The 140,180-nt window shown below is 48.7% G+C and overlaps 2 protein-coding genes across 2 annotated transcripts; one reads left to right on the top strand and one right to left on the bottom strand.

The window, feature by feature from the left end:
- Positions 1-28,725: 28,725 nt before the first annotated feature.
- Positions 28,726-30,861, top strand: CD2H10orf120 (chromosome D2 C10orf120 homolog). The gene is made up of 3 exons (XM_086681086.1): positions 28,726-28,736; positions 29,608-29,683; positions 30,067-30,861. Exon 3 carries the CDS (start codon positions 30,088-30,090, stop codon positions 30,808-30,810), a length of 723 nt encoding a protein of 240 aa, XP_086537212.1. The 5' UTR covers positions 28,726-28,736; positions 29,608-29,683; positions 30,067-30,087; the 3' UTR covers positions 30,811-30,861.
- A 16,887-nt stretch (positions 30,862-47,748) lies between these two features.
- DMBT1 (deleted in malignant brain tumors 1) lies at positions 47,749-124,363 on the bottom strand. The gene is made up of 40 exons (XM_086679467.1): positions 124,217-124,363; positions 115,254-115,310; positions 113,287-113,316; positions 108,089-108,118; positions 105,651-105,962; positions 104,344-104,391; positions 102,569-102,607; positions 100,259-100,288; positions 99,370-99,411; positions 98,320-98,643; positions 97,506-97,535; positions 96,862-96,888; positions 93,906-94,229; positions 91,051-91,374; positions 90,208-90,237; positions 89,565-89,591; positions 86,609-86,932; positions 83,754-84,077; positions 82,905-82,934; positions 82,262-82,288; positions 79,306-79,629; positions 76,463-76,786; positions 75,620-75,649; positions 74,977-75,003; positions 72,021-72,344; positions 69,178-69,501; positions 68,408-68,437; positions 64,625-64,948; positions 64,144-64,170; positions 63,534-63,566; positions 61,631-61,784; positions 61,145-61,347; positions 60,419-60,739; positions 59,747-59,767; positions 58,625-58,654; positions 58,262-58,412; positions 56,795-57,003; positions 55,783-55,967; positions 50,949-51,337; positions 47,749-48,371 (listed from the first exon to the last, which is right to left on the bottom strand). Exons 1-40 carry the CDS (start codon positions 124,275-124,277, stop codon positions 48,074-48,076), a joined length of 6,168 nt encoding a protein of 2,055 aa, XP_086535593.1. The 5' UTR covers positions 124,278-124,363; the 3' UTR covers positions 47,749-48,073.
- Positions 124,364-140,180: the final 15,817 nt, after the last annotated feature.

The raw sequence follows: 140,180 nt of genomic DNA, 5'->3' as shown, positions 1-140,180 counted from the left end.
GTTTGAGAACCCATGTTCTGGAATCACTTTCCCTTAAACTCTTGCTTTGAGGCATAGTGAATGTTATAACTTCCTTTAAATCAGATAAATGTTTATACTGGTTATTCCTACTATTTTCAGCCAGTATATTTTATCAGGCACCTTCAGCAATCTAGAGCTGATCTTGAAGCATTTTCTTTAAATTAAACTATAGTTTACACGTAAATTCAAATACACGTAAATGCTTTTCTGGTTTTAATGTGGTATTTTCCAGTATCTCCTGAATTTGTCTTTTTAAAACAAATTCCCCTTGTTTGTCTTTTATTTGTTTTTCTGTTTTTTCATTACTGTTTTTACCTTTGGAAGGTTATTTAATGAATACTAGGTAATTAATTTTACCTGTTTGGATTTGTTGTTTAAAGATAGCTTTGCTCAGGGCACCTCGGTATCTCAGTCGGTTAAGCAACCAACTCTTGATTTCAGCTCAGGTTGTGATCTCATGGTTTGTGAGATCGAGCCCCAAATTGGGCTCCACACTAACAGTGCAGAGCCTGCTTGGGATTCTCTCTCTTCCCCTCTGCCCCTGCCCCTGTTGCGTGCATGCTCTCTCTCTCTCTTTCTGTCTCTCTCTCTCAAAATAAATAAACATTAAAAAAAAAAAGTTAGCTTTCCTGAGGGATGAGATGTTTGGGTGCCTCTCAATGGCTGCCCACAGCCGTCCTTTATTTCCTGGTTCCCAAGTCTTTCTGGCTAGGTGTGATAACTTTGATCTAAGCATTGTCTTTGAGGAAACAAATAAGTGATATCCTCCAAAGCAACCCCTGTGGTAGATTTTGCACTGTGAACCTCTGTACCTTTCAGCTCACACCTTCTTTCAGCCATTATAAAGTGGAGCCATGCTTAGTAGATAAATCCTCCAAGAACATGGGCCATGAAGCTGTTGAGTAGATTTGCAATAGTCCATTTACACCTGGCGCTGTTGGGAGAGCCTCATGTTCCTTGTCATTGGATAAGGCCCTGGGGACCTAGCGGAGACACCCAGAGCCTGGTACTTGTGGCTGGAAAAAAAAATCTATGCCCAGCACACAGATTGAACACTAGACCAGACAGGATGTAATCCAGCGACTATATGCAAGATCTGGGCTGCAAGATGGAGGAGAGGTCCCCCTGGGTAGAGGGAGACTTCTAGAAGTCAACTAAGTTGGTGTTGTTAATAATAATAGCTGACCTTTATTCTGCACCTTCTGTGGGCCTATCACAGATCGAACTGACTTGCAACAATTTACTTGACCGGAAAAGACTATTGTTGTTTCCATTCATATTTTAACAGATCAGGAAGTCAAGGCACAGGGAAGACAAGTAACTTTCCCAGACCCCACAGCTCATAAGAGGCCATCCTGGGATTTGGTTCCAGAGTCTGAACATTTGGCCACTCGCTCCTGCTCCTTTTTTTTTGTCCTCCCACCATGTGGCTGAACTCTTCCACTTACGATGCCATTTCTGCCCGTGAACAACAATTCTGATGCCTACATACCCAGCTCTACACTCTTCCAAGCAGGCTCACAGCCATCAGCTCATTAGATTATCTGAGAAGCCCTGTGATGTGTGCTGCTCAGGCCCATTGAGTAAAATCTCTACGGCTGTCGTCCAAATCCACTGGGACCAGGACCACCCTAAACTAGGTTTGTTTGTTTTGTTTACTTCGTGTGTGGACTACCATGACCTTTTCTTGTCTTGTCTTGTCTTTTTTTTTTTAAATCAACCTTCTCTAACTCAACCTTTCCTCACTTTAGTGCATGTCGCCTGACCGCTCAGCTGAAAAACCACTGTGGATGTCATCCCCCTGCCTACTATGGCTCTTCATCATCTATTGGCTAAAGGCCCAAGTTCTTGAGGTGAATTTCAAAACCCTCCTTCATCAGAGTCACAGGGTCCTCTCCCATGGGCAGCTGGCTTTCCTCCCCCAGAAGGAAGCTTCAGACTTTCCCATGACTCTGTGGGCTTTTCTTGAGTTCTTAAAATTCCTGTTGGCTATGCAACGTGGTATCTTAGGCACCCAGGCAAGACCAATTCCCCGTTGGAAACTTTTGTAGTTCCCCCTGCCCCCCACAACTGGGAGCCTGAAGTCTTTATGTTCAGTTCATTCAAGTTCAAAGAACATCACTGAGCACCCACTATGTGCTGAGCACTGGGAATCCAATGGCAAATGATAGTGTCTCAATAGCTCGTTGGGTATTTACTGGCTCAGGCTACCTGTTCATGTCTTGTCCCCCCAGTCAGACTGAAAGATCTGAATGGAAGGGACAATGTTCCCTGCAAGGCGCCTAGAATCTGCCGGGCACTCAGTAAATGACAGGAAAAATGAATTAATGCTGTGGGTATCAGATAGGCCTTGAAGAATGGGTGGGCTACATTTAGAGGAAATGGATAAATAAATAGGAATGAGCCCGTTTCTCGGAGGGCTCGGTAAGGGAGCCATCTGGACTACAACAGCAGCTCTGTGCTGGAGGAAGAGTTATAAAGATGAATTGGCAGGAAAGAATTTTTTTAGGGATGCTAGGAAGAGAGGCCTAGGCTTTTCACGTGACAGTGGAGGTGCCATTTGGGGTTCTTGCTCAGAGAAGGGACATGACAGACAGCCCAGCACAGGCAGAGCCGGAAATGAGTGCAAACTGAAGGTAGGGAGGGAACTGGGGTACAGACGACTCCAGGGAAGAAGCCAAAAGATGCCATGTGCTTGGCCTGTGATGGCAGCTCCAGGCACACAGAAGGGGGGAAATAAAATGTTGGATGATGTTTCTCAAGGTTGGTCTCCCAGCTGGCTTCATCAGAATTGCCCGAGTGTATAGGGGAGTATGGGTGACATAAGGAGCCCTGATGATAAGAAGACTTAACACTAGAGTAGGGACATAGTGGATGCCTTTGTGAGTGGGGGCAGGGCACTTGGGACAGGGCATGTGGGTGGACAGGTGTCCTTTGGGCTGGAAACAAGGAAGGAAGAGTGGGGGGAATAGGCTGGTCCTGAGAGTGAGAGGTTGTGGGTGCACATGTGTGTATCAGTGTGCATGACTGTGAGAGAGCTCATGTGTATGAGAGTGTGTGTGTGTGAGAGTGTTTGTGTGTGAGTGTACGTGAGTCTGTGTGCATGAGAGGGCGTTGAGTGTGTATATGTACGAGAGTGCATTTGTGTGTGTGTGAGGCTTTGTGTGCATGTGTGTGAGTTTGTGTTAGAGAGTATGTGTGTTTGTGTAAAAGTTGTGTGCATGAGAGTGGGTTTGTGTGTAAGTATGTGTGAGAGACTTTGTGCACAAGAGTGTGTGAGTGTGTATCAGTATGTGTGAGAGTGTGTGCACAAGAGTGTGTGTGAGAGAAAGAGCATGTGTGTGAGCACATGCATGTGGGGGAGGGGAGGCTGGTCCTCAGAGCCGTAAGACCTGTGAGCAGCATGAGGTGATGTGATATCTGCTGAGGGTCTGACCCCAGACAACAGGGCAGCCCTGGTGGCTGTGGGGCTCTGCTGAGATGGGACATCATGGGTCGCCCACCCACTCTGGTGCTGGGGTTGGAGCTCGGGGGCCTGGGAAAGGCAGAGCAAGACCATGTGATGCAGGGGCTGAGGTGTGAGGGCAGGAGAGAAGGTTGTGGTCGGGGTGTCCGGCCTGCAGGCCCAGCACCACAGCTGAACGGATGGTAACTTGATCAGAATGTGGTTTCAGAGACTATTTTAACTATTGAACTTGGATTGTGTTGATCAGATAAATTCAACACCAGGGAACAACCACAGTTTTAGCAATAGTCTTCCTTTCTTTGATGGTCAACAAACTGTCCTTTGTCCTCACATTTTCCGTGTGAGTTGCCCTAATATCAGCTGAGCTCCAGTGGCCCGCAGGTTCCCCAAATCCCTGCTGATGTCCAGGAGACCTCACTGAACTGTGGCCACATTTCTGGGTGCTCGTTCCCAGGAGGTCTCACTGGCCTCATTGTCTGTAAGGCTCTTGTGCAATCAGCATGAAGAGACTAACAAAGCCAACGGGCCAGACTGTATCCCTAATCCACACACTCCTGGAAGCTCAGAAACACTCCCCTAGAAACTGTGGGGTGACACACTCATCTCGGGGGACAGGGGAGGTGGCAGTATGAAGTCTAGACAAAAGGATTGCAGAAGGGGGCAAAGAAAAGGAGGAGCCAAAGGGTCAGGGAGAAAATGGCCTAGTGATAAATGATATTTGAAAATCATGTTGGGATGAGCAATGGGTGTTGTATGTAAGTGATGAATCATGGGAATCTACCCCCAAAACCAAGAGCACACTGTATACGCTATATGTTAGCCAATTTGAAGATAAATTGTATAAAAAAAAAAAGAAGAAGAAAATCACGTCTGTAAGATCTACTGAGCCTTTCAAATATCCTTAGATTTAAGCAATCAGGAGACATAACCCTATGATCCTATTGTCTTTATTTTGAGAGGATCCAGTAAACATTCATCAGTCAATGGTGTGATATTCCTGCTCCTTGATTTTTCACTCTCTGATTCAGACTATTTATAAAGGGCCCTCTATTGGGCCAGGAACTATGCAAAGAAAATAGGTCTCTAGGTCTTACACGGTGTGCCTTTGGTGGGCAAATAATGCTGGGATTTGCCAGTAATTTTACATTTTTCAAGGAAAGCAGGATAAGGCAGAGGAAGAAGAGAGTTGAATATTGGTGTAACTGGATCAACAATGTGATAAATAGCCCTTATTTTCTCTGATTTTCTTCACTGGGACTCGGTTTTTCAGTGTGATGAGAAGAGGGGGTGAGTCCAGAATTGAGGTTGGTCTTTGTTATCAGGAACATGCTGTCTCCAACGTATTATCAAGTAGTTATCACTGTGTAGTCCTAGGAGAATCGCTAAGCTTCCCCCCTTCCCCCATTTCCCAGAAATCATGAAACTCGTTTATCCCAGACCGAAGTTTGTCTTCATTTTCTCCCCTCACATCTGTCCCAAATCCTTTGAAAACCTAATTCCAAACAGATGAAGTCATAAGGCCATTTTCACTTCGCAAGGGTAGTAGTACACTTCAAATAGAGCCTGGGGCAGGGCTCATTACGATTCCCTCCAGATTGTTCCAGGGGTCACTTTCAACCACGCCTAAAGCCCATTTGCTACTGGTGGCTTTCAGCATCCAGTCAGCAGCATCTCTGCCACAATGGGAACAAACATGACAAAATTTGAATTTTGAATTCTCTTGGAAATCTCCAAAATGTTATGTTTCAGAAAGCCGCATCAATTTCCTACATACATTCAGTATAATTCATAAATCTCCAGAGTACCCATCTGCATAGTATTGATAGGCTGGAAGAAGAGAACTTCCCTGTTACACACGTTAAAAATATTAAGTCTATTACTTGAAAACTCCTACTGAAGTATTGAAAAATATCTTGGTTTCTTGGGGAATGGAAACATCATGATAAGATGTTATAATCTGAATCTGATAACTGTATTTTCATTTCTTCTCAGTTAAAAATACACAGTTGGAAATTTACAACATGTATAATAACAGTTGACATTGAATGAACATTTTCTATGCCTAAGGTACTCTTCCAAGTACTGTACAAACATGATTTCATTAAATCTCCCAACAATCCAATGAATTATCCCCTGTTATGTGAAAGGAAACAGCAGCATGCAGAGATGAAAACACTTGCCCAGGCCCACATGGCCAGAAGGCGTGGAGTTAGGACCAGCTTTATGCAGATGTTTCTGGAGCTAAAGCCATATTCCCAAGCTCATATCTCATCAGACGTACAGATGAGAAACAAGGGGCAGAACCCAAAGGATTCAAGAAGTCATTTAAACCCTTCTTAACACCTTACTATGTTTTAATAAAGCATATGTTTAACATGTCATGAGTAGCTGACATAAACATATCTATACAATTACAGAATGAAAGAAAGAGTTTGAGTATAAATTTATAACTGAACATTGTTCTGTGGTTGGTGAGTTAAGTTTTTCTTGATTGCTAATAAAAATTATAGTCAAACTATTTGTTGGCTAAGAGTATTTCCAAATTTTCATTTGTCAGTATAAGTGGGAAAGCTATGTAACAAAAGACTTTACCAGTTTTCTCTGAAGCGACAAAATAATGACAGAAATAACTGAAATTGTGTAGATATTTCAGTTAGTTTAGTTTCAAATTAAATTAAGATTTCCTTAAAAGGTCTACAGATGAAGACTAAACTATCAAACTGATACCTTTTTTAATGGAAAGGTATGGATTTTCAGATTAAAAGACTTCATGAATCAAGTCTAGATAATTGTATGATATGCCAAATATTTCAGGCTAAGATATTCTCTTACTGTGCATTTTACAAACTCTGTTCAGCAACAGTGAAGAAATCATGTCAGTGGGTCAATACCTCTAGTGCTAAATATCGATATCTAAGCCAAAGAGCATTTTCAAAACTCTTATTTAATTATCCTACAGCCAAATGTTCATTCTTTAGCCATCTCTCTCCACAATCCTAAAAACAGAGCCATGTTTTGAAAGAGCAATAAACTGACTAATGCCTTGTTCTCAGATAATAAGTCTCACGGAAAATATTTGACCCAGCTCCCCTAAATTGATCATGATCAGGCATTCGGTGATTATCCGAGCAACACCTCGTCAGTGGTTGGGTTGCATTAAACACAGTAAAAACTCTATTCGTCTGGATTTAATCTTAAGCTTTCCAAGAGTGAGCTGGTGGACTATGTGCAAACATTCATCTTTCCCTTTGAAGCTTGGAACAAGGCATAAGCAAAATGGTGCTGGGATGTCAGCTGTGGTACCTGCTTTATGTAGAATAGTCGTGTGGGAGAGCAGCAGCCAAAGGAGGAGGCCAGAGCAGCCCATGGCGGGAAGGCTTCCAGCTACAGGGATACATGGGTTTCCCCACTTTATATGCTCTCCAGGGTCCCCTGTGGGGGCAGGGCCTGTGCAACCTGATGCTGTATTCAGGCTGGGCTTGGCAGGCATTCAGAGCAGGCGACAGCTCATTTGCTTTGGCATTTTGTGTAATATATGCTACTGGGAAAGGGTAAGAGTGCTTGTTAGAAGCCTTCCGTGGAGTAGTCGGAAGGTGACGTCAGAGAGAAGGGACAAATTGTGTGCTGGTACCTGGCTAAGCAGGTGGGACCCTCTAGCTCCTTAGGGGGAGAGAAAGGCCACCAGGAGCCCTAGATTTCACTAAAGGCATCATTTCCCTTAGTGTGAGTGCTTCCTAGAGGAAGAAGCTGCTGACATCTACTCATTCTTCAACGCCCACACCTGCCTCTCCTCCCCTCTTATTTTTCTGATTCCCCAAGTATGTTCTCTGATTCCTACAGCACCTGCGTGGTACCCCTCTTATAACACTCAATACATTCTGCCATGCTTTTAGCTATTGGAGTTCTAGTCTTATTTCTCCATTAGCTTGCAAACTCTTTGAGGGAAGGGCTTCTCTATAGCATTTATAGTCCTATTGATAACATTGCTTACTTATAATATACTTAGATGATGCCTTGTATTTAAATATTTGTTGAATTGGACTTTGAAGGACTCACTGACATCTGATGCTTTTCAAATGATTGTTTCCCTAATGGATACTTTTCCTCAACTTAGATCATTGGCTTGTGGTAGCAAATTGCCCCATAATCACAAAGAATTCTCTGCTCTGAGCCTTGTTCCCTCCATTGAGATTTCAGGTAATGCACCTAGCTTCACTGAGCCTTCTTTCCCTCATCTTAAAAAGTGAGATAATACTATCTGTCCTGCTTACTTTAGAGGGCGATTGGGAGGATTTGATAAAATTAGGCGTATATAAGAGATTTGTACATTTTACAAGCAAGATTACTCTTTCTCAGTAGAAGTCCTCATAACAGAGACTGAGTTTTTCTGACAGTCTCAATACCATTAAACCATAGAATAAATTTGGGCAAATTTAGCAAGGCAGGGAAAAGCAGAGGTGTAGAGAGAGAGTGTGTGTTACAGAAATGATAGTAACCAGAGCTGGTATAATTCTTCCCAGGCCAAAAGTGAATCTCTGTTTGTTTTCCCACAACCCACCTCTCTTTGGAAGCCCCATTCTATCTAAGGTAAACTATAGAATTTAGTTAAACTAAGTTCAAATAAGCTCTGTCATTTCAGGTTTATTTTTAGTAAGTCTAGCGTTTTTCCTCCCCTCTTTCTAAGTCCCTGGAGACCTACCTCAGGTCAGGCCTCCAGTGGGGCATCCCTGGTTCCTGGATGTTGGCTTTTATCCATATCAGCATCTATTGTGTCCCTCCACAGTGGTGGTCAATACGATGTCCATGTCCTATCTGGTCCCAGGCTGTAGGGTCCTCACTGCTCTCCCCAGTCTCCCATCATGACCATGACCACGACCCAGGTCCTTCACTCATACTGTCTCTCTCCCTCTTCTAACTTCTACAGGGATGTGAACCATTTCAGAGCCACCTCAACCCTCTTTGCCTTTGGCTAACCACGCAGCTCTCTCTCCTCTTATCAAGAGGATCTTCCCAGTGGGGGCACTTCAACACGGGTCCTGCCACCCAAGTTTCCAGATGGTGGGAGAGACAGAAGTCCCTACTCTCCCAGACCCTAAAACCTCCCAAATTGTCTGGGGAGTCTCATCCCATGGGCATCAGGGACCCACCAGCATCAACCTCCTTTTTCACTTCTGTACTCTTAACACTTCAGAGGGCTTTTACCCAGATGGGTCTTCCTCCAAATATTTCTTATCTTACATCTTTTGAAGAAAAAGTCAGTAACATGTTTTTCCTTTCTAGTGCCACTGCCCTGCGTAGAAGGCAAAGTGAGGTGTGTGAGAGACGGTAGGTGAGTACTTCACGACATTGTCTCATCGTAAAGTGAAATAGGCGGATCTTCCACCTGGAAACCATCCTGCTGGCGAAACGGAGTGAGGCTGAGACACCAGAGTCCAGGTCTGATTGCAACCCAACGCCCCCCACCCCAGCCGTTACTGTTCAGCTCTCTGCACTTCTGTTCTCTCACATAGAAATAACAACATGTACCTCGCAGGGTCGTTGTAAATAATCAAGAATGTGTATGGAGAACACCAGTAGAAGGCCTAGCACACAAACAGTAACTGTTTCTAATTGTTATTAAGAACCATTGCCCTCCTTACCCATGCAGTTGATATAAATTTTTTTTAACGTTTATTTATTACGAGAGACAGAGCATGAGCAGGGGAGGGGCAGAGAGAAGAGGAGACACAGAATCAGAAGCAGGCTCCAGGCTCCGAGCTGTCAGCACAGAGCCTGACGCGGGGCTCGAACTCATGAACTGCGAGATCAGGACCTGAGCCGAAGTCGGACGCTCAACCGACTGGAGCCACCCAGGCGCCCCACCCATGCAGGTGATATAAAACTACTTGACCTGATACATGTGGAAGAGATCTGAACTATCTGTATTACAATAAGCGTTGAGCAATTGCATTTACAAATAACAAACTGACCTGAGTCTTTGACATTCCAACCGTGAATTGAGAGTTTTGGATAAATTGGACAAAGCAAAAAGTTTGTGAGGAGAAACTCCCGCTTGTAAGGAGAGTCAGTTCTGGGGATCCAACATACAGCATGGAGACCAGAGCTCACAGGACCGTACTTGAGAGTTGCTAGGAGAAGAGATCTTCAACGTCCTCACCGCACACAGACGCATAAAAGGTAGCTGTGCGAGGCGATGCACGTGTTAACGAACTTATTGTGGTAATCATTTCATAATGCATACGTGTATCAAATCATCACATTGCACACCTTACACTTACACACTGTTGTACATTTATACCTCAGAGTTGGGGCAATTTTTAAAAAGTTTACCAGAGGTGGAGATCCGCCACACCGCGTATTCACATACTGTGATGAGTCGTCTGATCACTTGTGATCTGGTTGCAACCAAGCCGCTGGGGAGGGCCTGGAATCTTCCCTTCAGAAACTCTCTGGGGGGGCCGCGGTGGCCCTCTGCCCGGGGCTCTGCAGGCCCACATGGCCTCTGTGCTGTCACGTGCTGGGTGGGCCTGGTTCCTCAGAACTTGATGAATCTGGAAAAGCACCAGCTCAGAGAAGTGAGGGGAGAATACACCCTCAGGGCCAGGGCAAGGCTCCACAGTGTCTGGAAGTGGCTCTAAGAGGACAGCCATCTTCAAGTGAGCAGGGAGGCATGCGGCTATTTACTGCATTGGAAACGGGGAAGATCCTACCCCACCTCCCCTCTTTCCCTCTTCCCCTCCCCTTCCTTTCTCCTTCCCTTCTTTGCCCCTTTCCTTCTTCCTTCTAATAAATACCTATGGGGCACCTAGCTACTGAGCTGTAACCAGACCCCATCAGCCAACAACAGACGACACCCCCTGTGTTGTGAGTCCCAGGTTCTAGGGCAAGACGGACGACGCTGACCAACTAAGGTTGGGTCATTGGGTAAGCTCTTTGGGGAACAATAAAGCAGGGCAGGGAGAGGCAGCATTGGGGGAGAGGAGGGAGCCAGTGAAAGCAGGATGGTCAGGGGAGGCTTGGTTGAGAAGCTAACATGTGATCAGGGATAGCTGGATGAGGCAGATGATTGGCCTTCTCTGCCTGGGGGGAGACCATGCATCCAGGCAGATTGATTCTGGACCTCCCTGGTGCCAGGGCTCTACAGGCATCCATGGGGCCAGGTCAGATCGCGGATCAGGACATGACATGGGGCAAGGAAGACTAAGGCCCCAAGAGGCCTCCATGGCCTGGAAGGGCAGAGCTCCAGTGTTCTTTGCAATATTGACAACGCCAGGATATACGCAAAAATGACAAATTCAAATGAGATAACGAAAGTCTTCCAATTTGCTCCTTTTAGATACTGCATTATCCCAGGGAGAATATAAATTCTAGGTTTCATAAACTTTGGGGAGTACTGACATAATAGGATTCTCACAATAAGAATATCTGAGTTCTAATCTGCCCTTCTGCTACTAATGACCCATATGACCTTGAGCCAGTGCCTTAATCTCACTTATTAGTTGCTCCTTCTGTAGAAGAGGGATAACAATGTTGCACCTGCCTGATTCAGGAAGCCATCCAAGTATATGACACTGGAGAACTTCTCCAGGACTAAACCCGGGCCTTGTGTTCAGCAGTTTGTGGAAGGTTGTGGAACTGAATCAGGGTTGAATTCAGTCAAAAGCTGATATGTGTGTTATAACTTTCATTTGTTGGCATAAAGAAGGCTAACACATGTTCTCTAAAGGAAAAGTGTGTAAAGTACCTGAAAGCTTGCAGAAGAAAATAAAATCACCCCACTGAGCTACACATTGTCAGTGTGTTAGAATATTCACCCCTAAAGCTTTTTAGGGTGTATAATAAGGCTTTTGTTGTGCTGCTTTTATTAAACACAACAAACGTCACCAGTTTTGTGTTCACACGCTATATATGGAGGTATGGTTTCGTATATTGCTTTAAAAAAAACCCTCCCATTGTACCATGAGAAATTTCTAGTTTTGAAAACATGATTCTGAATAGCTGTGTAAGATTTCATTCAGAGAATACCCCATAGTTTATTCCACTCACCTTTTATTGTTGGCAACTGGCATCATTTCCTATATTTGGCTAAACTAGATGCATTTGGAAGCATTTGAAGCCTAAGGCTGTCTCAGATCAGCAGGTTGTCTCCAAATGGCCCCTGCCCCACCCTCTGCTCTGCACTGGATCCTGGGCAGCTGCCCCCCCCCCCCGCCCCCCATCTCACTCTGGCTTCTCCCTGGGCCTCGTGGGTCTTCTCCACCTGTCTTGGCTAGGGCTGGGGCTGGGGCTCCAAGGAGCGGGGTGCATTCATCACTGACGTGGGGAAGGGGGAAGAGTCACCGGCGGAAGAGCTGCTCCTTGAAAAGTGGCAAGAATTAACAGAAACTCCTATTATGTTGTGTTCACCGTGTACAAAAGCAATAAATTCCCTCCTTGGAATAAAACGCAGCCAGGTTGCATTATGCGGACAGTTGAAGAAATTGAGACTTCCTGTGTTTAATAGGTGTTCAATTGGTTCCTATTTCAGACCAAAGCCACATTTACCCCACTAAGTTTGTGTCCACCTTGCAAATATCACCAAACTTTCAGAAAGTTAGACCCAGGGAGAGGCAGAGATCATGGATGAAATCCTACGGGAATGGCCAGCCTCTTGGTTCCTGAGTCTCCAGTTGCCTGAGGAGGCCCGAGCCTCCTGAGGGGCTCACCTGGAACAGCTGACATGTGCCGAATGCTCCCTCCGTCCTCACGCCGAGCCTTGTTTTATGTGCATGCCACTCAACCTTCCCAGCCCACGGGGGAGGTAGACGCGGTATATCACCCATGTTACGGATCGCCTGTTCGTTACTGTCTCCGTGGTGCCTGGATCAGTAAGACTCAGTTAAGGCTTATTTTAAAAATGAAGTGCGTTTGTGGAAGGTCACAGCACTAGCTAGAGGTGTTGACAAGATTTTCATCCAGCGATCTTGGATTTGTTTGGCTGCATCAGCACAAGCTGCAGCCTGCTTCTGGAAGACTATGCACCCCAGTGCACCTGGGTGGCTCAGTTGGTTAAGCGTCCAACTTTGGCTCAGTTCATGATCTCAGGATTCGTGAGTTCGAGCCCAATGTCCGGCTCTATGCTGACAATGCAGAACCTGCTTCAGATCCTCTCTCTCCCTTTCTCTCTGCTCCTCCCCTGCTCATGCTCTCTCTCTCTCTCAAAAATAAGTAAACATTTAAAAAAATATATGCGCCTAAGGGAACCTGGGTGGCTCAGTTGGGTAAGCATCCAACTTTGGCTCAGGTCACGATCTCATGGTTCATGAGTTCAAGACCCACGACTGGCTTTGTGCTGACAGCTCAGAGCCTGGAGCCTGCTTCGGATTCTGTGTCTCCCTCTCTCTCTACCCCTCCCCCACTCATGCTCTCTGTGTCTCTCTTTCAAAAATAAACATTTAAAAAATTTTTAAAAATATGCACCCTAGAGACTGGTCAGGGCTAACACATTTGGACACGGAGAACACATCTTTAACCTGAAGGCGCTGGGGCTAGTATTTATTCGTGTGTGTGTCACCTCCTTCCAGAAGAAGAGTTCAAGGCAGTTATAAAAATGCATACAATCTAAAAAGATAAAATTCAAACAAATAAACAAATGGAGTGAGGTAGCTGGGAGAAAATAAAAATAAGAGTAGGAAAAACAAATCAATATCAAGAGCAGTGTTGGAAGCAGGAAAATTGACTAAAAGTATCAAAGTGAGTTTGAAAATGGCATTTGCTAGGAGAATACAGTGACATCTGGTCATGAACCTCCGGCTATTTGTCTGGTTCTTGTTTATCGCTCAGTTTCTGGTTCATGTCACCGTGATTCTTCTAGTGGTTCTGTGAGTAAGCAGAGCAAATTGTCTTGTGTCCATTTGAGACTGAGACTCAGAGAAAGGACTGTCAGGCCGGTGGTGAGCCGGTGAGAGAAGCAAGTGTGGGAAGGGGGAAGGGAGGTCAGGCTGCTTCTTAGGTTCTCTGTCTCTGTGCCCCCGGAGAGTCACACGAGACGGGCGAGGACTCTGTCTTTAAGGCATGTGAGCATTCTATTCTGATATCTGGGATTAGTTCAACTTCAGGTCTGTAAGTCTAGGGGAGGGACAATTGCTGCTCAAGCTTTGTGTTCTCTTTCACCCCCTCAAACTGCTCCCTCCTCAACTCTTGGATTCTTTTTAACCCACCTTCTGCAGGCTCTTATTCGACACTGAGGGCTTATCTAACAGAGGTCGATAGAGACAAGCACGCTCGTTTGTCAAGATCAACAGTTTCCCTCTAGAACGTGGGTTTTACCTGGGCACTTCCTTCTGGAATTTTCACGCTGTTATCAGTTTGTTAGGGTTTCCATAATGGAGGGGTTTAAACTTCAGACATCTAGTGCCTCACCCTTCTGTAGGCCAGATGTCTGAGATTAAGCTGTTGGCGGGTTGTTTTTTTTCTGAAGACTGCAAGGAAGAATCCATTCCATGGAAGCACGACTTCCATCTCTGCCTTCAGCCTCACTTGGTGTTTTCCCTGTGTGCCTGTCTGTCCCCAAATTTCCCCTTTTCATAAGGACACTGTTCATGTTGGGTTAGGACCCGCCCTCATAACTTTATTGTAACCCAATGACCTCTATGAAGATCCTATCTCCAAGAAAGGTCACATTCTGAGGTACTAGGGGGTTAGGACATCAACGTGTGAATGTGGGGAGACACAATCCAGCCCATAACCTATGGCACTAACTGGATGTTCAGCCACCACAGGCAAGGCTGAGGTCTTTCTCTCCATCAGCAAAGTCGTCACACACGGTCGCAAACTCAAAATCCTCAGTTCCAGAGAGAAAGCCATCAAAGGCACAACAGAGAACTCTGAGTCATGTGCCTCCTCACCACTGTGTTCTAGATTCTTCATCCCCATTTCTGCCATCCCATCCCCTCATCCCTCCTCCTGAGACGTGTTTGGCTTTCTTGGGATCATCTAGGTCATGAGTGCACTCAACTGCTTCAGCATCGACTTGTGTCCCTTGACATTGCTGCTCTCAATGCTCTCTTCTATTGTCCTTCATGCTTCACAAATAGTCGACCTCCCTGGACAAATGTGTCCACTTCCTTCACACCACATCGGACATGTTGAAAGAGTGCCTGATGCCTCCATTGTCCACCCACAGTGGGATGCAGGACAGCAAAGATGATGGACACAACAGTGCCTGCTGCTGAGAAGACCACAGTTGACCAAGGAGATGGAGCTGAGACGAGGGTGATGGTCGTGGTGGTCGCTGCCTCGGGGGGACCACGATGGGTGCTTGTGGCTGAGGCCATACAGCTATGAGAACCTCCAGCCTTGCTTGTGACTGAAAGGGTGGGAGATACAGAGCAGCAGTACATGGTGAACCCAGCAGCCGCTGAAAAGTTCCACAGGCTGCTGTTTTTGTTTTGAATACCACTATTAAAAATATTAGCAATTGATTTCCCATTTATAGAACCAATGGACTCTTGAACAAAAAGCAAGCAAAGCATGGCACAACCAAGTTGTGCTCAGCCTGCCATTTTGAGTTTTTCAGTGATGGCCACTCAGGTCTCTTCCCAGGACTCTGTTCCAAGGCACACAGTTGAAAGATCATGAAAATACACTCTCCTTGGGGTTAGATCCCAAATAAGATATACTGTAACTCCCTCCCTCTTACCCCATGGAGTTCTAGTACCTGTAGGAAATGCTTTGCCAACTAGGGTTTTAAGATAAGGTGGTTCCATGTTTGCATATCGTAACTCACAAGATCTTTTTATGTATGCTCAATTGGGTTTGGCCTTCTCCAAAGAACACAACTCCGCCCCAGGTGAGTCCCAGTTGGGGCAAGGGGTCTACAGGGGAAGTTCAGAGAGAGACAGCTCTCTACATTATCCTCTCATGATATGAAGGGCAGCCCAAGTCCTCAAAAACACTCTTAAACTCCTCAGTTTGTGGAAAAGGACAGGGTTTCGTACAGACAATTGCAAACCCAAGAAAAGCATGCAGCAGGCATGCTTCCCGATAAAGAACACATCACATTTCAGATAGTTGCTGGGGAGGGGTACTCTCCACATTTTATGAAACATGTGGGAGATTCCACCACAAGGTAAAGGTGATACCTGCTAAAGTTTCCTGAAAAACTGAAGGTGATTCAGGATTGACACTTGCCAGGAGTGCTGGTATTCAACCAGTACAGGTGGCTGTGGTTGCACAATTGTAAAAAATTACAGGTCTTTCTTACTGGTGGTCAGTGAGCCCCCTGAGTGCCCCCTATAACTACGTGGAGCCCCAGCCTCTTTCCTCAACTCAGACCTCCTCAACATAAAGTATAAACACAGCACTAAGTCTGATCAGCACCCCGTGATGTGCCTGGTGCTGGGGCTCCGATATTTCTAATGCCACCTGCCTATCACATCAGATTATTAAGGCTGTTAATCTGGGTTTGTTTTGGAAGCACATGCCTTCTAGAACTTTTGTTAATATTAATTTGAATATATATGTATATTCAAATGAGTTCAGGCATGGATACCTCATAGACTGGTGCCTGCTCATAACAAATGTTCAATGAATATTACATTTTGTTGTTAATTTTGGTGGCATTCTCATTTCACACCAAACCTGTTATTTGAGGGTGGTGACAGTGGGCGCCGCTAAGCCTAGTCGCTCGTGTTTTCCTGTGTGAATTTCCCCACCCCATATTGAGTTTCCATCTCCTTATCAGACCGATTTGCATTGTTCAGTCACCACACCATTTCCTGGGGAATCTAACCTCAGATTACATTGGGATTGGTGGTTTTTGGTTTTGTTTGGCTTTTTCTATTTATAAATAGTGTGACCTTGGGCAAATCATTGAAACTTTCCTGCAGTACACTGGCTTCTTTGTCTGCAATCGCTCTGTAAATAGACCTCCGGAGGGAGATTGAGTAGGAGGGCCCAGAGAGACCCGTGTCCTGGCAGCAGTGGGTCCTGTTGGGAGGGACAGTGCTAGCGGCCCATGACCTGGAGCTGTGGCCTGCCCTTCACACAGGTTACCCGGTGAAAGGCAACTTCTGCCTTTTGCAGATTCACACATGGAACCTCCTGGAAGCAAAGACCTTCTAAATGCAAAATCTCTCTCATTTGCGACTTCTGTGCGAGGGAGGTGGTGGGAGTTGTTCTTGCTTTTGGGCATCTCTCTTCCCTGTAATTTGATTCCAGTACAGTCTCCCCATTCATTAATTTCCTGCTGCATCACTTTGACCTTGGCTAAGCTCCCACAGATCTGGAATGGCAGAGCTGAGACTGGAATCCAGGACAAACCCCTTCACCGAGAGGCGATATACCTCTTCTCAAAATGAAAATGCCTGGGTGGGCTCTTCCTCTTCCTACTTCCTCGCTGTGTGTCATTTGTATGGATCACTGTTGGTGTGACCAGGGCTCTGAGCTGACTTGTCAAGAGTCTTGGTCCCATCAGCAGCACAGAGTTCCTGCTGCCAGCGTGAACAGCCTCTAGTTAGGGGACTAAAATGTTTGTCTTCCTTATTTGCACTTAGAGTTAATCACCTTTATTTATTTGTTTTAAAAAACTGGTTTGTGTCTTTGGGTTTAGTCTGTAAAACAGATTATCTTTTGTTCTCACTTCCTGGAATACTATATTTTAATTAGACGTTAGAGAGAAATATGTATGGATCTTGAGGAATTACAAGAGTGCTTTATTCTGAAGCATAATGTAGCAAGTCTTGGTAGACAAGGACAAAAGTCTATATCCCAAGTGTCCTTCTGGCAATTTACATTGGCTCACCCTCAGATTGACTTCTGTCTTCTCTGACTCCATTCAGATTTGGCAAACACGTTCCATATCACTTTACGATACTGGTATTTGAGTGTTTTAAGATTTATTCAAAAATCAAGAATTAAAAAGACCCCTTGGAATTGCAGAAGCTCTCTCGGAAGTATTGCAGAATCAGATCAACCGACGTTGCAGAACAAACGAGGAGCCGTGGCCCCAGGAGCCGCGAAAGTGCAGTGATTAGTGCTACTTTTCTGTGCGTGGAATCTGAACCAAAACTTGTACATGAAATATTTCAAGTCTAGCTAGAAATGCAGAGTAGGTAAAGTTACTGTTCGGTTTTTCCATGTACTTGAAAAAAACCTATATTGCTTTAATTTGCCTAATACTGATACCCTTTAAACTATAGCTGATCTTTTAAATATCTGGGAAGGAATTTACTAACCCTCCCAAGACAAAAATTTGTACAAATTGTGAAAGTTTGGAGAAAACCATCTATATATTTTTCTTGGCATATAGAGAACAGTCTTTTCTGTGTCCTTCTATGTCTATTCTTTTTTTTTTTTTTTTTTTTAGATTTAGAGAAAGAGAGTGAAAAAGGGAGAGGGGCAGAAGGAGAGAGAGAGGGAGAGAGAGAGAGACTGAGAATCCCAAGCAGGCTTCATGCTCAGCACAGAGACCAGCACGGGCCTGGATCCCACCACCCTGGGGTCATGACCTGAGCCAAAGTCAAGAATCAAACACTCAACCACCTGAGCCACCTGGGCACCCCAAGAAATAAGGGAAATTTTAAAAAAATCAATTGTATATATATTTACTAGCAATAATAATTGGAAAATGAAAAACAGTTACCATTTAAAATAGCATTGAGAGGGGCGCCTGGGTGGCTCAGTCGGTTAAGCGTCCGACTTCAGCTCAGGTCACGATCTCGCGGTCCGTGGGTTTGAGCCCCGCGTCGGGCTCTGGGCTGATGGCTTGGAGCCTGGAGCCTGCTTCCGATTCTGTGTCTCCCTCTCTCTCTCTGCCCCTCCCCCATTCATGCTCTGTCTCTCTCTGTCTCAAAAATAAAGGTTAAAAAAAATTAAAAAAAAATAGCATTGAGAGCCCATAAAATTCATAATGGTAAGTTTAACATAACACGTACAAGAACTACACATGACAAACCGTAAAACACTGCTGAAAGAAATTAAAGGTCTAAAGTGGAGAGATACACCATGCTCACCAATTGGACAACTCAGTATTATTAAGGCATCAATTCTTCCTTAAAGTGATCTATAGTCTCAATGCAATACATTAAAAAAATTCCTGCAGGCCTTTTGTAAAATTGACAATTTGATTTTAAAGTGAATACAGAAAAGCAAAGGGCCTAGAATAGCCAAAGCATTTCTGAAAAAGACTTTATTTAGAGCTAAATAGTCACGGCCGTGCGATATGGATGTAAACAAGACGTATAGATCAATGGAATAAAGTCCCCAAATAGATTCTTGCACACACAGCCATTGGAATTTTGGCAAAGGCACCAAGGTAATTCAAAACCTGGTGCTAAAACAACTGAACACCAAAGTGCAAATAACAAAAATAGCTCAACCCTTACCCACCACATCCAAAATTAACTTGAAGTGGATCACAGACCCAGGTGGAATTTTTGTGCATTTATTATTATTTCTTAATTTAATGTTTATTTATTTTGCAGGGGGGCGTGCAGAGAGAGAGGGGGAGAGAGGATCCGAAGAAGGCTCTGCATGGTCAGTGGAGAGCTGGATACGGGGCTCCAGCTCATGAACTGTGAGATCATGACCTGAGCTGAAGTCGGACGCTTAACCGACTGAGCCACCCAGGCGCCCCTTGTGCCATTTAAATGACTGTTGTTGTCATCTCTTTTCACTGAGTCAAAATCTGAATTCACATAAATTATGTGCCTGATGGGTGAGCGTATACTTTAAAAAAATTTTTTTAATGTTTATTTATTTTTGAAAGAGAGAGTGTGAGCAGGGGCAGGGCAGAGAGAGAGGGAGACACAGAATGCTGAAGCAGGCTCTGAGCCGTCAGCACAGACCCCGACGCGGGGCTCGAACCCATGAACTGTGAGATCATGACCTGAGCCGAATTCCGGAGCTTAACCTACTGGCGCCCCATGGGCGTGTATACTTTTCTAAATGCCTGTTTCTATTTGCCATTTCTCTGCTGTGTCACATTTTTGTGTGTGCCGCCTTGAAAGATGCCATCCGAGTTTTGTCTACACGACAGACCTATTTTTAGATACCACCCACCATCTTGAGCCACAGGGACAAAGAACACAGGACAAAGTCCTGCCAGGAAAGGATGGTAGTGATGTTTGCACTGAGAGGAGCTGATAGTTTGTCCCACCTTCATCGTCTGATATCCCAGGCCTGCTGGACCCTTGCCCTTCTCTTAAGTCAAAAACAACTTTCAAATGTCTCTTTGAAGGAAACTTTCATGGGGCAATGGCAGATTTTACTTTCTTTCTCCTGTTGGCAAATCTCAGTCCTGCCTTTGTTCCACCGTAGGAGGGGCATGTGTGTGACCAGCCCTCCCTGGCATATCCCTCGGCAGCCAAGCAGAGCCGTATCCTGCTTGGAAAATGCCTTCAACCTGCTTCTCTTGTCCACTGAAGCTTCCAGGTGTGCCTCCCAGAGTTGGCCAGTTCTCTACCTCCCACATTCTTTTTGGTGGTTTACTTCTCAGAGGGGGCTTGTAGCAGCCCGGATAGGGGACAGAGCTGAATCAGAGGTCAGGGGGGCACGGGGCACAATGAGACAAGAATGGAATCCAAACCCTGCCTAATCCTCCCCATCAGGGGAGGGCAAGTGACACCACAACCCTTCTATCTTAACTTGAGATGGCTTCAGGGGGAAGGGTCTTTTCTCCTATTTTGTTTGTGTTCAGATGTCACAGGGACCGACAGGCAGGAAGGAACGTTCCGAATATGGGAAATTTGCCCATCCCCTGTCTCCTGCCTTGTCTGGTTGTAGCGGGCCCAGCAGAATCATGGTTGGGTTTGCCTGGCGCCATTTTCATGCCAGACTAACACAGGAAGTTGTTATTTAGAGATAAGGGAAACCACAGCTAACACCCTCCCTCTATAATCTGATAGAATCTTGGAACTGCAAAGTCATTTCTGTGTCAGCCTATGGAAAATTAAGCAGATCTCCAGCTCTACTCTTTGGGGAAGCCATTAAGCCAAGAGAGCCCAGCCATTATCCCAGCTACGAGCTCAGGAAGCTGCAAGCTTCTGGCTTCATAAGAAGAGGGCAGGGTTCATGAGCATGGACCCAGTGGTGTCTCTGCTGTGACAAAGGAACAACAAAATGCCCACTCACTCCACAGCAGAGCGCCAAGGAAGAGAGGGTCATTTAAAGCTAGAAAGGAAGGAGCTGATTTAAAATAAGAACACTTGAAGGCAAATCTATAGAGACAGAAAGGAGACTCGTTGACTAGAGTCTCCTGGTACTTGCCTGGAGATTAACTGTAAATGGGCACAAGGGATCTTTTTAGGGTGTTAGAAACATTTCCAAAACTGAATTGTAGACAGAGTTGCACACAACTCAGTAAAGTTACTACAAATCATTGAAGTATGGTATCGAAAACAGGTGAATTTCATAGTAAGTAAAGTTTAAAAAAAATTTATTAATGTTTATTCACTTTTGAGAGACAGAGCATGAGCAGGGGAGGGGCAGAGAGAGAGAGGGAAACACAGAATCCAAAGCAGGCTCCAGGTTCCGAGCTGTCAGCACAGGGCCCGATGCGGGGCTCGAATTCACAGACTGGGAGATCATGATCTGAGCCAGAGTCGGACGCCCAACCGACTGAGCCACCCAGGTGCCCCCATAGTAAGTAAAGTTTACCTCAATAAAGTTGTTTTTAAAAAATTAAACTGTTTTGGGGTGCCTGGCTGGCTCAGTCAATAGAGCGTGTGACTCTTGATCTCCGGGTTGTGAGTTCAAGCCCCACACTGGGCGTAGAGCCTACTTAAAAAAAAACAAAACAAAATTAACAGGTGAGTAAGCCACCTCCTTCAGAGAAAGTTGTGATGCATGTCTCACTCTTCTGAGGGAAAAGTGCCAACTTTTCAGTGTGGCCTAACAGGCTCTTCCCATTGTAGCTGTCTCTTTTTCTGGCCTTTTCCCCACCACATCCCCACACCCGCTCTGCTCCTACAAACCCACAGTGCTCTCAGCTCCCCTTCAAGGAAGGAGGAGCATTGACTCTTTTACGTGCATGTTGCACAAAGCGATGTCCTGCCAAAGAGTAACCTGGCTAAAACAGTTACTTTCCAGGGCAGAAACCTGACAGACATAATGAGAATGAGCACCAAAATCTGGGGATCTCTTCTCAATTCCATATTCAGTGACTTCACATTGGCAGCTTGAAATCAGCCATGGTGGGTGTTTTAACACCAAGGAAATTGGTAAATGCTTCATATCGAGGCTTTTATTTTTTTCCCCAGAGATAGGGTTGCCAGATAATATACAGGACACCTAGTTAAATTTGAGTTTTCAATTGAAAACCAGTAATTCTCGTATAAGTAGGCGGAACATATCTGAAATTCACATTTGATGGGTTTCCTGTATTTTTATTTGTTAAATCTGGGAACTCCCCACCGCCCCTGCCCTGGAGCCAGTTATTAAAATTTCTAGCATACCCACAACCATACTCTTGACCACTATACTCGAGCACATCTTTATCGTGAACACTTTATCAAAACCCATCAGAACAGTTAACCAACGCATTAGGGTCTTTACTTCTATGACCTCAACTGGCCACATTCTTAAAGAGAAATCTCTGTCTTGTAGAGCCATCTTTTTGGGAGTCTGTTTGTGCTTAGCATAAACATCCCTTGAGATTTCCTTGAAGATGAATGCTTGCCATGTGACCTCTCCAGAGCCAAGAACCCAGACTTTCCTATACTTCAGAAAAGAATTTCTCATGCCCTGTGGTGAGTATTAATAGCAATCCAGGGAACCACAGGGGGATTCTCAAGCTCTCTTTTCAGAACCAGAATGTGGTGTGGACAATGGTCTCTATTAAAGGGTTAGCACTGGTCCCCTTTCTTGGACCCTGGTGTCAGTTTGATCCTCTTGTCCTCCAATGGGACAGATTCTATCAAAGATGCGGAATCCTCCTAGGTGAGTCTGCAAAGAACTCAGCAAAAATTCTGGTGGAGAAAACTAAAAACAACAACAACAAAAAACCCCGTCACCTTGGCCTAGATTCTCAAGATGGATTAAAACATCCTTCTGGGACTTTAACTTTTTTTTTTAATTTAATTTAATTTTTTATTTTTTAAAATTTACATCGGAATTAGCATATAGTTCAACAGTGATTTCAGGAGTAGATTCCTTAATTTCCCTTACCCATTTAGCCCATACCCCCTCCCACACTCCCTCCAGTAACCCTCTGTTTGTTCTCCATATTTATGAGTCTCTTCTGTTTTGTCCCCCTCCCTGTTTTTATATTATTTTTGTTTCCTTCCCCTTATGTTCATCTGTCTTGTTTCTTAAAGTCCTCATGTGAGTGAAGTCCTATGATTTTTGTCTTTCTATGACTGACTAATTTCACTTAGCATAATACCCTCCAGTTCCATCCACATAGCTGCAAATGGCAAGATTTCATTCTTTTTGATTGCCGAGTAATACTCCATTATATATATATATATATATATATATATATATATATATATATACCACATCTTCTTTATCCACTCATCCATCGATGGACATTTGGGCTCTTTCCATACTTTGGCTATTGTCGATAGTGCTGCTGTAAACGTGGGGGTGCATGCGTGGGACTTTAACTTCTACTGATAATAATCTGTTGCCCTCCAGACAAAGAATGAGCAACTCTGCTTCTTTTTTTTTTTTTACTTTTTAATGTTTATTCATTTTTGAGAGACAGAGAGAGACAGAGCATAAGTGGGGAAGAGGTAGAGAGGGAGGGAGACACGGAATCTGAAGAAGGCTCCAGGTTCTGAGTTGTCAGCACAGAGCCTTATGTGGGGCTCAGACCCACAAACTGTGAGATCGTGACCTGAGCCGAAGTTGGCCACTTAACCAACTGAGCCACCCAGGCGCCCCAGCAACTCTGCTTCTGACATGTTTCCAGAGGTCCAACCGTTTCCCAAAGGTCTAAAGGTGAAACAGTCCTCCCCTTACCCTTCGGCTCCACCATTCTGGGTGGACTTCCCAGAAAGCCTCCAAAAGGGCCACAGCTGACTCCATTCCTAAGAAACCGTTTGTAACATTTCTGCTTGAGCCACCGTCTCCCCAGTCCTTATGCCAGAAGGAGACTGGAGAAGCGGGGGGCTGGATTTTAGAAGCAGGGGAGTGTGTAGCAGTGTGAGTCCTGGCCACAAGCCCTCTGGGCGAACCCCACCAGTGACAGCGTGGAGGTTGTACAGCATCTGATTCCTCACAGGTGCCAACCAGCTTCCTTTTTCACTTAACCGTGCATGTGAATCACTGGGGGAACTTGCTGAAATGCAGACTGGGATTCAATAAATCTGGAGCAGCGCCTGAAATTCTGCATTTCTAACACGCTCCCAGGTGATAGCATGGCTGCCGGTCCACGGACCACACTTTGAGTAGCACCTCATGTTGAGTGGTCCACGTTGAGTCACTACTTTGTGTCTCTTTAAACCAGCAGCATTGGCGTCACCTGGGAACTCGTGGGGGGGGGGGGTGCAGATTTTTGAGTCCCTCCCCAGATCTACCAAATAAGATTGCATTTTAGCAAAATATCCAGGAGATTTATTTGCACATTGACGTTGGAGAAGAACTTCCCAGGGCTCTGATCTGCCTAGAGTTCATCAGGAAACCATGATTTTAAAGCACTCAGCTTATATAAAGAGTGTATCCTATGCATTGTTAAAAAGGAGCACCATTCCCATAAATGAGGGGGCTGGCTATCTACATGGAAAATCTCAGCGCTGGAGAGAGGAGATGGCTGAAGGTCTTTGGAAAGCCACCTTGCAACGGGTGGCAAGATCCATCAGAGGGAGCCAAAGCCCACACGGTGACTACTGGCAAGGATGTGGGGAGGAGGAGGAAAGTCCTCTAGGTTTTTGTGTGTGTTTCTTGAGAGGGCGCTCAGTGCGTACACAGGCACGGACTTCTTGGTAGCCATGTAAAATTCGGTTGGAAAATATACTTAAAGAAAAAAAGGTGGGAAATAATTGAGCATTATAGCTAAAAAACTGAGAGTAGGAAGAAAGTTAAAGGAAAAAGCCCCGAGGTTTAGAGAATATAGGAGAATGTGATTATGAACATACAAGCCACATAATCTAGGAGAGCATCATTTCCCCCTGGGGTAGGAAATGATTTCTTAAACAAGGCATGGGAAGCACTAACCAACCAGGGAAAGACTGATAAGTTGGAGTGCAGCTAGCACAAGCAATACCTTTGAGAAAGGAGAGGGCCGGGGTGCCTGGGTGGCTCAGTGAGTTAAGCGTCTGACTCTTGATTTTGGCTCAGGTCAAGATCTCACGGTTTGTGGGTTCAGGCTGTGCACTGTGTAGTGTGGAGCCTGCTGGAGCTCCCTCCCTCTCCCTCTCTCTCTCTCTCTCTCTCTCTCAATAAATAAATACTTAAAAAAAAAAAAGGAGAAGGCCAAGTCAACGTAGAAACAGGTACTTGCCACATATTGAACCAACGTAGGGCTTGCGTCAAGAATACATAACCAAGTCCCACATACCAACAAGAAAACAAAAGCTTGTTAGAAAAAATGGCCAAAAGACTTGAACAGACATTTCACAAAGGCTAAGCTCAATGGCCAATAGAAAAGGTGTTCGGCATCATTTGCACCTGGAAAAATGCAAACTAAAGCCACTGTGAGATACCACAGCATACCCACTGGTGTTGACAAGGGGGGATCATTGTTGGGAGTCTACGATGGTGGAAACTTTGGAATGGAGCTGAGAATTTTCCAGGAAATGGAAGCTACACATACCCCAGGACCCAGCACCTTGCACCCCTAGATTTGCACCCAACAGAAAAGCATGCCCATAACCCAAAGAGGCATGTATGAGATTGCTCCCCAAATCAGAAGCAGAAGGCGGCTTGATAAATCGTAACAAAATCACGCTAAGCAACAACGAAAATGAGCTAAAGTCAAACATATCAGTAAGAGTCTGAAAAACATAATGCTGAGGGAAAAGAGCAGACGCAAGGGAATACATACTGTATGAGTCTTTTACTACACTGTTCAAAAATGGGTATAATTATGCATAATAATGGAAAACCTGCTATTAAAACGCTCTAAAAACCACTCAAACTCATCTGTTTTTAGTGCTTATTTATTTTTGAGAGGCAGAGCACAGTGGGGGAGGGGCAGAGAGAGAGAGAAGGAGACACAGAATCGGAGGCAGGCTGTCAGCACAGAGCCCGACGCGGGGCTCGAACTCACAGACCTCGAGATCGTGACCTGAGCTGAAGTCCGACGCTTAACCGACTGAGCCACCCAGGCGCCCCCCAAATCTCATCTTTAAAAACCTGGTAAATGTAAGTAGGTTTGATGGTTAATTTTATGCGGCAACTTGGCTGGGCCCAGCTGTATTTTGGTCTGATCCATTATTCTGGATGTTTCTGTGAGGATGTTTTCTGGATGAGATTAACATTTAAATCAGTGGATTTTGGGTAAAGCAAACTGCCCTTTATGACATGGGTGGGCCTCATCTAATCACTTGAAGCTATGACTAGAAGAAAGACTGACCTACCCAAGCAAGAGGAAATCCTGCCAGCATGTCTGAGCTGCATTAAGTGCTCTTCCCTGAGTCTCCACCCTGTCAACCCACTCTGCAGATTTTGGACTTTCCGGCCTCCCTAATCCCATAAGCCAATTCCTTAAAATCTCTCTCTCTCTGTACAACCCTGACTAATACAGTAGGTAAAAATAGATGAGATGTATGTAAAAGGCACAGGCTATGGGGCAAAGACATAAAATAAACATGAGAGTAAAAGATAGAGGATTAAAATGACAGGCAATGGAAAAGGAAACATGGAAAACAAGCCAGCATATGAGGTTGATGACTGAATAAAAACACGCGCAGGGGTGCCTGGGTGGCTCAGTTGGTTAAGCGTCTGACTTCGGCTCAGGTCACGATCTTGCAATTAGTGAGTTCGAGCCCCACGTCGGGCTCTGTGCTGACAGCTCGGAGCCTGGAGCCCTGGAGCCTGCTTCCGATTCTGTGTCTCCCTCTCTCTCTGCCCCTCCCCTGCTCATACTCTGTCTCTCAAAAATGAATAAATGTTAAAAAAAAAATTAATAAAAACAAACAAGCAAGCACAAAAGCAGGTACCAAGGTAACAGGAATGCAACCTAATGTAAAACTGATCATGGAGAAATATCTTCAAAAAAGAAAAGAAAAGAAAAGAAAACCTTGGGAATGGCAATGAGAGAGGGGGTGGGGAGAAGGAAGTGGACTAAAAGCCAGTTAGTGGAACTGAGTGCAGGAAGAATCAGTGTCCCAGCGTCAAGACCTGTTGCCATGGTGACACCCTCCCAGGCAGAGTGGCAGGGTCCTGATGTCTGGAGAAGCTGGATCCTGGCCGTGGTACCCTTTCCTGTCCGACCAGGCTGCTGGCACATGGGCAGACCTAGCGTATCCCCCATCAGCCCACAGCCCAGAGTAACCCCTGCTGATGTCTCTGCGTATTTCCTGCTAGTCCTTTTCCCTCTTGTTTATTTGTGCATTTATAGTAGCCATATCCTATTCTATGTACATTTTGTATTATGCTTTTTTTTTAAATTTTTTTCTTAAAGTTTTTATTTATTTTTGAGACAGAGAGAGACAGACCATGAGCAGGGAAGGGGCAGAGAGAGAGGGAGACACAGAATCGGAAGCAGGTTCCAGGCTCTGAGCCATCAGCACAGAGCCCGATACGGGGCTCGAACTCACAGACTGTGAGATCATGACCTGAGCCGAAGTCGGACGCTCAACCGACTGAGCCACCCAGTCACCCCTATGCTTTTTTTTAAAGATCACATTGCATCAGAAGTACATTATTGGAAATTTTGTCAAAACTTGCTTTTTGGTAGCTACGTAATATTCCAGCATATATCACTCATTGGTTGTTTCGCAAATATTTGTTGAGTGCGTATAAGGTGTCAGGTTGTCGTGTGGCTTGTGCAAAGCCACTGTTCATCCGCAGCTAGTGTGGAGCAAATGGCTGAGTCACTGAATGCACTGCAGGAGGTATTTGCATTACTGCTAAAAGGCGCTTGTTGCTGATTCCTGGGTTTGGAGCAGCTCCAGGTAACTGAACTTGCCTGTGCGAACAGGAGGAGCATCACCGTATCTTAGATGGCGCCCATGGGTATGAGCACCAGCCCACGTTCTAAATCTCCCCACTCCGAATTTCCTGGTGGAGGCAAAGGCAAGTTTTAGGACCGATGCTTGTCAGAGACCAACTCTTCCATGAGCTTCTGTTTTCCATTTTTTCAATGGGTAATGCACTCACGTGGTTCTGAATTCAAGACAGAATAATGTGCACAATGAAAAGGCTCATTTCACTACTTCCTCCTCTGCCGGATACCCACCTCAGGTAACCATTTTTATTAATTTTTTGTGTGTATTAATCTAGATTTTCTTCATGCAAATATGAATGCACATGCTTATTTTTTTTTCCTTTCCAACTTAAAAGGCAGTCTACAACTGACATACTTTCGCACGTTGCTTTTTGCATTTAACCGTATTTCTTGGAGATATTTCCATATAAATACAGACCTTCCTTCCTTGATCTTTATTACTCCCGCGTAGTAGTCCAGTATATGGTTGGCCATAACTCTAACTAATCCTTATTAATGGACATTTGAGTTTGTCATTAGGTTTTTTTTTAATTTTTAAAAATCTTTATTTTTGAGAGAGAGAGAGAGAGAGAGAGACAGAGCATGAGCAGGGGAGGGACAGAGCACAGAATCCGAAGCAAGCTCCCGGCTCTGAGCTGTCAACACAGAGCCCCGACGCGGAGCTCGAACTCATGGACCGCAAGATCATGATCTGAGCCAAAGTCGGACGCTTAACCGACTGAGCCATGCAGGTACCCCTGAGTTTGTCATTAGGTTTGTTGTCCCAAGCAGGCTGTGTTGACTAACCTTGAGCATATTTTATCATATACACATACTGCTGGGTCAAAGGGTAAATGTATTCGGAACGTTTATGTTGCCAAATTACCTTTATTAGGGGTTGTGCTAATGTGCATTCTCACCAGGAACGCTTTTGACCCAAGATGATTTCTTACTGAGTAGGCAAGCCGAGCGTCTGCTCTACACGAGGCCCCGTGCTAAACAACAGCAACACACGAATAAGATGCCTCTGGGACTTCCTTTTGAGCAGAGGGAGAGACAGACTTAGTGGACAACCAAGTCAATTTGTGATAACGTGCTGGAGCATGGCACCAGGACTGTGAGAACGTGGACAAAGGAGTGATTTATCCCGCAAGGAAATCTTCAGGGGAGGCACAGGTGAGCCAGGCCCTGAAAGCAAGTTGCCAAGGGAGGAGAGAGCTGTCTGAGATATGGGGGAGAGGGGCGGGGGGGGCATGAACAGTAGCTGAGAAGCTCATTCCAAGAACCATGGATCGAGCGCTTTGATGGAGCTTGAGGAATTAAGATTGCAGAGGCAAGCAAGGACCTGAGAGAGGCTGAGTCTTCACCCTGAAGGCACTGAGCAGTCTTTGTGGGCTTGTAAGCAGCAGCGACGTGGTTAGAATGTCCCCCCGCCATGTGCTCTGCCCACTCTGGTCCCCTGGGTTCCACCCCTCCAGGCACATGGTCGTGTGTGTCCATTTCACCCCAGGGCATCATCTGATACCTAAACTCAGACCTCACAATAGGCCCCAAGTAGGCCAGTTATGATGCAAGAAGAGTTCGTAACTATCTCTTGGGTTCCCGCTAAAATGTCCTAGAAAGAAACTCCAGGCATTAACACCTCCCATCCTCGCGTATTGCCAGAGTATGAACAGGGAATGGGAGAATGGCTTCCAGAAGACTGGGAAACAGAGGCCCCAAGAAAGGAAGTCTGCAGAGGGCAGGTGGAGGATGAGTGGAGGGCCAGTCAGAATGTCTAACACAAGCGATTCCTTCTGGGATAAAGCCCCCCTGTGCTGTCAGCGGGGTCTGAGTTCTACTTCACCGTTGGGGTGAGCGGAGCCTGGGCTTCGGGTCCTGTCCTTCCCACCCCTCCCAGAACGAGCCAAGGGGAGGACCCCACCCCGGTCACCGTGGCCCTCGCCTGTCTAAGGCAGGGCCGCCCTTTGTGACACTTCCCACCCCAAAACTAAAAGTCGTGACACCCTTCCTGGGGTTCTCCTACACCTGACTCTTTGCCTTTCAGGATATGGACCAAATCCTACAAATCAGATCCACGCATCGCCCTCGGAAAATACTCCCCCTTGGAAAAAGAGATCCTAGTAAGTGTCCTGAAGCTGATTCGCAGGGAGGCCCCGCTGGAGCCAGGCAGCCAGGCTGGGAGGGGTGGAGCCAGAGGTTCAAAACCCACCAGCAACGGACATACAAGGTTCCCAGAGGCCTCACTCGAGGCTTCCCACACTTGCACTGCAAATACTATCTTGTTTCAAAGTTCTGATTAGGAATAGCACTGTGAGGGCTGCTGGCTTGTAGGTAAGGAGAGTCAGGATTTGAACTCCGGCCTGTCCGACCCCAAAGCTCCCACCGCAGAGGGGCCCAGACCCTCAGCGGCAGATGGGGACAGGGGCCACCAGGCGATTCTTTCCGGGGGCACCCCCTGCTGCTGCCCCGTTGAGATTTTTGATAGTCCCCTTCACGTTGTCAGCGGCTGGGTGGTGTCCACACCATGGCGGCAAGGAGATTTCTGGCCCACAAGCAAGAGGAGGAGCGGGAAATGCTCAAGGAGCTCCAGTCGCTGTCTCCGGACTACAAGCGGGCGCTGGAGTTCGGGACACAGCATCCCCGTCCCTGTGCTGCCAGCAGGCCCCTGGGAAAACCGTGGACGGCCAAGGTGATCGTGCCCCCAGAGGAGTTCAGAATGCCCCAGCGCGAGAAGCTCACTGTCATCAGGCACGTAGAACGGATGCAGCTTGCTCGAGCCCTACGGAATAAGCAGCTGTTGCCCTACATTGAGAGGCTCAGGGGCTCTTCATCTCTGTCTGGAGGGGGCCTGGGCCCAACGGCAAAAGACAAGACCAGGGAAGACGAGGACAGCGAGGTCGTGGCTTTCTACGACTCTGCCAAGCAAGAGGAGAGAGGCGAGGCAGAGAACAAAGCCACAAGCAGACGAGAAATAAAAATGAACGTCATCTTCAAGTCAGAAGAACCGAAACAATGTCTCACATGCCATCCAAATGATCAGAAACCGTTCTTCCCCACCAAGAAAGCGGAACGGTCCATCACTGGCCTAACCAACCGAAATCTTTTCCGCTTAGCTGAGTTCCCTGGTGACCTAATGCTGATGAGTCAGGATTTTATTTCCCGGGGAGTCCACCCCGCTGATATGACAAAGGCCAGCCTCCTGGGGGAAGACAGCGTCTGGAAAGGGTACGTGCACAAAGCTCTTTAGTATTAAAGTCTTACTTATTGCCATGGTAACCAAAGACCCTGGTCCTTTTCACTCCTGCAGCTTTGCCCCCAAGGTCCTGGGGTCTCCAGGCTTCTCAGGGTAACACCTAACAGCAAGGCTTCCTGGTTTCAGGCATCTCTTCGCTCTTGGCTCTCAGCTGGCACCGTCATCCCAGAGCCCAGGCCTTTCCAGCATGCAGGCCTCTCCGCTTTGCCTTATTTCCAGGGGTCCTATGTCAGTTGCCCACTCCTGTGAAACGAATCACCCTCAAATCCAGTGGCTTAAAACTGCAATCGCTAATTTAGCTTGAAATCCTGTGGGTCAGCAATTTAGGCTGGGCTCAGTCGGGTTCCTCATGTGTCCACAGTCAACCATGGGTCAGTTAGGTGACTCTCCTGAGGGTTGACAGCTATCAGCTGGGTCAGTGGAAGTGACTGGGCCACATGCTTCCTTGCTGCAGCAGGCTGGCCCAGGCCCGTTCACAGGGCCACTGCAGGATCCAAGAGAGTAAGTGGATGTTTGCAAAGCCCCTGAAAGCCAAGACTCAGAACTGGCACACCGTCCCTTTGTCACATTCTGTTGGCCACAGCAAGATACGAGGGTGGGCAAGTAGACTTCATCTCTGGATAGGAAGAGGAGGAGGGTCATACTGCAAAGGGCACGAACACAGGGAAGCAGGTACGGCCGGGACCATGACTGCAATCACTCCACCACTGAGTCCCTGGAGCTGGGACCAACCTATAGCCCAGATGGGGAAAAGAATATTACTCAAGGAGAAGGTTGCCCAGCCAGAAAGTCTAGAGGTCAGTTCCATGCTTCCCACTTCTTAGGGAAGCAGCTCCTACCTATGAAGGTAAAGCCCACCTGCTCCTGGCCGCCCTGCTCTTGAATCTAACCAGGGGACTTCCACCTTCCTTCTCAAGCCAAGTGCAGGCACAGGGCATGCACGGATGCCGTGTGCACAGTCCTCTAGGCATGTCTGCAGGTGGGTCCAGGGTCCCTGAGGTCAGCTCTTGCTGCTCCCATTAAGGCCCTGCCTGTGCCCCCGAGGTGGCAGATCCAGGAGGCAGCACCTGGGGCAGTACGTTTGGCACCTGAGAAACAGGACACACTCATTTCATATCTGCATCTGAAGCACAGAAAGGTCTTTCAGTGAATTACACTCTGTCCTCAGCAATCTGCGCACAGTTGGAAAGATGCCGAACCTGCGCCCATGGCCCGCAGCTTCCTGGGACAAGGCCAGATTTCTCTCTGGCTCCCTCTTCTGGGGTTGGGCATGGGGTTCTCACGTCAGCTCCTTCAGAACCCCTGCTGCCCTCTCCGCAGAGGCTGAGCCATGGGCAGGAAGGGGGCTTCTCTCTCTCCCAGTTTCCAGGATAACTCTGTTGGTCACAGGGGCCAACTTAACCTACTTCGCTTGAAGCATTGTGTAGGTAGATGCTGTGGTTCACGATTCAGGGTGTCGAAATCACGTGAGCAAGGTGCACACACCAGCTGTGTCTTTTCACGATGTCAGCTTTATTCAGTCATAAAGCAAGGTTGTTAACATTCCAACGTCAATGACGTTCCGCAAGGCATTTAACTTGGCTTCATACACGTCGCACGAGACAAAACAAGTCATACATCAGGCCATAAACAACAAGGGAGGAAGGTAACGTGTCCGTGAGCATGCCGTTGGTCTGTGGACTTAGTCTGGTCCTGGCCAGCCCTTGGCGTTCTCTGCTTCTTATGTTCAAACAGTGGAAGATCCCAGTGTTCAGACAGCAGTCGGGCAGAAACCTCGGGGGCAGTTGCCCTTCTCATGCGGTCAGACGTGGAGTCGAGGTCTGGGGAGTCTGACAGTTTCCTGCCAAAGTCCTCCCTTTTTAAAATTAATTATTAGTTAATAATAATAATTCATTATCTTCATTCATTTTGAGAGAGAGCATGCACAAGCAAGTGAGGGGCAGATAGAGAAGGAGAGAGAGAGAGAATCCCAAGCAGGCTCTGCGTTGTCAGCACGGAGCCCGGAGCGGGGCTCGGAGCCACGATCCATAAGATCATGACCTGAGCCGGAATCAAGAGTCAGATGCTTACCTGACTGAGCCACCCAGGGGTCCCTAAAAGCCCTGCCTTTGAAAAGCTTAATCCTTCAGAGACCTCTTCTGGTTCTACTGATTATTAGTTCCGGGTTCTCTCAGGCTCTCTTGGCCTTGCTGATTATCAGTTCTTGTACCTCGAGTGCACTCTGGTTTTAGCAATACCTATTCTCCGTTACTGCTCTTTGGCTCTTTACATCACTGCTTGACATGAGTGACTCCGTCTTGCTCTCTACACTATTCCTTGTCTCAGCCTAAACATCACCTCCACAAGACAAAGGTCACCAAGTGCTTCATATATCTGGGCTTCATCGACAAGATGAAACAAGTCGTCCGCCCTAAGCTTCCCCACCCCAACACCCGCTGGTGAGGAGGAAGTAGAAAAAGATAGTTATAACGATCTTTCAGCACAGTGTCCCCCAAAAGCAGAATATCTGATGCACTAAGCCGATTTCCTTGTTCCTTGCCGGGGAAGTCTTTTTGACCTTGAACTAACTTGGACTTTTCTAGAGGGCTCCTGGAAAAACTCCAAAGCATTTGTTCTCTCTCCTTATAAAAAGAAAGATATGAAAGTAATTAGGCTTATTTGACATGTTAAATTACATGGAAACATTGTCTGATAAGAAGTGATGTCTGACCCCTTTAGGTTATATTGGGATGGGTACAAATTGTTAATATAAGTTTTCTAGAAACTGTATGACATCCCTTGAAATCTATCCTGGCATAATGTTATCAGTCATTAATTCTAGTTGTTAACTTAAAATGTTGTGTGTCACAGAAATAATGAAATCTCCTTGTCTGTTGCATTGTGATGAACTCTCATCGGATCTTTAACCATGGCCATTTTTGAGGCTTTTGTGTTTTACACACCATTATTCTTTTACTCTGGTGCTTTTGCAAAAAAAGCTCCATTTTCCAGAAGATTCGTGGAAGGAACATGACAAGGGGAGGTTTCTGATAACTTTAAGATCATACCACTGATCTGGGTGAGAAATTCCAGAATTCTAGTGGAAAACCTGGGTTCATAAAACCACTAACAAAAGATCAAAATCAACAAGAATTAATTGCGTGTGGCTGAATAAACTCCTGAGGGTGATTATGACTTTTGCTTTAAAACATCACTAGTTTTGGGCTACCTGGGTGGTTCAGCTTGAGCGTCCAACTTGACTCAGGTCATGATCTCACAGTTCATGAGTTCGAGCCCTGCATTGGGCTCACTGCTGTCAGCGTGGAGCCTGCTTTGGATTCTGTGTCTCCCTCTCTCTCTGCCCCTCCCCTGCTCACTCTCTCTCCCTCTCTCAAAAATAAATAAACCTTAAAAAAAATCACTAGTTTCTTAATGTTTTGATTTTCCAGATTTAAGAAGACATGTTTTTCTCTTTTCTCTTAAGTTCTTTATGACTTGTAGCAATTTGGTAAAGTCTACCTTTGTGAACGAAAATGAAACAATTACTTTTTTTCCCTCCAGAATTTGGGAATTCTTACTGAGTATTCTTATTTTCATGGCAATATAGTTATTTGCAGAAGTTCAATAAGAACCCGATTTATCTCCTTATAACAGGACACAATTTGAAACATTGGTATGTTACCAAGGCTTTGACTGGAATGCCATTTTTGACATGAATCAGATGTGACCAGACAACTTGAAAAACTAAGGTTGACTTTACGGAGCCAAAAAAGCCCCTTAAAAAAAAAAAAAACAAAAACTGGGCTGGTACCTTGCTTACAGTGTTCCTGGAAGCCTGGCCATCTGACTAAGGAAGGTCGCTTCCTGGGAGGCCCAGGAAACCCAGGATATCTTGGGGACCTCAAGAAGAGTGGAACTGATCCAAATCTATAGGTGGCATATGCAAAATCTGATCATGAGTCCTTGGCTTAGCTTCTTAGCCTTGAGAGGCATTAAAAAAATCTAATTTCATGAAAAGTTCTAGCAAAGCAGATTAAAAAGAACTTATACGGTCCCCACTATTCTTGCTGCATTTACATAAGTAATCAGCCCATATTCAATGAGACTAGACTTATATTGCAAACCTTGTTTTGATTATCTCTGAGAGACATGGGGGTGACTCTAGAGGGATAATTGTATCTTACGAGAAAACTATAGCACACCCATATGGGTGGTAGATTTAGCCTTGTTCATTGGCTTTGAGGTTTTGTTATCTACCTGTAAACTGGACTCAATCCTGAATCCTTTTAGCCTCTTCTGATATCTGGCTACAACTCCCCAAATTAATGTTTCCAATTATTCTCCCATCCTCCTGACGTGGAATCATTCAGCACGAAAACAGCTCTCTTCCTGAAGACACTCCAGTTACAGCAGGACAACTTGATATAAACTTCAGAGAAATGCCACCGTGGCTCATGTTTAGACAATTTTTACATCTGTTGCTGTGTGGGCCACTCAGGAAGTTCACCCAGAACACCTGATGATGTTTTTCCTTGCCCTTCCTCTCTGAAACTGGTCATAAAACTCCCATGTGAAAGGGACCTCCCCTGTGCCAGAAGGAAGGAAGTATCCTTATCACCAGAGGTAAGAAACTTGGGGCCAAGGTATCTATACAAACGAAACACATTAAGATCATCCTTATCTTCCTAGTTACTTCTTCACCATTTACTACTCCCCCCCCCCAAACCCCTTTGTCTTGCCAGATCTTCACAAATCTACTGTTTGCCTAAAAAGTGTAAAAACTTCCTGCTCTGGTAACTTCTGGTAACTTCGGGTCTTTGTTCTCTTGGGAAGGTTCCCATGTACATGTAACAACTTAGCAAAATTTGACTCCTTTTCTCCTATTAGCCTGTCTTTGTCAGTTTAATTTTTGGACCACACAGGTATCTTAAGAAGGTTGGAGAAGTTTCCCTGCTTACCGCATGCATGACGGTCACCTTCCCTTAGTGTTTTGTCCATTTCCAAAGGCAGTCAGGGCATAGAACCTGATAAATACCAAGAATACCAAGAGGGAAGTATACTAAATATAACGCTCGGAAAACACCCATCCTCAAGGTTTACATAAAAAAAGAGTCTTACTGACTTATGTAACCTTCAACTTTATTGGCTAGACTTTGAAAAATTGCATCATGGAAACTGTGACCCTCACTAGAACAATGGCCCATATATTGCTACTTCCGGCTACAATTTCACATCCACCCTGCACAAAAAACAAAAACAAAAACAAAACAAAACAAACAAACAAAAAAAGAACCTCACTCTCCGTTTGAACAATTATCACTCGTCTTTGGTACACACTCAGAATTCTTCATATGAAACAGATCCAGAACATTCGGAAAACTTCATTTTCAGGGACATTATCTAAATTCCTATATAGATTAAATAATCACCCGCTTGCACGTCTCTTTTTCTGTTGTATTCTGTGGTAATTGCCACCTGAGTGAGTAAGCACAGACGATGTAAAGTCCACAAAAGTACCCCCAAGCATCACTGGATGTTCACTCCCTGCCAGCTAGACTCATCACTCCCCATTTGGCAAACGCTCTTTCTGGCAAGGCGGATAGCGTTTAGCATCTAAGGCCGGCCCTTGTCTTGAAATGCGTTCAATCACAGCTTCTAAAGACTCAACTCATTCTCCCATGTCAGGGGTGTCCCGGTCATTTGGAAAAAGAGTGTAGAGGACATTCTTTTCTGCTTAGAGGGGAATGTTTTCCATTGAAACCTGAAACACACAGAAACTTTTTCATGATTTATAAAGCATTTCGGGTTTCAAAACCATGGTGGCATTGAAGGGCTTATACTCTGGGGGGAGAAAATGTTGACCGATTTTATTTTCATCCTAATGAGTACCGGGTTCATAACCATCCAAAGGTAAACATTATGACCTTAGAACCTGATTCCTCCAGTAGCTGAAGGAAAAAAAGGCGGGACAAACATGTTGTCCACATTGCCCCTGCATCCTGGCTGGCTGTGCCCATAGTGTGCGGGAGGGAGGGTATCCCTTTTTTCTTTTCTGGGCTGTATGGCTGTTCCAAGAATTAAATTGACATAGGACAGATTAACGAGGGGGGAAAATTTGATTATGTATGTACTTATAGAGCCCCCCAAAGGTATGAAACTTGAAAGACAGCCAGATGATTGAGACTGACATACTATCTTGAGAGAAAAAAAAAGGGATGGGAGTTTGGGGCTTCTAGAGGAGGGGGGGGTCACGGTTTAAGGGGAAGTGACAGGAAGAAAAATATAAGAAACAAAGGTTGACTTGTGATGCAAGTAAGTCTCTCAGGTGAAACATGAAGGTGATCTCTGGATGTAGCTCCCTTCCTGGTACAGGTACACTTTCTAACAGAAATTTCCTTTATGAATATGGTACTCTTACAGACGGGTAACCCCCGTTTCACAGCTTCTCCTGCATTTGCGCTTTCTCAAAAGTAATCAGTTCCAAATAATCCTTATACCAAAGAGGCATATTTTGTGATGGTGATATTCTGTTCCCCTTAATAGGTCTTCTGATTTTGAGTTATCTTTGCACCCTTGAATAAATCCCATTTTTGATGACTATTTTTTTTATACTGCTAGATTCAATTTCCTAAAAATCTATCCCATTCTATTTTGTTTTCTCTCACGGTGGCATCTATGCTCAAAATCGGATTGCACAGTTTCCTGCCTGTACTGTTCTAGCCCGTCACTCACATGAAATTATAATTGTATTATTGCAAGGTGATAAAATAAATTGAAGAGCCTTTCACCTTCTGTAAGATACTTTATTCTTTGCTAGTGTTTATTTTTGAGAAGGTGGGAGGGGTAGAGACAGAGGGAGACAGAGGATCTGAAGTGGGCTCTGTGCTGATAGCAGAAAGCCTGATGCGGGGCCCAAAGTCACAAACTGCAAGATCATGACCTGAGCCAAAGTCAGACGGTAAACTGAGCCACCCAGGCGCCCCTAAGAAACTTTAAATAAGATAAAGATTATTGACAAAGATTAGTTGGCCATACTTTTGTGCGTCCAATTCTGGAGTCTCTATTCTATTCCATTGGTCTATGTGTCTGTTTTTGTGCCAAAACCATGCTGTCTTGATGATTACAGCTTTGTAGTAGAGGCTTTGACAAAGCAGGAAAGAATATCCAATGGAACAAAGACAGTCTCTTTAACAAATGGTGCTGGGAGAACCGGACAGCAACATGCAGAAGAATAAAACGAGACCACTTTCTTACACCATTCACAAAAATAAACTCAAAATGGATAAAAGACCTGAATGTGAGACAGGAAACCATCAAAACCCTAGAGGAGAAAGCAGGAAAAGAACTCTCTGACCTCAGCTGCAGCAATTTGTTACTTGACACATCTCCAAAGGCAAGGGAATTAAAAGCAAAAATGAACTATTGGGACCTCATGAAGATAAAAAGCTTCTGCACTGCAAAGCAAAACTAAAAGGCAACCAATGGGATGTGAGAAGATATTTGCAAATGACATATCGGATAAAGGGTTAGTATCCAAAATCTATAAAGAACTCACCAAACTCCACACCCGAGAAACAAATAATCCAGTGAAGAAATGGTTAGAAGACATGAATAGACACTTCTCTAAAGAAGACCTCCAGATGGCCAATAGACACATGAAAAGATACTCAATGTCACTCCTCATCAGGGAAATACAAATCAAAACCACACTGAGATAAGACCTTATGCCAGTCAGAGTGGCTAAAATGAACAAATCGGAGACTATAGATGCTGGAGAGGATGTGAAGAAATGAGAACACTTTTGTACTGTTGGTGGGAAGGCAGACTGGTGCAGCCACTCTGGAAAACAGTGTGGAGGTTCCTCAGAAAATTAAAAATAGATCTACCCTATGACCCAGCAATAGCACTGCTAGGAATTGACCCAAGGGATACAGGAGTGCTGATGCATAGGGGCACTTGTACCCCAATGTTTAGAGCAGCACTCTCAAAAATAGCCAAATTATGGAAAGAGCCTAAATGTCCATCAACTGATGAATGGATAAAGAAGATGTGTTTTATATATACAATGGAATACTACGTGGCAATGAGAAAGAATGAAATATGGCCTTTTATAGCAACGTAGATGGAACTGGAGAGCGTTATGCTAAGTGAAATAAGTCATGCAGAGAAAGATACCATATGTTTTCACTCTTATGTGGATCCTGAGAAACTTAATAGAAGACCAAGGGGGAGGGAAAGAAAAAAAAAAAAGTTAGAGAGGAAGAGAGCCAAACTATAAGAGACACTTAAAAATTTTGAATAAACTGAGGGTTGATGGGGGGGTGGGAGGGAGGGGAAGGTGGGTGATGGACGTTGAGGAGGGCACCTGTTGGGATGAGCCCTGGGTGTTGTATGGAAACCAATTTGACAATAAATTTCATATAAAAAAATAAGAATACATAAAAAATTTCAAAAAAAAGATAAAGATTATCGAAGACTTTTTAGTTTTATTTTGTAGTATCTGGACATAACCAATTTCAGCACAGTTTGAGAGGGATGGGATATGATATTTCATCGCTTTCCTAGATTGTTGTGGTGCCCACACCCATCCACAGCCCAGCTGGGTGCGGTGCGATGTCACCGTGTGCCAGGGGGTGTCACTCCTCCAGGCTCCCTCACCTTCAGGACTGGCTCAGAGCCCACTGCCTGCCCCTCAGCTGCACCCGCAGCAGAATGACACCCACACTCCGCCCCAGTGACCAGAACAGCAAGGCAAGCTCCCCTGTCCTGAGTTGTCTCCTCCCCCATCTGCACACACAGCCCGCCTGCCAGCCCCTCCCAGACGGCAGCCTCTCCTGGCTCACACTCCTGCCATGCCTCCTGGGAACACGAGAGGGCGACACAGCTGTGCCCTGGGCCTTCTGCTTCTAGGGAACTTGGTACTTTGTTCCCTTTGGGTGCCTGTGATCGTTGGTCCCTCACAGGAGGCTGTTCCACAGTGTTTTGCTCTGATAAAGAGCCCAGTAAAGAGCGGCCTCTGCCTCCTCTCCCCACCTTTATGAAAACGGAGTCCTTCTGTGATCTCAGCAGCAGCGGGGTTGATATTTCCCATTTCACCCTGATTCTCATGGCGCAGTGGGGAGGCTGCCCAACGGCTCCCTGGGTACTGCTCCCCAGACCTGTTCCTGGTTCAAGGACCCCTGGAATGAGCAGCACAGACTCTGCCCCAGGTGGGGACGCGTTTCCAGACAGGCGTGATCAGGGGAGCTTCCACGTGAGCCCCACGGGGACGGCCTCAGCTCAGAGCCGCTGCAGGGGCCGTGGATGGATGTGATTTTCCCGTTGATTACTCTGGTGGCTGGGACACAGGGTACCGAGTCACAGGTCGCCTTGCTACGTGCCAGCTGGGAGGAGGAGGTCAGCTCAGGCCACCTCCAGGTTCAGAAGACAGAGAGGTACGACACATATCGCCTTACCTGAGCCCAGTCCCCCAGTCCTTTTACCTCACTTTGCCAAGGGGAAATCGGAAGGCTCTCAGCCCCAGCTTGGGGTCTCTGGCCTGAGGCCTCCTCCAGGTGACAGCTCCAGTCCTCCAGGATTCTACATTTTTGTGTGGCCGGAAGACAGTACCGTCCACGCTCTGAAATGAGGACCAGCGTGCCTGACAGATCACAAACACACATTTGTGCCCCAGAGCCCCAACAGCCCCAACAGTGAATGAAGGCGTCCTGTGGGGCCTCCGCGTCCCCGCACAACCGTGGTGCTCAGCCCTGGGCTGCTGCTCAGAAGGAACAGGAGACAATTGGGACAATCGGGACAATTGAGACAATTGGGACAATTCCCAAAACAAGCTAAGAAAAAGTTTAACAAGAAATGTGAATTAAGAAGGGAGAAATAAGTCAAAATATGTAAGTAACCGTAATAAAAGTCAGTGGGTTATATTAATCTGTTAAGAAAAAGATTATCGTATAAGCTGTTAGGAGCACGAACTGATACAGAGACTTGGAAACTGGTGTGGCAGGGTCTGTACAAATGAAGTAAGCATTCCCACAAAAATGACTCCAGCCCATGGGCCCCATGACCTGCTTTCTTCTGGTCACACGAAGATATGGGTTAGAATATTTATAGCAGCACTTTTTTTCCAGGCTACTGGACCTACACAAGTCCCAGTGCAGAGAAAAAGGGGGAAAACCTGGGGCTACATCCACACAGAGAAATGCTAGGCACCAATGAGAGTAAATGGTGTATGGGGACCCAAAAGGCAACCAGTGAACCTCAGAAACGTAACAGTGGGTGAAAGAAGCCAGACATAAAGGAGTACGTACTGATGCATCCCATGGAGGTCAAGTACAAACCAGGGAAGTCTACTCTGTTCCCTTTGGGGGAGGGGCAGGGTAAAGGGACTGCAAGCGGTCATATAGGAATTCTTAAATGCTGAAAATAGGCTGTACACTTCAGATAGTTACACATTTATATGTACTCATGCCCGTAAGTTGTACTGTAGTAAATGGTCAAACGCATGAGTAGGAACTTGTAAAAATCTAGCTACATTCTACTTTCCGTGACATCAACCTAAAACAAAAACATAGAAGGTTGAAAATAACTGCTGAAAATAGCAACCCATCCCTTCCAAAATGTGACGAATTTGAAATAATGTTACAAAATAATATGATATTTAATATACAAATCAATTATATAGATACTAAAATAATGCAAACAGCAATAATAAAGAAGACACAATCACTACCATCAGTTGCCTACCTAACCACATAAATGCAAAGCAAAAACTCAGAGCATGAAAGGGAAAACCAAGCCAAGCCAAGGATTGGCCATTAGACTTCACCTGCCATACCCATAGATTTGGGCGAATTCTTCTCTTTTCATGGTCCCCCAATATCCTACCAAGAAGTAACCTTTCTTACCCACCCAGTAAGCCAAGTAACAGGCTTGGTTTTTGGATGAAGGTTGTGTAAGCATCAGTTCCAAAATGTCCATTGTAGCTCCTAAAAATGTGTGGACCTGATTTCTGAATTATGGATGTTTCAGGGAAAGCCATGGTAATATAATCAATAGACACCCAAAGAAGTTGAAAACTTTTGTTCATACATGTGTTCACATGGATGGTACAGTAGCTATATTCATAATTGCCAAAACTCAGAAGGAACCAAGATGTCCCGGGCAGGTGAATGGGTAAAGGGACTTTAGATAATGGAATTTCCTTCCAGACAGTGGAATGTTACTCAGCACTCAAAAGAAATGAGCTATCAAGCCATGAAAAGACATGGGGAAAAAAGCTAAATGCAAATTGCCAAGTGAAAGAAGCCAATCTGAAAAGGATACAGACTGTGCAATTTCACTGTGTGATTTTCTAGAAAGGGCAAAATGATGGAGACAGTAAAAGATCAGGGGCTGCCAGGGGCGGGAGTGAGGGATGAATACACAAAGCATGGAGGACTTTCTGGGCAAGGAAAACACTCTGTATGATTTTCCAGGGGTGGATAAATGTCATGGTACTTTTGCCCAAACCCACAGAATGTACACACCCAGAGTGAGTGCTACTGTGAACGTGGACTTCAACCGATCACAGTGTTTCAACGTAGATTCACCATTTGTAACAGATGGAGCTCTCTGGTCGGTCCTGACGGTAAAGGGGGTGTGCTGATGCGTAGGTGGGAGGCAGGGGGGATATGGACATCTCTGTCTTTTCCTCTCAGTTTTGCTGTGAACCTAAAACTGCTTTCAGAAATGAGTCTTAAGGAAGCACAAATAATGCCACAGATTCCCTTAATAATAATAATTTTTTCATCCGTGCATCAATTCCTTGATTCAGTACATACTTCTTGATTGCCTTACCACAATGGAATTCATCAGCAAAAGTTTTTTGCTCCAAAAGACCATAGTTCCAGACAGTGTTACAAGGAAACATCACTGTGTTGAATCCTGTTCATCGTATCCAGACTATCTTAGAGGAAACCAAAAGGCTATCCAACTCATTTTACAAGTTTAGAACAATCTTATATACTTGTATTCTGATAGAAGCAAAGGGCAAGGGCAGTAGAGGGGAGGAAATGTAATTTACGAACGTGGATGCAAACATAAGGTAAAATAAAATCAAATAGGAGAGAAGTTTCAGAAATTAAAATTAGTAGGGTCGAAAGTCTTCTTAAAAACAAAGATTTATCTTAAGGATGCAAAGATATTTCAAGTCAGAACATCTATTCATGTCATTTCTCATGGTAACAGAATTAACACTAAATTCCTATTAACATTTCAATCAGCTGTGAAGAAAATTGAATGAAATTCAATAGTTATGATGACAAAAAAATCTTTTAGAGACTAGTCATTAAAGGGAAAGAGCTGAACGTCACAAAATACAACTAGAAAAAACCTCTGGCAAATATCAAATTTTGGGGTGAGACTTTGGAAGCAATTCCATTAAAATTAAGAGTGGTACGTGTTGGTCATGACGTTTAGTCAACATTGTGATGGGGGCTCTAGTTACTGTGGCTCACTTCCCCACAGGAAAAAGACGAGGGGACTTTAAATATTGACAAAGAAGAACTTATTATTTTCAGCCAGTATAGTAAACATGGAAAATCTAATTCATCTACATTAAATCGTACACAAACAGGAAAAATCAGACTTTCAACTACAGAAAACAAAGCGGTGGTTGCCAGAGGGGATGGGGGACAGAGAGAAAAGTGATTGAGACCCATCGAACTTGATGAGCATGAGAAATGTACAGAATGGCTGTGTCATAATATTAAAAAATTAGAGGAATATTAAGATTAAGGTTGTTGGGTCCATGTGTGAAAAAGATAACACTTTTTATTGTAATACTAACTATGTGTATCTGGTTTCTATGGAAGGAAGTATTGAAAGACCTAAGAGAAAATGTGAAATGGAGAGACATAGATGTTAATGGTTCAAAATCTTTGATACTATAAAATTGTCAACTTCTTTCAGAAACCTACTGATTTCATGTGCTTCCAAAAATATCAAATTTCCTGGAGTTTGACAAGATAAGCCAAAGCATGTATGGAAGCACAATGGGCCAAGAATAGCCATGGGGCACCTGGGTGGCTCAGTTGGTTGAGCGTCTGACTTCGGCTCAGGTCATGATCTCATGGTTCGTGGATTCGAGCCCCACGTTGGGCTGCAGCCAATCTGGAAAGCCCTGGCCCTGCCTTGCCTGGATTCTGTGCTGTCACCTCTCTGAGCCGTGGTGTCCCTCCCTGCCAGGATAGCTGACCCGCACAGCTGTCGGGGGGATTGCGTTTCACTCCACGTCCAAAGTCAGCGCCGGTGAGAGATGCGGAACTAACATCTCCACATAGGTTTTTTATTAAGCGGATAGGCTGAGGCAACATGAGGTACTTCTGGAAAACGCCGTTTCAGATGTTCTCTTTAGAACAAACTGAGCAGCGCGGCGCCTGGGTGGCTCGGTCGGTTAAGCGTCCGACTTCGGCTCAGGTCACGATCTCACGGGCCGTGGGTTCGAGCCCCGTGTCGGGCTCTGTGCCGACAGCTCAGAGCCTGGAGCCTGTTTCAGATTCTGTGTCTCCCTCTCTCTGTGACCCTCCCCCGTTCATGCTCTCTCTCTGTCTCAAAAATAAATAAACGTTAAAAAAAAATTTTTTTTTTAAATAAAAAAAGAACAAATTGAGTAGGTATCTAGTCAAAAGGCATCTGGGAGTAGTTAGGGCAAGGCTTTAGGCCCAGCCTCCAGATTCCCCCCATGTGGACACCAAGGACCTTTCTACCTCCTCAGTAGCAGGGCCCCAGCTGGCCCCTTCAGAGGCACTTAAGGACTTCTACACAGTTCTTCTGGATGTTCCTGGTTGGGAACTCCCTGGATATTTGAAACCACCAACGTCAGGCCCACCCCGCGGAATTCTGATCTAACGGGTCTGGGTGCAGGTTGGCAGGAGAAGCTTGAGCTCCCGGGAATAATCCTCACGTTCAGCCTGGAGTGAGCTCCCTGCCCGAAACCAGTCTGGGTTGCCGGAAAACACAGCAGCTCACGTCATTTCCACTCTGCCCCAGCGGTGGCGCAGACACGGGGTGCCTGACTGCCCGACAGACTGGCTGGCAGCTGGCCTCTCCTACAGCCTCTGTCCAGAGCCTGGGGACTGGCTCGATGTCCCCATCACCAACAGCCATACCTTCTGCCTCTCTGTCCCTCTACCTGTCTCTTGTTCCCACACTCCTCTGTCCACATTAGCCGTTCACTGGTATCTGTTAAGCTGTCACCTACCCACCTATATAGCTGCCATAAAATTTGGCTCCGCTCACGTCCTATATGCTCCTCGCTGGAGATGCAGGGGTTCTCCTGTGCTGCTCTCTCTGCCCCAGCTCTACACGGCCAGAGCCCCAGCTCCAGAGGAGAGACTTGCTCCCCACTAGCCACATCCACACGACTTCGCTGAAATATACAGAGCCCAACCTTGTGCTGAGGAAAGGGCCATTTCCTCTTCCCTTGATGGCTGCTAAGAGCCCATGGCCAGGAGTAAGTCTGGACATGGTGGTTATCCAGGAAGGATGGCTCGTTCCTGAGTGGGAGGGGATATTCCCAGTGAGAGAGAAGAATCCAAGAGGAGTCTGGTGTAGCATGTTTCCGCTTTACAAAGGACCATTTCTAACCCCTCTCTGCATCTCCAGGGCCAAGCATAGAGCCTGGCTTGGGGCTGGTGTCCCACGGAATGAACGAATGAATGATCTGTGCTGCTTCCCAGGCTCTGATCCTTTCAGCAGTTCTTAGATGTCCCGCTTGTTGCTTTGCTCCTCTGATGTGATGCTCTGATGCCCCCTGGCAGAGCTCACGGAGTGGGGAGGTGGGCGGGGGGAGGAGGGTCACCTGCATCCCATGGGAACTGAAGATTTCTCCCTGCGACTGCTTCCCACCTCTCCGTCAGCCCAAATCCACTGGTAGCTGTGGCCACAACTCTGTTGGAATTCTCTCGTCCTGAATGTTTGCCTACAGCTGCTGCCCTTGTGGTTCTCACCCTGCTCAAGTCACATGCTTGGAGTTAGGCTCCCCCTAGCAGTCCCCTCTCAGGGCCAGGGTCCTCGGCCTGGCTCAGAAAGACAAACATTGACCTTGCCAAGGCAATATGCGAAGGCTCCCATTCTTACTAAGCGTGATCGAGGTGCCCAGGGTATGTTTGCTCTCCCAGTTTCTGTCAAATTTACTGCCTCCTTGGAAAGCATCCCATCCTTTTGTTTCTTCTGACATCCTAGGGCCACCTGTCAATCAATTTTTTCCTTGGAGATCACAATGCAAACAGGTCCCAGAAATCTAGGGGCCCTGAGGAGTTTGCTCTCTTCCCTAATCTCTCTCCCCTCCCACACCTTCTGCCCCACTCACTGTACTGGATGTCCGGTCAAAAGCTAGAAGATGCAGATCCCTGGAAAATTGAAGCAACAATGTTTTACTTTTAAGTCTCAGGTACTAAATGTGATGCTGCATTAGCATTCTGATCTTTCTCAAGCCTTTACCCTGAATTTCTGCCATTGGGCAGAACCAAAACATGTCAAGGACAAAGGAAGACACCTTATCTATTCCTTAGAATTGTGGAAGCCACAAGGCAGAGCCTGTGGCCTTTGTCATTCCTTTTGACAGCCCACCCTGTTTCCTGAATTCCAAAGGATCCAGTGCTTAGATGAGCCACTAGAAATACTGAACAAACCAACACTTGCTTTGAAAAAAGATCTTTATTCAGCTTTTCTATCATAAGTAAAGGCTAAGAAGTATACCACATCCAAAGAACCTAGCTTATGATAAGTAAAAAAGAGAGAGAGAGAGATTCCATCTAGAAAGAGCTCTCCTGCTTTTTTTGTTCTCTGTTGGCTCAGAGCTGCCTGCAGGATTTGAAGATATTGGCATCTGCTTGCCTGACATTTTGTCCCAGCATCAAGCCTGTGTTTCCAGGAAAACCGGCCACTACCTGTCTGCACTTGCCCTTCACCTTGTGCCCGTGACAAGGTAAACAGAGTTGGGGTGATGCTGGGTGCCAAACTCTGGGGTCCCTTTTCTTCCTTTCTCACATGGGTTCCAGAGCTGGTGGGGCCAATGTTTGAGCACCACATAAGTCCTCCTGGTTTCACATCCTAGGGCTCCAAGGCCAACCACTGGCCATGAGGGTGCCATGAGGCCCTAGGGTGAAGACTGCCACAGCCAGGAAGACTCCAGCAGAGATGGCAGTGCCCGCGGTGTCCCTGTTGGCCCCCCGTCACCAGTCACCCTGTCCTGTGTCCTCTCCATAGCTCCCACCCCACTGGAAGTACGATGCACTCAACTTATCTCTGAATAGCATCCCCTCCCCATGGAATGTAAGCTCCATGGGGACAGGGGGCAGGGGGCTGGACTTTGATCTCTTTCTGTTTGTCTCCTGGCACATAAGAGTCCTTCGATGAATGGACACGGAATGAGTGCTTATGTGAGGTAAGAGCCTAGAATCAGCTGGACACGGGCGCACCAGGACACATGACACGAGGAGACAGAGCCGCCAAAGATGCCGCGTGGGGTGGAACCCAAGAACCCAGAGGAGGGTTTGTGATAACTACCACTACCCCACACCTGTCCCTGTCACCGGTGCTACCACAGCTGTTGACGTGTCTCAGCCTGGACCAGAAAACCTGGGAATCAGTCTGCTGATATGTCGTCATCCACACCGCCAACAAAACAGCAGAGCAGGAAATGCGATCCCTGTTCTGGAAGAGGAGGAAAGTGGGATGGCCGACCCCCGAGGAGACATCAGCCTTGTGAGCAGCGGGAATAAACCGATCCTGCCTGCATCCCCACGGCCTAGACCCCGATTCCACCGTGCCCGGGGACACGGGCCCCTGTTGTTATTACTGTCATGCGTCATAATGTTATCATTAGTGTTGTGTTGTTGATATTGGTGACAATGACCATAGTAACAAAAGCCACCATTCATCACCCCCAAGAACTTAAACCAGGTAGAGGCCAAGGCAGTTTAACATTATTTTATTGTAGCTCCTCAACAGTCCTAATAGGGAAGTATTAACATTTTTGTGTTACAGATGAGGAGTATGAGGTTCTGGGAGTTCAGATCCCAGAGGACAAAGGTATCGGTGTCACGGGGGAGAACTCTCTTGCCCAAGCATTACACATGGTCCCCTGTAGACCGGGAGCCCATGGAAGAAGGCGGGAAGCAGATCTAGTGAACTCTGCATCACCCGGTGTGGCACGGCAGGCCTGGCACACGGTGGGTGCCCGATTTGAGGTGGACCACGACACCGACAGAATCATCCCGGGTCCCCGCGGGCCACAGGCCTAGGGGCGGGAGGGCGGCCACCTGGCCAGGCTCCTCTTCACAGCCTGCGGGGCCTGCAGCTGAATGGGTCCCAGGACGACGTCCACCTTCTCCTGGTAGGAGCCCACGTCCCTCTTGGACCTCACGATGCAGCCTCTGCGGCAGCGGGAGAAGTAGTCGTCCACCCGGCACACCACCATTTTACACCGCAGGTACACGGAGGGGAAGCGCTTCAGGAAGTAGAAGGAACTGAATTTGAAGCGGGCAATGCGAGGCGAGGGCGGAGAGTAAGATTGGTAGGTTCTGTCCTTGGCACACCTGGAAGAGGAGAAAAGCAGCCTGTCAGCCCTGGGTGCGCTGCCTTTCTCAGGACACGCCCGGGCCGGGCGTGGAGCCCCACGGCCTCCTCTAGGCCCGCGTTCCCGGCTGCACCTTCCTTCCCTCAGTACGTGTGGTTCACACGTGGCCTGGCAGCCTCCAGGAAAATCCTAGTTCTGGTACCTCAGCAGCATCTTAAAGCGGGAAATCAGCCCAGGGTTGCCGCACGGACAAGCAGGCCCCGGATTGCACAACGGGTGCCCAGTGACCATGTGCTCAGCGGCCCTGGCAATCCAGGTGATTCGGGGAGGTCTCGGGGCTCAGAGAGAGGGCAGGCAGGCAAGAAGATGGCATTTCTTTTCCTTTCCTGGTCTCAGGGCCAGGCAAGATGACACTCTCCAGTGTCTACTCTCCAGTGTCTCTGGTGCCGCCCTCTCTCCGGGGCTGTGTCTGCTGACCTGGCCCGGTGGCTGTACTTTCCACACGAGCCTGACTACCCTCGGCGTCCCCTACTCCAATATCAACCACCTCCTTCTTCCCTCAGTCGCCTCATCTCCACTGTGTTAGAAGGAACATGACCAGAATCCCCTGAAAGAAACTGTACTAAGATATGGATGAGGAGGATCTCCCAGCTCCACCCCGAGCTGAGGAAGGAGCTTGCCTAACCCGTGAGTGTCTCCTACGGTAGGATTTGGCATGACGTAGCGAAGGGGAGAGCAAAGAAACTGGCCTGTGGGGTTTTAGGCGGAGATTTTTTGTGGTGGACGGGAGCTGTCCCTAGGGTGGCCCTGACTCTGCCTGCGAAATGTGACCCGGGGTCTACTCGCTGTCTTCCTTCTGCCTTCCAGAGGCTCCTTCCTCCACTTTCAACGCACAGTCTCTCAAATACCATGTTCTTTTTTCCCACAGGGGTCACTTTAGCCGCAAAGGTGAGAGGGAAAGTACCCAGAGCCTGTCAGAAGTAGGACAGTTGTAAATGAGGTCAGGGTAGCTCAGGGGCTGCCGGGAAATGATTGCATTCCCCAAAAAACCACACTAGTCATGGCGGTCTGTGTAGGCCAGAGCTCCAGAACCCAGACTGCACTTCAGAATCACTGGGGGAAATTTTAAAAATACGGATCCCCAAACCCCACCACAGACCAAATAAAGAGAATGTGCAGGTGGGGCCTGGGCATGGGTGTGTTTAAAGCTCCAGATTACTCTGAAGGCCCCCCAGGTGGGTGATCTGGTTGATGGCAAGATGTACCAATGCATCCCTGTACTCCAGGGACAGCTGGGCCCACATTTACCCCCACATGCACATCCCCCTTTCCTGAGGACACTGCATTATCTTATATACATATATGCCAGAATTTGGCCAAAAAGAATCTTTTAGCAGAGAAGAGCCAAATCACTCATTTGTGTTAATCTCAATCGTTTGACATAAATTCCAATGTCACCGTGTTACTATTTGTAGAAAGAGAATTTGGGTAAGCTTCTCTCCCATCTTTGCTGCCAAGGGGGGGGGGGGGGCTGCCGTGAACGGAGCCAACTGCATAGATGGAACGAGACAGGCCTTAACACCTATTTGCCAAATTGACACATACTCAAACTGTGCCTGGAAAGAGATGCTGTTTTTAGTATCTCAGGGAGGTGTAAGATTTAACCTCCCAACCCTGATTCATAACAGAGCCCCTTAGCCTATCAGCACAACCTCTAAATTGTGCTTTTATGTGATTGTTACTGAGGTGCCAAGGGGCGCCTGGTGGCTCAGTCGGTTGAGCGTCCAACTTTGGTTTAGGTCATGATCTCGTGGTTTGTGGGTTCAAGCCCCGTGTTGGGCTCTGTGCTGGCAGCTCGGAGCTTGGAACCTGCTTCAGATTCTGTGACTCCCTGTCTCTCCTACCCTCCCCTACTCATGCTGTCTCTCTCTCTCTCTCTCTCTCTCTCTCAAAAATAAATAATCCAGGGAAGCGGGACTGCAGAGAAGTGCAACCTGGGTACCAGTAACCGCAGTCTGGCCACACTGGCCACCAACTGGCTTGGTTGGAACCACCATTCTCAGCTTCTAGCTTAAGGGACCCTTGCTGACCCCTGCTACTCACCCACAACCTTCCTTGTGGCCCACCTTCTGTGCCTGCTCTTTGCCCAGGGCCGCATCTACTCCCTCCCATCTCATCCTCCCAACAGCCTATGATGTGGGCATCACTATGAGCATCTGATGGGTGGGGAGACTGGCTCAGGATAGATGCCCTTGCCCGCCCACAGCAATGCAGCTGGTCCACGGCAGAGCTGGCATCTCAACCTCTATCTGCTGCAGAACCAAGGCTTTCCCCACCACACATATGTCTTCTTATGGAGTTTGGTCACCTGGGTCAGATCCCAGTTACAGCTAACCTGCTTGGTGACTGCTGGTGACTCATTCACTTCTCCACCATCTCCACACATCTGTCTCCCCATATGTGAACCAGGAATGACAACCTGAATGGTTACATTGGAACCACTAGAACCCAAATCTGCATTCCTTGAGACTTTGGGCTACTTGGGTTTGAATTGTCAGGTGAAGGCTAACATTCACTCCATGAAGACACTCCTTACCCACTCCGGATAAGATCGTAAGTCAAAGATGTGAAGTCGTTGGAATATGGGGACGCCACACAGGTATCCACAAATAAGGCCAAGGAGGCATCAGAATGGAGGATCTCAGCTTGAAGGTACAAGTTCTGGTTCAGGTCCACATAGTACGGACTGCTGGTCACAGGATACAAAAATGAAGATGATGTATAAAAGGAAAGGTTCACGTTGAAACTGCTATACTGCACTTCCTTGATGTCGACGGTGTCATTAGCAATGTACATGGTGTCAATCCAGGTGTTCTGGAGCATCCTGCAGCTGATATGAATGCGGAAGTCCTTATGCCTCTTGATGATGGCATTTGAAGCAGCTGCTTCGAGGAAGTTGGAATAGATGATGGTATCATTATTGGCCTGGGAGAGGAAGGCGGGAGAGCAAAGTCAGGCAACTGTCACCTGCTGAGGGAAGCTCATTGCTGAATTGGGTGACAACGAGGGCAAAGTGACTCAGCCAGACTTCAAAACCCTCCCAGGACCACACAGAGAAGGCACGCGGCTGCTACCATGGCTCCCACGACCTGGGCTGGGCATGCTGCTACACCAGCAGGACTCCTTCCTTTCACACAACTCCCTTCCTCTACCATGTGATGGGGACCACAGTGTGGGCCAGGTGTTAGGGTTTCCTGGGAGCCGCTCCTCTTGGGAAGACGGGCGTGTCTGGATGACCCCTTGCCGTGCTGCACAACTAAGCTGCCCGGACTCCGTGGCTCAGGGCCCTCTGTGCTGGCTTTGCCTCCTTCTCACCATGGCTGGGATAAACCAAGGGAGGTGGCTATGTATTTGACGTATTTGGGGGAGAGGCTGGTGGGATCAGTTGTCACTGTGCTGTTCGGATGGCTCAGTAGCTATTGCAGCTTGGTGTCTGAGGCCGCCGGGACGGGAAGCGACCTCAGGGGTGGGGGCTTCCCCAGAGGCTCAGGTGGACAATTGAATGGGCTGCAACAATGCTGGCGTCCTTCCCATCACACTCTGCTTTTCCACTCCCCCTACCACGGGACCGCTTCCTACTGTGCCTTTTACAGCAAATTCATAGGAATGTTGATCTCTCATGCTGTTCGATGTGCCTAAGAGTGACCTTCTGGGGATGAGAGCCTTGCACTCCATGGTCTGTGAGCATCTCAAGGAAAAAATGATGTCATCAGGACTTGGCATGGTGTCAACAGTTCTATAAGCATCAATCAAAACCGTGGAATGAATGAAAGCCACAGGGGACAGGGCTCAGCAAAAGTACTGTCATGAATGAAAAATGGGACCCAGATGGCCAAGAAGACAAGATAAATGCAGCCCTCTGGCAGCTTCATGGTCATGATCACCTGGCCCCAAGCGAGGTGAGCCCAAGCCAGTGGTTGCCAGGCAGAGGCAGGGGTAACACGCCCCCTCCCAGTGTTACGATGGCCAGAAGCAAACTTCTTTTTGCTAGCCAAGTATGAATTCTCACAAGCAACTGGTGCTTTTGCAAGAACAAGAACGAAAATAACACCACGGTGGTGTCCTAAAATGTGAAGCTAAATTACTCTTAAAAAAAAAAAAAAAAAGCGGTTTGCCATGTCGTCACATTTCGTTGTGTGCCCTGTCCAGAACAAAACCCAGTTCCTGGCTATTTGGGAGTATAGACAAGTTCTCTGCTGCAGCCAGCACCTGTATGTACACCCAAATACCACTGTTCTTCAGAACAGAGTGTGTTGGGGGCCAGCTGGTGGCTCAGTTGGTTAAGTGCCCGACTCCTGACTTTGGCTCAGGTCATGATCTCAGGGTTTGTGAGTTCGAGCCCCACATCAGGTTCTGTGCTGACAGTGGGGAGCCTGCTTGGGATTCTGTCTCTCCCTCTCTCTCTGCCCCTCCACCACTTGTGCTCACTCGCTCTCTCTCTCCCCAAAATTAAAAACAGAGTTGTTCGAAAGGCTTTCACTTCATGCCTGCAGTTGCAGAACTCAACTGAATTTGTCCCTTCCAGAAAAACACGTGGAAAGAGAACATTTTAACAAGTAATTTAAAGTATTTTTGCCAGCCCTATGACCCTTCCTTCCCCTCCTTTTCCTTTTCTCCACTGGGTGGCTGGGGAGGTCTCTGCAGCCCCAGACAGCAGGGGAGTACCAGAATCTTCTGGACTCAGGTCTGGGGAAGGCATCCTTCTGGTGGGGTTGGGAGACCTTATCTCTTCTATGCCCACCATCCATGCATGGAAAATACACTATATTTTCTAAAACGAATTAAAGAAAAAAGAATTGCTTTATGTTTGAGTGAACGTGGTTGTCAAAGGCAACCATATAGATGTCACTTGGTTACTCCTTCAGAGACCAGCTGAGGTGCCTTCAATGTCATTCCAGATACTGAAACCAAAGTTTTCTTAGAATTCACATTTGTCCCTGACTTCTGCAGTCAAGCTAAATTCTGAATCCACTCCAAGCAATGAATGTGGCGTGAAGGTTTATTTGTTGATCATAAAAAGCAGTTCTGATTTTATATTACAATTCATTATCAGATGTCTGCTCAGTCTGGAAGGAACTCACTATGTAACGGGGAGTCTTGCACATAAGTCAACTGCTATTCTCATGAAGTCTCAGACTCGGGATTCCACTTGGCGTCCCTCCCCTGTGGTGGGGGGACCTCACCTATTCAGACACACCAGCCAACACTTGTCAGACGCTGTGTGCCGTCCAGCCTTTGAATCCTGGCTCTGCAGTTCATGACCAGGTGGCCTCGGGCAAGTGGCTTAACCCCTGCAAGCCTGCGCTTCCTCACGATTACATGGGAATAAAAGTTGCCCCGAGAACTTCGGAAGTCACATAGAACTTAGTTCAGTTGCTGGCATACAGATTAGTGGTTAATAATATGATTATAAAGGGTTGGGCACCACTGGGAGCTGCAAAGACGAATAAGACGTTGGCTCTGCCCTGAGGCCCTCAGCCCGGTAGGGGACGCAGCCATTTAAATAAATGGAGGAAGGACAATGTAGCACGTGTTGCCCACCATCAGCCAAGTTAGAAGAACCAGCACCGGCACGTTGCTTTGGTGGCTCCTAATGGAGACGCAGGAACATCGATGAGGTGACCCAGATGTCAGAGTCTCCAGGCTGCACGTTTGGAACCAGGAGGGATAATCACCTTTGGTGCACTGACTCCCACTGACTAAACTCATGGCAAACCAGAATCCAACAGAATTAAATTATAGGGCAAAATATAAAAAAGCCAGATTGACTAAAATGTTTGCATGGTGTGAGTGATACGCTCCCTTCTCTGCGTGTAGGTCTCCCTGACCCACTCAGTTCATCTCAGAAGGAGAGCTGGTGTCTGTAGGGACTGAGGAAAAGGAGCCAGTGTCTGTAGGGACTGAGGAAATGGCCACAGTGGCAATTTAGACCCTCAGGCCTAGGCACCCACTCATGGCCAACAGGCCAATCTGTTTGGCTAAATGACCATCCCCTTCGTCTCCACTGTTTCTTATGTGTCAAAGGATCAGGAATGACCTTGCCAGGTAATGAACAGCATCTTCTCGGCACCTGACCCAGTGCTGGGTCACAGCAAATGCTCAGTACGTCTTTGGTGAGTTGACACCCTCTGAACGTGTGTGTGTGCTGCACACATTATATATGTTCGAGCATTTCATGTTGTGTGTTTACTGCAGTCCTAAGCCACGTAAAAACATTTGCACTGCGCCTGTTCCCTGAAGACGACATCTTGAAATGATTACTTAGGTGTCAGCCAAACGTTCAGAACTTAGGATAGATAATTTAAAGTGAGTTTACATAAAATTAAATGCCACCATTGTAAGGATGCCACTCAGCGAGGTTTGACAATCAGCACTACCACAAGAGACGGAAGACTTCCACGAACCAAAACAGCTCCTTCCTGCCCTTTTGCAGGCAATCCCCTCTGACCAGGTTGGCTTGCCATCACTCGCTTGTTCTCCGTGTCTGAATTTTACACACAGGGAATCGAAGAGTAAGTACTCCTGTGTGGCTGGCTTCTTTCACTCCGGGAAAGGCTTTTGGGATTCCCAGAGTCTGGCATTTGCCCTACTCTTTCTTGGCCAAGTGGTGTTGGGCAACCTGCTTGACCCTTCGAAGCCCAACCTCCCTATTTTTAAAGTGGGTTGATGATGAGAGAACACTTGACGGGGATTTGGGGAGCGTGACACCGGCTAATCCCAGTGTCTGGTCCCCGGTAGGATGAGCAACCGTCCAGTTTGCTCAGGATCGAGGAGTTTTGTGGGATATGGGACTCTGCCATGCTGAAATCTGCAAAGTCCCAGGCAAGCCAAGACAGTCGGTCACCCTAGATGGTGACACCTCAGCAAATGGTAGCTGCGGAGGCTGATTTTCTGTGAAGCTAATGAAACTTAAGTCTCAGGGCTTCCCACATGCATGGTTTCTTCCAAGGCCTAGCGGTGTGTTGGCCAGCCATATATTTTTATGAGATTGATAAAAGGTCGCATTGTTCTCTTTAATGAGGCACCCCCCCCCCCCCCCCCACCAACCGTAATCCCAAACCCTATAAGCTTCAGGCCCTGTAAAACCTGGAGCTGCCCCTGGGAGGCGCTACGGTCATTGCTGATGTGAGTGGCAGCCTGCCCTGCACCCTCTATGCCCGACAGGGTGGGGAAAACTGGGTGCGGAAGGCAGCCTCCTTCCTCATCCTTACATTTGGAAGCGGCTGTAGCTACATCATAGCATCAAGGGACAGGTTGAAATCTTCACCCTGATTACACTGACTGTAGCATCATGAATTCAAGAAACACAGCACACATCACTTTAAGAAAGATCACTCAGTAGGAGAGAGAGTAGAAAGCCTTGGGCTCACCTGCTTGATGGTGCCACAGCCTGAGTATGGAATTGTGAATGTCACCTGGCTGGCCGTTATCTGGGGCTGACACCGGTAGCTTTCATTCCAGCTGGGAATGAAAAGGTCCCGGGCAGAGTAGCCCAAGGATTGGAGGTAGCTCCTGCTCACGCTGGCTTGCATGTGATTTGGCAGACAAAGCAGCTCTGGTGGCCAAGGGAAAACAACACCGGCAGTCAGCACCCCAGCAAGCCCGCCAGGCACCCCTCCCGTAGAAAGGCGCAGAGACCAAGATGGCGGATGAAGACAGTCCGCATTGGAACAGGCTTCATCCCAACCCCCCAGCTGCCCCCTGGCTCGGGTCAGCGTCATTCTCACAAGACCCCTTTGAGGGCACAGGAACTTAGGATTCCCCTGATGGAGAAATGGAGGCAGGACACGAAATGGGTAAAATGTTTTGCCAACCTGCCATTTATCCATAAAGTAAGGCTCCGGTTGAAGGGTTGGGAAATTGTAAAATAAAGTCCTTTAGCTATGGAACAAGTCAATGCTTAAAATCCTGACTGCGAAAGAGAGCCTGGATATCACCTTGCCCGGTCCCTAAGCCAATCTGTAATCAGTCCACTTAACAGCTCAAATCGTGGCCATTAGCTGGAAGCAGCTGAGTGGATGGTTCAGTCCATCTTGAGATCACAGCCAAACGTGCTGTCTCGGGGCACAGTCTCAGTGGCCCCAAGATCACCTGTGTCCCCTGGCGCGGACATCTCACCATGTGCTGAAAGTATGACCTCACATTTAGTCTCTGATGACCACAGTAAGGCCACCACACTGCCCATCGGCCAGTTCTGGCCCTTGACCTCATTTCTGGGCAGCCAGAGTCCAAGACCACTGCTCTTGGCCCCTCCCAGCACCAGATAAGCCTCGGTGACCTGACAAGGTTGCCCTGGCTTCTTACTTCACAACCACAGAAGGGTTGGGCAGCAGAAGCCTCTCAGAGGTGCCCTTGACAACGAGCCCTCACGAGGGGACTTACGGGTGCTGTCATTGGAAGGACGGGAATAGTAGTCGACCTGGAAGCCCCTCTTTGTGATGCTGCCATCGCTGACGAAGCGAATGGACATGAAGTTCGATGATGAAGTGAAGGAGCGCCTGGCTCCATCACAAACGCGGGCAATCAGAGGGGAGCTGTGGGAGGGGCCGTCAAACACTTCGATATAGTCGTAGTTACAGCCTCCTTCAAGCCTGCAGGGACAGAACACAGAGTTTTGGCTTCGATTTCAGCCAGGATTTAATGCAGGGGGTCAGACTTCAGTGACGGGGGCCACACCTTGGTGTCAGAAATGGCGACTTTCTGAAAATAATAGCTGAAGATAATACAGTGACATTCACCTTCCGGTGACCTCCATGGATCTTAGTCCTGCCTTTTGGGGGTCACACATATGAATCTACAGCCCCTCTCCTGACACCCCTCTGCACCATGAAAGGAAGGGGTCACAGCCTGCCTTAGACTGTTTCTTCATTCAAACAGACCCTGGTTTCCCATAGAATAATATAAATATTCATGAATTCATAGTGATAGAAATAGGTAACTGAACTAATAAATATTGGGCAAGTCAAATAACCTCTCTGAAGGTTAGGTGGTCAACCTTCCTCCAGAGGATTGAATGGGCTTTAAGTACAGTCTCCAAAATGCAAATTGAATTATAATGATGAGGAAATTAAAATAATATTATATCTTTTACAAGACTCCAAATGAATTTCCAAGGCAGAGATTCGCAAGGGCACTGCAACCAAAAAGCAAGAGAGAAAACCATTCTGTTCAAGAATGGCTATTACAGAAAAAATAATGGTACCCTCCTTCCTGGACTCTAAAATACCTCTGCATGGTCACTCCCTTCCTTGGACCAATATTATATTAATGTGGCTTTGATGTTGTCTCTCCTGCTTAAAACAGTGATTCCCACTCTTCATTGAATGAGGAACAGATAAATTAACCTCTGCAGTAGTGACTTCTCCACCTCTGCTTGACCCCAAGAACTCATCCCAAAAAAGGAAGGAGTGGAGAGAAAATTGTTTTAAAAAAAAAACAAAACAAACAAAAAAACCACAACCGGGGTGGTTAATAAGATTTTCTGTGTTACTATTACTCCAACAATCATCCCTCCTATTGGATAATATTTTCCAAGTATTTTCACATATTTCTCTCGTGTGACCTTCCCAGTAGCCAGAGAGGAGAGGGAAGCAGGTATTTTATTCTCTTGCTTTGACTCAGGTTCAGGAAAATTAAGTGACTTCCTGTGGTCACGTAGCAAATTAGTGACAGACTTGGGACTTTAAACCAAGGCTCTTGTCCTGGCTGCACCTCCACAGGCTGCCTCTGTGCTTGATAAACAAATTGAACCCATAAGAGAACATGTCAAGTGGGCAAACATCATTCCTGAAGGGCTAGGTGCCATTTGCTCTGTTCTGAAATATCCGTGAGGCAGCCCCACACACTTACTGGACATCTCTGAAGACAACAGTCACACGGTAGTTGTTTCGGACCTCGATGTCCCACAGGCATTTGGCATTGTTTGGATAGTTCCCAGGATAGAATGGGCTGGAAAAGTGCCCTGATGGTTGGGACAGGAAGCCTCCACAGGAGTAATTTGCTGTCGGGATGAAACAAAAATGTTGAGGACCCCCAGAGCCCACGGCACAGTCACCTGGGGGAAATTTTTAAACAACTCCCTAGACAGAAACCCAGCAGGAGGCGTCCTAGACCCAGACTGTCCAGAGAGGCTCCCCTAACCCCCGCCGCCCCACCTGGTAGCACCGTCACTGGGGAAGAAGAAGGGGATTTCTCAGAGAGCCCAGAACTTACTGTTCGGGTAGGTGACGTTGTAAACAGGAGCTGTTGATAAAGAGAAAAGATAACAATCAGTTTCCTGGCATCGTGGACACAGTTGTTGTCCTCACTTGTGCTGTGAGGAAATGTGCCGACCCTGGGTTCAAAGCCAAATGCTGGATACTTGCCCTCAGGGAGCTCACACCCCAGAGGGATGGATGGGAAGGAGCAAATCCCTGGGTAAGCCCAGGACATGGTGGGAGCCCAGAGCATTGGCTCCTGACCCAGACTAAGCAGAGGAGAGAAGGCAGGTAATTTGCTGGGGGTGAGGGGGGGTCGGGGTTGGGGGGATGGAATCAGGCAAAAAAGTACAGGGGCATTCCAGGCAGAGGGAACAGAAAGTGCAAAGGGACCCAGGTCTGAGAGTACGTTGCACATTTAGGGAACATCAGTGTGGATGAAGCAAGGAGGGGGTGGGGAGGAAATGAAACAGATCATGGAGAGCTCTAGAGACTCTCCCAAGCAGTGGGGATCTGTGGCCAGATGGCCCTGGGGAGTCACATGAAGGGTGCAAGGGTGTGGGAGCTGGGACCAACACCTGCATTTCATAAGGATGCCCAGCTGCTGTGTGAAGAATGAAGGCAGGGAGGCTGAGGGGTCGCTGCTGCAGGAAGCAGGTGGTGAGGAGGGGAGGGGTGGGGACAGAGGGGAAAGATCTCAGGAGCCAGGGGTGTGTTGGAAATGCTTAGAGCAATTTTGGCCACAGCTCCGGAGCAATCAGGAGCTCCAGAGCAATCAGGAGCTCAGTTCTCCGGGCAATCGGGAGCTTCAACTGGCCCTGCATGGAGTTCAGTGATGAAACAGAACCCACTGGCCTGCACTGAGCAGGGTCTGGTGTCCTAAGGATAGGCAGGACCTACACGGGTGGCTGGCCTCTCCTAGGGACTGACCAGAGAGCTGGCCAGGCTGGCCAGGCTACTGATGAACAAAGGGAGCCGAGAGAGAGGCCCAGCCTCCTCAGGTAGGGACATTAGTTGCAGGGTTGCCCCCAGTGCTGGGGAAGGCCTTGGGGACAACTCTTGTGAAACCGAGTGGGACATCTTGCACCAGCAATGGAGAGGGCCGGCCAGGCAGCGGGCAGGAATCACGGGTACTTACCCTGTGTTGTTGGGTAGCTTCCTGTAAAGGGATAGAAAAAAAGCATCAGTCACTGAAGTGTGTCTGGAGGAGGGGCCAGAATGCGGGAGGGCACACCCAAGTGACACAGTCTGACCTCTTCAGTGAGTGCATTGTGCTGTGGAGGCCTGTGTTAGCAGGGGGAGGCCTGCACACATCTCCCCAGCTGCTCCCCCAGCCCCATCATTACCTGGGGATCGTCAGTGCCACAGCCAAAGTCGCACCATCACTCATTCCTCATTTCCTACTTGTCTGGAACCGTTCTAAGGGTTCACGCGCATGAGCCACTTAGTTCTCTAATCGCCCTTGGAAGCAGGCTTATTGTGACCATCTCCTCTCCATACACGAGGAGACTGAGGCCTACAGACATGACCTCATTGCTAAAGGTCACAGGGCAGATAGAAGGGTGAGAACACACTGCATGCCAGCTGTGTGTTCAGCGTGATGGCTCTGGGGCCCAGAAACCCACCGGAGACACAGTGGCCCCTGCATGGTCTCCTGGAGTGGGAAGGCCAAGGGCATAAGCTGACAAGCTCCGGTCTGCCTCCACTTCCAGAACTGGGCCACAAATACCATCAGCCACCGGCCCTTAGCTGTCACTCTGTAGCAGGTCAGAGGTGAAAGGGGCCTTCCATGAATGATGTCATGTGGTACCTGAGCAAATGACTCCGGCATCTTCCCGGTGGGCACAGTCATGGGAGAACCAGCCTCGGTTCCGGCACTGCCAGAGAGTAGATTCTGTCCCGGAGCACACCACATCATCCAGGGTGATGGGACCAGAGCCGGGCCCAAAATGGGCATTTCCCAGGGCTGACACTGCATATCCACACCGCAGCTGTCTGCAGACCACTTGGGCATCCTGAATGTCCCAGGAGTCATCACAAACCGTCCCCCATATGCCATTGTGGTAAATTTCCACACGCCCGGCACAGGCACCGTAGGAGGAATTTGAACTGACTAATCTCAGGCTGGCATCTGAAAGACACACGGCATAAGAAATGATGGCCACTCCCACAACAGACCTCACAGGCCAAATAACCCATGGGCCTTTCTCACTCCTAAAGTCACCAGGCAGCTGATCAGGGTACAGATGTCTCCAAGATCAAGCTGGAAGGGGCTCAGACCCCCTCACCCTCCAGATGGGAACATGTTGGTTCACAGTAAGGTCAGTCACCAGGTCTCCGGGGAATTTTGTGGCAAACCCAAGACCAGGCTGTGTCCCCCATTCCCTACATCTCTTAGCTTTCGTTTACCAGTCAACTGTGAGACAAGGAGGAGGGATGTTTGATTTCATGTGGGAACCACGATACCCAGAAGCAGGGTCCACATAAACACACTGAGCCTCCAAGGTCAGGTCGATCGGGTTTAGTGTGAACGCACCTCGAGGAAAGGAGTTATACCAAGCAGAAAAGCCGGTGCTTTGGATACTGATGTCACTTCGAAATCGAACGGTCATTCGGTTGTAAGAAGAGGTGAATATTTGCCTGGTGCCATTACAAATTTTCCCCAGCAAGTTACTGCTGTTCAGCGGTCCATCAGAGATTTCGACATAATCGAAATTGCAATTGCTGTTCACCTCCAGCCTGTATGAAAAAGTGGATTCATGTCAACATTGAAATCTCTATCGCTCCTGTATTTTACAGATAGTTTGGACTTTCACGGGCAACGTTACTGAATCTAAAATATTCTTTGAGCTGTTCCTCAATCAGATTAAAGGAATTCCCAATGTTGCTGGACGCTTCATGGTAGGATCAGAGCAATGTGACATGTGGTCCATGGCATCCGAGAGTGTAAAGCATCTCAGCCCCGCACACAGCCCAAACCGTGGAGGACCATCCTTCGCCAGATGACCTGGCTGTTACTCACTGCAGACTGTTGAATCCCAGATTTATGCGATAGCCGGGGTTCACTTCTATTTCCCAGACACAGTAAGCATTGTTGGGGTAGTATCCAGGGTAAGATGGGCTGAAAAATGTCCCGCTGGCATTGAATAAGAAGCCACCACAATTTGAAGAGGGTCCTACAGAGGAGAGAGAGGGACACACCAACATGGCAGGTTTCAGGTGTGTTACAACAAGCAATTGTCTTTTGGGTACGAGTCCTCTGACCTTAGAACATGACTCAGTTTTTCCTCTCTTGGGCCCGGTCCTGGGCTGCCTCACATTAGGGACCTTGATCTGAGGATCTACCTCCCCCAAAGGGCCTAGAAAAGTGACTCTCTGTCCAGAGGTGACCCAAGCTTCAGAGAGAGCCTGAGTCACCTTGAAGCAAAAATGCCAAGAAAGCAACAAAGTGATGATTGTCATTGTTCAGGGGGTTACAGGGATAACGCTGGCTGAGTGGGAGTGTTGGCCCATGGAGAGCGCTGTGTAAAGGAACTTATTCCCTAGGGTCTCCTGCCAGTTGACAAGAAGCAGTGTAAAGTGGGGTCGAAAGTAGGGTTTCTGCCACAGAAGGCCCAGGCTTGCAGCTTGACTCTGCCGTTATCAGCTCCATGATCTTGAGCAAGTCACTTAACCTCTCTGCCTCAGCTTCCTTATCTGAGAACTGGGAGTGATCATAACATCTGTCTCATCAGATTCTTAGGAGTATTTTAAATTTTTTTTTTCAACTTTTTTTTTTAATTATATTTGGGACAGAGAGAGACAGAGCATGAACGGGGGAGGGGCAGAGAGAGAGGGAGACACAGAATCAGAAACAGGCTCCAGGCTCCGAGCCATCAGCCCAGAGCCTGACGCGGGGCTCGAACTCACGGACCGCGAGATCGTGACCTGGCTGAAGTCGGATGCTTAACCGACTGTGAAACCCAGGCGCCCCGAGATTCTTAGGAGTATTAAATGAGACAATACGTGAAAACTCTCAGAGCATTTCCTGGCACATAAGAAGCACCCAACAGTATTAGCTATTACTATTTAGCAGAGAATGACAAATAGTATTTAGCATTCAAACTTTCGTTGGCCAGTCTAATAGGCCATTTAAAAGTATTTAGATACTCAGGTGCCTGGGTGGCTCAGTCAGTTAAGTGTCCGACTCTAGATTCCGGCTCAGGTCTTGATCTCACAGTTTGTGGGATCAAGTCACGCATTGGGCACTGCACTGACAGTGTAGAGCCCGCTTGGGATTCTCGCGCTCTCTGTTCCTTTCCTGCTTGTGCACTCTCTCTCTCAAAAAAATATATATTCTACATCAAGGATCATTCATAATAATGAAGAAATATAAATAGCAATTGGGGATTAGTTAAATAATTCGTGATCATAACCGTGTAATGAAATACAATGCAGGCATTAAAACGATGGAAAGAGAATATTCGATGACATAAACAAGTGGCCATATAATTTCTCAAGAGTGATGGAAAGCTACTGAACAATAGCCATATCACAAGGGAAAACTGGTAAAAACATGGTTATTTGTGAAATTACCCATTTATCATCTCCCTTCTCTCAAAGCTTTGGAGAGCCTCCAAGAAATAAAAGCCTTTAAGTCTATTCCTTGAAGAATCACTTATTTCATTTCCTTAAAGGAAGGGGAAATAGATCTCCTTATGAAAACAAAAATCATCTACCTGGCAGGGGGGACGTAAGGGCTGAGGGTGTGGAAGGTAGATGCAGGCTGTGTGTGTAGTTTGGAATGCGGTGTGCAGTGGGGCAGACCTAGGGAGGCTATGTGTGCACGTTGAACTGGGCTGTTCATTTACAGGCATCTCCTGCCTGGACAGCCAAGCCTGGGGATGAGAACCCCATGCCCTCAGGTGGAAGAACGTGATACTTACTCCCAGTGGTTGTAGTATGTGGGTACCACCAATCTAGAAAGAAAATGAAATGCTTTTAGGTTTAAATTCCACGGTCATTCATTTGGTAGAGAAAGCTCAATTCTTTTGCTTAATAAAGGGCTTCTCAGAGCCCAGACATTTCTCATTTACATTGCGAATGGTTGGGGTGGGCTAGTGTGTGTAACACTTCCCCACACACATGGCACCAAATATTTTTGCAGTAGGGCAAGGCACACTTTGCAGATTGCTCTCTCGATGTGAAGGGATTCTTGAAACAGACAAGCACTTGTACAAGTTGTACTGGGTCGTGTTTCTCAAATGATCACGGTTCTGACTCAAACAATTATTTCATCTGAAATGACCAGAGGGTCCCAAACCTCTTCCACAGCAGCCTCTCTGAACAAGCGCTGGCCGCAGAGAGTGGCAGGGGCCCCAGAAGGGCCCTCAGGCTAAGCTAAGTAAGAACTAAGGTCCTGGGGACTCAGCTGGTCACTGCAACACATCCCAGAGTCCTCAAAGAGAAGATCCTGGTCTTCTCCTCCTATTTCTAGAAATATTAGAGTAGAATTCAGGAGAGGGGCCCACACTGTGCAGAGATGCACCTACTCACCTGGGGTAGTAGAGGTGCTCTGGGAGGCTGTGAGAAAAGAAAATACCTTATCAGTCTCTGTCTCTGTGAAGGACATTCTGGAAGAAGCCACTCAGGATTCTGAGAAACAGAATTGCTGAGTGCCTGTCCCGTTTATCACTAAGAAAGACTTTCCAGGAGTGGTGCAGAGGAGCTGAATGGTAAATGAAAAGCTTCGAGGCAGGTCTCCACAAAAAAAGTGTTGCAAGAATTTGTTCTTACAACCTTTATGCACATTAATATGTGGCTCTGCTCTATGGCCCCGGCTAGAGAAGATGTTCCAGTCCTCCCATAAAATTCAAGGACACCAGGGATGATTGGTCATGCAGTGTCTTTCAAGATATGAAGGAAACTGCCTGCCATTAGAGAACTTCAGAAAGATTAAGAGACCTGTGAGAGAAAAGAGTTTTTTCTAGAGAAAATTACAAATAATAAATACAGTCCCAATTTTGTGAAGACCAACCTAAGCAGATGACACCGGCATCCTCCCCGTGGCCACAGTTGTGTGAGTTCCAGCCGTTGTGGGGGCAGCGCCACAGGTAGGACTCTTGCCCGGAGCAGCGCACGTTGTCCAGGACAATGGGCCCTGAGCCCTGACCAAAGCGGGCACTTCCCGGGGCCGACACGGCCCAGCCACAGCCCAGCTGACTGCACACCACGTTGGCGTCATTGGTGTCCCAGTCGTCGTCACACACGGTGCCCCAGGAGCCTCGGTACAGGACCTCCACGCGGCCCTGACACCGGTCACTTCCATTCACCAGCCTCAGAGCCAAACCTGATTCATTCCCTAGCAGGAGACAGGAAAATTATCTTCTTTTTTGTTACTGTAGGAAGAGTTCCTGAGGTCTGAGTGGATAAGACTTACTACAGGGACTGTGACTTCTGGGATCAGGTTAAGGTTGCCCAGCAACAGGACTCCCTGAAGCTTGCTCATCATTATTCATCATCCAGGGTCTACTTTAGGTGCCCTTGAGTGTCAGATGACTTATGTATGTTCACTGATTGGTTGCCCACAATGTCATCGTTTCAATTGCTGACCCAGGTCATGGGATACAGGGGCGATGGTGAAAGCCAGCAGCATGACCTAGTACCTCAGCAACCAACCAAGCACTTACTTCAAACCCAGAGATCCTACCCAGCTGCCACCAAGGAGATGTCCTAGGACCTAGCATTTGGAGTGTCTACCTTTACCTGACTGTCCTATATATCATGGACCCTACCTCTGGGCCTGAGGCTTCTTCTGAAGGTTCCTTTACTGCTGACCACTAACTCATGTCACCCTCAAGCCTGAAGGTTGTACTGAATCTTTAACAGTCCATGAACCCTCTGAATATCATGACAGTGAGCAGGAGTAACTATCACTGATTCCTAGCTGTGCATACTTAGAGCTGCCCAGGCCTGTGGGTGGCAGAAAAGAAACAAAACATGGTAGCATTAGGCCTGCTGGCAGGAAGGGTATCTGCCAGATTCAGCACGAGACCAGACATCATGATTCCTCAGGCTCACCTGGACCCTGCCCTCACTATCCCGTGAGATGTGCTTTGGCACTGACCATGGTGTGGTCCTCAGGCCTTCAGGCATTTATAAAATGGGGGCCATGCTCTCCAAGCAGATGGACACATGCAGCAAGCACATGAAAGAAATGCCCAATTCTCTAGCTGTTAGGAAAATACAAATCCTAACCACAGAAAGATAGCAACTCCTGCCCACAAGGATGACTACAATAAAGGACCAGAAGAAGTCTGAGGATGTAGAAAAAGCAACACCCTTAGATGCTGCTACTCCTACCCAAAATTGGTGCTGCTTCTGTGTTAAACAGTTCAGTACTTCCACAAAAAGTAAACTTAAATTATCATTTGACCCAACCATTCCACACCTAGATATACACACAAAAGGTCTGGAAACAGGTGTTCAAACAAGAAAATTGTACACAGAAGTACATGGAAATACTACTCAAAATACTCAAAGGGAGAAACAATCAACATGCCCTTCAACAAATGAATGGATAGAAAAAAGGATAGGGATGCATCCTGACAATGCATACATGCACCGCGATGGTGAACCATGAAAGAGTCTACTGCCTGAAAAAAGCCAGTCACACAAGGCCCTGTATTGGCTGATTCCATTCATATGAAATGTCCAGAGTGAACAAATCCATTGGCACAGAGGTGATGACCAGGCTATAAAGGGGCTTGGGATGTGAATGGTTAAAGCCATGGGATTTCCAGCAGAGGTGATGAAAAATTCTGGAACTAGATAGTGTGATGGTTGTACTACTTGGTGAGCACACTAAAAAGCTCAGGATTCTACACTTTAAATTGATAAGTTTTGTGGTAGATATAGCCCAGAGACCCAAAGAGCAGAAAAACAAAAATTATTTGGCCATCTACTATAGTCTTGAGTCACAGAACCCATAATCAGAGTTTACTGCAGAATTAAAATGAGCAGGAGCTGAGAGTCCTGCTGTCCCTATGGAAGACGAGCTACCAGAGTCTAGGGGAAATCCAGGCGCTCTAAGTTGCCCCATAGACACTGTACTGTCAGCACAGAACTGGACCCTATGCTAGAGGCCAACTCCAGAGCAAAGTGCAATGTGGGCTGACACCCCAGGGAGAGGCAATGCTCTGTGCCGGGCTACACAAGCATGGACAGCATTCAGGAGAGACTACCTGGCAGAGGGGAAAGCTGCAACAGGGGAGGTCTTTCTTCATGTCAGAAATCTCTTGCCCTGAACTTTAAGTACAGAAACCATCCTTCCTATTGTATAAACCAGTGAAGACTTCATTCCATAAGGTTTAAGTAGAGCATAGTATCACATCCAGTCCCTCTCTCCTAGGGAACAGGAAAGTGGGCATGGGGACCCTGACCAGGCTATCAGAGCACATGGACATGGTTCTGGTGACTCATCTACTGCCAAGAAGGTGCTCAAGTCCTTCGAAGACATGTCACCAGAGATATGCAGACAAATGGAGTCTTTCGCCTGGTGGCATAGAGACCAAGGGCTGGCAACTGCCCCCCACATGCAGAAAGCACCCAGGGTGAAGCCATGCACATAAGAAAGTGCAAGTAAGGGGGCACCTGGGTGACTCAGTTGGTTAAGCAACCAACTTAGACTCAGGTCACAATCTCACAGTTTGTGGGTTTGAGCCCCGTGTCGGGCTCTGTGCTAACAGCTAAGAGCCTGGAGCCTGCTTCAGATTCTGTGTTTCCCTCTCTCTCTGCCCCTCCTCCACTCACACTCTGTCTTTCTGTCTCTCAAAAAAAAAAAGTAAAACATAAAAAAATGCAAGTAAGAAAAACAATGGGGGGAAGACAGTGCTGTAACTTTTACATCCAGTTTTCCTGAGCTAGAGCTTTTGCACTACTATCCTCAATATGTGAGCCATTGACTCTCTACTAGCATAAAGAGGCTGAGCTAGTTTCCTATCACTTGTAAACAAGAGTGCCCTGACTAGTAGCTCCCACAAAGCGTGGGTGGTGGAAATCATAATTCTTGTGGGGAAAGGAAAACCCCACACTGGACAGGGTGGGGGCAACAGAGGCTGAACCCAACATTCAGAAATGTCACCAATGCCAGTTGATGAATTTGTTTCATGTTTGCTGGTTTGACAGGATCCAGGATGCTTACCATAGAAAGAAGTCGTATACCACCAATCTGGGAAAAAAAAACAAACAAAGCACAGTCAGAAAGGAGGGGGATAGGATCAAGGTTAGCTAAGTGACCAGTAAGTAGAATCAAGGACAGTGGGGTCTCAGGAGTTCTGCTGGATGAAGTGGAATGTGGCCTCTGCGGAGAGCCTACCACGAGCCAAACTCCTGCCCTCGAATGTTCATGACAATGGCAACAAGGTGGTACAATCTGCAATAACAACTGCCATGCACTCCTGACAGAATGTTCTTAGGAAAGGCATTCCTTTGGGAAGGCTCCATGTGGGATAATGACATGAAATACCTATTTTCCCATCCCTGTAGAATTTGGTCCAGACACAAATGACCATGGAAGAGAACACTGACTGCCACCAAAAGCATAGAGTGAAGATTGTGCAGTTAGAGTGCACTTATGCCACTGAGCCACACAGGAAAATCGATTGTGGATTCAACCAGAACTGTCTACAGGATGGAGAGTGATAAGGGAAGGTCCAGGGAGTCAGAAAGATGCCACAGTCCTATTTGTAGCTATAACTTGGGCCTAGGACAGGAGGAAGGTGAGAGAGATGGGTAAGAGTCAAGAGGCAGCAGAACTCACCTGGTCTGATCGTGGGCTGGGACTGGGCAGCTGTGAAGAGAACACAGCACATGAGAAGGGTGCACAAAGCTAGCACAACTGGATGCAGAGGGGAAGGAACTAAGCAGGTAGACACCTTGGAAGTGAGTCCCCAGCTATGGAGGGTGGGTCATGTGATATCCACACCCTGGATGATGCCCGACTTCACAGGGCCAGGCAGACACAGAACATGATTTCCCAGGTCAAGGTGCTTGGCTCCATGTATACAAGCGGTGACAAAGTTAACAAAAACCAATCAACTGCCTTGAGCTTTGAGTGGCTCACGATGGCAGCAAGACAGAGGAATACAACTACCCCAAAATGCATGTCAATCTTTCAGGCTTAAACAGCGGTCATGACAAGGTATATCTGGAATCACAATTCTCGAGGGGGACATATACTGGGACTAAGGACCCCAAACCTGGAGCAGCAGTAGGAACACATATACTGGTCTGCAATCCTGATCATAGGATGCCCATGAGAGAACTCCAGCAGGCGGGTCTTTCGTCGCCAGCAACAGTGTTGCAAGAGACAATGAATGGCATCACGGGGACTTGGGGTTAGGCACTTGTACTAATTTATCATCTAGACAAATGGCAGCCTGACAAAAACTGATACTGACACTGGAGGAGAGTTGAGGAGACATGAGGAAGACAGGGAGGGTATAAGTAGCTTCCAACGATATGATCAGGACAGGAGGTCTCTCCTCCCTACCCAACAGCAAGAGAAACTCCCAACGACAAGAGGCTCACCTGAACAGATGACACTGGCGTCCTCACTATGGCCACAGTTGTGCGAGTTCCAGCCGTTGTGGGGGCAACGCCACAGGTAGGACTCTTGCCCGGAGCAGCGCACGTTGTCCAGGACAATGGGCCCTGAGCCCTGACCAAAGCGGGCACTTCCCGGGGCCGACACGGCCCAGCCACAGCCCAGTTGCCTGCACACCACGTTAGCGTCATTGATGTCCCAGTCGTCGTCACACACGGTGCCCCAGGAGCCTTGGTACAGGACTTCCACGCGGCCCTGACACCGGTCACCTCCATTCACCAGCCTCAGGGACAAACCTGCCTCGTTCCCTAGCAAGACAAAGAACAAAACCCACTGTCCATGTCTATCTTCTGGCCAAAGGCTTAATTAAGGCTTGGTCCAGACTCAAAAGCTTGCTCACGGCCAGTCTTCCCCGGGCATCGTTCCTTTTCAAACGTGCCAAGAGCTTAATCTTCAGCCCAGGCACCCTAAGAGCTGAGACACCTAGACAGACCTGTCCAAAGGATGCCACGATGCAGGAAAAGACGCTATGACGCAATGCATGTGAGTAGGAAGACAACCCCCATCCACGCTGGGCATGCTCACGAGGGCATCTTCCAGCCATCGCTGTCAGGCCGAGACCACTGCCCTGTGGGGCAGCTTGTTGGCTTCTGTAGGGTCCTGCCTGGGTTCGGGCAGAGCCCCAGGACCTGCTTGCAACGTGGCAAGAAAGGTGGAATGCTAGCACATGGGCCCCCTTCTTCCCAAGGCTACGCTCCACGGCCTGGGAGCCATGAGGGAGGTCTCAGGAGATTGGACAGACCTCCAAGCATTACATTAACCTCCTGCAGAACGGTCAGCACGGAACATCGATCCCACTGGAGTCAGGGGGCTATCCGCATACCTTCAGACCTGGGATCTGAGAGTCACCTCTTTCTGCTACCAAACACACACAGAGGGGCAAAGAGAGCAAAGACACACCCCGAGTCTCCTCCTGTGACTTCCATAACCAAACCTTATGTAGAAGGAGAGTGAGCCAGGGACTTGGGATACAAATATTACTCCTTGTTGGTCTTATAGGTGGGCAGACAGGGGGCCCGGGGGCCCAGAAGTCGTGACAGAGGGAAGAGCGAGAGGTAGACATCTCGGGAAGGAGTCTTGGAAAAGAGTGTGTGGCGGGCCTCTTGACCACTGACACCTGCAATTGTCACCTTGCTGCACAGGCCTGCTGCTCGGCCAGCCCTGTTGGGATGAAGGCTCTGCAGGAGGACCACCTGGTCCGTCCACATCCATCTCGAAACCTGGCATGTCATTGTCTCCCTCAGAGGGCCTTTGCATCCTACCCACCCTGAGGTATGCATGTCTGAGGGGTGCTGGGTCAACCTGAAATGAGTCAGATATCCTAGTGCCTGTAACACACCATCACTTGTTACACCTTCACCCGCAGGGCACTGTTCATCTGCTTTGGAGATATGCACGGGACACAGATGAATCTGAGGGTGTTCCAAACAGCGAGCGATGGAGAGAATCCAGCATGCTCTGAGGTCCCTTCGGGAGAAGGGCAGTGGTCATCCGTGTCCACTGTTCCACCCAACGTGTCAGCCCAGATTGCATTACAGCTGAAATCCAGACACACAGGCCAGTTCCCCGAACCTGCACGCAGCTGTCTCCTGGGACAGCCTGAAACAACTACATGAAACCTCCTGGGCTGATGGCCAGACGGGCCTCTTGGAGCTCCAGGTCTCTTTAAGAACCCCTGTGGTGACTAACTGACAAGCAGGAACACGGGATACCCATAATTTCCACCAAGAGCGGTGCTTCTCCCTGAGCGCTGAGAAGAAGGATGGGAACCATGACAAGAGACATTCCCAGTGGGGTCACCTGAGACTCACCCGGGCAAACTGTACATTTGGGGTGAACAGCTGTAACAGAAAAAACCTCAAGGCAGACACAAAAGCACACAGGTGCTCCAACTGGATCAAAGGTTGTAGAAATCAGCCTAATCTCACAAGCAGATGACTCCACGTGTCCTTGGGCAGATACGGCAAGGGCCCTCCATGAATCTCTCAGTCCTCTGGGAGCCCCACCCTATGTCCCACTGCCATTGCCTGCCTTGCTGGGCCTGAGGACTGGCTTTCCGGCAGACGCAATGCCACCAGCAGGCCCACGAACACCCTCAGAACCACTGCATCCACGCCACGTGGAAACAGCTAGAATGGGTTGAACAGTTACGCTACGAAGATCCCAAGCCTCTCATCCCAGGTGCCATGCGCTCAGCCTTGACAAGGTTTCACAGGCTTTCTGCAGGGGGCCAAGCTCAGGCCCCGGGGTCCTAGGTGGCTCATCAGTGTTCCATGTACCACTCACCAGCCATTCCCTACATCCATCCCCTTCGCCACTACTATCACTGTCGCCCCAGATGCGCAATCTAGACTGCAATCCTGCTCCCTAGGTTGGCTTCATGGACGACCCAGAATCATAGGGCCACAAAGGAGTGAAGGTGGCTCATCTTTCGACCACATTCCCAAAAGTGCGCCTTGAGAAAAGGGCCCCAGGAAATCAGGAAATGTGGACCGAGCAGACGATCCAGCTGACAAGCAGGGGGTCATTTTGCCTGCCCACTGAATGGGGAATGCACCTTGTCACCCACAGTGTCACTGATAATCCCAAGCAATTTCTGTCCACAGAGAGAGGGCAGCTGCCCCTGCGGGCCACCTCTGTGGCACTTCAGGGGACAGCTGTGCCCAGGAGACCTAGAGACACAGATATCCAGGAGAGGTTGGGTGGAGACCCTGGAGAAAGGAGTGTGTCGGTTCTCAGTAATCGCCATGAGAGTTTTGAGGTTCACCTGAGCAGATGACACTGGCGTCCTCCCCATGGCGACAGTTGTGCGAGTTCCAGCCGTTGTGGGGGCAGCGCCACAGGTAGGACTCTTGCCCGGAGCAGCGCACGTCGTCCAGGACAATGGGCCCTGAGCCCTCACCAAAGCGGGCACTTCCCGGGGCCGACACGGCCCGGCCACAGCCCAGTTGCCTGCACACCACGTCGGCGTCATTGGTGTCCCAGCTGTCGTCACACACGGTGCCCCAGGAGCCTCGGTACAGGACCTCCACGCGGCCCTGACACTGGTCACTTCCATTCACCAGCCTCAGGGACAAACCTGTTTCGTTCCCTAGCAGGAGACACAAAAATTATCTTTCTCTTCCTCCCCGGAGGAAAAGCCCCAGGGTCTCAGTGGACAAGAATTACTTCAGGGACCATGACTTCTGCATGCAGGTTAAGGTTGCCCAGCACAGGACTCTCTGAAGCTTGCTCACCATTTTTCATCATTGAGGGGCTATTCAGATACCCTGCAGGGTCATGAGGTTTACGCATTACGCATGTGCACAGTCTGGTGGCCCACAGTGTCAGCATTGGGATTGCTGACTGGTCATGGGAAGCAGGGGCGAAGGGTCAAAGCCAGCCGCCTGCCTCCCTACCTCGATGACCAACCCAAGCACCTACATCAAGCCCAGAGTTCCTACCCAGCCACCATCAAGAAACTGTCCTAGACCTAGTGCTTGCAGACTCCACCTTCCCCTGAACGTCCTATGTCGCGCGCCCTACTACTGGGCCTGAGGGTTCTTGTGAAGGTTCCTTTATGCTGACCGCTGACCCGTGTCGCTCTTAAGCCCCGAGCTCGGACTCAATCTGAAACAGTCCGTGAGCCCTCTGAATATCCTACCAGTGGGCAGGACTAACGATCACTGACTCTGAGCTGTGCACACCTACAGCAGCCCGGACCTGTGGGTGGCAGAAAAGAAACACAACATGGCAGCATTAGGTCTGCCGGCAGGAAGGTCATTTGCCAGGTTCAGCACGACAGCACACCTCGTGAGTGATCGGGCTCACCTGGACCCAGCCCTTTGCACCCTGTGAGCTGGGCTGGGGCATGACCATTGTCTGGTTCTCATTCTTCCAGGCATGCGTTCAATGAGAGCTCTGGTCTCCAAGGAAGATGGACACATGCAACAAACCCATGGGAAGACGACCGCTTCCGCAGCCGTTAGGAAAAGGCAAATCCTAGCCACAGACAGATGACTACAATGAAAGTGACAGAAGAAGTCGTGTCGTTGAGCATGTAGAGAAAGCACAACTTCCAGACACTGCTAATGGCACCCTACATTGGTGTGGCTACTGTGGCAAACAGTTCAGCGCTTCCACAAGAAAGAAACATAACGTCATCACTTGACCCACACATTCCACCCCTAGGTATATACCCAGGAGATCTGTAAACAGCTGTTCAAATATCAAACTTGTACACAGCAGTCATGGAAAGGCTATTCAAATGAGTCAAGGGTAAAATTAATCGACGTGGCCTTCAACCGATGCATGGTTTAAAAAAAAAAAAAAAAGGCTAGGGATTCATGGGGCCACTGTGTACGTGTGCCATCATGGTGAACCTTGAGAGGGTCTGCCATTGAAAGAAGCCAGCCACAAAGGGCCACATATGCACCGAATCCATTCATACGAAAATGCCAGAGTAAATAAATCCATATTGACAGAAGGCAGACAGGTGATGACCAGAGAGAAATGGGATTGGGTGTGAATGGTAACGGCATGGAATCTTCATCAGGGGCATGAACAATTCTGGAAGTAGATACTGTGATGGTGGCACCGCTCTGACTATCCTAAAAACTCCGGACTCTAGACCTTAGGCTGGGGAATTGTGGGGTAGCGGTAATGCCCAGAGACCCAAAGACAGAAAAGCAAGCACTATTTGGCCATTTGCTTCAGTCCTGACTCACACAGACCATCATCCCCGTCCTACTGTAGGACTGAAAGAAGCAGGAGCAGACACCCCTACGGTCCCTACGGAAGACGAGCTACCAGGCTCTAGGGGCAATCCACGCCCTCTCAGTGGCCCCACGGACACTGCACTGTCAGCACAGAACTGGACCCGAAACCGGAGACAAGCTCCAGAGTAGAGCACGACATGGCCTGACACCCCTGGCAGAGGCAAGCTTCTGTGCCTGGACTGGGCAAATGTGGGCAGCATTCAGCAGAGAGCACTTGGGACAGAACAAAGCTCTGACAGGGAAGAGCCTCTTTCGGTCAGAATCCGCTTGCCTTGATTGTAGGTACAGACACCATCGGACCCATGAAGTCAAGTGGCCAAGACCCCTGTCCATGAGGGTCAAGGAGGCCCTGGTATCACATCTTGTCCCTGTCTCCTGAGGAATAGGACGGTGGCCATGGGGACCCTGACCCGGGAATCAGAGCCCATGCACTTGCTTCCGGTGACTCATCTCTTCCCAAGCAGGTATCAGAGGCCTCCCAGGACAAGTCAGCCAGAGAATGGGTGACAAACAGAGTCCTTCTCCTGGTGGCACGGGGACCTGGCGCTGGCATCGGCCCCTCATGCGCACAAAGCACAACCATTATGAGTCCGAGCACATGAGAGAAAATGGTGCTAAGACAAACACTGTGAGCAGCCGGTCCTGGGACTTGTACATCCCGTTGTTCCTGAAGCTAGACCCACTCACCACTAATGTCCTCATTATGGACATTGGCATATGTCATATGCTCTCCTAGCATAAGACAGGTGGAGCTGGGTTCCTGTCACTTGTGAACAAAGGCTTCCTGACTAGTAGGTCCCACAACCGGTAGGTGGCAGGAAATCACAATTCTTATGGGGAAACAGAACGCCCCACACTGAATACGCTGGTTAGGGCGGAAGCCGAACCCACATTTAGGAATTTCACCCACGCCAGTCGGTTATGGTGTTGATGATAATATTTCGGCAGGAAATCAAGGATGCTTACCGTAGGAAGGACTTGTATACCACCAATCTGGAGACACAGGGAGAGAGACAGAAACAAAAAGTAGAATTAGAAAGGAGGTGGAGTCAATCAAGGTTGGCTCAAGTGACTATTAGGTGGGACCAATGGTGGCGATATCTGAGGAGTTCTGCCGGATAGAGCAGAAAGGGATCTCTGCCAAGAGGCTGCCAAGAGCCAAAATCCCACCGTCGAATGTCCACCACAACGGCAACAAGGTGGTGCCCTGTGCAAGGCTAACTGCCGTGCTGTCATGACCCTGTTGTTGGGAAACGCATCACGTAGGCTCCACGTGGGAAGTAGGACGTGAAAACGTCTCTATTCTCCCAACACATGGAGCGTTTGGCCCAGGCAATGCAATCCAGCAGAAATGTTCCCGAGACTGCCTTGTCTGTCACCTAAAGTCTTAGTGAGGACGGTGTACCCAGAGGACTCTTATTTCACTGGGCCAGTAAGGACAGTCCGTGTGTTGCGGGCTCAACTGGAAGTGTCTACATAACTGAGAGGGACCAAGGGAGGCCCAGGAGAGAGAAAAGCTCCAGAGTCCCCCTTAGATGTAAAGTTTGGGGCCAGGGCTGGCTTACAAGAGGAGATAGATGCTCAGGAGTCAAGAGGCAGCAGAACTCACCTGGTGCGGTCGTGGGCTGGGACTGGGCAGCTGTGAAGAGACAAGAGCACGTGAGACACCGCACAGAGCTGCCCCAACCGGACGCAAGGGGGAAGGATCTGAGCGGGTCAGATGCCATCGATGCCGGTCCCCAGCCACGGAGGGTAGGGCCCGTGACGTCCACACCCTGGAAGGACGACCCTCTTCAAAGGGCCAGGCACACCAAGAACACGATTTCCCATGTCAAGGTGATTGGCTCCATGGCTACGAGTGGTGAGCGAGTTGACACAAACCCAACGTGTGCCTTGAGCTTTCAGCTGCTCACCATGGCAGCAACACCGAGGAGTCCAGCTCCCGCCAACATGCCACGGCTGATCTTTCAGGCCTAAGCAGGGCTCATGACGAGGTTTGTCTGGCAGTCATTGCAGAAGCAGCTGGCCCGTCGCACCACAGACCCGCCGCACGGACCCGGCATCACCCCTCCAGCGGGGCACATGCAGTCAGGGGCTCAGGACCCCAAACCCGCGGCGGCCGTAGCCACACACATACAGGTTGGTCTGCAATCCTAGCCCTGGGATCCCCGCGAGAGACCTCCATTCAGCAGGCTGATCACTGGCCGCCACCTGCAATGTTGCAGGAGGGCCAGTAACGGCTTCGCGGGGACTGGCAGTTTGGCACGTGTCCTACTTTACCATCTCCACACCTGGCAGCCTGACAAAAACTGACACTGACACTGGAGGGGAGTTGAGGAGACGTGAGGAAGACAAGGATGTTATATAGGTAGCTTCCAACGATCTGATCAGAACATGACGTCTCTCTTCCGTACCCAACAGCAAGAGAAACTCCCAACGACAAGAGGCTCACCTGAACAGATGACACTGGCGTCCTCACTATGGACACAGTTGTGCGAGTTCCAGCCGTTGTGGGGGCAGCGCCACAGGTAGGACTCTTGCCCGGAGCAGCGCACGTTGTCCAGGACAATGGGCCCTGAGCCCTGACCAAAGCGGGCACTTCCCGGGGCCGACACGGCCCAGCCACAGCCCAGTTGCCTGCACACCACGTTGGCGTCATTGATGTCCCAGTCGTCGTCACACACGGTGCCCCAGGAGCCTTGGTACAGGACTTCCACGCGGCCCTGACAACGGTCACCTCCATTCACCAGCCTCAGGGACAAACCTGCCTCGTTCCCTAGCAAGACAAAGAACAAAACCCACTGTCCATGTCTATCTTCTGGCCAAAGGCTTAATTAAGGCTTGGTCCAGACTCAAAAGCTTGCTCACGGCCAGTCTTCCCCGGGCATCGTTCCTTTTCGAACGTGCCAAGAGCTTAATCTTCAGCCCAGGCACCCTAAGAGCTGAGACACCTAGACAGACCTGTCCAAAGGATGCCACGATGCAGGAAAAGACGCTATGACGCAATGCATGTGAGTAGGAAGACAACCCCCATCCACGCTGGGCATGCTCACGAGGGCATCTTCCAGCCATCGCTGTCAGGCCGAGACCACTGCCCTGTGGGGCAGCTTGTTGGCTTCTGTAGGGTCCTGCCTGGGTTCGGGCAGAGCCCCAGGACCTGCTTGCAACGTGGCAAGAAAGGTGGAATGCTAGCACATGGGCCCCCTTCTTCCCAAGGCTACGCTCCACGGCCTGGGAGCCATGAGGGAGGTCTCAGGAGATTGGACAGACCTCCAAGCATTACATTAACCTCCTGCAGAACGGTCAGCACGGAACATCGATCCCACTGGAGTCAGGGGGCTATCCGCATACCTTCAGACCTGGGATCTGAGAGTCACCTCTTTCTGCTACCAAACACACACAGAGGGGCAAAGAGAGCAAAGACACACCCCGAGTCTCCTCCTGTGACTTCCATAACCAAACCTTATGTAGAAGGAGAGTGAGCCAGGGACTTGGGATACAAATATTACTCCTTGTTGGTCTTATAGGTGGGCAGACAGGGGGCCCGGGGGCCCAGAAGTCGTGACAGAGGGAAGAGCGAGAGGTAGACATCTCGGGAAGGAGTCTTGGAAAAGAGTGTGTGGCGGGCCTCTTGACCACTGACACCTGCAATTGTCACCTTGCTGCACAGGCCTGCTGCTCGGCCAGCCCTGTTGGGATGAAGGCTCTGCAGGAGGACCACCTGGTCCGTCCACATCCATCTCGAAACCTGGCATGTCATTGTCTCCCTCAGAGGGCCTTTGCATCCTACCCACCCTGAGGTATGCATGTCTGAGGGGTGCTGGGTCAACCTGAAATGAGTCAGATATCCTAGTGCCTGTAACACACCATCACTTGTTACACCTTCACCCGCAGGGCACTGTTCATCTGCTTTGGAGATATGCACGGGACACAGATGAATCTGAGGGTGTTCCAAACAGCGAGCGATGGAGAGAATCCAGCATGCTCTGAGGTCCCTTCGGGAGAAGGGCAGTGGTCATCCGTGTCCACTGTTCCACCCAACGTGTCAGCCCAGATTGCATTACAGCTGAAATCCAGACACACAGGCCAGTTCCCCGAACCTGCACGCAGCTGTCTCCTGGGACAGCCTGAAACAACTACATGAAACCTCCTGGGCTGATGGCCAGACGGGCCTCTTGGAGCTCCAGGTCTCTTTAAGAACCCCTGTGGTGACTAACTGACAAGCAGGAACACGGGATACCCATAATTTCCACCAAGAGCGGTGCTTCTCCCTGAGCGCTGAGAAGAAGGATGGGAACCATGACAAGAGACATTCCCAGTGGGGTCACCTGAGACTCACCCGGGCGAACTGTACATTTGGGGTGAACAGCTGTAACAGAAAAAACCTCAAGGCAGACACAAAAGCACACAGGTGCTCCAACTGGATCAAAGGTTGAAGAAATCAGCCTAATCTCACAAGCAGATGACTCCACGTGTCCTTGGGCAGATACGGCAAGGGCCCTCCATGAATCTCTCAGTCCTCTGGGAGCCCCACCCTATGTCCCACTGCCATTGCCTGCCTTGCTGGGCCTGAGGACTGGCTTTCCGGCAGACGCAATGCCACCAGCAGGCCCACGAACACCCTCAGAACCACTGCATCCACGCCACGTGGAAACAGCTAGAATGGGTTGAACAGTTACGCTACGAAGATCCCAAGCCTCTCATCCCAGGTGCCATGCGCTCAGCCTTGACAAGGTTTCACAGGCTTTCTGCAGGGGGCCAAGCTCAGGCCCCGGGGTCCTAGGTGGCTCATCAGTGTTCCATGTACCACTCACCAGCCATTCCCTACATCCATCCCCTTCGCCACTACTATCACTGTCGCCCCAGATGCGCAATCTAGACTGCAATCCTGCTCCCTAGGTTGGCTTCATGGACGACCCAGAATCATAGGGCCACAAAGGAGTGAAGGTGGCTCATCTTTCGACCACATTCCCAAAAGTGCGCCTTGAGAAAAGGGCCCCAGGAAATCAGGAAATGTGGACCGAGCAGACGATCCAGCTGACAAGCAGGGGGTCATTTTGCCTGCCCACTGAATGGGGAATGCACCTTGTCACCCACAGTGTCACTGATAATCCCAAGCAATTTCTGTCCACAGAGAGAGGGCAGCTGCCCCTGCGGTCCTCCTCTGTGGCACTTCAGGGGACAGCTGTGCCCAGGAGACCTAGAGACACAGATATCCAGGAGAGGTTGGGTGGAGACCCTGGAGAAAGGAGTGTGTCGGTTCTCAGTAATCGCCATGAGAGTTTTGAGGTTCACCTGAGCAGATGACACTGGCGTCCTCCCCATGGCGACAGTTGTGCGAGTTCCAGCCGTTGTGGGGGCAGCGCCACAGGTAGGACTCTTGCCCGGAGCAGCGCACGTCGTCCAGGACAATGGGCCCTGAGCCCTCACCAAAGCGGGCACTTCCCGGGGCCGACACGGCCCGGCCACAGCCCAGTTGCCTGCACACCACGTCGGCGTCATTGGTGTCCCAGCTGTCGTCACACACGGTGCCCCAGGAGCCTCGGTACAGGACCTCCACGCGGCCCTGACACTGGTCACTTCCATTCACCAGCCTCAGGGACAAACCTGTTTCGTTCCCTAGCAGGAGACACAAAAATTATCTTTCTCTTCCTCCCCGGAGGAAAAGCCCCAGGGTCTCAGTGGACAAGAATTACTTCAGGGACCATGACTTCTGCATGCAGGTTAAGGTTGCCCAGCACAGGACTCTCTGAAGCTTGCTCACCATTTTTCATCATTGAGGGGCTATTCAGATACCCTGCAGGGTCATGAGGTTTACGCATTACGCATGTGCACAGTCTGGTGGCCCACAGTGTCAGCATTGGGATTGCTGACTGGTCATGGGAAGCAGGGGCGAAGGGTCAAAGCCAGCCGCCTGCCTCCCTACCTCGATGACCAACCCAAGCACCTACATCAAGCCCAGAGTTCCTACCCAGCCACCATCAAGAAACTGTCCTAGACCTAGTGCTTGCAGACTCCACCTTCCCCTGAACGTCCTATGTCGCGCGCCCTACTACTGGGCCTGAGGGTTCTTGTGAAGGTTCCTTTATGCTGACCGCTGACCCGTGTCGCTCTTAAGCCCCGAGCTCGGACTCAATCTGAAACAGTCCGTGAGCCCTCTGAATATCCTACCAGTGGGCAGGACTAACGATCACTGACTCTGAGCTGTGCACACCTACAGCAGCCCGGACCTGTGGGTGGCAGAAAAGAAACACAACATGGCAGCATTAGGTCTGCCGGCAGGAAGGTCATTTGCCAGGTTCAGCACGACAGCACACCTCGTGAGTGATCGGGCTCACCTGGACCCAGCCCTTTGCACCCTGTGAGCTGGGCTGGGGCATGACCATTGTCTGGTTCTCATTCTTCCAGGCATGCGTTCAATGAGAGCTCTGGTCTCCAAGGAAGATGGACACATGCAACAAACCCATGGGAAGACGACCGCTTCCGCAGCCGTTAGGAAAAGGCAAATCCTAGCCACAGACAGATGACTACAATGAAAGTGACAGAAGAAGTCGTGTCGTTGAGCATGTAGAGAAAGCACAACTTCCAGACACTGCTAATGGCACCCTACATTGGTGTGGCTACTGTGGCAAACAGTTCAGCGCTTCCACAAGAAAGAAACATAACGTCATCACTTGACCCACACATTCCACCCCTAGGTATATACCCAGGAGATCTGTAAACAGCTGTTCAAATATCAAACTTGTACACAGCAGTCATGGAAAGGCTATTCAAATGAGTCAAGGGTAAAATTAATCGACGTGGCCTTCAACCGATGCATGGTTTAAAAAAAAAAAAAAAAGGCTAGGGATTCATGGGGCCACTGTGTACGTGTGCCATCATGGTGAACCTTGAGAGGGTCTGCCATTGAAAGAAGCCAGCCACAAAGGGCCACATATGCACCGAATCCATTCATACGAAAATGCCAGAGTAAATAAATCCATATTGACAGAAGGCAGACAGGTGATGACCAGAGAGAAATGGGATTGGGTGTGAATGGTAACGGCATGGAATCTTCATCAGGGGCATGAACAATTCTGGAAGTAGATACTGTGATGGTGGCACCGCTCTGACTATCCTAAAAACTCCGGACTCTAGACCTTAGGCTGGGGAATTGTGGGGTAGCGGTAATGCCCAGAGACCCAAAGACAGAAAAGCAAGCACTATTTGGCCATTTGCTTCAGTCCTGACTCACACAGACCATCATCCCCGTCCTACTGTAGGACTGAAAGAAGCAGGAGCAGACACCCCTACGGTCCCTACGGAAGACGAGCTACCAGGCTCTAGGGGCAATCCACGCCCTCTCAGTGGCCCCACGGACACTGCACTGTCAGCACAGAACTGGACCCGAAACCGGAGACAAGCTCCAGAGTAGAGCACGACATGGCCTGACACCCCTGGCAGAGGCAAGCTTCTGTGCCTGGACTGGGCAAATGTGGGCAGCATTCAGCAGAGAGCACTTGGGACAGAACAAAGCTCTGACAGGGAAGAGCCTCTTTCGGTCAGAATCCGCTTGCCTTGATTGTAGGTACAGACACCATCGGACCCATGAAGTCAAGTGGCCAAGACCCCTGTCCATGAGGGTCAAGGAGGCCCTGGTATCACATCTTGTCCCTGTCTCCTGAGGAATAGGACGGTGGCCATGGGGACCCTGACCCGGGAATCAGAGCCCATGCACTTGCTTCCGGTGACTCATCTCTTCCCAAGCAGGTATCAGAGGCCTCCCAGGACAAGTCAGCCAGAGAATGGGTGACAAACAGAGTCCTTCTCCTGGTGGCACGGGGACCTGGCGCTGGCATCGGCCCCTCATGCGCACAAAGCACAACCATTATGAGTCCGAGCACATGAGAGAAAATGGTGCTAAGACAAACACTGTGAGCAGCCGGTCCTGGGACTTGTACATCCCGTTGTTCCTGAAGCTAGACCCACTCACCACTAATGTCCTCATTATGGACATTGGCATATGTCATATGCTCTCCTAGCATAAGACAGGTGGAGCTGGGTTCCTGTCACTTGTGAACAAAGGCTTCCTGACTAGTAGGTCCCACAACCGGTAGGTGGCAGGAAATCACAATTCTTATGGGGAAACAGAACGCCCCACACTGAATACGCTGGTTAGGGCGGAAGCCGAACCCACATTTAGGAATTTCACCCACGCCAGTCGGTTATGGTGTTGATGATAATATTTCGGCAGGAAATCAAGGATGCTTACCGTAGGAAGGACTTGTATACCACCAATCTGGAGACACAGGGAGAGAGACAGAAACAAAAAGTAGAATTAGAAAGGAGGTGGAGTCAATCAAGGTTGGCTCAAGTGACTATTAGGTGGGACCAATGGTGGCGATATCTGAGGAGTTCTGCCGGATAGAGCAGAAAGGGATCTCTGCCAAGAGGCTGCCAAGAGCCAAAATCCCACCGTCGAATGTCCACCACAACGGCAACAAGGTGGTGCCCTGTGCAAGGCTAACTGCCGTGCTGTCATGACCCTGTTGTTGGGAAACGCATCACGTAGGCTCCACGTGGGAAGTAGGACGTGAAAACGTCTCTATTCTCCCAACACATGGAGCGTTTGGCCCAGGCAATGCAATCCAGCAGAAATGTTCCCGAGACTGCCTTGTCTGTCACCTAAAGTCTTAGTGAGGACGGTGTACCCAGAGGACTCTTATTTCACTGGGCCAGTAAGGACAGTCCGTGTGTTGCGGGCTCAACTGGAAGTGTCTACATAACTGAGAGGGACCAAGGGAGGCCCAGGAGAGAGAAAAGCTCCAGAGTCCCCCTTAGATGTAAAGTTTGGGGCCAGGGCTGGCTTACAAGAGGAGATAGATGCTCAGGAGTCAAGAGGCAGCAGAACTCACCTGGTGCGGTCGTGGGCTGGGACTGGGCAGCTGTGAAGAGACAAGAGCACGTGAGACACCGCACAGAGCTGCCCCAACCGGACGCAAGGGGGAAGGATCTGAGCGGGTCAGATGCCATCGATGCCGGTCCCCAGCCACGGAGGGTAGGGCCCGTGACGTCCACACCCTGGAAGGACGACCCTCTTCAAAGGGCCAGGCACACCAAGAACACGATTTCCCATGTCAAGGTGATTGGCTCCATGGCTACGAGTGGTGAGCGAGTTGACACAAACCCAACGTGTGCCTTGAGCTTTCAGCTGCTCACCATGGCAGCAACACCGAGGAGTCCAGCTCCCGCCAACATGCCACGGCTGATCTTTCAGGCCTAAGCAGGGCTCATGACGAGGTCTGTCTGGCAGTCATTGCAGAAGCAGCTGGCCCGTCGCACCACAGACCCGCCGCACGGACCCGGCATCACCCCTCCAGCGGGGCACATGCAGTCAGGGGCTCAGGACCCCAAACCCGCGGCGGCCGTAGCCACACACATACAGGTTGGTCTGCAATCCTAGCCCTGGGATCCCCGCGAGAGACCTCCATTCAGCAGGCTGATCACTGGCCGCCACCTGCAATGTTGCAGGAGGGCCAGTAACGGCTTCGCGGGGACTGGCAGTTTGGCACGTGTCCTACTTTACCATCTCCACACCTGGCAGCCTGACAAAAACTGACACTGACACTGACACTGGAGGGGAGTTGAGGAGACGTGAGGAAGACAAGGATGTTATATAGGTAGCTTCCAACGATCTGATCAGAACATGACGTCTCTCTTCCGTACCCAACAGCAAGAGAAACTCCCAACGACAAGAGGCTCACCTGAACAGATGACACTGGCGTCCTCACTATGGACACAGTTGTGCGAGTTCCAGCCGTTGTGGGGGCAGCGCCACAGGTAGGACTCTTGCCCGGAGCAGCGCACGTTGTCCAGGACAATGGGCCCTGAGCCCTGACCAAAGCGGGCACTTCCCGGGGCCGACACGGCCCAGCCACAGCCCAGTTGCCTGCACACCACGTTGGCGTCATTGATGTCCCAGTCGTCGTCACACACGGTGCCCCAGGAGCCTTGGTACAGGACTTCCACGCGGCCCTGACAACGGTCACCTCCATTCACCAGCCTCAGGGACAAACCTGCCTCGTTCCCTAGCAAGACAAAGAACAAAACCCACTGTCCATGTCTATCTTCTGGCCAAAGGCTTAATTAAGGCTTGGTCCAGACTCAAAAGCTTGCTCACGGCCAGTCTTCCCCGGGCATCGTTCCTTTTCGAACGTGCCAAGAGCTTAATCTTCAGCCCAGGCACCCTAAGAGCTGAGACACCTAGACAGACCTGTCCAAAGGATGCCACGATGCAGGAAAAGACGCTATGACGCAATGCGTGTGAGTAGGAAGACAACCCCCATCCACGCTGGGCATGCTCACGAGGGCATCTTCCAGCCATCGCTGTCAGGCCGAGACCACTGCCCTGTGGGGCAGCTTGTTGGCTTCTGTAGGGTCCTGCCTGGGTTCGGGCAGAGCCCCAGGACCTGCTTGCAACGTGGCAAGAAAGGTGGAATGCTAGCACATGGGCCCCCTTCTTCCCAAGGCTACGCTCCACGGCCTGGGAGCCATGAGGGAGGTCTCAGGAGATTGGACAGACCTCCAAGCATTACATTAACCTCCTGCAGAACGGTCAGCACGGAACATCGATCCCACTGGAGTCAGGGGGCTATCCGCATACCTTCAGACCTGGGATCTGAGAGTCACCTCTTTCTGCTACCAAACACACACAGAGGGGCAAAGAGAGCAAAGACACACCCCGAGTCTCCTCCTGTGACTTCCATAACCAAACCTTATGTAGAAGGAGAGTGAGCCAGGGACTTGGGATACAAATATTACTCCTTGTTGGTCTTATAGGTGGGCAGACAGGGGGCCCGGGGGCCCAGAAGTCGTGACAGAGGGAAGAGCGAGAGGTAGACATCTCGGGAAGGAGTCTTGGAAAAGAGTGTGTGGCGGGCCTCTTGACCACTGACACCTGCAATTGTCACCTTGCTGCACAGGCCTGCTGCTCGGCCAGCCCTGTTGGGATGAAGGCTCTGCAGGAGGACCACCTGGTCCGTCCACATCCATCTCGAAACCTGGCATGTCATTGTCTCCCTCAGAGGGCCTTTGCATCCTACCCACCCTGAGGTATGCATGTCTGAGGGGTGCTGGGTCAACCTGAAATGAGTCAGATATCCTAGTGCCTGTAACACACCATCACTTGTTACACCTTCACCCGCAGGGCACTGTTCATCTGCTTTGGAGGTATGCACGGGACACAGATGAATCTGAGGGCGTTCCAAACAGCGAGCGATGGAGAGAATCCAGCATGCTCTGAGGTCCCTTCGGGAGAAGGGCAGTGGTCATCCGTGTCCCTTGTTCCACCCAACGTGTCGGCCCAGATTGCATTACAGCTGAAATCCAGACACACAGGCCAGTTCCCCGAACCTGCACGCAGCTGTCTCCTGGGACAGCCTGAAACAACTACATGAAACCTCCTGGGCTGATGGCCAGACGGGCCTCTTGGAGCTCCAGGTCTCTTTAAGAACCCCTGTGGTGACTAACTGACAAGCAGGAACACGGGATACCCATAATTTCCACCAAGAGCGGTGCTTCTCCCTGAGCGCTGAGAAGAAGGATGGGAACCATGACAAGAGACATTCCCAGTGGGGTCACCTGAGACTCACCCGGGCAAACTGTACATTTGGGGTGAACAGCTGTAACAGAAAAAACCTCAAGGCAGACACAAAAGCACACAGGTGCTCCAACTGGATCAAAGGTTGAAGAAATCAGCCCAATCTCACAAGCAGATGACTCCACGTGTCCTTGGGCAGATACGGCAAGGGCCCTCCATGAATCTCTCAGTCCTCTGGGAGCCCCACCCTATGTCCCACTGCCATTGCCTGCCTTGCTGGGCCTGAGGACTGGCTTTCCGGCAGACGCAATGCCACCAGCAGGCCCACGAACACCCTCAGAACCACTGCATCCACGCCACGTGGAAACAGCTAGAATGGGTTGAACAGTTACGCTACGAAGATCCCAAGCCTCTCATCCCAGGTGCCATGCGCTCAGCCTTGACAAGGTTTCACAGGCTTTCTGCAGGGGGCCAAGCTCAGGCCCCGGGGTCCTAGGTGGCTCATCAGTGTTCCATGTACCACTCACCAGCCATTCCCTACATCCATCCCCTTCGCCACTACTATCACTGTCGCCCCAGATGCGCAATCTAGACTGCAATCCTGCTCCCTAGGTTGGCTTCATGGACGACCCAGAATCATAGGGCCACAAAGGAGTGAAGGTGGCTCATCTTTCGACCACATTCCCAAAAGTGCGCCTTGAGAAAAGGGCCCCAGGAAATCAGGAAATGTGGACCGAGCAGATGATCCAGCTGACAAGCAGGGGGTCATTTTGCCTGCCCACTGAATGGTGAATGCACCTTGTCACCCACAGCGTCACTGATAATCCCAAGCAATTTCTGTCCACAGAGAGAGGGCAGCTGCCCCTGCGGGCCACCTCTGTGGCACTTCAGGGGACAGCTGTGCCCAAGAGCCCTACAGACACAGATATCCAGGAGAGGTCAGGTGGGGACCTTGCAGGAAGGAGCATTTTGGTTCTCGGCAATTGCCATTAGAGGGGGACCAAGAGTTTTGAGGTTCACCTGAGCAGATGACACTGGCGTCCTCCCCATGGCGACAGTTGTGCGAGTTCCAGCCGTTGTGGGGGCAGCGCCACAGGTAGGACTCTTGCCCGGAGCAGCGCACGTCGTCCAGGACAATGGGCCCTGAGCCCTCACCAAAGCGGGCACTTCCCGGGGCCGACACGGCCCGGCCACAGCCCAGTTGCCTGCACACCACGTCGGCGTCATTGGTGTCCCAGCTGTCGTCACACACGGTGCCCCAGGAGCCTCGGTACAGGACCTCCACGCGGCCCTGACACTGGTCACTTCCATTCACCAGCCTCAGGGACAAACCTGTTTCGTTCCCTAGCAGGAGACACAAAAATTATCTTTCTCTTCCTCCCCGGAGGAAAAGCCCCAGGGTCTCAGTGGACAAGAATTACTTTAGGGACCATGACTTCTGCATGCAGGTTAAGGTTGCCCAGCACAGGACTCTCTGAAGCTTGCTCACCATTTTTCATCATTGAGGGGCTATTCAGATACCCTGCAGGGTCATGAGGTTTACGCATTACGCATGTGCACAGTCTGGTGGCCCACAGTGTCAGCATTGGGATTGCTGACTGGTCATGGGAAGCAGGGGCGAAGGGTCAAAGCCAGCCGCCTGCCTCCCTACCTCGATGACCAACCCAAGCACCTACATCAAGCCCAGAGTTCCTACCCAGCCACCATCAAGAAACTGTCCTAGACCTAGTGCTTGCAGACTCCACCTTCCCCTGAACGTCCTATGTCGCGCGCCCTACTACTGGGCCTGAGGGTTCTTGTGAAGGTTCCTTTATGCTGACCGCTGACCCGTGTCGCTCTTAAGCCCCGAGCTCGGACTCAATCTGAAACAGTCCGTGAGCCCTCTGAATATCCCACCAGTGGGCAGGACTAACGATCACTGACTCTGAGCTGTGCACACCTACAGCAGCCCGGACCTGTGGATGGCAGAAAAGAAACACAACATGGCAGCATTAGGTCTGCCGGCAGGAAGGTCATTTGCCAGGTTCAGCACGACAGCACACCTCGTGAGTGATCGGGCTCACCTGGACCCAGCCCTTTGCACCCTGTGAGCTGGGCTGGGGCATGACCATTGTCTGGTTCTCATTCTTCCAGGCATGCGTTCAATGAGAGCTCTGGTCTCCAAGGAAGATGGACACATGCAACAAACCCATGGGAAGACGACCGCTTCCGCAGCCGTTAGGAAAAGGCAAATCCTAGCCACAGACAGATGACTACAATGAAAGTGACAGAAGAAGTCGTGTCGTTGAGCATGTAGAGAAAGCACAACTTCCAGACACTGCTAATGGCACCCTACATTGGTGTGGCTACTGTGGCAAACAGTTCAGCGCTTCCACAAGAAAGAAACATAACGTCATCACTTGACCCACACATTCCACCCCTAGGTATATACCCAGGAGATCTGTAAACAGCTGTTCAAATATCAAACTTGTACACAGCAGTCATGGAAAGGCTATTCAAATGAGTCAAGGGTAAAATTAATCGACGTGGCCTTCAACCGATGCATGGTTTAAAAAAAAAAAAAAAAGGCTAGGGATTCATGGGGCCACTGTGTACGTGTGCCATCATGGTGAACCTTGAGAGGGTCTGCCATTGAAAGAAGCCAGCCACAAAGGGCCACATATGCACCGAATCCATTCATACGAAAATGCCAGAGTAAATAAATCCATATTGACAGAAGGCAGACAGGTGATGACCAGAGAGAAATGGGATTGGGTGTGAATGGTAACGGCATGGAATCTTCATCAGGGGCATGAACAATTCTGGAAGTAGATACTGTGATGGTGGCACCGCTCTGACTATCCTAAAAACTCCGGACTCTAGACCTTAGGCTGGGGAATTGTGGGGTAGCGGTAATGCCCAGAGACCCAAAGACAGAAAAGCAAGCACTATTTGGCCATTTGCTTCAGTCCTGACTCACACAGACCATCATCCCCGTCCTACTGTAGGACTGAAAGAAGCAGGAGCAGACACCCCTACGGTCCCTACGGAAGACGAGCTACCAGGCTCTAGGGGCAATCCACGCCCTCTCAGTGGCCCCACGGACACTGCACTGTCAGCACAGAACTGGACCCGAAACCGGAGACAAGCTCCAGAGTAGAGCACGACATGGCCTGACACCCCTGGCAGAGGCAAGCTTCTGTGCCTGGACTGGGCAAATGTGGGCAGCATTCAGCAGAGAGCACTTGGGACAGAACAAAGCTCTGACAGGGAAGAGCCTCTTTCGGTCAGAATCCGCTTGCCTTGATTGTAGGTACAGACACCATCGGACCCATGAAGTCAAGTGGCCAAGACCCCTGTCCATGAGGGTCAAGGAGGCCCTGGCATCACATCTTGTCCCTGTCTCCTGAGGAATAGGACGGTGGCCATGGGGACCCTGACCCGGGAATCAGAGCCCATGCACTTGGTTCCGGTGACTCATCTCTTCCCAAGCAGGTATCAGAGGCCTCCCAGGACAAGTCAGCCAGAGAATGGGTGACAAACAGAGTCCTTCTCCTGGTGGCACGGGGACCTGGCGCTGGCATCGGCCCCTCATGCGCACAAAGCACAACCATTATGAGTCCGAGCACATGAGAGAAAATGGTGCTAAGACAAACACTGTGAGCAGCCGGTCCTGGGACTTGTACATCCCGTTGTTCCTGAAGCTAGACCCACTCACCACTAATGTCCTCATTATGGACATTGGCATATGTCATATGCTCTCCTAGCATAAGACAGGTGGAGCTGGGTTCCTGTCACTTGTGAACAAAGGCTTCCTGACTAGTAGGTCCCACAACCGGTAGGTGGCAGGAAATCATAATTCTTATGCGGAAACAGAACGCGCCACACTGAATACGCTGGTTAGGGCGGAAGCCGAACCCACATTTAGGAATTTCACCCACGCCAGTCGGTTATGGTGTTGATGATAATATTTCGGCAGGAAATCAAGGATGCTTACCGTAGGAAGGACTTGTATACCACCAATCTGGAGACACAGGGAGAGAGACAGAAACAAAAAGTAGAATTAGAAAGGAGGTGGAGTCAATCAAGGTTGGCTCAAGTGACTATTAGGTGGGACCAATGGTGGCGATATCTGAGGAGTTCTGCCGGATAGAGCAGAAAGGGATCTCTGCCAAGAGGCTGCCAAGAGCCAAAATCCCACCGTCGAATGTCCACCACAACGGCAACAAGGTGGTGCCCTGTGCAAGGCTAACTGCCGTGCTGTCATGACCCTGTTGTTGGGAAACGCATCACGTAGGCTCCACGTGGGAAGTAGGACGTGAAAACGTCTCTATTCTCCCAACACATGGAGTGTTTGGTCCAGGCAATGCAATCCAGCAGAAATGTTCCCGAGACTGCCTTGTCTGTCACCTAAAGTCTTAGTGAGGACGGTGTACCCAGAGGACTCTTATTTCACTGGGCCAGTAAGGACAGTCCGTGTGTTGCGGGCTCAACTGGAAGTGTCTACATAACTGAGAGGGACCAAGGAAGGCCCAGGAGAGAGAAAAGCTCCAGAGTCCCCCTTAGATGTAAAGTTTGGGGCCAGGGCTGGCTTACAAGAGGAGATAGATGCTCAGGAGTCAAGAGGCAGCAGAACTCACCTGGTGCGGTCGTGGGCTGGGACTGGGCAGCTGTGAAGAGACAAGAGCACGTGAGACACCGCACAGAGCTGCCCCAACCGGACGCAAGGGGGAAGGATCTGAGCGGGTCAGATGCCATCGATGCCGGTCCCCAGCCACGGAGGGTAGGGCCCGTGACGTCCACACCCTGGAAGGACGACCCTCTTCAAAGGGCCAGGCACACCAAGAACACGATTTCCCATGTCAAGGTGATTGGCTCCATGGCTACGAGTGGTGAGCGAGTTGACACAAACCCAACGTGTGCCTTGAGCTTTCAGCTGCTCACCATGGCAGCAACACCGAGGAGTCCAGCTCCCGCCAACATGCCACGGCTGATCTTTCAGGCCTAAGCAGGGCTCATGACGAGGTCTGTCTGGCAGTCATTGCAGAAGCAGCTGGCCCGTCGCACCACAGACCCGCCGCACGGACCCGGCATCACCCCTCCAGCGGGGCACATGCAGTCAGGGGCTCAGGACCCCAAACCCGCGGCGGCCGTAGCCACACACATACAGGTTGGTCTGCAATCCTAGCCCTGGGATCCCCGCGAGAGACCTCCATTCAGCAGGCTGATCACTGGCCGCCACCTGCAATGTTGCAGGAGGGCCAGTAACGGCTTCGCGGGGACTGGCAGTTTGGCACGTGTCCTACTTTACCATCTCCACACCTGGCAGCCTGACAAAAACTGACACTGACACTGGAGGGGAGTTGAGGAGACGTGAGGAAGACAAGGATGTTATATAGGTAGCTTCCAACGATCTGATCAGAACATGACGTCTCTCTTCCGTACCCAACAGCAAGAGAAACTCCCAACGACAAGAGGCTCACCTGAACAGATGACACTGGCGTCCTCACTATGGACACAGTTGTGCGAGTTCCAGCCGTTGTGGGGGCAGCGCCACAGGTAGGACTCTTGCCCGGAGCAGCGCACGTTGTCCAGGACAATGGGCCCTGAGCCCTGACCAAAGCGGGCACTTCCCGGGGCCGACACGGCCCAGCCACAGCCCAGTTGCCTGCACACCACGTTGGCGTCATTGATGTCCCAGTCGTCGTCACACACGGTGCCCCAGGAGCCTTGGTACAGGACTTCCACGCGGCCCTGACAACGGTCACCTCCATTCACCAGCCTCAGGGACAAACCTGCCTCGTTCCCTAGCAAGACAAAGAACAAAACCCACTGTCCATGTCTATCTTCTGGCCAAAGGCTTAATTAAGGCTTGGTCCAGACTCAAAAGCTTGCTCACGGCCAGTCTTCCCCGGGCATCGTTCCTTTTCGAACGTGCCAAGAGCTTAATCTTCAGCCCAGGCACCCTAAGAGCTGAGACACCTAGACAGACCTGTCCAAAGGATGCCACGATGCAGGAAAAGACGCTATGACGCAATGCATGTGAGTAGGAAGACAACCCCCATCCACGCTGGGCATGCTCACGAGGGCATCTTCCAGCCATCGCTGTCAGGCCGAGACCACTGCCCTGTGGGGCAGCTTGTTGGCTTCTGTAGGGTCCTGCCTGGGTTCGGGCAGAGCCCCAGGACCTGCTTGCAACGTGGCAAGAAAGGTGGAATGCTAGCACATGGGCCCCCTTCTTCCCAAGGCTACGCTCCACGGCCTGCGAGCCATGAGGGAGGTCTCAGGAGATTGGACAGACCTCCAAGCATTACATTAACCTCCTGCAGAACGGTCAGCACGGAACATCGATCCCACTGGAGTCAGGGGGCTATCCGCATACCTTCAGACCTGGGATCTGAGAGTCACCTCTTTCTGCTACCAAACACACACAGAGGGGCAAAGAGAGCAAAGACACACCCCGAGTCTCCTCCTGTGACTTCCATAACCAAACCTTATGTAGAAGGAGAGTGAGCCAGGGACTTGGGATACAAATATTACTCCTTGTTGGTCTTATAGGTGGGTAGACAGGGGGCCCGGGGGCCCAGAAGTCGTGACAGAGGGAAGAGCGAGAGGTAGACATCTCGGGAAGGAGTCTTGGAAAAGAGTGTGTGGCGGGCCTCTTGACCACTGACACCTGCAATTGTCACCTTGCTGCACAGGCCTGCTGCTCGGCCAGCCCTGTTGGGATGAAGGCTCTGCAGGAGGACCACCTGGTCCGTCCACATCCATCTCGAAACCTGGCATGTCATTGTCTCCCTCAGAGGGCCTTTGCATCCTACCCACCCTGAGGTATGCATGTCTGAGGGGTGCTGGGTCAACCTGAAATGAGTCAGATATCCTAGTGCCTGTAACACACCATCACTTGTTACACCTTCACCCGCAGGGCACTGTTCATCTGCTTTGGAGGTATGCACGGGACACAGATGAATCTGAGGGCGTTCCAAACAGCGAGCGATGGAGAGAATCCAGCATGCTCTGAGGTCCCTTCGGGAGAAGGGCAGTGGTCATCCGTGTCCCTTGTTCCACCCAACGTGTGGGCCCAGATTGCATTACAGCTGAAATCCAGACACACAGGCCAGTTCCCCGAACCTGCACGCAGCTGTCTCCTGGGACAGCCTGAAACAACTACATGAAACCTCCTGGGCTGATGGCCAGACGGGCCTCTTGGAGCTCCAGGTCTCTTTAAGAACCCCTGTGGTGACTAACTGACAAGCAGGAACACGGGATACCCATAATTTCCACCAAGAGCGGTGCTTCTCCCTGAGCGCTGAGAAGAAGGATGGGAACCATGACAAGAGACATTCCCAGTGGGGTCACCTGAGACTCACCCGGGCGAACTGTACATTTGGGGTGAACAGCTGTAACAGAAAAAACCTCAAGGCAGACACAAAAGCACACAGGTGCTCCAACTGGATCAAAGGTTGAAGAAATCAGCCTAATCTCACAAGCAGATGACTCCACGTGTCCTTGGGCAGATACGGCAAGGGCCCTCCATGAATCTCTCAGTCCTCTGGGAGCCCCACCCTATGTCCCACTGCCATTGCCTGCCTTGCTGGGCCTGAGGACTGGCTTTCCGGCAGACGCAATGCCACCAGCAGGCCCACGAACACCCTCAGAACCACTGCATCCACGCCACGTGGAAACAGCTAGAATGGGTTGAACAGTTACGCTACGAAGATCCCAAGCCTCTCATCCCAGGTGCCATGCGCTCAGCCTTGACAAGGTTTCACAGGCTTTCTGCAGGGGGCCAAGCTCAGGCCCCGGGGTCCTAGGTGGCTCATCAGTGTTCCATGTACCACTCACCAGCCATTCCCTACATCCATCCCCTTCTCCACTACTATCACTGTCGCCCCAGATGCGCAATCTAGACTGCAATCCTGCTCCCTAGGTTGGCTTCATGGACGACCCAGAATCATAGGGCCACAAAGGAGTGAAGGTGGCTCATCTTTCGACCACATTCCCAAAAGTGCGCCTTGAGAAAAGGGCCCCAGGAAATCAGGAAATGTGGACCGAGCAGACGATCCAGCTGACAAGCAGGGGGTCATTTTGCCTGCCCACTGAATGGTGAATGCACCTTGTCACCCACAGCGTCACTGATAATCCCAAGCAATTTCTGTCCACAGAGAGAGGGCAGCTGCCCCTGCGGGCCACCTCTGTGGCACTTCAGGGGACAGCTGTGCCCAAGAGCCCTACAGACACAGATATCCAGGAGAGGTCAGGTGGGGACCTTGCAGGAAGGAGCATTTTGGTTCTCGGCAATTGCCATTAGAGGGGGACCAAGAGTTTTGAGGTTCACCTGAGCAGATGACACTGGCGTCCTCCCCATGGCGACAGTTGTGCGAGTTCCAGCCGTTGTGGGGGCAGCGCCACAGGTAGGACTCTTGCCCGGAGCAGCGCACGTCGTCCAGGACAATGGGCCCTGAGCCCTCACCAAAGCGGGCACTTCCCGGGGCCGACACGGCCCGGCCACAGCCCAGTTGCCTGCACACCACGTCGGCGTCATTGGTGTCCCAGCTGTCGTCACACACGGTGCCCCAGGAGCCTCGGTACAGGACCTCCACGCGGCCCTGACACTGGTCACTTCCATTCACCAGCCTCAGGGACAAACCTGTTTCGTTCCCTAGCAGGAGACACAAAAATTATCTTTCTCTTCCTCCCCGGAGGAAAAGCCCCAGGGTCTCAGTGGACAAGAATTACTTCAGGGACCATGACTTCTGCATGCAGGTTAAGGTTGCCCAGCACAGGACTCTCTGAAGCTTGCTCACCATTTTTCATCATTGAGGGGCTATTCAGATACCCTGCAGGGTCATGAGGTTTACGCATTACGCATGTGCACAGTCTGGTGGCCCACAGTGTCAGCATTGGGATTGCTGACTGGTCATGGGAAGCAGGGGCGAAGGGTCAAAGCCAGCCGCCTGCCTCCCTACCTCGATGACCAACCCAAGCACCTACATCAAGCCCAGAGTTCCTACCCAGCCACCATCAAGAAACTGTCCTAGACCTAGTGCTTGCAGACTCCACCTTCCCCTGAACGTCCTATGTCGCGCGCCCTACTACTGGGCCTGAGGGTTCTTGTGAAGGTTCCTTTATGCTGACCGCTGACCCGTGTCGCTCTTAAGCCCCGAGCTCGGACTCAATCTGAAACAGTCCGTGAGCCCTCTGAATATCCTACCAGTGGGCAGGACTAACGATCACTGACTCTGAGCTGTGCACACCTACAGCAGCCCGGACCTGTGGGTGGCAGAAAAGAAACACAACATGGCAGCATTAGGTCTGCCGGCAGGAAGGTCATTTGCCAGGTTCAGCACGACAGCACACCTCGTGAGTGATCGGGCTCACCTGGACCCAGCCCTTTGCACCCTGTGAGCTGGGCTGGGGCATGACCATTGTCTGGTTCTCATTCTTCCAGGCATGCGTTCAATGACAGCTCTGGTCTCCAAGGAAGATGGACACATGCAACAAACCCATGGGAAGACGACCGCTTCCGCAGCCGTTAGGAAAAGGCAAATCCTAGCCACAGACAGATGACTACAATGAAAGTGACAGAAGAAGTCGTGTCGTTGAGCATGTAGAGAAAGCACAACTTCCAGACACTGCTAATGGCACCCTACATTGGTGTGGCTACTGTGGCAAACAGTTCAGCGCTTCCACAAGAAAGAAACATAACGTCATCACTTGACCCACACATTCCACCCCTAGGTATATACCCAGGAGATCTGTAAACAGCTGTTCAAATATCAAACTTGTACACAGCAGTCATGGAAAGGCTATTCAAATGAGTCAAGGGTAAAATTAATCGACGTGGCCTTCAACCGATGCATGGTTTAAAAAAAAAAAAAAAAGGCTAGGGATTCATGGGGCCACTGTGTACGTGTGCCATCATGGTGAACCTTGAGAGGGTCTGCCATTGAAAGAAGCCAGCCACAAAGGGCCACATATGCACCGAATCCATTCATACGAAAATGCCAGAGTAAATAAATCCATATTGACAGAAGGCAGACAGGTGATGACCAGAGAGAAATGGGATTGGGTGTGAATGGTAACGGCATGGAATCTTCATCAGGGGCATGAACAATTCTGGAAGTAGATACTGTGATGGTGGCACCGCTCTGACTATCCTAAAAACTCCGGACTCTAGACCTTAGGCTGGGGAATTGTGGGGTAGCGGTAATGCCCAGAGACCCAAAGACAGAAAAGCAAGCACTATTTGGCCATTTGCTTCAGTCCTGACTCACACAGACCATCATCCCCGTCCTACTGTAGGACTGAAAGAAGCAGGAGCAGACACCCCTACGGTCCCTACGGAAGACGAGCTACCAGGCTCTAGGGGCAATCCACGCCCTCTCAGTGGCCCCACGGACACTGCACTGTCAGCACAGAACTGGACCCGAAACCGGAGACAAGCTCCAGAGTAGAGCACGACATGGCCTGACACCCCTGGCAGAGGCAAGCTTCTGTGCCTGGACTGGGCAAATGTGGGCAGCATTCAGCAGAGAGCACTTGGGACAGAACAAAGCTCTGACAGGGAAGAGCCTCTTTCGGTCAGAATCCGCTTGCCTTGATTGTAGGTACAGACACCATCGGACCCATGAAGTCAAGTGGCCAAGACCCCTGTCCATGAGGGTCAAGGAGGCCCTAGCATCACATCTTGTCCCTGTCTCCTGAGGAATAGGACGGTGGCCATGGGGACCCTGACCCGGGAATCAGAGCCCATGCACTTGGTTCCGGTGACTCATCTCTTCCCAAGCAGGTATCAGAGGCCTCCCAGGACAAGTCAGCCAGAGAATGGGTGACAAACAGAGTCCTTCTCCTGGTGGCACGGGGACCTGGCGCTGGCATCGGCCCCTCATGCGCACAAAGCACAACCATTATGAGTCCGAGCACATGAGAGAAAATGGTGCTAAGACAAACACTGTGAGCAGCCGGTCCTGGGACTTGTACATCCCGTTGTTCCTGAAGCTAGACCCACTCACCACTAATGTCCTCATTATGGACATTGGCATATGTCATATGCTCTCCTAGCATAAGACAGGTGGAGCTGGGTTCCTGTCACTTGTGAACAAAGGCTTCCTGACTAGTAGGTCCCACAACCGGTAGGTGGCAGGAAATCATAATTCTTATGGGGAAACAGAACGCCCCACACTGAATACGCTGGTTAGGGCGGAAGCCGAACCCACATTTAGGAATTTCACCCACGCCAGTCGGTTATGGTGTTGATGATAATATTTCGGCAGGAAATCAAGGATGCTTACCGTAGGAAGGACTTGTATACCACCAATCTGGAGAGACAGAGAGAGAGAGAGAAACAGAAAAGTAGAATTAGAACGGAGGGGGAGTCAATCAAGGTTGGCTCAAGTGACTATTAGGTGGGACCAATGGTGGCGATATCTGAGGAGTTCTGCCGGATAGAGCAGAAAGGGATCTCTGCCAAGAGGCTGCCAAGAGCCAAAATCCCACCGTCGAATGTCCACCACAACGGCAACAAGGTGGTGCCCTGTGCAAGGCTAACTGCCGTGCTGTCATGACCCTGTTGTTGGGAAACGCATCGCGTAGGCTCCACGTGGGAAGTAGGACGTGAAAACGTCTCTATTCTCCCAACACATGGAGTGTTTGGTCCAGGCAATGCAATCCAGCAGAAATGTTCCCGAGACTGCCTTGTCTGTCACCTAAAGTCTTAGTGAGGACGGTGTACCCAGAGGACTCTTATTTCACTGCGCCAGTAAGGATAGTCCGTGTGTTGTGGGCTCGACTGGAAGTGTCCACATATTGAGAATGGTCAGGGAAGGCCCAGGTGGCAGACACAGTCCACTGTTCTCCACTGAAACCACTGACTGGATCCCCAGGTAGGCAGTACCCTGACTGAGATACTCAGGAGACAAGAGGCAGCAGAACTCACTTGCTGTGGTCGTCGGCTGAGACTGGGCAGCTGTGAAAACAAAAGTACATGAGACACAGTGCACAGAGCTGATATGACTGGACACAAAGGTAGAGGACCTGAGGAGGTCACAACCTTTGAAGCTTGTCCCCTGCCATGAAGAGCAGGGCACAATCCACCCACACCCCGGAAGGATGCTCCTTGTAAGAAGACCAGGAAGACCACAAATATTGTATCCAACAGTAAGGTGATTAGCTTCATGTCTACATGTCATGAGCAGATTGAAGCAGAAAAGAGCATCTCTGCAGAGGCAAGTGCAAGGAGCCCAGCTTCCACCAAAAGGCAATGGCTGCTCTTTCAGGCCCCAGCAGGAGTCATGACAAGGTTGGCCTGGCAGGAATTGCAAAAGCAGCTGTCCTTCGCAGCACAATCCAGTGCACGGACCAGGCAGCACATTTCTCGGCTGGGAGATGCAGTCAGGGACTCAGGACCCCAAGCCCAGGGCCAGCATAGGCACACACATACAAACTCTGTAATCCTAGCCGGGATCCCCATGAGAGTCCTCCATTTTGCAGGAGGACCTTTCGCTGCCTGATGCAGCGTTGCAGGAGGCCCGTAATTGTTTCATGGAGACTTGCAGTTTGGTTCTTCTCCTAATTTACCATCTCGACACCTGGCAGCCTGAAAAAGCTAATACTGATTCCAGTGGAGAGTTCAGGAGACTTGAGGAAGACAAGGATGGTATAAGTAGCTTCCAATGAGCTGATCAGAATGTGAGGTCTCTCTTCCCTACCCCTACCCCCAAAAGACAAACACCGAATGATGAGAGGCTCACCTGAGCAGATGACACTGGCGTCCTCACTATGGACACAGTTGTGCGAGTTCCAGCCGTTGTGGGGGCAGCGCCACAGGTCGGACTCATGCCCGGAGCAGCGCATGTTGTCCAGGACAATGGGCCCTGAGCCCTGACCAAAGCGGGCACTTCCCGGGGCCGACACGGCCCAGCCACAGCCCAGTTGCCTGCACACCACGTTGGCGTCATTGGTGTCCCAGTCGTCGTCACACACGGTGCCCCAGGAGCCTCGGTACAGGACCTCCACGCGGCCCTGACACCGGTCACCTCCATTCACCAGCCTCAGGGCCAAACCTGCCTCACTCCCTAGCAAGACAAAGAACAAAACCCACTGTCCATGTCTCTCTTCTGGTCATAGGTTTAAGGCATATTCCAGACTCAGGGGCTTGCTCATGGCCAAAGTGCCCTGGGCATCATTCACCTTTGAACATGCTTAGAGTTTAATCTTCCTCACAGGCAAATAGTGGAAACATCCTATACATCCTAGGCCTTAGGATATTCTGATGCAGGGAAGCACCTTATGATTCAATCGAGGTGAGTAGGAAGATAACCCCAAACCCCACTGGGCCTGCTCAGGATCGAGCCCCATAACTACTGGTTGCAAGCCAAGACCACTGCTCTGTTGGGCAGCTTTTTGGCTTCTGAGGAGCCCTGATGTTTTCTGGAAAAAGCCCCAGGACTTGATGGCAACTTGGCACGAAAGGAGCAGTACTGTCATGTTGCCCCCCTCTTCCTGAGGCCCCACTGCATAGCGTGGGAGCCATGAGCAAGGTCACAGCAGGACTTGTGAGGGCTCTAAGTATTACATTAACTCCCTGCTGGAGACTCTTCACTGAACTTCATCCCATGATTCCCCTGATTCGGGTGGCCAGCCCCCTAAGATCAGACCTAGGGTGTGAGACACACCTCTTTCTACCACCAAACACACACACTCAGGGACAAAAATAATGAAGGGCACACCCTGCGACTCCTCCTGTCACTTCCAAACCCAAACTTTATCTAGAAGAAGAATGAGTCAAGGGGATCATTTACCTATATTTGGTGTTACAGGTGTGGAGTTGGGGAGCCAGGTGCCTGGAAGTGATGACAAAGGGAAAGGCCAGAGTTAGACATCATGGAAAGCAGTCTTTTAAAATAGTTTTTGGCAGGCAGCTGACAATGCACATCGCAGCCTGCCACCTTGCTTCTATTTGTGATACACAAGCCTCCTGCTCAGCCAGCTCTCTTGGGATCAAGGCCATGCAAGAGCACAACCTGGTCCGTCCACATCAGTCTCTAAGCCTAGCATGTTCTTTTCTCCCTCACAAAGCCTTTGCCACCTCCCTGCTCTGAGGCATGTAGTCTGAGCAGTTTCCCACACTCTGAAGCTTGGGCAAAAAGAGTCAGGAGCGTGGTGGGTTGACTTGAAACCAGTCAGGTATCTTGGTACCCGAAACTTGCCATCAGTTATTACACTCCTATCCCCTGGACACTGTCCCTGCCACTTTGGATATACATATGACCCTGATGAATCTGAGGTTGCTGAAAGCAGTGAGTGATGAAGAGAATCCAGCCTGCTGTCCCTTCAGAGGAGGTTAATCGTCATCCATGTCCACTCTCCCACTCATCATATCAGCCAAGATTGCCCTACAGCTGAAATTCATGTAACGCAGGGCCAGTTCCCTGAACCTGCAGGCAGCTGTCTCCTGGGACAGCCTGAAAGGACTGGATGAAACATCATGGATTGATAGACAGATGGGACTTTAGAATCCCAGGTCTGGTTAAGAACCACCTGTTGGGGACTCTATGATGGGGGTGGGGGACAAAGCGTGTACATAGGTTCTCTGAAGAACAGTGGTTCTCCCAGAATGGGTAGAAGAGGCATTGGGGGGGGGGGGGGATGAAGTAAAGGAACATTCCAAGTACGGTCATAAAGACTCACCTGGCTGGCTTGTGGACTGGGTGTGAGTAGCTGTGAGAAAGAAACTTGAGGTTAGACACAAAGCGACCGGTGCCCCAACTGGATCAAGCTGGAAGATTATGAGACTATGCATACAGAGCTGATGACTTCACGTGCCCTCAGTTAGACAGAGCCAGGGCCCTCCATGAATCTCTCCATCCTCTGGGAGCCCCACCCTATGTCCCATTGCCATTGCCTGCCTTGCTAGGTCTGAGGGCTGACTTTCCAGCAAGCAGAATGCCACCACCCTGCCTGCAACAGGCTGCCATATCATTGTGTTCATTCAGAATGGGAACAGCAAGAATGAGTCTGGGTAGTTATTCTAGGAAGACTCCAATTCCACCAGCCCAGGTGCAATGCTCTCAATCTTTACAAGGTCTCTTGGGCTTTCTGCAGGGGTGAAGCTCAGGTCCCTTAGTCATATGTGGTTCTTCAGCATTCTATGTACTACTGAGCGGCCATTCCCTGCACCTTCCCCACTTCCAACTGCTATTCACTGCCTGCCCAAATGCACAGTTTGGACCGCAATCCTGTTCTCTGAGTTTGCCTCACTGATGACCCAACATAATTTGACCACAAAGGGGTGAAGGTGGTTCGTTTTCCAACCACACACAAGATGTGTGCCTTGAGAAAGATCGTCCTGGGAAATTGGTGGTGTACTGAGTAATAATTCCACTGAGAAGGAATAATGGCTCAATTTTTCTGTCCACTGAATAGTGGATGGTTCCTTTCACCCACCATGCCATTGTTGCTGCAAAGTCATATTGGTCCTTCTCTGTTAGCCTAATAGGGGAGGAGAACATACTCTACCCTTTCTTTCTTATTGTATATCAGTTGCCTGCTATCTCCAGGAAACCTTAGGAGGCACAGGATATCTCAGAGAGGGTTGGATGTGGGCCTTGTAGTATGCAGTGTGTTTGTTCCAATCAAAGACCACTTCAAGAGAGAGCCAGGAATATTTGTTTCCCACCTGAACAGATGACACTGGCATCCTCCCCATGGCCACAGTTGTGTGAGTTCAGCCATTGTGGGGGCAGCTCCACGGGTGGGACTCATGCCTTGAGCAGTGCACATTGTCCAAGACAATTGGCCTTGAGCCTTGACCAAACTGGGCATTTCCTGGGGCTGACATGGCCCAGCCACAGCCCAGCTGCCTACAGACTATATTGGCATCATTGGTGTCCCAGTCATCATCACACACAGTGCCCCAAGAGCCTCAGTACAGGACCTCCACGTGGCCCTGACACCAGTCACCTCTACTCACCAGCCCCAGGACCAAACCAAATTCAGTCCCTAAATGAAGGCATAACATTTCTCTTACATGTTGCCACAAATGACAAAGTCTTAGGACTCTATCATATTCATAGTGCTTCACAGTAGGTGAAGGTCACTGAGAGTTTTAAGTAGGCTGGACTCTTAAAGTATCATGAGTTAGAATTCTTCAAGGTTAAAAGGACAGTGACTTCTCTCCCCAATCTAAGCCACTAGAACTTCAAGGGGAAGTAAATGCACCTTAGTTTATAGCCTTGAGAGGGCTTAAAGACTATCCACAAGTTTTTTGTCTGAGCAAAACAGGGACACAGCTCGACCCATGACTGTCCTATGCTGAAGAGAATTCTTGTCTGATGACACCAGGATGTCTTGTGAGTTCTCATACATATCTTGGGCTCTGAGGTTGGCTTAGAAAACATTTTTCACATGCTGCTTCTGGCTCCATAGTCAAGTCTTTGGGGCTAGAATGGCTGGGACCAGTGCATATTTTGGGATGAAACAGGTAACTCTGTAGTCTAGAGACTGATTCCACTGGTCTCTGACCCAAGGCACCCAGGCTCCTAGAGATCCCATATTTCAACTGATTCCTCCCCACCCACTAGGGATGGACAATGAAGGAAGCTCCAACTCAAGCCGGGCCCTGGGTCACAAGGGACATTCCTTTGTGTTATATGCATAAAACACTCTTTCTCACCCCAGTTCCTAGAATTCTTCCTGAATAAGAGTGACACCCAGGGGCGCCTGGGTGGCGCAGTCAGTTAAGCGTCCGACTTCAGCCGGGTCACGATCTCGCGGTCCGGGAGTTCGAGCCCCGCGTCAGGCTCTGGGCTGTTGGCTCAGAGCCTGGAGCCTGTTTCTGATTCTGTGTCTCCCTCTCTCTCTGCCCCTCCCCCGTTCATGCTCTGTCTCTCTCTGTCCCAAAAATAAATAAACGTTAAAAAAAAAAAAAAAGAGTGACACTCATGTATATATTTGGCATCATTACCCACCAAAAAGGAGCCAAATAAAATTAATCATTACCTATTGCACCAGTAGTCCCAGTATCCTCTGTAGTGCTATCTGCATAGATAGATTATAGAAGGAGGGGGGAAAAACATAAAATGTAAAATTAGGTCCCTTCTGAGGAGAATCAGTAACTGGAAGTAAAATAGTACCTGCTAAGGAAACATTATTTCTGACCTGGATTTCATCTTGCTATGTGACTTTAGAAAAGGGAACAAACCTGTCTAGCCTCAAGCTCTTTCATTCTAAAAGACTATTTTGGAAGAAATCTCTCTTCATTAACCTACTGACCTTGATTCTGACCATCCCACACGTGACCTATGCAGGGCTCCAGGGGACAGATGTAAAAATAACTTTTCTAATCCTTACGCTTCTAACTGATTTCTCTTGTCTAATTGCATTGGCTAGTATCTCTTACACAGTGTTAAATGACAGGGGTCCCAAAGGCCATCTTGCCTTGTTTTCTACTCTAGTGAAAATGCTTCTGATGTTTACCCATTAAGATTATGGCTTTAAACCTATGATTTTCACATTGTTTCAAGGAGCTGTGGTGTTCGTCCAAGGCCCCAGCAAGATCTTACCTGGTGCTGGGACCTGAAGAAGAGATGACCTGATTGCTCCTCTTAACCCACTCTCACTAAAGCGTTCATTTTGTTTCTGAATTCCCTATTGGACTTCTACCTGAGGTCTTTTTGGCTCTAGAGAAAGTTGACTCCCACATCTACCCCACACTGGAGGTCCTGACAAGAGTAGGTCTATGTAAGTCCTATATGCAGTCAGATAGTGTCATAGTCAGATATTTAAGCCCCTGAGTTCCTCACCTGCACCCCTGGGTGGACCAGTTGTACCAAAGAACTTGTCAGGCCCAGCTGTTACTCCTAATACATAGTCAGAGGAAACCACTCTAGAGAGGAGCAGGTTCTCCTCTTACACCTGCTACAAGTAAGAATCTTGGGAAGACATGGCTAAATTTAACAAAGCCAGTGTCCTCCTCAGCTCTGGTGACATCTGTGTCCTTAATCATAGGGAAGAGAAAGAGGTAAAGTCAGACTTCACCCCATGGCCTTTAGGGACAGGAAAGCATAATGCCTGAGGAACAGAAATGCCGGACATGTGTACCATTAAGATTCCCAGCTGATCCATGCTGACTCCTAGTCAGGGGCCTTCATGTGAAGGCTCTCCTTCTTTTGTCCTAGGGTCAACATTTCCCATGTGATATGGCAGTGACTTTCCTTCCCAAAGCCCAGGTTGCCAGAAACTCGAGCTGTATTGACTGCCTCCCAGCTGTTTCACTGGAGGTGCCCCCAGGGGGGTGCATGGGACCTCTGACGCCCATAAGCTGAAGGACCATGGTTACTTTATACTGAGAAGGAACCAAGTTGGTCTGATATGGGCTCAGGAAAATGCACAAGCACGCAAGGATGCTACCCCAACAGGTTTGCACTTGCCTCTCCAGGCCCTGCAGCCAGAGACCCAGCACCCCAGCCTGGCCAGGCACCAACGTGCAGCGGTGAGGACCACAGGGGTAGGCCCTGAGCATGAGCAACAGGGCCTTCCTGGAGACAAGACACCAAGCTCCACCTTGGAACTCCTTGGAAGTGCCTGTGCAAGTCAATCCCTCCCCAATCTCAGGGACATGGTCCCATTGAGGCCTGAGGCCTTGTTCAGAGGTTCCCTCTTTGTTGCTAAGCACCCCTATCTCTTACACCTTTTGCACCTCTTCTGGATCAAAGATGACCCTGTGAGGACAGTGAGGTAATGAGCCCATAGTGATCCCATATAACAAATGTTACCTTCTACCGCAGCTGTTGCCAGGGGTGTCTCCGTGGGAGACAAAGAAGCTAGAGTGGAGAAAGGAAGAGGTAATCAGTATTGGCTCTCATTTGAGAAGGGGTGGACTTCTGTTTCCTTAGCTCTGAAATAAGGGCTGTATGCAGTGATCCGGAAACCCCACCCACTGCTGACAGGCTCCATTTCTTCCTTACAAAACAGAATTCCTCTCTCTGTCATTTCATCAGCCCTTATTCAATGCTGGAATGCCACCAGAGATGTTCTTTGTTCCTACCACCAACCCCCGCCTCCGCCTCCACTGTCTCCATCCAAAAAATCACCCAGTTGACTAACAGCCCCACCTGATGTACAAGGTCGCATTTCCAATACAAACTGCCTATTTCTATAGCTTACCCACACCCTTAAATGACAAGTATATACCATCACTGAGATATTCCTGAGGAGGTGGCCCCAACTAAGAATAAAGGCGGTTTTTTCAAAGATGCATCCCCAAATGCTGAAATAAACCACTCCAAAGTGACTGCTTGGAGGCCCACACTTTCTGGGGGAAGCCATTTTCAAGTGATGGATTATCTGGGTCACGTCCCATGCACGGGGGCATGCGCACACACCAGTCCACATAGCAAATGCCAGAGGTCACTCTAAAGATGGATAATTTATCTAGGAATCCCCCTTTGGGGGACACATTGAGTGTTATCCTCAGGGTTTCTTTGTGGATTAAAAGACCACTTGGTGCTTGAACACCCACCAGCATTGTGTGAACAAGGAGAAACTCGGCATTGGCGTGTGCTAGGTTGAGCCAAGGAGAAGTTCTCTCTTCCACTGTGAGTGTAAATATCTTTTGCTTGTCATTTAATCCCCAGTAAAGAGAATATACTGGTTACTTCAGTGTTTGATTTTGGTAGAGATTTAAGTTTTAAGGACCAGAAGTCCCTAGTCCTTCTCTCCTGACTTTAAAAGGAGGAGATAGGGCCACATAGGAAGGCATTTGGTCATCCCAGGCCAGGGATCATCAGAACGATACCACTGGGTGTTGCATTGACAAACTCTGGAGGAGCCTGTGATTGAAACCCACCTGCACCGCTTCCCAGCTTTAGGACTCCAGGCAAGTCACTTGCCTTCTCTGAGCCTGGGATCTCACCCTTTCTGAGTGAAAAGGAACCTGCCCTCTAACATCAAATAAGACATGGCTTAGAGTAAAGCAGGTAAACTGCAAAGTGCTGTGGGCATGCACCATGATGTAGAGGTCAGCAGGAGCCTCTGCCATCCAAGGGGCACAGGCGACCACACGAGGCGAGGTCAGCTCTACCTGAGCACACAACTCCAGCGTCTTCCCTGTGGCCACATTCATGGTTGTACCACCCACTGTGGGAGCAGCTCGACAGGTAGGGCTCCCATCCTGAGCAGTATACGGAGCCCAAGAGAATGTTCCCCGAGCCCTGACCAAAGTAGGCCCCGCCCGGGGCCAACACCGCAAGGCCACAGCCGAGCTGCCGACAGACAACATCTGCATCCTGGGTGTCCCAGTCATCGTCACACACGGTGCCCCAGTAGCCTTGGTACAGGACCTCCACGCGGCCCTGACACCGGTCACCTCCGCTCACCAGCCTCAGAGGCAAACCTGCATTGAAAGAGTGGAAAGCTCTCGTCCTCTCTCTGCCCCCTTGGCTTTCACTCACCAGTACCCCCTGTTCCCCTCCTCCTTCTGACCACTTCCCCATCTCCTTCACCCCTGTTTCTCCTCTCCCAGCACCTTACATATTGCTGCCCTGCCACACGCTGTCTTAGCCCTCTTCTCATGCTATCTTCCCCCTGAATGAGCTCATGTGCTCTGAGAGCTTTCCAGGAGGAGGGACCCCCAAAGCCACCTCTCCAGTGCTGATCAACCCCTACAAGCCCAGCCAAGCTCTAGACCAATATTCCCAGTGACCTTCTGGATAGCCGGGCCCTGCTGTCTGGTACCCAACACAGTCTCTTTTGTCTACTTCAATCATGGAGTCACCATGCTCCACATGAGCGGTGTTGGAAATCTGGTTGCTATATTGGATTCCCCCTCTTCTGTACCTCTTGTATCCAACGTATCAACAGCGTTGTCTTTCCTTTTATTCTCACTGCCATTTTGCCAGATCTTCCTTCTCCTGAACCTGGCCTACTCCAGGGCCCTGTCAGTGGACTTTCCTGCCCTCTGCCCCTCTCTCTTGAATCCATCCCATTGATGGATTCCATAAGCATTTATGGAGAGCTTACTCTATGCCCCCTCCTCTGCTGAGGGGATTGATCTGTTTCCCCCTGGAATGTCCCAAGTCTTGTTTTCATAAATTGTGAATATGTTCAACTATTTTCCTGCTCAAAGCACTTCATTGTATTCTCCACTTGATCAGGGTCAAGTCTTGGATGGCATTCATCCAAGCGTGGGCCTCAGGTCACCTTTCAAGCCTCCTGACAGAGCCGGGGTGCCACCGTCATGGGCACCTTGCTCCTGCCTGACATGACCCTGCTGAACCACCTGCGCTAGGGGAGGAAAACAAGCAGCAGGGTCTGAGGAATCCAGCCCAACACTGGGACAGCAGGAGCTCGGTCCAAGGTGTGCTTTTCAATGGTTGGTTTGTGGTTATGAGAAATTTATGGGGGGGGGGCCAGAGAGGGTGGGATGGGATGGAAGATAAGGGGGCAGGTGGTTGCTGTGGTCTTTATAAAGGAAGGAATCAGAAAAAGAGAGGGGCAGTGCCAACCGGGCTGTTTCTAGAGTATTCTAGAGGTGCGTTCCAGGCCTCCTCAGTCTTTCCTGCTGCCCCTTCACTGCTGTGAATGTCCCTGCAGAAGATCTCTCAGTCTCCCTGCCCTCAGCTGCCCTTTACTGGTGGTCAATCACCAAAAAACTGCCCTCCAGCCCCTCCCAGGCCACCTTTGGACCCTCAGGGCAGCTTCTGAAAGGACAGAGATTGGTCTCAACAGAGCCAAGAACCCCATGGTAGGATCCACTGTCCTAAGTGGTCACATCAAGGACTCTGACATATCAAATTCAGTGCAAAGTGTGCACAGATGCTCAGAGGTTGAGGAAAGACGGATAGATTTAGTAAGAATAGTGAACAGAGGCAAAGGCACCTGTTCTGGGTTCAAATTTCTGCCCAGACACTTCCCCACCCTGTGGCCTTAGACATATAACTATTGACAAGTGACCAATCTGTACCCCAGTTTCCTCATCTGCAACTTGGGGGTAATAATACTACTTACCTCAAAATGTTGGAAAGATTTCATGATAATAGCACTTACTGTGTGCATTAGCTGAGCACGTACTACGTGCCAAGCAGTATTTTAAATGATTTTTTTATACATTAACTCATTTGGTGTATGAAACTGATTTTGTGCAAGGTACATAGAAAGTGCTTCAGAGGTGTAAGTTATCATCAAGATAACTATCACTGAGAAGAGGCACTGGCTTTTTTTCACCTATCCCTCCTGACACCAAGCTGAAGCTAATCTCACGCAACAAATGAGCGAGAAGCAGAGAGAAGGAAGGAGGATGACAGTGAGACTGGCTGAGTGCGGATCTGGGACACGCCTAGGGTCTCAGCATCCACTGATCCTTCCCTCTCCATCCCTGCGTTCTAAAGGACAGGTGCTAGCCCTGTGGCCAAGACTGCACTCAGCCTCAACTAGCCAACAGCAGCAGCAACAGCAGCAGAACTGGCTGGCTCAGCCAGTGAGCAAAACCCCAGGAAGACAAGTAAAGAAAAAATGTCTTACCATAGTCTGTAGTCAAGGGGTTCCACAGACCTAGACAGAAACAAAATTCACCTTGAAACAGAGGTTCTGCTGTTTATAAATGATGTACAGTCACAGAAATTGGCTTGAGCGTTACCTTACAACCATGCCAGGGGGCGTTGTGGCTCACTCTTGGGTCTCTGTGCCGACAGTGTTCTTGCAGTGTTTGGGGTTTTGCAAGAATAGATTACAAGTGGGCTGGATATGGAGTGTTTGATAATTTTAGATGTGATGAAGTACATGCCTCTTTACGCTGCCCACTTACGCTACAGTTTATGGCGTAATCTGTTCGCAGAAAGAAGGGCTAGACAAGAAAAGGCAGCGTAGACGGGTTTCCAGGATTCTGGATGCCAGTTGAATCCTCCTTTCCAGTCTGAAATTTGAGTGGAGTCAGCACTCAGAATAGCCACTCAGAGGCCCCCTAAAAAAGTATTTATTCTGGCAGCAGATGACCTCTTCCTTCTGATCCATACCCTGTGAAATTTCTAGTCTATCTTGAAGAAAACCGACATCTAGAGAACCCTGGATCTTTATCATTAGTGAGGCCACTCTAAAGCTCTCTATGCCCTTTGACTTCAGATTAACCCTAAGGACACCTTCAGGGGCCATCAGACTTCATTTTAGTTTTTGAGTTTCTTTTTTTGAGCAAATCACATTCTATTTGTGAGGATTGATAGGTCATGACCTTTCTTTGTTTTTAGAGGTCTTCCAAAGGACAAAAAGAATATTTATTCATTAAAAGAAAATAGGATTGGGGCGCCTGGTGGCTCAGTCGGTTAAGCATCCGACTTCGGCTCAGGTCATGATCTCACAGTTCGTGAGTTCGAGCCCCGTATCGGGCTCTGTGCTGACAGCTTGGATTCTGCTTCGGATTCTGCTGGAGACTGCTTCGGATTCTGTGTCTCCCTCTCTCTTTGCCCCTCCCCACTCATGCTCAGATCTTTCTCTCTCTCAAAAATAAACTTATAAAAAAAAACTTTAATAAAAGAAAAGAAAACAGAATAAACTCATTCTTATAGTCACTATATGGGTTCACTGGATCCTTTTAGAAGTCCAAGATACATTATGGGCTCTCAGTGATCCCCTTTTTCCTATATCTTGAGACATTTTTCTATTTCATCATTTGAGAAATTGGTTCAGCATTACTCATTAATTATTAACTATCATAAAAAAAGAGTTATATAATAAAGACAAAGAGAGAATGGTGGCATTATCTAGAAGAAAAAAAATGGAATGGTAGGCTTTATCTAGAAGAAAAATGGAATGGGTCACCATTTCTCAGTGACCCAAATATCACCGTAGCTTTCAAGAGGGTATTTTTTTAAAGACTGGAGACACTGTCTTTGTAGGATGCTTTTGGCTTTCATTGAATTAAATGAAGAATTCAGAACCTTTCATTACTTGTTATCAATGATAAAGAGAAGAAAATTGACAAAGGAAGATGTTTCACAATAACTAGATGAGTCAGAAGAGGAACATAAAGAGATAGCAGTCCTGTAGATGCTAACAGTAATGGTGAAATTGCTTGTACAATTGAAATCTCAGACTCTGAGCCTTCAAATTATGATAACGTAGAGGAACTTCCTCAAATTCAAGAATCAAAGAGTCAGTAATATAATTCTAAGTACAAAAACAAAATATAGTGCGCTCACTCACTTCAGTGGAAAGGATTTCATCAGTGATATTTCTCAGCAAGAACTTGGACCATCTCATTTTGCTAAAAGGACATGTGACGGTAACATTTTTACTTTTTCTAATGCTAATGTGCCAAAATCTACTTCATACAGGAGATCTGTTATGTTTAAATTCTTACTATAAATTTTAATAAATTTTCTTTCACGATCTCTTTTTTCTTAACTTCCTGGTACAGGGAAAGTTAAGGCATTTGACAAACTTCTCCAGATTCTTTGTAAATGTGAGTCCTGCTGGGAGCAGAACTCAGGGGTTCAGAGATCTGTCTCTCTCTAGCAAAACCAACAGGCCAGGGAGGGGACTGGATGCCAGAGAACCACCCCATTTGTCTCAACACTTTGAATGTGAGTTCCACACTGGACTTCTCCAGCTGCCCTGCTTCATATTGTTGATGACCCAGTAACAGGGCCAGTGAGGCCATGTAGCTGCACGCCCCTGAGGATGGAGAAGCAATCCAAAATGGAAACAAGAAGCTAGAGCATTCTTTCAACAGAGGCCACACACCTAGGAAATGTCTGCACCAGAACATCCCCACCTCATTTCTGACATGCCATCCCCGCTCCCACACTCAAGGACATGATGACAGACATGCCTGAGAGAGTCCTCTGTTGAAAACTCTGACATTTAAACACAGTACAGATGACACCACACAATTCCTATTTTCTTGTTCCAGGTATCTTGCTTAGTCACATGGCAGTCAATAAACATCCATCTCAGAAGCTCTGAGATCCAGAGTCCTGACAACATCCAGCCATAGCACCAAACAGAACACTAAGGTTGTCTCTGGTTGGGCTATTTGTGCACAGTCTGAACAGACACTTTTCCACAAATGTACTGAGACCCACTTGCTTTCTTCCAGCAATCAACCACAGAGCTGTAGATGATGTCAGCTGCCATTTTGGGAATGATGGTAAATCACTTGGAAAGAACAGCTCCCACTTCTTTGTTTTCCAGGAACAGAAATAGTCTGGTCTCTACTGCTGGGTACTATGTCCAAGACAGTTGAGCCATCAGAATGAACCAACCAGGAAAAGCTTCAAAGAGATCTCAAAAGATATTCCCCCCAAAGACCTAGTCACTTTCCAAGGGAGCTGGTCCCTTTGCATCTAGACTCAACCATTGCCCCAAATATTCTGGAGTAATTATTGTGTACATTTGAACATGGCATACATTATTGTTCTAGTGGGGGTGAGGAGGGCCTGAAGAAGAGCTTGAGTATAAAAACAAACCGGTGTCATCAAACCAGCCCATATCTACTGGCTAGGCCACTCCAGTTATTCTAGAAGGGAAGCCTAAGGGGACTGTGTGGTGACTCCAATAGCACTCTGGAAAGTGCTCTGGACCTTAAACACATTTACTGAAGAAGTATTACATCTTCATAGTTGAGAACAACACCATGTTTTACTATTTATATGTACTATCTCAGTTCATCTTTACCCCAACCCAGTATCCCCACTTATAGACAAGGACACGGAGTCACAAACATTGAACAAATGAGTCCAAGGACATACAGACTCCACCTCTATTGTCAAGGCTTTCAGCTATCATCCTGCACTGACTTTTGTCACAGCCACTGCCTGCTATCAACCCACTCCTTGTGGTTCTTGCAAGGAAAGTGGTCCACGCCAACCTACTTTCCATAAACTCAACAAAATGAGGTTTTCAATATGAAGTCACCCAGCAGCCTTGACTAAATTTCCATATTGTTTTTGTGTAGCACCACTCCAGGATAAGAGTGCTTTCAATTATTGTGGTTTTCATCTTTAAGAAGGCTTTCATCTTACATCTGTCACAAGCCCCCAGATTAGTTCATCCTCTCAGGTACCATCTACTCTGCCGTATAGTCTGCGTCTATCTCAGTGGAGTTAAGGATGTTGTGGATGGAAGCTGTGTATAAGCCCTCTTCATTAAGTTTCACTATCTCCAAGAAAATGGCCAACTTAAGGGGTTGGTACAGGGGGGATAGGATGACACAAAGCAGAGATCATGCTACATTGCTCATTTTTAATATGTCAGTTCAAGATATGATCGAAGGATGAGCTTCCCACGGATTTGCTCATGAACACACCTCTGGCTTTGCCTTCCACCAACTCCATCCATATCTGGACAAGAATTTAGAAGGCAAACAAGAATCAAGTCCAGCTGTGGCTCTTAACCCATTTGCTCCAAAAGACAAATGATATTCTACCACCAATGGCAGGCAACACTTCAAAAACTCTATTAACTGGAAGTCTCTTTTTTTTTTTTTAATTTTTTTTAGTTAGAGCTTTGGAAAATGTGTCAAGGGCAGTTTGGAAGATGGAACCTAAAGATAACCTCCCATCAGGGCAGTACCCTGGCTAGATGGCTAAGCATGGAGGAGGGGAGTATCTAATGGCAGAAACAGGGTGGCTATCGTCCATCTGAGTCTGTACCTGTTCTTTCACATTCCTGACAGCAAATGCAGTGAAGAACAGAAAACCACTCTTCCTTCGTGCTCTGTCTGGTGAATTCCTGCACTAGCTCCAGACCTGAGTTTGCCTGTGACTATCTTGGAGCTGGTCTCTTTCTCATAGCCTGATCACATCTCTCTTGCCATGTACCTCTTGCTCCAGCATTTCCCACAGCTGTACTTGTAACTGTATGATTACTGTCTATCTTGCCATTAGACCATAAGTCCCTGAGATCGGGAAACACATTCTCCTGAAACACCACACAGAGAGCCCACACTGTAGTCTCTCCTGCATAGAAGGGTCCATGGCAGGACTGGTTCTCACCAAATGAGGTAGCAAAGATATTGAGGCCATTTTGAAAGGGGTGTAAACGTTCAATGTTAGCAATGCACTTGTTGAAAAGCCTTGACACCAGTCAGACTTATGATGCAGCCATGAACCACTTGGGAAAATGTTTCCAACTTAAATGTACTTGACATTGAGCAAAATACAGACATTAAGAAAAAAATAAGTAAAAACAGATAGCACTTAAAATACATATATACATATCTCTGCCACTGTCTTTGGAAATTCTTAGCAATGTCATGCTTCTGGAATTACACTCCAAACATAAAAACTTAATTCAGTACTGGGCCATGCAGCATGGTTGCTCAAAGTGCGGTCTACGGACCATATTCATTTTCAGTTACGTAAGAGTTCAGATTCCTGAGCCTCAAACCGGACCCTCCAAATCAGGGTCTCTGAAGGGAAGGAAGGTAGATCCCAAGAACTGGCATTCAAAAAATATCCTCATTGATTCTGATGTACATAAAAGTTTGAGGCAAAGGCAAAATAAAATTGAAGAAGAACATAACAGTATAACTACTTGGTCCATTTATTCTATAACTGAAAGAAGCTTCTATTGTCTTTGTATTTCTACAAAGGACACAAATCATGCTTTTGTGTAGACCTCATACCATTCACTAAAGGCAGTGTTTGTGCTTAAGATGTAAATAACTGTATAGGATAATAATTAAATTCTAAACCAAATTCAGACATTGTTTTGAAAGTACTCACCAGGTGTTGTGAGAAGATCTGATTGGGAAACTACAAAGGAATAAAAGAAAAATCAGACATGAGTGTGTTTCATCTACAGGGATCCTGACCAAGAAATCCACATATGAACCATTGGTTTTCTTCTGGTTGACTCCAAAGTAGAGTTATAGCCACTGCATGTGGATCAACGTCAACAGATCTGTAATCTGTCTTTGAAACTTCATTCAAATTGATAAAGACTTCTTGAGTCTCTGGTGCGTGGAGAACAAAATGCGAAGCTAGTCCCAAGAAACATGGTGACTTAAAAAAAATGGCTTTTTACATCTGAAGAATAAATTCACTGTAACACTCTTTAATAATGTGGGCTCTTGTTTCTGTATACTTCCTGCTGCAGATATTTCTGTATTTCATTAAAATAGAAATGAACGTTTCATCCCTGGAGAAAAGCAAATTAGGCTTGTACCTAATTTCGTACAAATGTGGGACCCATTCCTTTTCTTATTTCTTTGAGGGAACGTAGCCTGGCCGATTCGTATGAATGGGCATGAGGAGCTAAGAAGGCGGGCTTTGGCTTCTCGGTTCTTGACTGGCTGAAATCACTAAAAGCATAGATTGGCAACTGTTTGGTCCAAAAAACAGTCAAGTGGCTTTGTGTTGACAAAGACAGTGGGGAGGTGAAAATGTCTTTCCTTTCTCATAAAATGACAGAGGTGGTCACTTACTGAGACTTACTGACCCTCGATTAAATTCTCATTTAATCGGGAGAATTAAACGAGAGACATAGATCAAATGTGTATCAGACTGGCTGGCGTGTTGTCGGCACACAACGGATGTCAGCCACCGTTGCAATAAGAATTACAATGATGACGATAATTCTACAATTTCCAACACTCACTGTCTTTAAGTACATCACCCACATTGTCTCATTTGGTCCTCATGGCAAGCCATAATGGTAGGATTCCCTCCTCTTAGAGAGAAGTAAACTGACGTTGACTTAGCGGTAAAATAAGTTGGTCAAAGCACTCCATTGTTTCCACTTTCCTGATGGACAAATCAGTTTGGAGAGGAAGAGAGGTCATTGCTATCATGATTCTGCCTTGAGCTATGTAATATGCATTATCTCTTGGAGGCCCCCCTGAGCAGATGGCCCATGTCTTCCCCATGGCCACAGTCATGTGCGTTGTGGGGGCAGTGCCACAGGTAGGATCTGTTTCCTGAGCAGCACACATCGTCCAGGACAACCTGTGCTGAGCCCTGACCAAACCACGCAGTTGCTCAGATGCTATTCAAGAGCTTTCCATGTATCATCCTGGTTAGTCCTCAAAACAACCCATGGAAAAACGGAGGCTCTGGAAGGTGACCCAAGACCAACTGGCTGGTAGGCAATAAGGGGCAGGACTTGTACTCAGGCCAGTTGCTCTTACCCATGGCACAGTTTTGCCTCTTGGCATCTATATATTCAACATTGAACTATGTGACCCAAATCATAAGGTCTGCACTTTTGCACAGGCAGGCACACCCGTGCACACACAGGGCTAGAAGAAGATAAAGAAACAGCAGAAGAAGTTACTATTTAAACCATCAACCAAGGCAGAGGTATTCACTGTTTTCCCAACACTTGATAAAAATTCTAGAAAAGAAGAGAAATCATAACTGATTATATCCAGACTCTTAGTTAGATCCTCCTGTCCACACCTGCCTCTGCTGCCTCTCTGAGTGGCTGCAACCCCCAGGGAACACCCTGAGGGGGAGAGATCTTAGGAAAGGGGTATCACTGGGCAGAGGCCAGCATGAAGACTCAGGACCTATCTTCTGGTCAGTGTGGAACCTTACGAGGAAGAGGCCTGGGCCCTGGTAGACCCCATCAGAAGAGGCCCTTCATTGCCCTACATCTAAAACCCAGCAAGAATCTCCATAGCAGGCCCTCCTGAGTCCTTGGGGGTGGCGTTGGGCCCCACAACCACCCAATCCCAGAGTTCAGTTACCACCTGGTGTCTGTGTCTCTTCAGAAGTGGCTCCTATGGTTGAATCTGTCACTGATCTTTCTGAAAAATACAAAGAAAAAGGGCCAAATGAGAACTCTTCTGAAAACCAGCGTTAAATCTCACCTCCCTGCTAATTCACGCAGAGGAGGGGGTGGCATCACACTTTACTTTGGAGGGTTAGCTGGGCCTCACTCATTAAATAATTGACTCAGCAAACATGGACTGATCTCTCACTGCCCATGAGGCACTGCACTGAAAGTTGGGGAGAAGGGAGGACTCCATCACAGAGGACAAGACTCCATTCTCTGGAGCTTAGAGACGACTCAGCATCCAGTCTCGGTAGCCGGTAATCCAGTCTTACCCTTGAGAGGAAAACAGAGCACAGGGTGGGAATCTCAAAGTGAACGATTTATGGGCTTAGAAGGAGGGCAGGAAAATTCCAGAGAGGAGCAGATATTTCATCTAGACTTGAAAAAAGGCAACAAATGTCAAGAAAATATGGAGCAGAAGTAGGATTGCCAGACAAAAATTACAGGAGTCCCAGTTAAGTTGGGATTTCAAATAAACAAGCATATTTCATAATGTAAGTATATCCCAAACACTGTATGGGACATACTATACTAAAAAATTATCTTAAAAAAAGTTTTATTTGAATTTCAGATAAACAATGGGTACTTCTTTAGTGTAAGTATGTCCCAAATAAATTTGCATGGGACACACTTACACGCGCACACACACACACACACACACACACACACACAAACCAAAAATATTTTTTTATAAATCTGAAGTTCAAATTTAACTAGGTGCATTGTATTTTTATTTGCAATATCTGAATACTCTGGTGGAAAGGCATCCTGTAGGTGGCAGTAAACACATTCTCTTCACTGACCTTTTTTTTTAATTTTTTTTAATTTTTTACATTTATTTATTTTTGCAAGACAGAGAGAGACCAAGCACAAGCAGGGGATGGGCAGAAAGAGAAGGAGACACAGAATCCAAAGCAGGCTCCAGGCTCCGAGCCGTCAGCACAGAGCCCGACACGGGGCATGAACTCACAAACCGCGAGATCATGACCTGAGCTGAAGTTGGCCGCTCAACCGACTGACCCACCCAGGCGCCCCTTCACTGACCTTCATTTAACCCCCTCGCCAGGTGAACTGATGCCCTCCATCCTCCCTGTAAACCTACCGATCACTAGGGCTGGTACACTGTTTCCTAGCATCCTGGCAACTTCCGTCCTAACCAGCTTAGTTGTACAATCAGCTAGAGGCAGGTATGAGCCTCAACCTTGATTATGCCAGTCGTCCTTGGATTAAATTCAATTAAATATTAAGTACATCGATGAAATGTGGGTAAAAAGAAAACGATGGCTTTCTATAAAAATGAGGCTGAATGCTTTGGAAATAAAGTCAAGTTACTAAAAAGAAATCAGGTGAGAGAGACACTGAAGAATAGAAGAAAGACGTACAACCACAGGAAAGACATACAACCACATGAGAATGTCTGTGTTCATACCGCTTTGCAAGTGTCTTTCATTTCACACTTCCCTTTAGAGAAAAGGCTAGAAATTACAGATATGCAAAATTGGTATGGTTTATGCAAGAAAGACATTGGAGAACCACCGAAGATCCCTACTGGGAGAAAGTCCTAAGGCAGCAAATTGGTGAATCAAAGTGTATTTATGTGTCTTAAGTTAAAGCGAAACACTTAAAATATGTATCCTAGCTTATGGTTCCCCATTTTAAACAACATTTTTGAGTAACCAACAAACTCCCTGTTCCAGCTCCATAAGAACAAGTTCTTTTGGAGCAACAGTTCTTCAAGCAGGGGCCACGAGTCAGCAGCAGCAGCCAGCACCCGGAATGTGTTAAAAATGCAAATTCTTAGGGCTCCCCCAGACTTACGCATCAGGAGTTCTGGAAGTGGTGCCCAAATATGTGTGTTTACTAAGCACTCCAGGTGACTCTGACACATTGGAAAACCACTGTGCAACAGCATATGTAAAGGAAAAGTAACAGCGAGTTCAACAGTATGGTGAGATACACTTCCTTAGACAACCACTTACGCAGCCCCTGTAGGACGCTGGACCCCTCAGGCAGGGGATGTATTGACATTGCGTGATGCCTCCACTGTCCTTTGTAAATTTGCTCTAGCAGGTGAGGCGTCCAGGTAAGCAACTGGTGAACAGGAAACTAAGGGCTCCAGTTGAGGGATGTCCAGGAGTCTAGCGGAGATCATATGTGATTCCCCAGCACAATTCCAGGAAGTACAAACAGAGGTGAGCCAGGCAAAGAGGAAGACGTGGGGCAAAATGGGCTCTGAGGAGGTAGGGACACTACTTCTACACTAACTAAAGGGCTCCTTCGAAACAGTCTTATAAGAATAAGAATAAAAAACAGTATTTATAAGAATAAAATACAAACTCTAGGGGCACCTTGGTGGCTCCGTTGGTTAAGCATCCAACTCTTGGTTTCGGCCCAGGTCGTGATCTCACGGTTCGTGGCTTCGAGTCCCACGTTGGGCTCTGGGCTGACAGCTGTGGAGCCTGCTTGGGATTCTCTGTCTCCCTCTCTTTCTGCCCCTCCCCCACTTACACACACATACTCTCTCTCTCTCTCAAAAATAGAATAAGTAAACATTAAAAAAAAAACAACACAAAAAATACAAACTCTATGCAAAGCTTCTTGGCCGTCTCCTGCAGAGGGAGAGATAGACGAATTAGGTTTCTGGATGGAAGGACTGAATACAGAAATGTCATTCACTGTAGACCAATTTGGGTTTACTATCATTCCCATCCAAAGATTCTTCTTTGAGAGGTTCTTTTAAAAAAGCGTTCTGGGGGCGCCTGGGTGGCGCAGTCGGTTAAGCGTCCGACTTCAGCCAGGTCACGGTCTCGCGGTCCGGGAGTTCGAGCCCCGCGTCAGGCTCTGGGCTGATGGCTCGGAGCCTGGAGCCTGCTTCCAATTCTGTGTCTCCCTCTCTCTCTGCCCTTCCCCCGTTCATGCTCTGTCTCTCTCTGTCCCCCAAAAAATAAACGTTGAAAAAAAATTTTTTTAAATAAAAAAGGGTTCTGAAGTTCATTAGGAAACATTAACAGCCTAAAACTAAGTTCTTGAAAAGGAAAGATCCTGATGGGGCAAAGTGGGGGTGCTGGGAGTGGGACCTGTACACCCAGGAGCTTGGGGGACACAGGAACATAGGTTTAAATTCTAGTGCTGCTGCTCCTTTGCCCTCTAAACGTGAGCAATCATTAACCTCACTCTCCGTCTCCTTATCTGTATGAGGATAGTTACACGAACTCCTTCATTAGGTTATTGTGAAGACAAAACCAGAAAAAAAAATACACCAAGTGTTTAAAATAGTGTCTGTCATGTAGCTGGCATTCAAAAAATTAGCTTTGAAATATTCAAAATATTAGCTATATTAGCTATATTCAAAATATAGCTATACAGGGGCGCCTGGGTGGCGCAGTCGGTTAAGCGTCCGACTTCAGCCAGGTCACGATCTTGCGGTCCGTGAGTTCGAGCCCCGCGTCAGGCTCTGGGCTGATGGCTCAGAGCCTGGAGCCTGTTTCCGACTCTCTGTCTCCCTCTCTCTCTGACCCTCCCCCATTCATGCTCTGTCTCTCCCTGTCCCAAAAATAAATAAACGTTGAAAAAAAAATTTTTAAAAAAATATAGCTATACGAATTAAATATATGGGGGAAAAAAACCCTTATTCTAAAATAAAATACTGACTTCGCACCAGAAAGCAACATAATTTTCAGAATGAAAGAACTAGATATTTAAACACATAAAAATAAGAAACTCATTAGAGACCAGATACGCTGTTAAACATCTTAAACGCTATTAAACGTCTTAAAATACACAGGCCAGAGCCCCACAACAACACTTCAACCTGATCTGAAATGTAAGTACTGCTGAGGTGGAGAAACCCCGCGGTTGGACAAGAAAAAAATGACTTTTCTCTGAGTTCCCATTTCCAAAATACACGTCCTCATTTTATAGATTAGGAAACCGAGGTTCAGAGATGTTAAGTCATTTACCAAAGTCACATAGCTAATAGCTCCCCTTCCTTGCCTCATACCATCAATTTCAACTTACAGAAATTGCGAAGTATTTTATTCTTTTCTTTTAATGTTTATTTGTGTATTTTTGAGGGGGGGTGTAAAAAGGCCTGAGAGAGAGGGAGACAGAGAATCCCAAGAAGGCTCGGCGCTCTCAGCACAGAGCCTGATGTGGGGCTTCAACTCACGAAATGCGAGATCACAACCTGAGCTGAAATCAAGAGTCAGACGCTCAACGGGCTGAACCACGCAGGCGCCCCGCAAAGTATTTTATTCTTAAACAATACTGTTCAAAGAACACCATATATATATATATATATATATATATATATATATATATATATAGTCTGCCAGAAATTATATTTTCTGCTTATTTGTGAGATTTAAATTTCAGCTGACACTTTCACTGGTTCACACATTCTCACACCTTCAAACATCAGTCAGGCTGATGGCATCCACATTTCTGTATCCATCCTGCTTTTTACCCTTTGCATAGGAAAGACTGTATAAGACATAAAAAGAAATAAACCCCATAAATCTTAACAAACGTATACTGTTGTTTCCTTATCACACTTCTGGCCCGGGAGCGTGTCTCGTGAGAAAATGCCAAGGCCGATATCAAAAAGGTTGCTGCCTGTGTTCTCCTCTATGATTTTGATGGCTTCCCGTCTCGCATTTAGGTCTTTTCACCCATTTTTAATTTAGCGTCCCAGAAACTATATACAAGGAAACAGAAATCCTGCTCAGGACCGGGCATGAGGTCGTGCCTTTGGGGACGGCTCACAGGCACAATGGCTCTGGCCCAGCTGGCCCCGCACTGGAGCATTCAGGCTGCACCACTATGTTCAGCATGAGCCAGGCACTCTGTCAGGCTCTTGGAAATGCAAGATGTGGAGCCACGTCCTAAATAAGCAAGACGCTGCCCTCCAGCGCCTCCCAGCATAGCAGGATCCCTAGAAAAATCCACAGATAATTTGGTGCAAGATGCCATGGAAAAATAAGAGTGATAACCATAGGGATGATACACTCTGTGTGTGTATCTGTATATGTGCCTGTTTGTGAGTGTGTGTGTGTGTGTGTGTGTGTGTGTGTATGTGTTAAGAGTATATGTCAGGGAAAGATTCCTGGACAGGACAGGTATGTCTGCGGTATTTAAAAATAGCAGCTAAGGGTGCCTGGGTGGTCAGTCGGTTAAGCATCTGACTTCAGCCCAGGTCACAATCTCAGGTTTGCAAGTTCGAGCCCCGCATTGGACTCTGTGCTGACAGCTCAGAGCCTGGAGCTTGCTTTGAGTTCTGTGTCTCCCTATCTTTCTCCCCTTCCCTGCTCATGCTCTGTCTCTCTCTCTCTCTCTCTCTCTCTCTCTCTCAAAAATGAATAAACATTAAAAAATAAATAAAATAAAATTGAGATGAAATGGACAAATTACTTGAAAAAGTAATTTACCAAAACTGACACAAGAAAGAAAAAAATGTGAAGAGTCCTGTATCTACTGAGTAAATTGAATTTTGAATTAAAAACTTTCAACACAGGGCGCCTGGGTGGCTCAGTCGGTTGAGTGTCCAACTTCGGCTCAGGTCATGATCTCGCGGTTCATGAGTTTGAACCCCGCGTCGGGCTCTGTGCTGACAGCTCGGAGCCTGGAGCCTGCTTCCGATTCTGTGTCTCCCTCTCTCTCTGCCCCTCCCGTACTTGCACTGTGTGTCTCTCTCTTTCAAAAATAAACATTAAAAAATTAAAAAAAAAAATTTTTTTAATAAAATAAGAATAGCAGCTAGATTTAGCCAGGTGAAGGCAAGGGAGAGGGGGAAGAAGACTGTAACCAGATAAAGGGAACAGCATGAGTGTTGTCAACATGGCAGAGAAACAGCATTACTGGAGTGTGGCCACGGACTTTCTCCTTGTTCCAGAACATTCGGCACCTCAACCAGACTGAGTCACATAACTTTCACTGGTGAGTTTGTGCAACAATCGTGCTCTGAAGAAAGGAGAACTGCTCAGGATGGTGATTCAGGAGTGCCTCCCCGTGTCCCACAACCCCCCCCCACCCCGCCCCTGTCCAGATGTCACCCACATTAAACACCTTCTCACAATGTCTGAAAACCCCTTCATTCGTTTTCTCCTTATTTCAGGCATCAGTCATTGCTAAAACCCCTGCGAAGCTGTGGAAAGGGTACACACAAGGCTCAGCAACCTGCCAGAATTCATTTGTAAGCAGTTATTACTTCCTCGTTTTGCAAAACGTCGACCTTCAAGAAATGGGACCAAAGGAAGTTACATTAAAAATTTTCTTGCAGGGGCACCTGGGTGGCTCAGTCGGTTAAGCATCCGACTTCAGCTCAGGTCATGATCTCACGGTCTGTGAGTTCGAGCCCCGCGTCGGGCTCTGTGCTGACAGCTTGGAGCCTGGAGCCTGCTTCAGATTCTGTGTCTCCCTCTCTCTCTGCCCCTCCCCTGCTCATGCTCTGTCTCTCTCTGTCTCAAAAATAAATAAAAACATTTAAAAAAATTAAAAAAAATTTTTTCTTGCAATAACTGTAGGGTTCTAGACAAAGTTGCAAGGCTAATACGGAGATCCCACACACCCTAACCCAACTCCTCTGATGCTACCCAAAACGACCCGGGCGCATTTGTCCTGACTACCAAATCAGTGCTGGTACGTTCCCACTCACTAAACTCCAGGGTTTATTTGGATGTCACTTGCTTTTGCTTTTTCTCTCCCAGGATCCAATCCAAGACACCACTGGCCCTTAGGTAGTTAGGTTTGGATAAAACGTTAGGACAGTGTCTAGAGGCTTAAAAGTGAGCAGTTCCAAGGCACCCTCTATGGGCCGGACACTGTGCGGTGACTTCCCGTCGATGTGACCCTAGGAGGTTGGAACACGGTCGCATATCACAAACGAGTAAAGGGAGGCTTGCAGAGGCCGCAGAGCTGGCAAACGGCAGCGCCAAAGACGTGGCTAGGAGAGGCAGGGGTTCCACGGCCCCTCCAGCCCCGCACAAACCTGGGGGCACTTAATTTTTCTCAGGAGTTTGTGCGAGGACCAAAGCTGAGGACGGTGCCCGCTGCCATGGCCGGCGGGCACCCAGCTCCCCCACGGGGGCTCCAGCCCCGAGCCAAATGCCGAGGTTTGTCTCCTGGGCTCTTGTCGAGAAGCAGCAAGAGTCGTCGGGCCAAGACGGCTCCCTGAATGCCAGCGGACCGCCTCCAGGGTTCAAACCCCGGCCCAGCCGCGCACCTGCTGCTGACCCGGCCCAAACCGCGTAACCTTTCTGAACCTCAGTTTCCTCGTCTGCAATGCGGCAGTGGTGATGCTTAACTGTGGGGCTGTTGGCAGGTTTAGATCGGAAAACACAGGCACACTCTCCACCCGAGCACCTGGTACAGCGGGAGCACGTTGCAGAGGGCCATCCCCCACGTCTAAACAGCAAGCACCGGCGCGCGTGCGTGCGCGCACACGCGTTTGCGCATGCGCATGCCTATAACACCCGCTGGTAAAACCACGAGTTGCCGCAATCCGAGATCCCTGCGGCCGTAAGCCCCTCTGCAGGTAACAACGGGGGAACTCGCACCCTGTCCCTCAGGGGCTGACGTGGATCTCGTGTCCCTGCTCAGCCAATCCAAGTCCAGGGATTAATGTCCTCTAGATAAAAGCCAGAGCTAACAACACCCCCCCCCCGCCCCCATTTGCAAGTATTTTGATGGAGACGAAGTTTCCAGCCCCCAGACTGCCCAGAGCCAGTACCCACTGCCCGGAGCCAGTATCCACTGACGTCCTCCTGACAAGAAAAGAAGGTGGGCACCCTCGGTCACCATGTAGTCAGCACCCCGTTGACGTAGAACTGGCCCGCCCCCCATCACCAGCGCGGCGAGCGCCTCATCACGGGGGGTGCTGCTTTCACAAAGGCCGTTTCCCAAATGAACCTCTAGCTTGGGAGCTTCCCCTAGAAAGCCTGGGGGTAGGCGTGAGAGTTCTAGAAGTTCTCTGGGGATTAGGGTTCTTTGGCCCCGTCTTCTGAAATTCACGAATGGAGCAAAAAGGTGACACCAAAGAAAGGGGGAGGGAGATAGAAGAGAAAAAGGAAGGAAGAAACGAAGGGAGGGAGGGAGAGAAGGAAGGAGGAAAGGGAAGCAAGGGAAAACGGAAGGGAGGAACTGAGGGAGAGACAGAGACAATGGGAAAAGGGAGAGAGATGGAGAGATCGCTGACAGGCAGACTGGCTAACCGGCCTGTTCACGTACTATCTCATACGTGGACACCGAGATTCCACAGTCACACTGATTTGCCTGTGGCTCTTCTGTGTCCGTTTGACCACCTGACACTCTAAGAACACAAAGATATCCATGAGTTGTTGAGCTTCTAAAGCGGTGAGTGACAGACACAAATTTCGAGTCTTAATGATCTTGTCTGTGCTCAGCTCTTTGGCCTGTAAATATTACCAAGCCAGATATACCTGCAGAAATAAGTCACGTAATGAGCATTTTCAGGGGCAGTCTTACTGCCCGTTTTTATAGTACACAAACCATGTCCTCAAGCAACGATCAAAATTTTAGGGCCTCTTAATAATACACACACACTTTTCCATAACACCAGGGATTTTTCTAAGGCCAATCAATCATTTCCTTAGTTGAGCTACTCGCTGAAAACACTGACATAATGATCGACTTTTTCTAAGTACAACTATTGTATTTCTCAGCCAGAAACAAAAGGGGGGAGAAAAGAGCCATTCCTTCTAAGTACTCGCAATGACAATTATCAGCAAAGACTTGCCTCCTCCTTGATACAAAACTCCCCTCGAGATGGAAATTCTAACACCAGAGAATAAGTAGATACAATTTGCTATGATTTGGATTTGCAGGAGCGAAATTAATGAATATAATAATTAGATATAATACCTGTAGATAGAACTGGACCCAGTAAAAGACATATTTGGAAGATGACCGTGGAGATCCCCATTTTGCTGGGTTCTTCTCAACTGGAAGAAAAATACCTTGACATTTATAGGTTCCCAGCTGAAAGGAGGCGTGCCCACGAGGGTGGTATATTTCTACTGCTGCCATAAATCAGTGTACACTTGATCTTAGCCAAAAGGCCGAGAAGCGATTGCCATAAATCAGTGTAAAGGAAGTGAGGACTTTTGCTAACAGTTGATGGTTAATCTGTGGGAACAACTTAGGTGTGTTAGATTGATTGCTCTGTGAACGATCTGGCCATTCTCCAACTGCAGACACACTGACAGTGATACAATTCCCAACTTCCTTTTAGGTGAACCTGTAAGACTCTCAGGTGCTCTCTGAATACAGGCTTAAGTGTAATCTTGGAGAATTTGAATAAACTTTGGGGAAGTCAGCCCCAAGAGTGGGGCATAGCAGGATGTGGGCTGCTGGGCAAACATAGAACGTGGTGCCAAGGGGAAATCATCTCTTTGGGATGATTTGTTCTGGCAGTGCATGCCCTTGTTGGCCCCTTGCTTTGGAGAACAACATGATTGGAAAGTAGAAGGTACGAGGGGTGAGTTCATAGATTCCGTGGGCTCGACCTAGCTTCCACCATCTTCTGGCTCTCACACTAATCCCATAGCACGGGAGCTGAGAAACCAAACCTCAGGCCAAACCCCCTCCGACCATCTCACAGGCTCTGATTTCTTGGCCCTTGACGTTCACGTTGTGTAACTCTCGGAGCTTGGCAAACCCACAAAGCCTGCCCCTGACCTCCTCCTACCTTACAAACGGTCCCTCTCCTTGGGTTTGTCATGTAGGTATCACTTTTCCCTTTGGGACCCCCAGTCTTTATCACCAGACTTTGGTAAACCCCCCACTCTCCCCAAGGTTGCCTGTCTCGTATTTTGATCAAAGTGCTCTTGGTGGTTGGTAACCCTTGGTAGAAGCATTTGCAGGACTTGCCTGTCATGCTGACCTGGAGGAGCAGTGCCCTGCCTCTCAGCTGAGACACCGAGGCTATCAGATGACACCTTGGTTTCCTTGCCATGAGCCAATAACCTGTGGTCTCCTGGTGTGTCATTCTAGAAGGATACCATGAACTCATGCCAGTCAGGATTCAAGGCTGGGCGTCTACACTTCGCTTCATTCAGATAGAAGATACGTTCACCCCCCGGGGATTTTGTTTTTAATCCTACAGCTCTTCCCAAGTTCTGCTTCTCCCCTTGATGAAAGTTGGCACGTTTCCGCAGGATAGCCTCATTGATTTTCATTCTCCTGCTGTCAGTCCAAGAATTGGTAGGTCTCAGGGGACTAGAGGGCAAGGATACACATCTCCTAGGGATGCCTAAGACCAGACAGCACATCGGATTCCTCTGCCAGGGGTTATGCTAGTTTGGATCCTGGTGGGCTGGGCCGAGGCTGGTCATGAAGCCAGGTCTGGGATCATCAAAACAGGGGAGCTCTTACAGCTTAGTGATGTCTGCCTTGAGCACAGCAGAGAAAAGTGGTGGTCGGAGTAAGAAATATCTGTGAGGGAGAAAGAGGGTAAATGTATCTTTCCCTCACTGAACAAAGCACACTGCTTGGTCACAGAGACAGATGCACATGCTGACAATTACAACAGGGGGCAGTAAGTATTAATACAAGTTGTGATGGGAACGTACAGAAAATGTATCTAAACCAGATGGCAGAGGCAGTTTCTCAGAAAAGGGGACACCTAAACGTAGTGTCGAAGTATAAACAAGGGTCATCCAGTGACCAGCAGTGGGAAGAGCCAGCGAAGAACAAGGCATGACTTTCTGGACTGTGTGAGAAGGGAAGCAGGAGGGTATCCTGCCAGGAGCCTGGGAAGCAAGCTTCGTCGATGGCTCTGCCCAGACCGGGAGCATCCTTCTCGAGAGCTTAGTGTGATTTTCCCAATGGCACAGTATCCCCATTTTCGTTATTTTGGTGACTCTGTTCTTCTTCCTCTTTGATCAGTAGTAAAGAGCCAAAAAAAACAAGGGCGTGTGTGCTTTTTTTTTTTTTTTCAGAAGACTCCAGGGAGAGGGAAGTGGAGGGGACCTACCTGTCATTTCAAAGCCACTTGGGGATGTGTCCCAGGTGGGAAAATGGCTAATGTCAGTGGAGCAGGAAGAAGGTGGATGTCCCTAACGTGCGGGATGGACACAATGGGGTTGAGGGCACCACCAGGTAGGTCCTTCATCACCAGAAACCCACCTTGTCCCAAGGCCCTTTGTTGGTTATAAGACCCTGTTCAGAGAGGCCTTCCTGTGTGTAGAGGAGGGTTCTGGGGGAACCCAGCCCTCCAGCAGCATCTGCTCCCTCTCCCTTTCCCCTGCCCACTGGCTTAGAAGCATCTGCGTGAACAGCACATCCGGATGGAAGACTGGAGCTACGGAGCTGCCATTAAGAACAACAGAACAGGGGCGCCTGGCTGGCTCGGGGGGTTAAGCCAACTCTTGATTTTGGCTCATCATCTCACGGTTCATGGGTAGAGCCCAGTTCATGCATCGGGCTCTGTGACATCAGTGCGGAGCCTGCCTGGGATCCTCTCTCCCCCTCTCTCTGTCCCTTCCTCGCTTGCTCTCTAAATAAATAAATAATTGAAAAAAGAAAAACAGGACAGAGCAGCTCATCAAAGCTCCGAGGCTCGGCACGCAGGCCCCACGTGGGAAGGGCCTTCCCCAGGCAAACCATACTGATGGCCACCTGCCTGCAGACTCCGGAGGTGGAACCAAGCTCCCCACCTCCGTCCCAGAGGGATGGCCCTCACTGGAACCCTGGAGGCGTGCACATGGCTTTTACTTTTTTCAGCACTAGAAACCTTTCCTAAATTGAAATTCGTGGGAAGCCCCCAAATGTAAAACGGAGGAGGAGGGGTCCGTGCCAGTTCAGACAGCTCCTCCTCCTTCCTGTGCTCACCGTCCTCCAGCTTACCACCCCCACCACCACCCTTTCCTCCTTCAGGCAGCCTGGGGCAGAGCTGGGAATCCCTTGAGGGAGCTCTACCCTTCCTTTTACGGGAGGGAGAACTAGAGGCCCAGTGAGGCTCCAGAGGCAGTGCCCCGATGCTGAGCTGGGGTTCCAGGCAGATTCCCCAGGGCAGGCAACTGCCCTCAGCTTACGTGGCCTAAGCCCCGCTTTCTTTCAAAGATTGGCTCCACCCACAGGCAAGTGCCCTGCCTGCCCCTCTGGGGGGCTGGAGGCAACACAGGTTCCCATCGCCTCTGCAGGGTGTCTGATCTCTGAGCCCAGGGGCCCTGTGACTGGGACGGACCAGGGTCGCTGAGCTAAGGGTGCAGGCAGAAGGCTGGGGAGCCTGGGTGGGAAGGGGTGGGCGTCTTCGGATATTGCTGTTTGTTTCTGGCCACTGGGTCCCAGAAGTCTGTGTGACCACGGCTCACCTTCGGGTGTCAGGCTGACCTCCAAAATCTGATTTTGCCCTTGCTAAGTACCACAGCAGAACGGCTAGCCATTGTTACCGTTCTAATAACCCTTCGTGCACAATGTGTATGATGCATACGGTACCAGTCAGCTTTGATCTCAGAAAGCCCGTCTTCCCGACCAGGCTACAAGGGACCCCCCGCCCCATCCAGCCCCACCACGATCTGAAGAGCAAGCTGTCTCAGGGTTTCCTGCTGCTCCTCTGTAATCACGGTGCCTCAAGCAGAGCAGGTGCTCATCAGGCATTGGCTGTTGAAGGTGGGTTATCAAGAGCAGTCCCCGCTCCTGTTTTCCAGGGTCACCAACATGCGGCCTCGAGCTGGGGACTCTGTGATCCAGAGACAGGAGGTGACACACAGAGCCAGGCCGGTGTCCAGGACAGCTCCCAACAGAAACGGCCTCCCATCAGAAGAATGGAGAGTAGGAGGATTGATACAGCTTGCTGTCCATCAGGACACAATCCAACTGCAGAATCTTCCAGAAAGAAACACTCGAATGACCCTTGAAAAATAGAAGTCTGATCATCTTACTCTCATCTTTCTCAAAATAATGCTGCAAGCCCTGGCATGGTTTATAAGCCCCACAGAGCAGCCCCCATAGCCTCTCCTCTCAGCACACTCCAGTGATAGTCCAGCCTCAGGGCCTTTGCACTTGCTGTTTTCTCTGCCTGGAAGATTTTCCCCCACAAATCTGTGAGTTCACTCCCTTCCATCCTTCAGATTTTTTCTGATACGTATTTCCCCCTTGCAGCCTTTCCTAACCACCCCTATTTAGGCCTCCCTAACCCCTTCCTGGCTCACCATTCTCCACAGTGCTTCTCACCATCTGGCCTCCTTATATTTTATGTCTTTACCGTTTTGCCTATCTGCTCCCACTACAATACAAGCTCTACAAGGCAAGGATTCGTGTCTGCTATATCCCCAGAATCTAGAACAATGCTTAGCACATAGTAGGTATCAAGAAATATCAAGAAATATTTGCAGATGGAATTGACTGAATGGACATGAGCAGATCCGAAAGAAGGAGACCAGGACTGTTCACACAGAGTGACTTCTATGTTAACTGGGTATTGAGTACATGTAAAAGATAATGCTGTTTATTCATCTGCTTACTTAGCAAATATGTCCTGACTACTTACGATGTGCCAGGCACTGCTCTAGGTAATGGGGCTAAAGTCCAAAGCCAGGGAGACATAATCCCTGCCCTCATGGGCTTTACAAACTAGAGCAACACAGACAATAGACAAGAAGTGAATAAGTAGAAAGAAGCATTTCAGATTGTGATAAGAATTATGAAGGAAATGAAAAAGGCGATAGAATAGAGTATCAGTGGTAGGAAGAACTACTTTGAATGAGGTGCCCAAAATATCACACTAGCTCGGTAACTGCTTCAGAGGAATCTGAGTCTCAGAGAGGTTAGGTAACTTACTCAAATCACACCGCTAGAAAATGGCAGAACCGGAGCTTGAATCAAAAGTGGGACTCCAGGGCCTGGTATTTTTCCACTAAACCCCAAAGCCCTCCCCACCTACCCCTAAGAGATTGTATTTCCAACCAAATGGTGGGTCTTGGGTTTGAGTGCTATCCACCAAAGGACATCTTGATATTCGGAAACATTCAAAGGAATGGGTAGAGAAAGAAAACAAGCTCTGAGGTCCTCGGGACAGGTGCAGAATTTTTTGACACGGGTCCTATGAAAGACACTAAGTGGCCTGTCCCCAAAAGAGTGAAGGGAGAATATTTTTAAGGACAACATGAGATCTAGACCAACACAACTGGAAGCCTCATAGGCAGCTGCTGTCCAGAGTCGGCTCACAACAAAATGGGAAAATAAAAGGAAACCAAACCTGTGGCTTCCCAGTTCCTCTCTGCTACCTGTCTTTCCCTTTCTCTCCCTCCCCTTAGACACCCAGGAGCCATCTCTCCTTCACCAACGATCACCATCTTCCCCAGAGTTATTTCCAACTCTTTCCCACTGAGGCACAGGTTAGTGAAGCCCAGTGCACTGCTCTCCAGGGGGGTTATTATACCTGAACAGGGAACCCCTGAGAGCAAAAGTCCAAGGACAAAGTGAAGGAAGCAGGGGGAAGGAGCCTGGGGGACAGTGGGAGCACCCTCACATAGGATGGCAGCATCATGGAGTGTTAGCCTTTTCAAGTTCAATTCGCCCCAGGGTGATCGGATTCTAGTAAATCCAGTAACAGTAATTATACTCACCAGACACTAATTGGTAAGCCAGGGGCCAATTCGTTCATTTACAATAGGAGTATACTTTGGCTCCAGAACCAGTCTGCTTGAAAGACCAAATTATATACCAAGAGTTTGTTTGGTGAGCAAAGAATGGGAACAAGGAAACTGGATGGTCTCCAAAAGAAACTCTTATCAAGATAATGGAACCTGTCATTGTCCTTGGGAAGTTTCTGCACAAAGAACTATTCTGGGCACCTCTAAATGCTTGTGGTTAGGAGTGCACCCGCAATTCCCCAACGTTGCAGCCCCTGCTATGGAAGAGATACAGGAGACTCTTCAGTAGGCCACCTCCAGCCGGAGCATGCGAGAACCGGGGCCACGGCCAATTTGGTTCATGCCATTATTTGTGTTCAATCCAAGTTGCATTGGTGGTCGTTTTGCCAAATTAAAAGGCTGAGATTTAGTTATTTTAGGAGAAGTCTTGGGATCCAAAGGGGCTGATGATTGGTCAGTGTCTATCCAGAGGGCATCCTGCACCATAAGATAGTCCCTCATCCTCGTCTCCTTCAACACCTCTACCCGTGGCTGGGAAAAGACATATAAAGAGGGATGAACAGAAACCAAAGATACCACCGGTATGCACAACAATCTAAAAAGACTGAGCAGCTGGTGAAGCTAAACATGATTAAATGCAGCACAAATCAGACTTGTCCTTGAGTCTAAAAATCAACTGCACCAGTCCTGGATGGCAGGATTTTCACCAGGCATCTGTAAGGATAATTGCAGTGTTAGAACGGACTGGAAAAGTAGTAGGAATCAGTGGAATGAGGCACCACTGAAAGCAAGGCATCTAGGTTCATCCTAGTTGCTGCTTGGGGCCCTGAAGGACGAAGGACCCGGTTCCCTCCAGATGGATCAGGACATACCTTGAACACTCCAGACATTGATGCACTGAACCACTGGTTCTCAAAGTGTGGTTCCTGAACCCACATCAGCATCACCTGAGGACTGGTCAGAAGTGCAACATCTTAGGCTGCAGAGCAGGTCCTAGTAATCCGTGCTTCAGCAAGCCCTCCAGCTCGCTCACAGGCGAGCTGCACAAAACAAACCTCAAGGTGCACCCGCACATGCCTGGCTCGCATCCCCAACCAGGGGCACACATTTGAGTAAAGCACGGCCCTGCCCTGCAGGAATGTGGCAGGGCCAGTGGCAGTGGGGGAGATTTCAGGGGGGACAGGAACTGAAGCCAGGGTCTACTGGATGCGGGGGGAATAAGGCAAAGGAGGTGGGGGAGCCCAGAATGTCCGGCTCTGCTTTGAGTCAATGGGCCACCAAGTAAAGGAGACACTGCCTGAGACAGGGAACACAGGAGGAAGGGGGGCACTGGGGACAATGGGTGCTTTTCTGGGCTCTACCTCAGCCCCCTGCTCTCCCGCCTCCTGATGGACTCCATCTACACCCATGGCTTTGCACCTTTGACCCTGATTCTCTACCCGGCCCCTGCTTCCCCTGTCTTTTGCTACCTGCTAGCCATCTCCACCTGCGCAAAAGCCTAATCTGCACATTCAGTTGATTTAAGCCTGTAGGGGATGGGGGAGGGGCCCTGGGAAAGATGCACTGAAGGTCTAACAAGCAGCCAGTGTGGCTGAGATTGAGCCACAAATCAGAGGGGCCCAGGCCCAGGGGAGGGTGGAGAAAACTGTCCGGTGGTTTCAGGGGTCTGGAAGGTGAAGCTCATGGGTGTGATGAAAGGAAAGAAGTGAAGCTGGGGTGGGGTAGCCAATGAATTTGGGGGGCGGGGGGGCACAGGGGTGCCAGTGAGGTGAGGTCTGGGTCTGTCACATCTGTGGGGAGCTAAGGACAGGAGAAGGTGAAGGCTCTATGCCAGTACTGGGGTCTGGCAGCAACAGGCTGAGGTTCTGGAAGTTTCTAAGGCCCAGGGCATGGCCGTGGGGAATAAAGAAAGGTCACTGGGAAGAGGGTCCAAGAACTGAGAGACTCTGCCGGGTGCCACGCTTTAGGCAGGAGGTGGGCCTGTTGTTTCCAAACCTTCGCTGTAACGGGCCCGTCCATTTGCAGACAAATTTTGTTTTGGGACTAACACAATGCCGCCATCTTTTATTGGCAAATGAAAATGTATTTAAAGCCCAATTTTCACCACCACCATTTCATAAACTAATGGACATTTAACCACAAAGAGACAAGAGTGACAGAAGCTCAGATTCAAGGACGGTCCTTCCCGAGAAGAGGCCTTGTTTTCCTGCTTTGCCTCGGACCAGTACATCTTCAGTCTGGTGGTGCCATCCCTGGTCCAGTGGCAGAAACCCACAAGGGTGTCCCCAGCGAAGAAGGGCCAGGGCCCTGGCTGGTGAAGGCTACTCGCTTCACTGCACAGCCCCAGGGCCTTCCCCCTCCCCCCCCACCTTCAAACCTGGACTGGCCCCACAGTCCCTTTGCCCCCTTCCAATCTGGACTCCATCCAGAAGCTACAGTGACCTTTTAACAACACAGGATGGATCCATTGTTCTGCTGAAGGCTTCAGGGCAATCCTCATGTGTTCTACATTAAGACCAGGCTCAATAGCAGGGCCCAGGCTCACATAGGGACCATGTGTCTAGTTGTCCTGAGGGTCCTGATTCTTACTTCTTATCCCAGAGCCTTGACTGCTGGAACCCACCTCTGCTCCCACCAGTGTTCTGGTTGGGGTGGTTTGATGTGGGCGTCTACCCTCTGCCCACCACCCTCTTTCACCTTTAATAAGGCGTGTGATCCTTGGGGCACCTGGGTGGCATAGTTGGTTAAGCGTCCAACTCTTGATGATTTCAGCTCAGGTCATGATCTCTCTGCCCTGAGCATAGAGTCTGCTTGGGATTCTCTCTCTCTCTCTCTCTCTCTCTCTCTCTCTCTCTCTCTCTGTCTCTCAAAGTAAGTAAATAAACATTTAAAAACAACAACAACAAGGAGTGGGAGCCTTTCAAGCCAGTGAGGCAACACGGGGCAGGGAGGGCAGAGGAGGGAAAGGGAACAAGGAAGAGAGCAGTGTTGGCTCACGGGAGTGGGTGATGCTGGTGGTAAAGGATCCAGATTCAAACCCAGCATGACTATTCCCAGTGCTGCCCATCTCCACGCTTCACCCCAGGATTGGAGGCTCAACATGAGGGGAGGCTAGCAGGGCCCCCATTGGGTCCAAGCCGCCTGCCCTCCAGGCTCAGAGATGCTGCCTCTGTCTGGCTCTCATTCTGATACTGAGGAAGGAGGCAGTGGCTCTGACCTCCAAGCAAAGTGGGCCAAGGGAAGCAGCTCAAAGGACACACATCACCCAAGAGGAAAGCTTTTTATTTAAAAAGGGGATCATCTGTTGCCCACATTGGCTGGAGTTCTGAGTGAGCTCAGGTGACAGGGGTGGCCCTGGAGACAAGGAAACCATCACCTCGGCCCCTCCACTCTGGAGAACTGGTTCACATTGGGTTTAAGGCAGTGGTTCAAATCCACTGCTTTGCTCGCCAACAATCACCAAGTCAGTTTTTGTCATGGCCTTGACAGGTGGTGTTGAAAACCACAACAAGTCCTATACCTCCAAGGAAATTGGAACAAAGGAAGAGCCTTAAATGCATACGGGGTAATGACAAGCACACGACAGCTAGCCAAACCAAAGAAACAAAAGTGCTACTGGTGTCCCCAGAGCTTAAGAGCAGCACAGCCATAATGGACTTCTTATGCGTGTCCAGTGAAGAAGGAAGCCACGGTTGATGGCCTCCACAAAGCTGCCTCTGACTCTCAAGCTAGTTCCTTGAGTGAGAAATGTTTCATTCATATTTCCTTCTTCCTTATTACAACATGAAGCCCAGAGAGCCAGTGCAAGTGTGTGTGTGTGTGTGTGTGTGTGTGCACATGTGAGCATGCATGTGTGTGCACAGGCAGTATCCCTAGGAGATGGCTGACCCACCATTTCATTGGATATAATCGGGCAAACACATTTTTTCCATGGCCTTATAGGGTGGTTTTGATCAGGCTGAGATTAGTGCCAGGGGTCCAGCTCTGCAGGGAGCTGGCCCCAGGCCAGAGAGAACCAGCCCTGTGGGAGGAACTGCTCTTACCCAAGGCTGGGGTGGAGCAGCTGAGCCCTCCATCACATCTGGGGTCACTCCCAGCGTGGCTTGGGCTCTGCAGAGGGGCTCCAGACTGGGAGGCGTGCCAAGGTTCAACCTTTTCTTCACGTCAAAAGTCCCAGGGCATGGGATGGGCTTTAACCGTTTCTCATTCCTCCCGGAGAAATTTATTCAAGTTCTCCTTCCTTCTCTGTCGTGGCCCCACCATGTCTCAGAAAACCCGATGAATCTCTCTTGCTTCCCTCCACGAAGACTTTTCTCTCTCATGGCCACCAGGGTCGCCACCCTCACAGTGGGTCTCTTGCTCACGCGCCATGTTGGGCTGGGCCCTTGCTCCCAAACAATTTCATGCCATTTTCAAAACCGCATACAGAGTCCCAGCAAAAAAGAAATGTTTGAGAGCACGTATATGGAAAACTAACGGTAAGCTAGGAAAACAAAGCCAGGATAAAATCACAAACCATAACCGGAAATACGATAAGGCCCTCCACCAGGGGACCGGATTTGCTCCACGTCAACTGAAATTGGGGCCCTGTGCTTCCTAGCGTCAAAGCAAAGAAGGAAACAAGATCAGCACGAGACTGAGCCCAGTTGTTGCTCTGAGAGGCATTACTTTTCTTATTCCTGAGGCCTGAAAAGAAGTGTCTCCCTGAAAAGAATGGCCTCAGGGACAGATTACCTCGGTGAAGGACAGTGGCTTTCCAACCAGAGTCCCACATGCCAGAGGTGACAGGGGTGTGACAAGGAGGTTGAGGGATTGGTTGTGCTCCCGTGCCCCTTCCTCCCCTCCAGCATCAGCTCCAACGAGTGGCTCCTCTCTGGGGGGCCCTTGGAACGCTGAGGTGGCCTGTGCAGCCCAGAGATAGGTTTCTGCTGCCTTTCACTTCCTGCCTGACAGGAATGTTGCCTTTGACTTGATTAAAACCGTCCATCCCGCTCTATTTTCTAGCACCCAAAACTCTTGGGAGGCTGTCACTTTTATATGCAGACAGATGTGCAAGAATCTGTCTCATACGAGAGGCGCCACATCTGGATCCCCTACTCCCTCCTCCTCCTCCTCGTCTTCACCGCTGGCTGCCCAGGTACTGTGTTCAAGCCCTACTTGGGCTAACAAACCTCCTCTGGGAAGGGTAGTTTTTCTTCTAACACTGTTATTCCCTCAAGAATTCTATAGAACTATCTCTTCTCTCCTCAGAAACCAAGAAGAAGGGGGGCGGGGGGGGAAGCCATATATTCGACAAAGAGAGAAAGGCAGCGTCCGCCACATAAAATATGCAGAATATCCTCCATCACCGTGTGTCACGGGTTCTGTGTAAGTCTTGCCATTGGATGAAGTGACCACGTCGAGAGAGGAAGAGTGTAAAATACATTAAAAGTGTATCTCGACTGCAGATGATTCCCAATTTGAGACATGTTAAAAACGGGGCAAAACACATATATGTTAGAATCAACAAAATAGGGGCGTCTGGGTGGCTCAGTCAGTTGGGCGTCCGACTTCAGCTCAGGTCATGATCTCGCGGTTTGTGAGTTCGAGTCCTGCGTCGGGCACTGTGCTGACAGCTCCGAGCCTGGAGCCTGTTTCAGATTCTGTGTCTCCCTCTCTCTCTGCCCCTCCCCCGCTCGTGCTCTGTCTCTGTCTCTCTCTCTCTTTCTCTCTCAAAAATAAATAAACATTAAAAAAATTTTTTTAAAGAAATCAACAAAATAGGTTAGAAGAGGCTGTTTTCTGACATATCTTCCCAAGACAAAAAGAGAATTCAGGGGCGCCTGGGTGGCTCAGTCAGTTGAGCATCCAACTTCGGCTCAGTTCATGATCTCACAGTTCGTGAGTTCAAGCCCTGCCTCTGGCTCTCTGCTATCAGCACAGAGCTTGCTTGAGATCCTCTGTCCCCTTCTCTCTGTCCCTTCCCTGCTTTCTCTCTCTCTCTCTCAAAAATAAAAACATTTTAAAAGAGAGAGAGAATTTCGAGATCGCTTAATCAATGCCCCTTATTTTCCAGGGAGGAAACTGAGCCCCAGAAGGTGATGTGTCTTGCCCAAGCCGCCTGAGTCTGGAACCCAGTCTCCTGACCCCCTCTAGTCAAGCGTCTTCCCGGTCCGTATGCTGCCTCTTTACCGATTTCTAATGGCCTGTCGCCTTGCTACTTTTCAATAATGCACTGCCAACCCATAGCAAGCTGCAGAGAGAGCTGCTCGATAAAAGTAAAGATAAGAGGGCCAGATTTTTCCAAGTTGGCTTCCTGGTTGAACCAGAAACCACCTTGCCTCCTATTGCCTTGTGGCCTTGTGTCCTGGGGACAGAAAAACAACAAGCTACTTTCTCCAGGTCCTCTGGAAGCTGTCTTAATCGAACCGTAGAAACTTACACAGGGTAGGGGCTTGCTCCATTTCCGTTTTGTTTTTTTCTATAAAAGCTACACACAGTGGCAGGCGGCCGTGGCTACTCATTCTAAGATCGGGGTCACAGAGCTGTGCTGGGTCGCGTAGAAGACAAAACTAGTTTAAAACACAGACGCCTTGGCCCCACACCCTGACGCTCTGATACACTGACTCTGGTGTTGGGCCTGGAGATTCTTCTGTTCAAATTTCCCAGATGATTCTGGGGCACACCCAGAGAGACACTCTGAGCAGGGCCAGGAGGAAATTCGGATTCATTTGAGAATAGCAGAAAAGCGGTTTGGGCCGCACGGTGAGGGTCTTCAATAACTCCTGAAGGACTCTGTGTCTAATTCAGTGCGAAATGGGGAGCCCTGGCAGGGTCTTGAGGAGGAGAGTGGTGAGAGATGAGTTTTATAAAGACAGACGGAGGAACAAGAGAGGGCAGTGTGCCTGCGTTGGGATGCTTGGAGGCACACGCATATTTAGAGTGTGTAATCATACCCAGTGCTGTGCCAGGGGTCTGGAAAGCTACTAGGAAGAAGAAAATGATCCTTGCCTGAAGGAACTTACAATCCAGCCGTGGAGAAAGGTCACTGGCACATCGGAAAATAACCCATGAAAACCACTTGGCCCCTTAAAGGCCTCTGCCCCAGAACTGGCACTGGAGACGTGGGCTGGAGTCCTCGGGAGGCATATGGCTTTAAGAAAATGGACTTGAGTGAAATTAAAGACCTTTCTAAGCTTGGATCTGGGGAATAGATAAGAGTTAAATCTATGCTAGAAAAAGATTTATGAGGTGGCACCTGGCAGTGCCTAGGCATCTACGAATTCAGGCCTTCATCTACGTTACCTATCTGCTTTTGATAAATAGAAAGTCACTGGTTGTTTTGAACTATTATCTCACAAATATTTTTTTATGTAAAAGGTAAAAGTGGAATCACTAAGAGCACAGAGGCTGGCTGTGCTGTGTCTGGGGGCGGTACATGCCAGGGGGCTCTTGGAAGCCAAGTCCACGGGTTTGAGGGACCTATCCAGACCTCACAGAGCAGTTTAGGGCTTCAGCTGGGCCTTGGGGATGCCATCCATCCAGAAGATCCTGGACATTTCTGGGAAAGGTAGCATCAGCTCTTGTAAGTGTCTGATCACAAACTACTACTTTAGATAATTCTTGTGTGTTAATAGAACAGCAGCCAGGGTGAGTTAAAATGAGCTACAATTCGAGTCTTGGGCTATCATTTCTGCACAGATTTAAAAGTCCCCTCAAAGACGAAAATTAAAAAAAAAAAAAACAAACAAACAGTCTTGTCAACAAATGGCTGCAATGAGTGATCAAAATTTAATTTCCAGAGCACTTCCAATTTTTTAAAAAGGAGAAAACGTTCTCTCATTCCATTAGCTGCCTTTTAGTTTTGTTGATTGTTTCCTTCGCAGTGCAGCGTTTTATCTTGATGAAGTCCCAACAGTTCACTTTTGCTTTTATTTTCCTTGCCTTCGGAAACGCGTGGAGTAAGAAGTTGCTGTGGCTGAGGTCAAAGAGGTTGTTGCCTGTTTTCTCCTCTAGGATTTTGATGGTTTTCTGTCTCACATTTAAGCCCTTCATCCATTTTGAATTTATTTTTGTGTCTGGTGTAAGAAAGTGGTCCAGGTTCATTCTTCTGCATGTCGCTGTTCAGTTTTCCCAGCACCACTTGCTAAAGAGACTGTCTTTTTTCCATTGGATACTCTTTCCTGCTTTGTCAAAGATTAGTTGGTCATACATTTGTGGGTCCAGTTCTGGATTCTCTATTCTGTTTCATTGGTCTGCGTGTCTGTCTTTGAGCCAATACCATACTGTCTTGAGGATTACGGCTTCGTAGTAGAGGCTAAAGTCCGGGATTGTGATACCTCCAGCTTTGGTTTTCGTTATCAACATCACTTTGGCTATTTGGGGTCTTTTGTGGTTCCATACACATTTTAGGATTGTTTGTCCTAGCTCTGAGAAGAATGCTGGTGCTGTTTTGATTGGGGTTGCAGTGACTGTGTAGATTGCTTTGGGTAGTATCACATTTTAACAATATTTTTTCCTCCAATCCATGAGCATGGAATGTTTTCCCATTTCTTTGTGTCTTCTTTAAATTCTTTCATAAGTTTCCTATGGTTTTCAGCATACAGATCTTTTACTTCTTTGGTTAGGTTTATTCCTAAATACTTTATGGTTCTTAATGCAGTTGTAAATGGGATCGATTCTCTTTCTGTTGTTTCATTATTGATGTATAGAAATGCAACCAATTTCTGTACATTGATTTTATATCCTGTGACTTTGCTGAATTCATGTATCCGTTCTAGAAGTTTTTTGGTGGAGTCTTTCAGGTTTCCCATGTAGAGTATCATGTCATCTGTGAAAAGTGGAAATTTGATTTCTTTGCCAATTTGGATGCCTTTTATTTCATGTTGTTGTCTGATTGCTGAGGCTGACTTCCAACACTATGTTAAACAACAGTGGTGAGAGTAGACATCCCTGTCATGTTCCTGATCTCAGGGGGAAACTCTTGGTTTTTCCCCACTGAGGATGATATTAGCTGTGGGCCTTTCATATACGGCTTTTATGATGTTAAGGTATGTTCCCTCTATTCTGAATTTTTGAGGGTTTTTATTAAGAACTGATGCTGTATTTCGTCAAATGCTTTTTTCGTATCTATTGATAGGATCATATGGTTCTTTTCCTTTCTTCTATTAATGTGATGTATCACACCGATTGATTTGCAGATATTGAACCAGCCCTATAGTCCAGGAATGAATCCCACTTGATCATGGTGAATAATTCTTTTAATATACTGTTGACCTAGCATAATACCCTCCAGTTCCATACACATTGCTGCCAATGGCCAGATTTCATTCTTTCTCATTGCCAAGTAGTATTCCATTATATACATAAACCACATCTTTTTTATCCATTCGTCACTCGATGGGCATTTAGGCTCTTTCCATAATTTGGCTATTGTTGAAAGTGCTACTATAAACGTTGGGGTACAAGTGCCCCTATGCATCAGCACTCCTGTATCCCTTGGGTAGATTCCTAGCAGTGCTGTTGCTGGGTCATAGGGTAGTTCTATTTTTAATTTTTTGAGGCACCTCCACACTGTTTTCCAGAGCGGCTGCACCAGTTTGCATTCCCACCAGCAGTGCAAGTGGGTTCCCATTTCTCCACATCCTCGCCAGCATCTATAGTCTCCTGAGTTGTTAATTTTAGTCACTCTGACCAGCATGAGGTGATATCTCATTGTAGTTTTGATTTGTATTTCCCTAACGATGAGTGACGTTGAGCATCTTTCATGTGTCTATTAGCCATCTGGATGTCTTTTTTGGAAAAGTGTCTATTCATGTCTTCTGCTCATTTCTTCACTGGATTATTTGTTTTTCGGGTGTGGAGTTTGGTGAGTTTGTTATAGATTTTACATACTAGCCCTTCATCCAATATGTCATTTGCAAATATCTTTTCCCATTCCATTGGTTGCCTTTTAGTTTTGTTGATCGTTTCCTTCTCAGTGCAGAAGCTTTTTATCTTGATGAGGTCCCAATAGTTCATTTTTGCTTTTAATTCCCTTGCCTTTGGAGATGTGTCAAGTAAGAAATTGCTGCGTCAGAAAAACACAGATACCATATGTTTTCATTCATATGTGGATCTTGAGAAACTTAATGGAAGACCATGGGGGAGGGGAAGGTGGAAAAAAGTTACAGAGAGGGAGGGAGGCAAACCATATGAGACTCTTAAGGACTGAGAACAAACTAAGGGTAGATGGGGGGTGGGGAAGAGGG

The sequence above is a fragment of the Puma concolor genome, chromosome D2 (assembly GCF_028749965.1).
Source record: "Puma concolor isolate L17-30 chromosome D2, mPumCon1.1.hap2, whole genome shotgun sequence".
In the NCBI taxonomy this organism is placed as follows: domain Eukaryota; kingdom Metazoa; phylum Chordata; class Mammalia; order Carnivora; family Felidae; genus Puma; species Puma concolor.
The sequence above is the reverse complement of the archived record's forward strand: the minus strand, read 5'-3'. Positions and strand labels throughout refer to the sequence as shown.

What these genes read in the sequence shown, in the direction of transcription:
- CD2H10orf120 (XM_086681086.1), top strand. Translation starts at nt 30,088, where the DNA reads ATGGCGGCAAGGAGATTTCTGGCCCACAAGCAAGAGGAGGAGCGGGAA.
- DMBT1 (XM_086679467.1), bottom strand. Translation starts at nt 124,277, where the DNA reads ATGGGGATCTCCACGGTCATCTTCCAAATATGTCTTTTACTGGGTCCA. An exon ending in AAGCTACCCAACAACACAGG is followed by an intron (nt 58,655 to 59,746) that starts GTAAGTACCCGT and finishes CTTTATCAACAG; the next exon opens with CTCCTGTTTACAACGTCACC. An exon ending in TCCTTCCAATGACAGCACCC is followed by an intron (nt 55,968 to 56,794) that starts GTAAGTCCCCTC and finishes CTTGGCCACCAG; the next exon opens with AGCTGCTTTGTCTGCCAAAT.